General features: G+C 41.0%; 5 protein-coding genes, 2 long non-coding RNA genes and 1 pseudogene across 17 annotated transcripts in view; 5 read left to right on the top strand and 3 right to left on the bottom strand.

The window, feature by feature from the left end:
* The window catches only part of LOC111265870 (mitogen-activated protein kinase kinase kinase 7), a 15970-nt gene extending 6637 nt beyond the window's left edge, over positions 1–9333 (top strand). The window contains exons 2-11 of one of the 2 annotated variants that reach the window (XM_022842972.2): positions 1870–2131; positions 2437–2581; positions 3780–3904; positions 4252–4412; positions 4740–4997; positions 5388–5511; positions 5810–6033; positions 6212–6352; positions 6844–7050; positions 7620–9333. In XM_022842972.2, the coding sequence (XP_022698707.1) occupies positions 1870–2131; positions 2437–2581; positions 3780–3904; positions 4252–4412; positions 4740–4997; positions 5388–5511; positions 5810–6033; positions 6212–6352; positions 6844–7008 (1605 nt within the window). In that variant the 3' untranslated portion in view covers positions 7009–7050; positions 7620–9333. Of the gene's footprint in view, positions 1–1869; positions 2132–2436; positions 2582–3779; positions 3905–4251; positions 4413–4739; positions 4998–5387; positions 5512–5809; positions 6034–6211; positions 6353–6843 lie in introns of both variants that reach the window. The other variant, XM_022842891.2, reaches the window with a different exon arrangement.
* Positions 9334–9499: 166 nt separating this feature from the next.
* On the bottom strand, positions 9500–55730 carry LOC111265668 (uncharacterized). Of its 5 annotated transcripts, none has more exons than XR_015313571.1 (9): positions 54374–55730; positions 48093–48368; positions 47076–47208; positions 26137–26305; positions 13877–14213; positions 13318–13660; positions 12943–13127; positions 12130–12847; positions 9500–11607 (listed from the first exon to the last, which is right to left on the bottom strand). XR_015313571.1 is itself a non-coding variant. In XM_022842639.2 (8 exons), the coding sequence occupies exons 2-8, from the start codon at positions 48324–48326 to the stop codon at positions 12344–12346; spliced, it is 1905 nt and encodes a 634-aa protein (XP_022698374.1). In that variant the 5' UTR covers positions 48327–48368; positions 54374–55730; the 3' UTR covers positions 9500–12343. The 5 variants fall into 5 exon arrangements, 3 of the variants coding, with proteins under 3 accessions (XP_022698374.1, XP_022698310.1, XP_022698443.1); XR_015313577.1 differs by having other exon boundaries at positions 9500–11432; XM_022842639.2 differs by having other exon boundaries at positions 9500–12847.
* On the top strand, positions 35057–61333 carry LOC147754025 (uncharacterized). 2 transcript variants are annotated; one of them, XR_015313665.1, is made up of 3 exons: positions 35057–35897; positions 36967–37204; positions 61197–61333. It is a non-coding gene; the product is annotated as an uncharacterized LOC147754025 (long non-coding RNA). The 2 variants fall into 2 exon arrangements; XR_015313650.1 differs by lacking the exon at positions 61197–61333 and having other exon boundaries at positions 36967–37862.
* A 7409-nt stretch (positions 61334–68742) lies between these two features.
* On the top strand, positions 68743–70740 carry LOC111265562 (uncharacterized). Of its 2 annotated transcripts, XM_022842383.2 has the most exons (3): positions 68743–68993; positions 69955–70023; positions 70272–70740. In XM_022842383.2, the coding sequence occupies exons 1-3, from the start codon at positions 68914–68916 to the stop codon at positions 70540–70542; spliced, it is 420 nt and encodes a 139-aa protein (XP_022698118.1). In that variant the 5' UTR covers positions 68743–68913; the 3' UTR covers positions 70543–70740. The 2 variants fall into 2 exon arrangements, with proteins under 2 accessions (XP_022698118.1, XP_022698198.1); XM_022842463.2 differs by lacking the exon at positions 69955–70023 and having other exon boundaries at positions 68753–68993.
* Positions 70741–80463: 9723 nt separating this feature from the next.
* On the bottom strand, positions 80464–110118 carry Lerp (lysosomal enzyme receptor protein). 2 transcript variants are annotated; one of them, XM_022843273.2, is made up of 17 exons: positions 109613–110118; positions 108432–109229; positions 102527–102851; positions 99534–99861; positions 98933–99150; positions 98619–98781; positions 96597–96783; positions 95995–96263; positions 95385–95810; positions 94014–94853; positions 92919–93430; positions 92129–92610; positions 91049–91815; positions 89299–90494; positions 86816–88060; positions 86287–86574; positions 80464–84575 (listed from the first exon to the last, which is right to left on the bottom strand). In XM_022843273.2, the coding sequence occupies exons 2-17, from the start codon at positions 108806–108808 to the stop codon at positions 84465–84467; spliced, it is 7734 nt and encodes a 2577-aa protein (XP_022699008.1). In that variant the 5' UTR covers positions 108809–109229; positions 109613–110118; the 3' UTR covers positions 80464–84464. The 2 variants fall into 2 exon arrangements, with proteins under 2 accessions (XP_022699008.1, XP_086827044.1); XM_086970918.1 differs by lacking the exon at positions 109613–110118 and having other exon boundaries at positions 108432–109309.
* A 163-nt stretch (positions 110119–110281) lies between these two features.
* LOC111266146 (uncharacterized) lies at positions 110282–118545 on the top strand. Of its 2 annotated transcripts, none has more exons than XR_002683921.2 (3): positions 110282–110550; positions 117731–117877; positions 118270–118545. It is a non-coding gene; the product is annotated as an uncharacterized LOC111266146 (long non-coding RNA). The 2 variants fall into 2 exon arrangements; XR_002683909.2 differs by having other exon boundaries at positions 110282–110614.
* Positions 118546–125402: 6857 nt separating this feature from the next.
* Positions 125403–128207, top strand: mRpS18C (mitochondrial ribosomal protein S18C). The gene is made up of 4 exons (XM_022843856.2): positions 125403–125683; positions 126921–126976; positions 127390–127473; positions 127709–128207. Exons 1-4 carry the CDS (start codon positions 125620–125622, stop codon positions 127925–127927), a joined length of 423 nt encoding a protein of 140 aa, XP_022699591.1. The 5' UTR covers positions 125403–125619; the 3' UTR covers positions 127928–128207.
* Positions 128208–128602: 395 nt separating this feature from the next.
* On the bottom strand, positions 128603–129501 carry LOC111266442 (uncharacterized; annotated as a pseudogene). The gene is made up of 2 exons (XR_002684111.2): positions 129372–129501; positions 128603–129186 (listed from the first exon to the last, which is right to left on the bottom strand). The product of XR_002684111.2 is annotated as an uncharacterized LOC111266442 (transcript).
* Positions 129502–130889: the final 1388 nt, after the last annotated feature.

Genomic DNA, 130889 nt, shown 5'->3' with positions numbered 1-130889 from the left:
ATAGAGATCAGATTAGCTTTTTATGACGCGAAGCTTCTTCACTCCACAGCGTTGAGAGCAGCCGCAGTGCACCGCAAAGGTCCTATCTGTGATCAAATAATCAAAGATTTCTCGGCCGTCTGCCAATAAGGTTTCTTTCACGTAACCTATTCAAATGTAGCAATGAATGTATTGTGGATGGTCGGAAGAAAAAGCCTATGTGCTTTTCCAGTAGCCGTTTGCTTCACTAGGGTTACTACGGGGTTTCTTTTTGTCTCGAGTCAAAGGAATGGTGGCATCAGTACACCTGATATAGCCTTGAGTGATATATCTAATAAACGAGGTGATGACAATAAACGGCCTTTCTACTATATTCAGGTGCATTTAAGGTATATGTCGACAAACTCTTGAAGCAAATGTTCTGTTTTGGGATTTGTCCTTAACTGCGACGCTTCATATGTAAATACATAGTACCGCTGTGGATATAAAACAGCGGCCATACGGTTGTAGACGCCATCCTACTACCTATGTGCGATTTTGGGCTCACAATGACACCGGTTGTTGAGTTTAAGCAAATGCGTGAATTATAATTAGTCTGCGTATTGCTGGTACATTGAATCAACGTAAATGTTGACCAAGGTCTACATATCCGACTATTAGCAATTGCTAGAAAAAGGTTTTCACCGCCCGGTGAGTGCTACGCTATGTTGGCCCGTCGACTACCCGATTAGAACGAACTCTGCGATTAGGATCGGTTAACTACGAAACGTTCGACTGTTTTTGCTTTCCTGTACCTTATCAATGCAATAGGATTCAATGACACCAACAAAAATTGTTGTGACTTTTTTTTTTCTTCCAAAGCCAAGCTGCATAATAAAGCTTGTGCTTGCAATAGAATCAATAGTTGACACTTGATTGAGCGACGACCGCCACAGAAGGGAAAATGACTGAGTAGGCTCAGAACGAAGATGGCGTGGCGAAATACGGTAAAAATAATCACTTGCTTTACTCGAACAAGTAATATAATGTGCTTCGTAGAATAACACCTGGCGTAATCAGTCCTGAATTTTTTGATCTACACGAGTAGTCTCTTTTTTCAGAAACAGGTGCTCTACATTTTGGCCGTATATAATGATAGGCTCAATCTTGACGGTCGGTGCCGATAAAGATAACAAACTTTCTATATGAATTGTGAAAGTGTTTAAATTCTAGAACAGCTTTTTTTTTTTTTTTTTTTTATCAAGCTTCTTGTTCTATTTGTGCGCAGGAGACGTTAACGTTTTCAAGGTTCCGTAGGATCCGCTTTACGAAATTTGCTCTTTGTCTATCGTATCATATTGTAAACGTCGATTGTGACGGCAGATTAAGATGGACAGAGTTTTCACAACCGCCGCCATTTTCGGCCGCTGTAGTAACTAATTTATGGATCTATTTCTCACCCACGTACGCGGACGAATGGCGGACAGCCGTTAGGATGAAATAGGTCGAAGAGATCGGGCATAGATATTGGCTATCATCATAAATGGGAGTCATATTATGTATGGCATTAGCTTCATTATATTTAATTTTTACTCAAGTAATGTTTAGATAATTACATTATATACTATAGTGAAGAACTAAGGTGAACGGGTGAACAATGTAAAATAGGTCTGTCTGGCAGGGTAGAGTACCGGCGAGGCTGGTGGTTAGCTTGTATTGAAATTTATCTATAACGCTGAGATGTATTTTTGTTGTACTACCGAACTTGTCGTATTAATCTAAATGTTGCTCGTTTTTGGACGGCGAGGTCGTTACGACCCGGTACATGAATAGGATTTGAATTCACTAACTATTGATGCGGCTCATTTAGTCTATCTTAACTATTTACACTGACATGCCTAATACTTTCAGCAAGCTCCGCTCGGTAGCGGTACGTTTGGTGTAGTGTCCAAAGGCACCTACTGCCGGCGAAATCCAGATGGAACGGAAAAGGAAACGATAGAATGTGCGGTCAAACAAATCAATGACCCCAGAGAAATTCGAGCCTTCATGAATGAGGTGACTCAATTGTCACGGGTGAACCACGAGAATATCGTCACTATTTATGGGGCTCATATAGGCAGGCCATGCTATCTCGTCATGGAATATGCAGCTGGTGGGAGTCTTTACCATGGTAAATATTGTAGTGAGTTCGATGAACGAAGTTATCATAATATCCGTTTGTTTTTGCATTTGAATTGCTCCATGAAATCCAGTGGCAGAATCTAGAGTCTGAAAATAATTTTAGACTTTTCTGAATCAACTTGCAATGCAATGGATCCTTGTTGTTTATTAATACTGCCAAAGTGCCAGTTTGATGAGTGCCACACCCGACTCACTGAATATTTACTTCGATGATTAAACTGATGACCTCTTCATTAACGTCCGTAAAATACGCGTGAACGCTTGAGAATGTCTTATTCACTTTATTCATTTTAGTGCTTCACTGTAAACCGTATACCGTCCATGTACAGTACACGACGGCACACGCTCTCTCGTGGTGTCTGCAATGCATAAAAGGCATTGATTATCTTCACAATATGGAACCAAAGCCTCTCGTACATCGAGACATCAAGCCACCCAAGTAAGTAGTTCCTTTACCCATATCCATGTATGCATGAATGTTAATTCCCAATGACTATTGTCCTTTCTGTAGATTTGGCACTGCGGTTTCTAGAACTTTTTTTTTTTAAAGTTTATTTATTGTTTAGCCTTAGCTGAGATGTCCTACATTTTTTTTTGTTTGAATCGTTAGCCTATGTATAGCATAATATTATCTTTCGATCATACGAACACTAGGGCACGACGGGGATGTCACCTATCATAGGCCTTCAAGGCTCGTTGCCTTCTTTGTATAAGTTAGCCAATCATCAGGTATCCAAACAATCTTTGTGCTAAACTCCCAGAGGTATTTCTTTACTTCAGAGATGGACTAATAGACCCATTCTAATGGTGTAGCTCAAGTACACAAGCGGAGTCCCGCAGTGTATTTCTGCAATTCACCTGCAACGAATTCAAATGCTCAAAAGAAATCTCACAGCTGATAGTCGCTCGTTTAAACACTGAGGTTTCACGGTTGTTCAGTGCACAACTCGTGCGGATTTACTCCACGTTCCGAGTTCTAGTTAACGTTGATGTCCCACGTGGGTTTGGGCGTAAATGTAATTCCTGGACAGATTCCGGTTAGAAATTCCTAGTGTGCCAAGGCTTATGTGGTCATGCTATTTCGCACGAGAACGTTCATAAGGTAAGCATACTTCGAGCCGATACAATGAGACTCATACTTGCGCTGGTGCTATATTCTGCATTCATGACCTGATATGTTTGTATTATAAAAAATAGTACACTGTTGTTGGAGAACGCTATACCTGTATTTCACCTTTATATTGGGTACTAAGAAAAACGTCGAAGTTTTCGGGCATACATATGCTGAAAGGACGATTTATAAAAGCAATAACTGCTATAGCTACTAATAACTTCAGTAACAGCTATTATTGTGTGGTATATTTGTGATAAACTTCTTTATGGCCCGCCAGATAAACTAAATAAGCACCAAAAATAGAAGCCTAAACATTGCATAAAAAAACAAAATTAGTTTATCTTCAAGGATCTGAAATAATTTGCTGCCCAGTGCACTCAAACAACGGAGCTGAAAAACTATTCCGTTTGCTGGCGTGCAATCACATTGGACTAACGATATCTCGACTATGGACCCCGTTTTACCTATAGTTCGTACTTTACTTACTGGACAAATTACTTGTTGTTTGCTAACATTGTTTCAGCCTTCTGCTAGTTGACGGAATGTTGACGCTAAAGATTTGCGACTTCGGCACAGCTTGTGATTTGCAAACGAACATGACTAATTGCAAGGGATCAGCAGCATGGATGGCTCCAGAGGTATTTACAGGTTCGTAATAATACTATTTCAGATCGATTGATCGAACTATGAAGTCACACCTTACATAGCCCAGCAATGAAAGTCTGTCCAAGTGCAAGTATCCTTGGCCCAGACTTCATCGACGGGAACCGTTCATACATGAAATAATCACGTTGGATCTAATATCAAAGTGAACGAGGGATTAGTTGTTGCCATAATACAAAAACATTCGCTTCAAACTATCTCCAGCCAGGCAGGTAGGTTGTCACCATCCAAGGACACGTGTTACCTGGACAGTGGCCTTCACAAACATCTTTTGATTAACATTTTCAGTTAGGATTCCGAAAAATAACCTATGAGCAATGTTTGATTCATAGGGACAAATTACACTCAAAAGTGTGATATCTTCAGTTGGGGAATCATCTTATGGGAAGTGCTATCGCGTCAGAAACCTTATGAAGACATGGACTTTGCTTATCAAATTTTATGGGCCATCAAGGATAATAAACGGCCTCCGATGATTTATGACGCTCCAAAGGTCAGTCGCTATTCTTCCTTAATACAGCTTTAACCAACCAGGTAATAGTATGAGGCCTGTATAGTTTGATATTATCTGATTGTTGAAAAATGAATTAATGAAGGGACTTAGACAATCTGCAGGTGTATCGTTCTTCGAAGGTTACTTAAACTCCTATAAGTTCGTACGACCAGTTATAGTTGGAATCTATAAATGGTAAAGAAGGATATTATCTTTATTCAAGGCGCTTTCAAATTTTGCATGAACGGTACCTATCTTCTACACAAGTTTTCAATCTGTGAATCTTCAATAAGCCTCTTTTCAAACGCGATGCATTAATGGGGACAGGTAATCCAAGATTTAATGGCACGCTGTTGGCATCCGCTACCGGAGAATCGGCCAACCTCATCAGATATCGTACAGCTTATGACTCGGCTTTTCAGCTACTGCGATAAAAATGATCTCGTCCCCCTGTCATGTCCCATTCCATTGAGGAGCTCCAGCACGTCATCAACGATTTCAATGGCGACATCGAACGTATCTAGCTCGCCAAATGCCCTTACACCTGTTGCTACTCAGCGTCGTCCAAATACCTTCCTCACCGAGGTACATTCACGCGCCTTTATTCTCCAGTTGCCCTAATATCCCTTGCCTATCATCAAACAAGTGATCTCGAATATCAGTCCTATCCGTATCATGAGCATTAGTTCGCGGTGCTGAGGCCATAGCTATATCTGAGTGTCGTATGTACTAGCTGAGCATTTATGTAACATAACAAACGGGTAATTTTATTACTTGTATTGTTGCAAAATTGATACCAAACTTGTATAGAACTTATTACAGAACTTTGGACGATAAGTGATCAGAGGCAACTTATACAGTATAAGTTACGTCTGACTAAACAGGATCATATCCAGCTGCATATCTCGCACTACAACATCTCACACGCACACATATTTTACATAAACAACTGTGTTGTGTTAATGAAAATTCTAGAATTTTCCGATGCTTAACGCCAACTACAGTCATCTGATCAGCCCTGATCCGTACACGCCGTCAACGAGTAGACAGGGCACCTCCGAAAGGCATGATCAGACGTCTGAAACCCCGCCACCACCAGGTAATCATTTTTTAAATTCGCCGCAAACACACTACGTGGTTGACTATTTCGCAGAATGATTATGAGCTGACTTGACAAAAGTCGAAGATTAATTCAGCTATATACTTCGACGTTTAGTTGCACAGGCGGTAAAGAGAACGACCAATATCCAAAAAAATATCCTGTATACGAGAAATTATTTAACCTCATTTTTTTTTTAAATATATTTGCAGGTCTTCGTTTTGTTTTCATTCGCAACTCAGCTTGTCACAATTTTCGTATTGTCGTTGTCTCTTTTTTCGTTTTTCCTCTGCTTTAGCACATCGCATGCATCGTCGTCAGTTATCGTTTGGCATTGTTAACGCTTCAGTAAGCGCTGGCGCTACTTTTAATGGAAACGCTAGCAGTATCAACTCACAGGAGAACATTTCGCCTTCGTACAATCACACACAGGTTCGAAAGTCATCATGGCCCACGACTCCCGATGAACCATATGAGGATCTTGGCATTCAGGGTCATTTGCTCGTTGAGCCCAAACTGCAGGTATTTCTATAAAATGGTCTAGGTATATGTAATCCAGTATAGTTACCATAGTAACAATAGTTGGGGCAGTTTATTTCGTTCAACGTGATTGACATTGCATCACAGGGATAGGTTCAGATTTTGACGTATTTATAATGATATTCAAATGTAATTAGTATGTAAATTTGTTTTTGTTTAGCCGTTACCACCACTAACCAACTTGCGTGAATCGGTAATTATCTACGAAAGTCATAAACGGCTTTGCCAGTGGTACCACAAACAGCAGGCTGAAATTGAGTTGTTAATGAGACGAAATCGGGAGCTCGATGACCTTGTCCAGGTGAGTGTATAAGTCCATAACTAATCAACAAAATAAATAAAAATAAAATTTTCATTATTTGAGTGAAGTTGTCTAGTGAGAACGATTGCAGTTAGGTTATGGTGAGCTGTTCTCTGCATGAGTATTTGATGTGTTTGGTAATGCAAAGCACACATTTTTCATTCTACATACTAAGGTTGTTTTTTTTTTAAATTTACTTCATAATAAATGCGCTTGGTTGTTACTAATATGTGAACAAGTCTTTAAAATCACTTTTTTTTTTGGATTCAATTTTTTACACAGACCTATGAAGCGGCACGGTAACCTATATGCCATATTAACCATCCGCCAGTAACCAACGATAGTACATGTTTACGGTCGCCATGGCAACGCATTGAAAGGGAAACGCATTACTCACACGTATCATGCCACCCCACTCGAGCTTATTACTGCATTGTCAGCTTAGTGCATAAATGTTTTGCCGTTTGTGGGGTGTGTTTTGCGCATTTCAGGAAGTAACGTCAGGCTCTATTATCCGAAAAACTGATATCCAAGTGAAATATCAAGAACTGTTCAACGAGCAGCGAGGTCTTCTTCAGCTTAAGGACAAACTGAAGCGTCAATTGCGCGAGCTACAACACCGAGAACTCGACGACGCATGGGTCTTTGTTCAATAGCTATCACCAGAAGATAAAAATGTATCTTACACTGGCGAAAAAGTTAGTCCAGACGATCCGCATATTTTTTAAAAACTAGCCCGTACCACACTATTCTCTTCGCGTTTACAATCGATGACCCGAAAAAATTACCAGTCTTTACCACTCTGTCTGACATGTGCTTCTCTTTACATGAACAATTGTTTTCGGCCGAGTTCTGATACAAGTTACTTCTACAAACATGGAGCGCTATTAGCATCTACAGTTCGGTCAGGTCGTGCGTCACATATGCGAAACAGGCTGGCCACTAAAATCCTAGGAAATCGGAAACACTTGACGCAGCAGTAGTGTTCTATTGTCATATAAAGAACAAATTCTAGAAACTGACCACTACCCCTCACCCCGGCGTATTACCGTTTTTAATCAATCAATTTTGAATCAACGTACGAGCACTGCTAGTGCTGCCATAGCACGATTGCACCGTTCTTGCGGTCAAATTTAGCGCGGCTAGAGCGTGCATAAATCGCGAACAAGTTGCTCTACCAAAAGCCATCCCGTAACGTGCTGTTGAAGTACGCACATGCAAATGATTACAATGTTAATGATTTTCGAGAAACGATATTTCTTTCTAGGCGACAAAGCAATGTCTGGTTTGGGCTACACTATATGAACGATAATGGTGCCCAGCGACACTGCACTGTTTGGAGTTCGCGACCGGCGCTGAAGCTGTGGACCAGAGATAGTGCCTTCAGACCTACCTGAACGACCAGAAGCACGATCTGTTAGAAGAGATACTTTTAGAAAAGGACAAAGACAAACATTTATATCGAAATTTCAAACAGGGAAACACGCTGCATGGTACAATCCCGTGCGATTACTTTCGAGATTTACAGCAAATATATTGTCCCGTAGATTTCGCCGTGTTGAGAAGCAAGCCAGATGAGTTACAGATGTTATCCATGCTCAATGGGCTATACATAGGCCAGATCTGTTTACAGCTAATTAGCACTTTAGGGCATGTATGAGACTACATTGACGATTTTCTCTCAAATCAAACTACGGCACAGGAAAATGCTATGTTCGAAAATATGCTATCCATATAACGCAATACAATAGGATAAAAACTAGAAAACAGCTGGCAAAAACATTTTAAACAGTATCATTTTTTAATTGTGCCGGCGACATTATTGGCGTGATTACAGTTTTCTACAGCGTAGATAAGTTATATTTTCGATCCTATATATCAGTTTTCCTAAATATAACGAGTTATTTTCACGCCACCTAAATGTGGCAAAGCTTCTACCATATAGTAAAATATAGTTTTGATTAGTGCTTTATTCTTTTTCTCTTAAAAAAACAAAACAGACCTATTAAGATATTAGTGTTCGAGCTACCATAAAAATGAAGTATTATCTGGGTTCGAGTTCTATGGAGGCATGAATACCATCCAGCAAAGCAGCCCTCATACCTATTTATGTAGCTGTTAACAGCGCAAGATGAAGCTACAGTGAAGCGACCTACCAAGCATATATGCCAGGCCTTATTGAAGTTTATATGTTACAACTATAGTTTATTGATATTTTTTTAATAGGGTAATTTTATATGAGAAAGGCAAACATTCTGTCTTGCTTCCACACATCAAGGTTTCTTTTCAATTTTCTTTTAGGCAACTCATTGTGGTTAACTTACACAACTTAATGTCCGTCTTAGGAAAAACTTCAATTCATTACGCATCTTGTAACTCATGTGATAGCTTGGGCCTAACAGCTGCATAAGGCCGTATGTACCATTACCTACAAACGGACCCGTCTGAGTGGGCGTTGATTGTTGATGGTAGGTAAATTACTTACAAAGCGTTCTTCGTTTATAGATATATATATATATATATATATAGAAAGAGCTAACTCGAGGGGCATTGTTTGAGGTGTACAAGCGAAGTCAGTAATATATCGTGTAGTATATATCTAGTGTTGAAATGGCGGTCCGCCGTTATAATTACTGAGGTAGTTTTTCTGAACGCATATAAATGACCGATTTAATCATCTCTTGTAAATATTCTATTATAGATCAGTTAGTAATATAAGTTGTACATATCTATAAGTATGCACTTGATATGGCGTATGTATATAAAGCACAGTTATCGAAAACAACTGTAATTATAGAAACATATTTGTAGTTGTGACTGTTAAACAATAGTATTAAGCCAGAAGCAGGTGTTTATTCTAACTAGACCACGTCATGCGTTACTACAGATGGGAACGGTTCCTACACTGCTAAAATAGACACCATTGAAAATAAATTTCATTTTATGTATTGTACTACAATATATAAATATATATTGTGCAATTGTTTTGTATTTGTTTAAACGAACAGAGAAGGTTTGACCTATTTCGACGTTATAAATCGTAGAGATCCGCCAATTGTCATAAACTTATGGCTGTTAATTTTGGGCAGAACGCTCATCCTGTTCATTCGAATTACACTAAATATATTAAAAATTAGGCGCTATTCGTCTCGTTATTTCATGACAGTAACTTAGTCAGTGACAATGTTTATTACTCGATTTGAAAAAGATAAAATAAAATAGGTACATTTATTAATACTCTATGTCAAAATTTGGCCCCAAGTAGCCAATGGTGTATCAGAGTGGTGCATGCTACTAGTAGAATCTCTATATTTTTGGCTTTTAAAATGCGTCTAGGCTGTATTTGATTTTGGCAGCATACATACATTAGTTGTATCTGTCTATAATACAGAATATTGTGTTTTATACAAATCAGAGATCTGATCGTGGACCGCAAAAGCACCCATGTAAAGAAAACGTCTATACGCGGTAAGTAACACTACTGCCAAATTAGCGAAAAACGAAGTTCTTGTCATCGAAAATCGACCTCTTTATTTTATCTGTTGGAAAAAAATAGGTTCTAATAACTGCTGAAAAAATTAAGCATGTACTGAATCGCTTTATAATTATTACTGACAATAATGGCACTTATTATGTGTGAGAAGTCTGCCGATATTTTAACGGCTTGCACAACCTCCAATGCTGAGTGCTGTGATCAGATGGACATGTAATACTCCGTACCGATAAAAAAAAAAAAGGCGTGAAAATGAAATTCTTATCATGTAACAAGTTATTTTGTGCTAGCTCGATCCGGGTAATTTGTTTTATGATCAATTGCACATTTGTTTAGATGCACCCGTCGTATATATAGTAATACGTAGAGCACCGATATGAAGAAACATCAAATCAAAATTACGATATGGAATAAATGCAAAACGATCTTTGTAACATGCAACACTACATGAGTTATGGAAATATGGAGCACGTATTGAGAATTCACTGGTGTTCTATTCGACAAAGGCGAAAGGAAAACGTCCTCCGAGTTTTTTAGAGTTACGAGAACTTCCTAGAGAGACACATCTGTAACATACTGCACATGCGGCCGTCTGGGTTTCAACAGCAAACCTCTACCACATACATTCGCAATATAATGTATAGTTCAATGAGCACATATATATATATATATATATATATATTCGACTCTGTATATCCGGTGTTTCAATCAAATTTCCTCCTTGGAAACTGCTCTTGTTGTTAAAAGCTGACTCTGAAACTTGACAAAATCAATTTGTGAGCGCTCAAAAGGAGATCTCAGTACTCTCCTTGATGTGGAACATTGTATATGTCTAACATAAAAAACCTGATAAGCTCGTATCGAGTAATTACGGATTACAAGACTGCGTGTATTAACAATACTGCTCTCTATCCCAACAGCGCTTGAAATAGTTTCCTCGTCGTCATCCTTGTCGTCGTTCGCTCTGCATACTCCTGGGATTTATTTCATTGATTTGCAATTCGTACACTGTAGGCATATGTTATCACATGAAGCTTCGCTCCATATATGCTATCCCTTCCTATTCGATATGGGAATTAGACATATATGATAGCTCTATTCAGTGCTTGTGTGTTCGCCCGACCACGAGGAGGTTCTATCTGCTACAAGTAAACGTTTATTAATATCATAAGTATAAGCTTTAACATAGCTCCATGTTTATATTATTATACTTTTAAAAATAAATAAAAAATATGCTTTTTAAGTCGACAGGCGGTCACACACCACTGAAGTTAATATTGAAATCTATATGCTATCCGGTATATTATTATATATGGGCGCACAGCCCCTTAAAGTAAACAGCCCGTTAACGGCTTAATTCTGCGAAAGTCCACATGAGCATACGATGAATCCCATCATTTGAGTTTCAAATGAGCCATTGTCCTAAGAGCAATGCAGTTGGGCTGTATATCGCAAACCTAGATAAAAATGAGAATATTGGTCTAGATCAACATATATTGCATTCACAACCATAATTAGCAGTTTTCAGGCCACGCTCGAACTGTCGCCGTAGTCGCTGAAGCCTTGTCATTTGGCGGCTTACTGAAGCTGAAACGAATATTGTCAAAAAAGCATGTAGCTCTTGAATAGCGATCTCAGTTCTTTACCGCAATATATACTTCACAAAATTCTGCAAAACAGACTATCTATGCGAAACTTCAGACGGAATTTTCGCACTTTAATTTGCATCCATCTTGTCCGGAATGATCTGCGCCCGCAAAATCTGCCACAGATTAAAATAAGACAAATATAAACGCCTATTAGCTCCTATAACAAAGGATAGAATAAATGTGATGTATTAGAAACAACACGCTTTCCCATTTTAAAAGAAAAACTTGAATCCAAGCTGAGTGCAACACCAACATTTTGTGGATGGCCACAATAAAATCCGCACGGCACCCCAAGTCTACCGCTCTATAGCTAATTGACACATGCGGCAAACCTATCAGACGTTCTCGAAAGCTTCCGTACTTCCTATATGTGCTGTAACCAAATAGATCCTTTTTTATACATCATTTTATTGTGCCTTTAAGTATACTCACCCGAATTCACTAATTACCCAAAAACGTTTTTCTAAGCTAAGCCTTTTATTTAGTTTTTCTGTAGATCTAGTTACACCCAGTAGAGGCTGGCCAAAAAAAACGTATTTACCTTTATATGCATAATAATAATTATAATAGCATTAGTATTAATGTACCGAAGTTTGCCTCCGCAGTACACACACTCACGCACGCGTTACACTTACCACAAGAGTTTACATATTTTGGAGACTTTTACACGTTTCTTAGAACATTTTTCGGGAGCTATGCTTTTAGCATCGAACTTGTTTATCAAGGGTAGATCTATGAGCCGGGTCATGCTTTAATACTTTCCGTCTGGTTGACTGTTTCCGGTGTTCATATTTTTATTTGTTGCTTTGCTTTGTTATTTTTCCTCATGTACTATCTACCATTCCATCTCTACTCTTCTTCAGTTTCGGGCCCGTCTTCCTTTGTGTCCTTTTTGCTAGTGTCGAGATCGTTGTCTTCATCCCCATCAAGCATTATTCTAATTTCCAGGCCATCGTCCTTTTCTTTGCCCTCGTTCGTATCTATTGCCTCTTCAAAGTCACTCGCTTTTTTCTCAGCGTCCCGCAACAATTGCCTTGTACCGTCTGGACCGTTGTGCTTCGGGAATGCACAGTCCTCTTGGCCGTCAGCTTTGCCTTTGGCTGTCGAATCGTCGACAAGTTCCACATTAGTATCGTCCTCGCCGATATCATCGATTGCCTTCATGGTCTCTTGTAGACCATCACTGTCCGGCTCGGGCAGGATCGAGGAGGTAGTGTCCTTTTCGACGAGATTGTCTCGTTGAACTTGTGCCACCAACGCCGCCTCCTTCATTCGTACCAGCCGAAGCTTCTCCACAAGAACTCGCTGTTTGAGGTGTTGCGTCTCGCGCATCGACTCGACAAGACTTTGTACCTAGAGTCGACCAAATAAGATGAGGTATTAATGAACAGGCCTATTGTCTGTCTTCACGGTTTTCGTTTCGACGTTAATGTAGCTGTTTTACTTACAGTACCGCAGAGTTTGGTCATCTCCTTGTAGAACGTTCGTTTTTCAACCAAGTGTTCAGAAACATCCCCGGACTCCAACTCGAAATCTCTGCGACGCTTCGTGGACACGCCATTAACGGCTATGCGGCTATTCATTTGTCCAGCTGCAGACAGGTCCGAGGCTGAACCTCTTTGTCGAGTACCGCCTGAAAACTCATCAGCCAAATGGTAAATGGTCTTTCCTAGAACAAAATTCCCAGGCGCACCTTAAAACTCGCTCGTTACTCGTTGACCGGCCTTCTATATGCATACAGCTGTACAATAGATTCATAGTAGGCTTTGCTCTATGGCAGTGCGCGTTGCGTACTGTGCAATCATACTGTTTTTATTACACACCATTCGCGTAGAGCTGCCCCCCTTGAGCGAGTGTATTCCTATGCAGTCTTTGTTGCTGTGGGTGCTGGTGATTTGAAGGAGTGTGGGTGTCTCGTTGATGAACCTGTTGTTGTTGCTGCTGCTGCTGTGGCAGATGGAAACCATTTAAAGTAACCGCATTCTGTGAAGACTGCGAACTCTGTGATGACTGCTGTAAGTGCTGAGAAAGATGACTCCCACTAGGCGTCGGAGTGCGTCTAGCCAGAGTAGCTGCGGATGGAGGCGTGTGCGATATGGTCATCTTTTGGACGGGTTCAAGACTAACCCCGGGCGGAAGCGGTAAAGGCGACGGACTCTGCTTGACCTGTGGTAGAACAAAATATTATTCGTCGACTTAGCTATCAGGCTTGTGATAGTGATAACTCAGATGTGATCTTCACCAGATTCAAGTCGAAATGACGCTTTACATATTGGATCAAATGTTTCTACAACAGAGAAAATATCTAAAAACATGCGTGCATAAATAGCTTTGCGGATCTTCGAATGGCTATTGTATATTTTTTAAGAGTCGTCTGCTCACATGATCAAGTTGTATCTGTTGTTGTTGTTGTTGTTGTTGTTGTTGTTGCTGAACAGCCTGTAGTAAATGGTCGATCCCGCCAATGGTGTGGTGTCCATTGATCCGTTCGGCACCGCTAAGTGTAACTCCTGAACTGGAGCCCCCAGAACCTCCAGACAATCTACGCATTTCGTCACCAAGTTCTGCTTTGACTCGCAGTGCTGCTCGAAGTTCGTCTGGATCTTCAACTGAGTTCGAGCAGTCAGAGAGAGATGCCTCATCAGAAGCAGGAGCATTTGGCAAGGTCCCTGAGAGTCCGAGCATTCGTGCGAGCGCCCCATTCATTCCCTGCTGTTGCCTGCAGAATGGATGTCATTAATTAAATTATTAGTTGATTAGCTCCTTATGTCAGTTTCAGATATGTAGAAAGGAGGACAAAAGCGATTCAAATATTCCTTTGATTCGGTAGCAGAATTCAGCAGGTTAATGTAATCATGAAATCATAAAAAAAATTATGAAGAACTATTACTAGCAGGATTTTATGGTGGTTTCAGCAAGCTTTTCGTTAAACCACTGACAGCTATAAATGGTTGTGGACAAATGTGCCATTTATTTATACAGGCGTCAGGCTCCATCTAACTCGACATTGTCGTAGATCGATTACTTGTTCTATGAAGAAAACCGAGTGGCAGTACCTCGAACGATTCGTACAAAAAAACGTGTAAAATGCTTAGCCGCTGGTCAGCGCTTTCTCGAAATAGGACAAAGCCGTCAGGCCAATTTTGAGGTCGATATATGCTAAACTATTTCGAGATGTGCTTTGCAAACAAATAGCAACACTAAATACGACATAAATAATGTATTCCATTTTTTTATTTTTATTTTCGTTCATTCAATGAATCGGACAAAATTTTGTCAAACAGACGGAAATTTTTGTCCGTCGAGATCCTGTAGTGTTGCCATCCAATTATTATGATGCCATTATCTAACAAAATTATTTAGTTTCCATTGTTACAGCTATATATAAAAAGATCGTTTAGTTACGGTGCCTGCTGTGTACCTAGAGAACACTGTGACTATCAAAGACCACACAAGAAATTTCGACACAATGTTGTTGCAAACAAATCATGTTAGTTCCACATTCGTCTCTGTTCCCGTGAACGGATTTACGTCGAACCTCGATGGCACTACTCCAGTCCAAGAGTTAAAAGTTCAAGTTACATTTTGGCAGGGTATGGAACCGGGCGATCAGACTAGCTACACATTTCATCTGTGTTTTAGAATAACCAATTATGTAGATGTCTCATCGACGTTTCTAATTAATCTAATTATAGATAACTTTTAATCACCACTCCACCATCGAGACGTCGACGAGCACAAATGTTGTCTTTTCTACTAAATCGCAGATAGCCAGACGTCCAGATGAATGTTAGTTATGTCGAGTTACCCAAGAACATTGGAGCAAAGGGTGAAGGCATAAAGTCTACGTTAAGGAACCATTTCACAGTACCACTTAGGGTGTCTAAGACATTTTGTTGTAGCTTGCTGTGACACGAACGAGAACTGAAGTAGCTTTCAATTCCTTCTCGTTTCAAGCCCGAAGGAACTCTGGCTGAATCGCCATCGATCGCGGCCGTTGAATAGCGGGCGAATTTTCTACAGGTAGAAGTGGTTCGTCGACTTTCCGACGATCTTTGTAAAGACAGCAGCGCCAAGCAAAACTCAGAGGCACGGGGGTTTGGCGTGACGCTTTGAAACACAGACGTTAGAACCGGCCGACACTAAACAGTCATCAGGATCCACAACGAGCTGACTTCTGTTCTGACGAACAAACACAGACAGTGGCAATAGGCAACTCCGATGTTGGCGAAGGTAGTAATGGCGGCGTTCCGAAGTTCCGTTGACTGGTCGCGTCAATTTGATCAGCGCTTTGCAGCGATAGCGGTAGCATTCTCGGTTACTCAACGTTTTTTTGTTGGCGTTAGTTGCTGGTTATTGGTTCGTCGCTCGTGCTTCCCCCTCGTTCATCTGCCACTATCACGGTAGCTCTGGTTAGGTTTAACACTTACGCCGTCTAAAGTCGCTACTGCTGCTGGTAAAGACGAAAGTACGGCCCCGTTTACATCAACTACGAACACCGCCATCAGTACTACAAGCAGTATGACTAGATTGCCATTCTCCCCCTCGATGCTCGACTTGAACTTTTTTCCTATCTTTTCTTTTCTTCGCTCGTGATCAGTTCACTATGGTCTTTTTAGTCTTTTTATGAGCGCCATCGCGCGGATATTCACTCTTCTAATCGCATTGATGCTGTCGACAACAACGGCGCAGCTATACTATTGCCATCGCTGGGCTTTTTTGTTCGTTTCCCCTCTCAAATTCATCTTTAAGTTTTCTTGCTTCCCTCGTTCTCCCCTCCTTATTCACTACTTGTATGAGATGCGATCCAGAGAGGTTTGTTCATTAGTAGTATGGTAGTATCAATAATTTCTAAAGATATTAGATATGCATTGCTTGTTCTAGCATATCCAGAATAGCATCGATAAGCTTGGTAATCAGCAAAGTTGGCATCAAGTTCATATCAGTAACTTCGACACAATGACATCAGGACATTGAGAATGCAACTTGAAGACAGACCGGCGAATCACTTAAAAATGATTGAGACCTTATCGACCGGTGTAAATCACAATGGCGTCTTTGTGATAGTACCAGACAACAAATAGTTCACATGACGTACGTTAACATTGATAACAATGCCTAAAACCAGTTTCAGGCCATCGGGAGCTTGAAAATTCGCGTTTGTAACTCACTCGATGGTTCTCGGTGACATAATTCATTTTGATGTTGCTTGATATTCCATTCATTGACGTAGATCATTTCTCGTATACTATATTGGCAAAAAAATAGCGACCCATATTATAAAAATGTTTTATCTCGGTTTTTTTCTTTGTTTATGGCGCTCTTTGTTATATGGTATTTTGTTGTGATATAGAATTTAATTATGTGGAGGACAAACTTTTATCTCCAGTAGATATTTTCGACACTAACGGTGCGGAGAAGCTTGGTTAACAGGGCGATGAGGACTGCTCGAAAGTAGATTGCTAAGTGAACGATGGCATATTGGACGTGGAGGCTGCATCTGATCCCCATCGGAAATCCGAGACCGACAAGAATTATAGATAGCCTACGACAGACGACTGTCGTCGGGAATCTTGAGTCAATGGGATTTTGTGAAAATTAAAGGTTCCATTGCTCCATATTGAGTGAAGAACACAAGAAGGAACATCTTCACTTAGTTTACTTCGAAAACCCGCTTGGCACTAGACAATACGCAGCCACACTCACATTTTTCTGCCTAGATTCGTTACAGGCGACGAACAGTAGCATCTTTACATTTACATGAGGCGTACAAAGAAAACAGTACCTCCGTGAGACACGTCTGAAGCCAAGCCAAAAGTGAACTATATACGTATATAAAGATACCACGATTTACGCTTAATGGGACCTGAATACGTTTCATGCACATACTTGAACTTGTATATGGCCCAATACGACGAAGCTATCTAACAGAAAAGACAGTGGGCACTCTATGTCGGCGACAGCCAACGGAAACAGCTGTGAAAGCCGTCCTGCAAATGTTTGAATCAGGTGCTCTGTTTTCACCAGACCAGACCTCGAACGGACCAATTAGTATTTTTTGAGATACCGTTAAATGAAATTGGTAACAATACACCTAACTAGGAGAAGGTCGTCAAAAACCGGATGAATTTTTGAATTTCAAACTTGAAAATTCCTGACGAGACGGAAGAAATGAACTAGTCCAAAGAGAAGAAAGTCACTGAGAATAATAATTCTGCTGTTTTTGTCAGCTTATATTTAAGAATTTACTATATGATTGTGCAATAGAAAATACTACGACCATCTTGAGGTACAAGACTTTGGTGATCCGTACCCTATATTTTGAAATTCTAATAATAAGTTTTTTTTTCTTCACATGACATATAGTTCAGTTTACCCCCGAAATCAATCAGTGAAGTGGAAAAAAACCAAGCAAATATGTAAGTGGATTCATTCACTGAGAAATTTACGAATCTGAATTTGGTTGGAAACCAGGTCTGTTGGCGCGCTTGTACACTGAATAAGGGTTTCCAACGCGTCTTTTCCACTTTTTGTGTATGTTACAATTGAACCCAGCCACTCGTCATCGTTTGTGAGTTCTTCATCGAACACTCCTAGCATGTCCGATCGCTATTTTATGTCAATGGGTTAACTCTCGCCAATTAACACAATTAGGTTGCAAAGGCGAATAAGCCACATATTATATTGTGTTTGTAAACGTCGTCCATTAAACCATCATCATGGCTGCTTGCAGAGGATTGCGGATCTAGCAGTGCCGTCGACTGATTATTTTTCTACCCTATATTGATTCAGGAAATATCAGCGCCTAACAGATGCGGACGAAGTAAATAAGGATTACTCTTACTACATCAATGTTGCGTCCACTGTCAACTGTTTTTTTTTTCTGTTACTACTGTTATTTTTAAACACATATATGGATGGTATAATTTCATTTAAGATGATAAGGTCGTGGCCCCTACGTTTCACCGCGGCTCGTTTAAACGACCCTAACAAAGCAGCGATTTCATGGACCGCTTCCTCCTATAACCCATTGGTCATTATTGCAAAATACCCAAATGATCATCTAAAAATACATGATACATCAAGTTAATAATAACAGCAATGCAAGCATGTCAAACAAACATATTCCGCAATCCTTCTTTCAGCTGTTTTTGCATCGAGAAAAGAAGCATCACTATATAAAATGACCCATATTACATCGCAAACGGGAAACGTATTTCAATGTCTGTTAATACACATATCATTAATGTAACATGTTCGTACGGGCTGTTGCCTGTACGACCGTTTGCCAACTAGGAAGAAAATTAAAAACTCTGAAATGTCCACTAAAACAGAACGATTGACGACATATGCGTCCGCAAAGCATCGCTCGTTCTAACAATAAACGAAGAATAAAAAATCGAAATGAAAAACAACGTGAAGACACGATACAAGCGCCAAAAAACGATAACGACGAAGACGACATTTAAATAGCAGACAACGGCGGTCAGTTGGCGTAAGTTTTGCTTCAGTGTGTGCTCCCACCTTCGCAGTCGCCTCTCTTGCAATCGTTTCCTAGCACTAGCGCGTTTCTTTCGCCGCCGGTGCTGAGGATCACGTCGTCGTCTTTGTTGTTCACGCTGTTTCTATCCGGTCCTATGCGTTAATTTCTGTGCCGTTACAAATTCGTTTTCTCTATAGTGATGTCGCTACTGATTTAATGCTGTTACTGATATCGTTATCGTCGATGGCGCTAACGACAAACGTGATACAATTGTACTATTTTCACTCACATCAGCAATGGCCGCTCCCCTGAATCAAAACGGTAGTTATAGGGGTGGATAAAAAAATGAACGAATAAAAATTGTCCTCCTCCTGCTGCTGCCACCGCCGCCGCAGACACCGGTATCACTGCAGCCTCAGCCACTGGCCGCGGCATTGATGATGAGCATCGCCACTATGGTAGCGAACGAAGAAAGATAATGGTTCTCCGGACTGACCAAGCAGCTACCCCACCCAGCTCTAGATGGTCGAACTGTCTTTTCGCTGTCTATCTGATGTCTGATCGCTCGTCGATGACTTGAAGTCTACGACGAAGTCCTATGGCGGGCGACTGTCCGCCAATGAGCCAATCTTTGCCAGTTTGATCTTCCCGTTTGGTGCCTACGGTGGCGCCAGCAGTGGTGTCGACTATGGCTCCGCCGTTTAGGGCGCCATTGTGCTTTTTTCACACGAACATACGCAAATAGACAAAATTCTGTTCTAGCTCATTCTACAATACAATACACACTTGGTTGTTGTTATTATATGAAAATGCTTCAGGTATATCTACACGCACGCGCACATGTGTTTGACGTACATCGATACAGGAGCAAGCACACCGATCGGCTAAGCAGTTCGCCCTCAAAAGAAAAAGAAGGTCACGGCGCTCTATTCATCATCCGATATCTAACATGTATTCACCATGGATGTACTATTTTTGTGATTACTATTATTGTTGTTGTTGTTGTCGCTGTTGCCGTTACGAAAAGCAATACGAACGCAACAACTGTTATGAAGCTGCCACAATATCGATGTATTTAGGTGGCGTTGTGGCCACCATCGATACGGTGTGGTTTCATAGATATGCAGATAGTATTGCTGCCTTTCTGAGCACCAGTTTTGAAGCCTTGGTTCCGAGAGCGTTTGTTTGGTGCTCAGTTTGTAAATTAATGGGACACGTGATTTAGTTCAGTCTTTTCAATGCGTGCTTCGTATTTCGATACTCTGTGAATAATCTAAAAATTACCGAAAAGGTTTGAGCTCCGCATTAGCGAACGCGAGAAAAAAAACTGCCGTTTCTTATCGTGTGTGTTCGATAGTACGTACGAATGTGTGATATGCTTCTGTATGATCTTACAGTTCGTGCAGGTTTATCTCATGATAAAGCCGATTGGATATTCCTATCCTTAATACCGATCCGGCGCAAAAAGTTAACGTTTTCGGAGGCGAAAATCTGTGAGAATAACCTTGTATTATCACGTAAGTAGGGAGTCCGGTTAATAATGTCTACTACACTTAGAAGACCCTTTTCAATAGTTTGCACCTGCTCACGCATCCGTACGCATTTCGCATAATTTTTTTCTTTTACTCTAGCATCATCAACACCGCCGATATTATGTCCATTATCATCGCAAGCGATGATATATATAACGGTAGCTGTTTCATTTCTTCGCTCAATTTTTCCCGCTGTTTCTGTTGCTGTTGCTGCGCAGACACGACGGCATCAAAGCCGATATCCTCGTGCGACGACAACAATGTTCTTGATGCGTTTCACTCCCGTTGCTACCTGGCTGACCCTTATTTCGGTTGTTTAGAAGCCAACGGTCATTCACAGAAACCCCAATTGCGTTGTTGGTGCTGCTGCTGTGAGGGTTTCTCTTCTATACTCCGACGGGCAACACCACCGAACCAGTTAAGTAGTTTTACAGAATAGAAGAGGGAACGAGGAGTACTTTTCTAAGCGCCGACTAGGTTTGTGCGGGTCTATTTTTACGCCATTGCAACATACACACGCAGTGATGCACAGGCTCGCCGCGATGGGTTCACCAGCTTATTGGTGCATATAGTTTTAGTAGAAAAGGACAAATGGCATTCTCGTTCTCTATAACGCGGTGGAGTCGTCAGAAATTTAGCTCGAAGCGAATGTCAAGCCTTGCCGTCGGCGGATGCTAGCGTCGGGCAATTCTCATTCCGTCAATGCTATTAGCTCGATACTGTTGAATACTACCCTGATGGGCCTGCGAGTCCTGGACTGGCTGGTTATGCACTCGTTCATCGTAAAAATAAGATAAAGCCATCAGTAAGAGCCGTGAATTGCGAGCAGTGAGTGGCAGTAGTAGCAGCAGCCACAGATGAGGACGGATAAGTGCTTTTAGTGGCGGCGGCAATGGGCGCTTGTATCCAGATCAACACAACAACGACGACGAAGAGGCCGCGAAGAAGAGGAAGGAGGAGGGTAAGAAGAAACGGGAAGATATCGAATCACTCAAATCATGGAGCAGATGAACGGATTCGTTCCCGTTAACTGGCATGAGCACGTTTGCAGGACCAACCCGCTGCCACGGCTTGGCACTCGACCCATCTTTGCGCCAGCCGTTTGCATGGTGGAAAGTAATAACGATGTAATAGAATAGAGGGGACATGCAAAAACGGTAGAGACTACGGTTTCGCAGAGAGCGAGTGTCATATCTGCGTTGTCGTGTTGTCAACAATAATAGGGGCGGTGGTAGAATCACAAATAGCAGTTGAGCATCTACGGAGAGCAGATGCACCCTGGAGACAGCAGAATCAGGTACTGCAATTGTGGAGGCAAAAGTTTGTTTCATTCGACCAAGCAGACCGCTGCGACGCTAGTATGATAGAAGCACTAATAAGAATATTGTTGTTGATTTTTTTTGCCGATCTCCAACTTACGTTTAGAATGCCGCCGTCAGAGAATTAGATCCCTCAGGCTAATTAACAAATTACTCGGAATGAATATTTAGCTTCTAATAAATCTCTGGTTTTTAGTGAGATAATACCAGTATTATCTCTATTCTAGGGAAACTATTCGAAAGTATAGTAAAAAAAACGCAGATGGGAAGTGGGGATGCGCGTTTGTAAATGTCTTGTAGGAGATGACGCTGGTGATAAAATCAGTCTCTAAGATTTTCTTGACACTCGAAAACCGATTCTGGATTATTTCGGGTGCGGTTTAAGACTATGCATAAAAATCAAGCCATCCTGAGATAGCGTCTAAGTAGTGGTGCTCATAGCTTCTAGTCAGGCTCGATCGAATCTGTAGCTTCATAGCCAATGGGCTTATGGACTATATAGAATCCTACCATTACTAGCTATTGCATATTAGTAACCTCTTAAGTCTATAATAGTCTGCAGAATGATGACAGCAATGAGATTGAGCGTATATTTGAAATTCGTTTCCCACGCACATAACCACCCGTTGCATCCAGAAAGCCAGAGATTTCCGCGGTCGCCGCCGCCGGCGCGGGCGCTGTCACTGTTACGCCACACGTCTAGCAGTCACCAGTGTGGCACCAGCACCCCGTTGCGGTTACGGGGCTCCCCCTGCGCGGAGCTACCGAACTGCCGAAGACAAAGTAAGACAAGCAGTTTATGTAGATCGTCAATACCAAACAACGTAACGGCCTCGTAATGAATTCAGTCGCCTGCTACCGGTCACGCTGCTGCACCTTGTGGTATTACTAGGACCGCCACTCGATATACTTTGCTGGCCCCTTTAGCTCTCGTTGTTCCGCTAGACTCGCTCATCGTTATGTAGATTAAGCGGTAATCAGAATAATAATACATGAACGAAACTCTGCTGCCGCAACGGCAACGTACAAGTAATAGATGAAAATAATGATGCCAACAGCACGGAAATTCAAATGTGACGTTTTGACTGCATTTACTTTCTATGACCGGGCCGGCTGCTGCTGCTATTGCGCTTCCTAAGTAAGAGATATCATCGTATCTAACAGCTAATTTTTCTTTTTGCTGGTTTACGTACGGTTGACGTCAGTAATGTAAATAACCTATGGCGAACAAGAGTTCAATATATAAGGATAAAACAATACTTGTTTTGCAGTAAAATAATGCACATTGTTGAACTGCATTTGTGTGTAGCTTTGTTCTCTGTCAACTCTAAAATTATTTTTCAAAAAATTATCGTCTTCGAACTTATACGACTATTAACAGTGTTCGATTAATAATCAACGTCAATTACAATTTAACATGGCAAAGAGTTGCTGCAGTACGAATGTTTACATATGTCACATTAGTCTTTGGATAAAATTTTTCGATTTTGTGGTTATCGATAAGAAGTACAGATAAATCATGGACGTACGCATATCAACCTTCTCGAGAAGCCTATCGAGACAAGGATCGTCATGATCGCTGCTTCAAAGGTTTCTGATGTATATTGAAAACCTCGATCCGGTTGAAGGCGATTAACTTCAGATTCGACGTAACCCTTGAAAAAGAAGATATTCCCTGGCGTGTAGTTCCAGAACTATCGACGCCATAGGTACTTTGCTTTGATTACGAAAACAAGCATGCAATTCGCTTGATCCTTTTTCCAGCCGAAAGTATTTCGGTAGGAAACGTAATTGCCTTTCCACTAATGTACATCGTGTCCAATTAGCAAAGTTTAGGACAAAGTAATCTTCAAACTACGAATGGTACAGAGGACGAAGCCGGTACGTGTTCAATCAATGTGGTTCTAGCAATTGCGAACTGGTACTAAATAAGATATAGGTTTGACGGAAGGGCATGTTCCCGCTTCATCGTCTGCATCGAATGACTTTTTCAGCTCTTCAATAAAAGCAACGGCGCGTTCGTTCGCAAGCCGCTTCAGCAACTTACGGCTTCTCATTAGACGCGTCTGCTTAAGGCGGCCGCGACTCCATCGCTCGTTTCTCGCGTATGCTATCGGTGACCAACTACGGCGGAGCCAACGGCACAGCCATCAGCGGCAATCACCGATCGTCACGGATCATTTTCGTCGGGAGCACAACAACTGTTGCAGCTGCTATTATAACTGTTATTAAAATCAAACATTTTGCTCGATTTTTAGTCGACGCTCAATATTCACTCATACCTGTGGTGACATTCTGGTATAGTTCAATTGAGTTAAACCTCTTGAAAATGATGCCAGCAGCGATGGCTGGAAGTACATGGTGTAGTGACGAACGAGTCTTATGGACCCGCCCGCATATTTTGGCCTGGAGAACTGTTGATGGACGACGGCGAAGCGTAGCTCGCAATAGAAATTTTCTTTAATTATATCCCGCCTTATAATCAGGCATAATTAGCTGACTTTCGGACGTTCTCAGATTTAACAGTTAACAGGATGGTATATTCATATTAAATAAGTGAGCAAATATACTCTAACGGCAGCTTTATCCAGTGCTATACATTAATGAATTTCTGATATAGACAATATCCTAACCGAACCCGAAGTACCTATCAACTGCGAATATAAGCAACGGTTCAACAAAACAATTTCATAGTTAGAGGTTCGTGAGAATTCAGGAACTTTTAGCCCACAGTGCATAAGTGATTCAAGGTCGCAGCACAAAAGCATTAAGTTCGAAATGAAAGTGAAAAATTTCATACAATTTTTCTGTACGTGCAACCGAGCTGCATCCAAACAACAAAAAAAAAGTGTTTATCTGCGTTATTTAACACATTAACCATCGTCCAACAGTCGTTAACCTGTTAACCAGCAAGAATGGAAGAACGGCTTCTCAAATCAGATGTCATACGTCACCAAAGGGCCGATTTCTCGACCCGGATACATTGTTCAGTGTGAGGGAATAAGGGCGCTCTAGTGAGGCACCCTCTATTTGCCTTTTCTTCGCTAAACTCTTGCAACTCGTACTTCTGTTTCTATCCATTTTCTGCCAAATTTGTACATAGTTTTGTCGAGCGATTATTACACGATGTATCGCGCTAATTATTTGCTGGGTCTGTTTAGCAAACTCGGTACATCGTTAGTTCTGGAAATGCGCTAGGTTAAATCCTGTTCAGCCGCAGGCAGAGGCGGCGACTGCGGCAGCAGCAGGAGAACCAACGAGACGGAAGATCGACGAAGGAACACATGCCGCCAGCTCGTCACGACCCGCGTGAATCTGCCCACTGTCCAAAAGTGCCATTTGGAAGTGACCGAACGGAGCAAGGAAGAGATCGAAAGAGCGTTAACTGAAACACACTAAAGGCTCATAATCTTCGTTGGCAGAGCTGGGGCCGTGGCGCATCCGCATTAACGCACGTTCAAGCGCGATCTGCAAGTCACCCAAAACCTGTCTTTCTATGAAGAAGTTTTATGAAACTATCGTGTCGGTTAGATGTAATGTTTATGGTAAGCTGAGCATTCCTGTAGTCAACCTACACGCTGGAGCCTGCTACATGAACATAGATCCTTTGCCGTAAGTCCCAGGGACAAAAGGATATCAAAAGGGCTCAAAGCTCTTAGCACCCCTACTCTTAAACGAGATACTAATCACGATTCGCTATGGAAGTAAGTTATAATAAAAATGAAATTAGTATTGCAGCAGTAGTTTCTGTTTGTTCGAATAGAACCAATGATAATGTAGAAAGTATGTTTACCGCTACTCAGCCATTTTCATTTAGTTGTAACTTCGAGCCGTAGTATTAATTCAGCTTAATTAATTAATTGAATAAAGTACTCAGCCGTCACCATAGCGAGCATTAATCACCTCAATATGATTAGGTGCTAGTGACTGAAAATAAGTCGGCACAGTAGCACTCGAAACGCAGGTCAGTTGATTCCAATAATAAAGAAGCTTTTTGAAGTCAAATACTTTGTGTAGAGGGCAATATTTTACAGTACTATACAACGAACGTTCATATTATCGCATTCTACACTTATGTGAGTATCATTTTGAGCTTGCAACTGCTTCAGCAAAAATCACTGATATCAGAGCAAGCAGTTATTATTCTGCCTCTTCAAACTGACATTTCCTTTGGATGGCCGAACATATTTTGGGTCGACTTGACTATTCGGAGTTAAACCCAATTCTTTTCTTGGCAATAAAGTCTACAAACTATCCATGAGCCATGAATTTACTCGATCATACTTTTTGAGCGTAAAAATTACTCACAGCACTGAAAAAATAGCTCCTAACGATTCAGGTCCGGCAGCGTCGGTAGGTCCTGGAGAAGGGCTGGGTGAGCCGCTAGCACCTTGTACAGCCTGTAGGGTTGCTTGGAGTACTTTGAGATCGACGTCGCTGCCGATCAGCTGCGATACAGTTGCCAGAGTTAGGTCATCTAAAACAAATCAAAAAAGACCCAAAAGTCTAAAATTTACCACTTGCTCCAAAAATACATAGATACCGATATGAAATATTAGTTATCTCGGAGTACTTTTTAGTAACGAACAACGTCATTATCTAATGGTACGGATCTTCCAGTATTCGGGTATATCAATATGATTCTAGCATTTTACACAGGTTCATAACTGAACGTCAGTGGAGGATACCATTCAACGAAATGACACGTTTCCTTATTAGTTTGTTCATTTTTTTAGGAATCACCGACACTCGTTGTGATATGAAAAGCTGCTGCCATGAAGAAAGCAAGCTCTACAATTCGGAGTGAATTGAAAGTTTACTTTGTCAACGTACAGCGTCCATGTTCACAATGGCTGATATGTTGTAGCTGGCAATAACTAGTTATCATGCAGGGACATCGAGAAGGTGATCCAAACAAAGTTGGGGTAATAAGGTCAGAAATTTTCTGATTATCGCCGAATAGTGGACTGCTTTCGGAAAACTTCCCAAGAAGAATACTCCCATTGTCTTATACATCTCAAAGATTTACAGGCTGCTCTAATTAGCCAAACAGGCCGGGCCAAGGATTTCGTCAAGTAACGCATTTGCGAATTCGTGACCATTTTTTTTTTGGTGGCGAATGCTTTTACGCAAAAGTACATTAGCTTGACCTGCGTCATTTAGATATAGATTTTTAAATCTATCGACGATAAACTTACTTTTAATTGCAGAAAAAGAGGAAGTAGGAAGTAGATATTCTTGAGTATACGATAGTTTGTAGAGATGTCCTTGGCTCTTTCATAGACATGTCGAAGCTACTCGGAACATTTTCCTCAATAACACATGTATATGTAATTTATGATTATTGAGATTAGCGTATAGCAAGGCGCTTAGTCAATGCAAATATTTGCAAGTAAAGATGTACATAGTATAGGATATTGTACTGAGGTAGACGATGGCAGCTTCCGTCAGACAAAACACCAGCCCAGTCGTAAAGCCGACCGGACAGTTTCCTCTCCGAAAAAGCAACCCTCTCAATACGGATTTGGCAACATGGCTCAAGGAAGACATGTCTCCTAGATTTATATGTCTATGCACTTCCCTCAAACGAAGGAACTGACACTCATAATTTGTCTTTACTTGTGATCTCGTGCGTAATAGATATCAATTTTGACTTAATATGATGAGCAGTAGCCGACGACGGTGGGTGTCACGATAAGGGGATGAGAAGTGACTTAAGGATAGCTGACCTTTACTCTGTATTTCGTAAAAAATATTGTACCTAGATGTGTAAGAACAAGCTGCCTAACTTATTTTAGCATATGCTTTTAACCTTAGAATGCAATTTAGACAACATAAAGAAAGTTGCCCTTTGGATTTGCCGACGTCTTTGGGGTATATACTGTGAGTGCGAAATTCGAACGCGGTGGACCTATCGAATATTTTTTTCACGAGTGTACAATCATTTTTTTGGGCAGAATGCTTTACTTTTTTTCTTCCCTGCTACATTCACTCAACACCAGCTTGCGTACAGCGATTCTAGTATTTTCTGCAGTAGTGTAGTAATACCAGACTTGCCCATTGACAGGAAAGATACTGACATAATCTAGATCCGTACTTTGGCTTACACTCTATTTTTTTTTATTTTTTATCTTTCCGTGAAAATTGGATAAATTAAAAAAGCTTCGCTTGTTCGCTTAGATCGCTTGTTCTCAGGCCCCTGCCCCGAAAAGTCCTTGATTGTATCAACGCTGATCGCAAGTTCACCAACGCTTCTTCTGAAACTACAGCAAAAGCTTAACATAACTACATTTGTACAGTCTTCATATATCTTCTAACAGCACATCCTAAACGGCGGGCAATTTTAATGAGCGACAACACGGCGCTTCTAATTCTAGGACTGAGCGACCCACCAGCCAGCCGCTGATGTACTAATCTTGTCTATTGTAGTTGTGGCAGTGGCTGTCTCGATAGTTATAAATAAATACCCATTTTGTTCTCTTCTCTTTTCCTCGGTGACTCCTTCTTCCAACCAAAACGTTTCCTTTACTTTCTAAAGAGTCTCACTGTCGCCAGCGGTCGTTGCGTCTCTATCGAACTGCGCATTCAGTCGTTCGTAGGTCATTTGGTTTGTATGTCCAGGTCTACAACTCCAGTCTACTGGTATGATGCGTTTGCTTTCCTCGCAACCGCAGCGACCTCGTCTTAGCACAACTCGAAGAGCGATGAAAACAACGGTGGAAGCAATCGGAGTTGGTATTGAGGGTAGTTGCTATGCGAGGGTAGTAGTAAGTTATGTAGGAATAGCAGCATGAGATTCTTCGGCTGTATGCAGCGGTGTTAGACACCTTTCGTGTACTGATCGTTTGACCGTTGTCGCTGGTTCCGTGTCCATGGCTTTTTCCCGCTCGCTGTGCTTCGCGTTTTGTTATGGTCCCTAGGTCTTTTTCGTTGTCGATGTGTGTTCGTTGACAGCTTTCCCTTTTGGCCACCCTCTATAATTACTCTCTTTACCTTTCACTGTCTCACTTCAATATTATATGGCAAAAAGCAGGAAATCGTCGTAATAGTAATACTAGTAGTACTACTAGCACCAGCCCAAGCGATGGCTGTGCTTGTGTTGTCGTTGTACGGTCTGTCATGTAAAATCAAGTCAGAAAAGTCAACTCGTTACTAGAAGGAGCATTCGAGCACTTCAGCAAAAGGGATGCGAACACAGAGCTGTCACTCAAAATTGAAGGCGGCAGCGACAACGAGCATTACTTCAGTTCTTCCGTCTCCGTCGTTTTTTCCGTCTCGAGCAACAGCGGCAGCAGCGGCATCAACAACAATATGGGCAGTTGTCCGTAAACTGATTGACTGTCTGACCGACGTAGGTTTTGAAGCATATATTCCAGCAGCATGAACAACAAGTGCAGCAACTTCCGCGGCACCGGCAACGATCAAATCATTTCTAAGCCTCTCTTCGATCCGCGTCTTGCAACAGTAACGGGCGCCAAGCAGACACTTCTTCCATCCCTATAATAGTAAACCCCTTCCCCCATCATTAATAGACCCCTAGAATCTCACAAGAGAAGCTAGCTAAAATCAGAGGATAAAGACAACGATGCTAAGCGCTACTCAAACGCTACTCGTCCCGGCTGTTGCTATACAGTAAAGCCAGTAGCAGTCGCTAGGTGAGTGAGCTGGTAAGATCGGAAATCGAGACCCTGTGTCCGTCAACAATAGAATGCGCGTGAGCACGACGTCCACGATGCGGTGACAGCGCCAGACGCATCCCCGGCCTGTTCAGCAGCGGAGAATCAACTATATCCTTTGTTGCTGTTGTTGTCGTTGCAACAGTGCGAATTCGCGAAGAGACACGCTTTGTATGCTGTCTTTTTTCTACTTCACTTAAGAGAAAAAAGCAAAGTTTTGCTGTTACTGTTGTTGGGTCCTGGGCAATACCAATATGGTATCAACAAATAACTAATGCACAATTGTTATTGTGGAGGTAAACATGCGCAAGAGAGAAGGTAAGGAACATAAGCTAGACAAATAAATTGACAAAGGGCTCAAGCGCGCAGATATGTTATTACAAAAAGAAACAGAGACGTGTTTTTACTTATTCGGCTGCGCACATGTGTTGATATAAATGAGTTTTTATACTTCGCCTCGTCTAGTATCACACATCACTTACATTGAAATGTATGTTTGTAATAATGAAAATAGCAGTGAAAAAATCTAGCACTGGCGAGTATGGAAGCTTTACGAAGCGTTGTCAAAAAACAACAAATAAGCTTCTAAGCATATCAAGTCTAGCTTACTCTTATTTGTCAACACACACTACGTAGAGATGAAAAACAAAGGATCAAGTATAAAACTTTAGATTAAATCTTAATGTCTTTTGTTCGATTTGTCAATTATATACCAAACATTTGGTTCAAACCGGTGTTTGATCGGATTACTGGTATGACGGACCGTTACATAACACGGCCTCGTATAAGGCAAACTTTCCTAATTTATTAATTGATAAATAAACCATCAAGCGGTCAATGTTCTCGTCTATAATATCCATTGCCGATCTGATGTCAAAAGCGTTACAAAGTCGTGCAATTATAGACCTGTAGCAAATGAATTTTCAACTAAATGCAGCCCTCTAAGTATCATGCTGTTAGCGAATGGCTGAGAGCTAGCGCCAATATCTAAATACTTGTTTTTTGCCGAGCAGGTGAAAACAATGCAGCTACAACTGTTGGGCAAAGGCGAAAGAAGTGTCTATACCTATACATTGGTTTCACCATACGACAATGATCATCCACAGATAATACAGGCTAGTAAATCGTTGTAATTAACTAACTAACGCGGTCCGCACACATCATTGGATAGCTTGAGATCTCTTTCTGTGTGCATATTCTGCTAATACGAACATATCTACAAGTTAGGAGGTACGAAAAGGTCCTACATAGTAGCAAAACGCAGTTCACAAATGTGGCAAGGAAATATTCGTATGTGGGTGTCTGCAGGGCTCGCCTAGAATTTTTTGTCACGCAAAAATATCGCCATCATCAGCCGTACCGTTTATAGAGATCCGGTACGTCTTCGATGAACTAGTTGCAAGCTGTTATTTGTTGTAGCTTTCTGGTTCTGTTCACGAGTCTCCTTATTTTATTTTTTGCAACCAATTCATGTTTTACCCGAAATATCGGTACGTCGTCGCCCAGTCCGGACGTCATTTCATCCGATCGATACTTGATTAGACTCTGCGAGCTTCTCCGCAAGATCGACCACTAAAACACAAGACTAAAGCTATAAATGTTTGGGCTGATACTTGGTTTGCTTCGTTTGGAAAGAGTTGTATTACTACGATGCATGTCTCTGCCTATTCACGTACACGTTTATGTATATAAAGGAAAGCCAGTGCAGTAACCAAACAAAAATAAAAGCAGGCGTCTTGTATAAACAGGCCGCACCAACGATTCTCCATTGTCGCTCATGTTTTTCTTCTCCTTCCCTATTCTCTGTTGCTTTTTCAATTCCTAGCCGAAATTTTGATAGTTCCACCCTTATATACCTGGCTTATTTCAGCATTCTTTTTCCCTGCTGTATTTTCCCTTCCTATCCATCGTCGTTGCTATATGGCTTCTATCTGTCTCTGAGTTTCTCATTCGTTCGTACCCCTTTTTTTTGATACACTACCACATCTATATATCTATTTATATATTATTATTATTCCTCGTCTTTGTCTTTTTCGTTATACTTCGTATACTTTTTGTTCACGTTTGCTTGTCCCCAGCAGAGCTCTCCGTTGTCGGAGAGGAGCGGCAGGATTGGCGGAGCTGCTTCGGTTCCCCAGCGCGGAAGGAAGGAAAGAGGGCCATGTCTCGTGAGGAACTTTGCATGCGCGTTCAGTTGATCCCCCATTGGTTCGTTATTTCTTCTTTCGTTACTTTCTACGTCTCACCAGTTAATAAGCGCGGTCGATATCGCTAGAACGGTGGTTCATTTCGTCGGCCTGGCCGGTGCCTTGTCTCGTGCCGCTGCTTTTGCACCAGTCGAACGAACGGGCGAATCACAGCGTCGAAGACGGCAACGTCAATGCCGTAGATTGCTGTATATTGCTGATATTGCTGATGCTTCTGCTGCTGCTGCTGCTGCTGCTGCTTTTGGCTTAATTCTTCTGGAAGCGCAGACGAAGAATTCGAAGACGAAAAAGTAAAGAACAAGCATCTTCAATTCGAGCCCCCTAGCGGCGCACGGCCGCCTGAACGAACGCAACGTCGAGTCAGGAGAGCAAATCCGAAATGTGAACGAACTGTACACTAACTGTAGGGCGGCAGCGGCGACTCTGGCGGTAGCAGCAGCAGTAACGAAAACGAAGAAAACGACAACAACGAGAAAAGTCCAAGCGGAGAGTCGACAGCTGAGCGGTTGAGCGCCGGCTCTTGGCGCTCGGTTCGACTCGACCTGACTCGGCGACCAGCACGCTTTTTCTGCTCACGACTAAGAGGACGCTTCTTCCATCAGCAACAGCGTCAACAGTAGAAACGACTTCCATAACAACAGCAGGCGATAGCAGCAGCAGTAACAGCGGCAACAGCAACATACTTTGCCGCCGGTTCTGCCTCGAGCATGGCTTTTGCTAGAGATATTGAAACTGTTGCTGTCGTCATCGTCGCGGTCGATTGATGTTGAAGTGAAGTAAAATCAGTCGCTGCTCCTGCTCCTGCTTCAACTAGCAGCTGCTGAAAGCTGCTGAAGATTCTGCAGCAACGGCTTCGGCTTCGGCCTCTACCGCCGCTGCGCGGCAATCGATCGATAAAATGGCGGATCGATCGAGGCGAACAAGAACGAACTACTTTCTGCTAAAAGAAGCAAATCTTCAGAGAGGTAGTTGCTCGAGTAGCATCAGGATCAACAACAAGAACATCAGCGTCGTCAGGAGAAAAAGGAGCTATGGAAGAACGAAAGAAGAGCGGCATCCCTCGCGAACAAGGAGTAAGCCAGCGAGCCGCCAAGCGGTTAGCGTCGAAGCACCACCGTACGAAAGCGGCGACGTCCTGAGCGACTGAACGAGTGAGTGAACGCTTTGGAACTCGGAGCAATTCCACTGATGCCGCTACGAGGGTCGTCGGTTTTGCTGCCGCCGTCGCTAGTGTCGGCGCAGGACGGCCGTGTAATTTTAGCTGCTCTGTCTGTAGGCCGCTGGCCTGACGGTCGCAAACGATGTCTTCATAGTTATATTGGCCTTTATCGGATAAGAACCAAGGAGAGTAGTGAGACGCTCTGGAACAACCGCTGGACAGTCAGCTCACACCAGCCCTATGCTATAAAAGGGGTCCGTCGAATACCCTCGATTTTAATATATACGAACTGATTAGTTTTATCATGAGTAGCAGCAAGAGCAACCGCACGAACGGGTAACGTTACCATTCTTTAACATTAGTATTATAATCGTGACTATTTATCTCCATGAAGAACAAGAGGGTATGCATAAAGCCGTATTTGTTTCATGTGCTCAGTATGGAACGAGTTTGCATCTCAAGCGATTAAAACGTACCGAATCGATACCATCATACGGCTAGCGAGATCTAAGGTAAATAGAGTCCTAAGTGTCATATTTGTAAGCCCATAAAAGTAAATTAACAATAGGATTTTTGCGATGAGAAAATATAAATGCAACATACATATCCCATCTGCCCTTTGTATGTCGAGCTTGCATAGTAAAATGGATGCGACGAATACCCTTAACAGCAAGTCTATGGCCTAAACCGTTTCAGCCATAGATCGAGGTATTTATTAGGTAAGTAAATTGGGCGTGCAAGCAGCCGTGCTCGACTAAGGACAAAGCGTGCGACTACACGTCTGAGCTGTAACGAGACTGCGGCATGCAAACGCAATCAAAAGGTCAAATTTTCCCTATTGGCGCTCGTTTCTGAATGCGGTTTTCAAGATAATATATAATCCGCTATGGCTCATAATTACCACATAGAATAGCAGACGTTGAGTATCAGTATTCTACATGCAAGTATTTATTTTTTTTTTTAACTGTGAGCATTTAGCTATGCCGAAGTTCCTCGAAGGATAGTGTCCCGTAGTAACTTTGATTTTTAAAATTTAGCGCGCTATTGAAGAAGCAAGTGTACTTATCCTAATGGCAGAATGAGAGACAAGTAGTGTATCAACGACTCAGCGTGCTTGTCAGCGAGCGTCTCCAAGCGCCACCTGCCGTAGCGAATATACAACGCTCATATATAATTAATCACAGTACCATACTACATTGGCTTAGGTTGTATAGAATGCTAACAGGCGTTACCTGCTTCGCTAGGAAAAATTTAAGCTTCGTAGACATATAAGAATTTATCAGTTTCAATGTAGCTAGCAGTAACCGCTCGATCGAAGATCGACTAGCGAGTAATTAATGCTCAATCATGTTTCAATAAAATTCAAAAAAACAATGCATACATGCAGCTATCATTCGACTAGACTTCATGTGTTAAATGAGGAATCTTTAACGCTACGCCACTTTTGTTTAAATCATATCAAAATCATATAAATTCCACCAAGTCTACTATAGAAGTCTGCAGATTGCCGACTATCCCATGTACACTTAAAAAGCGCTTTTGATAAAGCAACATTTTTTAAGTTGTCGTAGTACGTGTTCTACGTTAACGTCATCTACTAGTCGTATCAGCGACGACTGAAGTGTTATACAGTTGTAGGCTGCTGACGTCCCGCAACTCATTAAGCATCAAATCAAACATTTTACGGCGCAATGATTCTACTATTTTGAGACAGACCCTATCCAGGTGAACTGGGTTACATCCAGTGCAGCTGGTGTAACTCGCGTGTAATTTTCAAACCAGCATCGTTTCTAAAGTTTCAATTGTATCAGCAGGAATGTTAATCGTCATACTTATTTGTAGAATAGGCGCAATAGATGAATTTTATAGAAAAGAAGAAAGCTGCTGGATCACTAAGATCATTGACAAGTAAGCGCCTATCGGCTTCGTGACGAAACACCCTTCATCTCACCGCAGCACAAACGACGAATGTATACGATAGGAATGCATAAACCACTGTACATTACTGATTGCCTATGTTGCCGCTACTTCGCCTGCTGCTGGCGCCATTGCCGTCGGAAATACCAGCCTTTGTAGACAATAACATTGAGTGAGAGGAGGACAAGGAGGAGGCTGGCTGACTGACTGGCTGGCCGGCCCGCCGGCCGGCCGGCCGGCCGGTCGGCTGGCTGGCTGGTGTAAATTAATGTGGCCTATGGCCGATGGCGAACAGCGGCCGCTGCGACTTCACCGGTCACCGAAGCGCAAGAACGTAAACAATGTGAATACGGGTGTGAAGACCATCGCATCGGCGTTGCTGCCATCACTAACATCACCAATATCGCCTCTGTTATTCTTGCTTCCACGGGCATCCCAGGCTAATTCCAAGAGGAATCTACACAGAATGGTTCTCGTGTTTGGTGTCCGGCAGCGGTGGCAGCTATTTTCGTCGCTGAGTGGAAATTTCGGCGGGTTTGTACCCTCTCAGCCTAGCTGTAGCCTATGTATGCGCGGATGCGGGCTAGGGCGGCTTCGTCGGCCTGTGTGAGTACCTCTCTATGCGTAATTGTGTTTGGGCGTACGAGTAACTTCACGGCCGCGTGCACCTTCAACGCTGAGCGTCTTTCAGCGTCCACGGGCGTTCTATCTCGCACACGGGTGCGTTCGTTAGATCGCTGCTGGCTTCATATTATCAAAACGAGAACGAAGAGTGCAGCTGAGGAGCTAAGATGAAGAGTGGAGAAGAGTCGGAAAGATGTTGCTACTGCGAATACCGCAGCTGCTGGAAGGAGTAGCAAAAGGATGGAGCAAAGAATCATTAAAATTACGCTACCTGCCGGAGCAGCTTTACGCAACTCTATGACAGGCGCAAGCAGCTAGACGCTGCTGCTGTTGATGACTGGTCGGACGGATGAACTGGTAGATGGTCACCCTCCCTTGAGAGAACGATACTCGATTTTGATGCCAACTCGACTGACAAGATAGAGCGATGAAGAGGGGGAGTGACTGCGCACAAAGAAAAGAAAAAAAAAAGGTGTTCGAGCTTTGGTAGGTACTAGAGAACCGAGCCTTACGGTCTGGATTTTGCCTCGTCTTAGAAAAGGGCTAAAATGTTCGAGACACAGTAGGTCTCATTTGTATTCCATCAACAATTGAAAGGAACATTAATAGCAGAGGTTGTCATATGCCCATCTCATCAGTCAAATCGATCTGTGTTTTAGGATAACTACATGTGTGCTATGCATGGTAAATGTCCTCAGGCACTAGCAACTAGTCGATTTGGTTAAGTGAGTCACATTAGCTTGATGTTGTCGAGAAGTTGAAAGCACGCTCAATTCGATGGGCTCATTCAGCGCTCCCTGTTCACTGATGGGAGTAGCTAAATAAATCGATATGGCAGGATCATTGATTTAGCAGAACTATTCCCGATAGTGTTACAAATTGTCCCCCACCCTTCTATGTATTTCGAAAGTAAACATCTCTATTGATAAGGTTTAAAACTGACCTAATTAATGTATGTGTGAAAAAGTTTATAACTGCTACAAACTTCTGTATGTATTGTCAGTTACTGCACTAGCGGGATTATAGCATTAGGCCGACTAAACCCACCTTGCAAGCAACGGTTTGATCGCTACGATACGTAGGCTTTTAAGTGATTTCACATAGAAAAAATAGCACACTGCATCGGTCGTCATGCTGCACTGACTACCAACAAAGAATAAATAAGTCGCCATTCCGGGCGCCATTCCAGATTTATTGATACGCTTTAATATCCAGTTCGTTTAAAGCAATATAGACATTTTGCTAAGTAGTCAACTAATGGGCTATCATCAGGACAAATAGATATAGAAAAAATGGCAGAGTTTCAGACTGCAACATGGTAGAGCCAATAGACCAGTCTTGGAATTGTTCGCTGGTAGTTTTGCTTTAAGCTATCACCTAGCTACGTTGCTAGGTGATGATGACGATGCAGACTAATTCTATATGATATCTAAAGTTTAGCTTAATTTACAAAAGCTCAACTGAACGCCAATTAGAATTTTGAATGAAAATATTCTATTACGTATCCTAGCTCGTGTTATGCCATTTTATAATACGTCTGCTGTTTTTTTTTCAGAAATCGTCCTCGGAAGGCAATTTGCTGAACTGGAAGTGGAGATTACAATCGTCATAGAAAAGCTGTTCCAAACGGTTCACGGGTGTCCAATAGGGAGCTACGCTTGTGCGCTAAACATGACCTAGTACTATGATCATCCATCAATTAAACATTGGGCTACGGTGTTTAACACGTGTTTTTTTCGTTCTCCTTAAAGCCGACAGACCCCCCAGTAAGTCTCGTCGGCTTTTCGTATAAGGTACGCAGGCGAACTAACAGGATCACGAATGCGGATCCCTGAACTCTCTTGTCATTCTAGTGGGCTGTATTTATCAGGTCTAGTTTTTCATTGACGCTGGTCCGCAATAATGATATGCATGCATCGAGATACAAGACACAAAATACATGAATGGGTAAGGCTGAGCTCAGAGTAGCCTGGATTAATTTCTCATGTCTAATCGCCTAGCCAGCTGTACGTGTGACCTGTTCTCGAGGAAAAATATTCAATGTCGTTAACCTTTAGCTTGAAATTTTCATGCAAATGAAACTTCAGAGAAAAAAGAAAAATCAAACTGTGTGAGTACCGTACAAGCATCCGTGAAACAGTATATTGAGACCAATATAATCGCATTTTTCATTACTAGTGACCAAACGATCGATCGTGTATCGCTTTCGCTCCGATCTCGTTGCTGCCTGCCGAGATCAGGCATCAGAGAATAAAATGTCTGGGCTTTTCTCAGCGGTACTCACGGATCAAAATGGGGAAACGGCAGAAATAAATGAATAAGACGAAAGTGTAGAAAAATACCAGGTCAAACAGCGAATTTTGCGTCGTATAGCCTCGGTTTTTGTAGGTTGAGAATTACCGTCAGTGCAACCTTCTGACATAAGTCAGTAAGAATAAAGCAGATAACGGCGATGAGTGTTGTATATCGACAGGTGAAAAGATCCATTCAGGTAAAGCAACATTCAAGTAACCATAAAACTTAGATAGTTGAATTTCAGATCGACAGTCTCGACCGGCTGATGTCCACCAGGCATCCTGCCACAAGATATTTTACTTATATCAGTAATAGCAGCCGTAGAAGCAGGGGCTACTTGTTTCGTCGCCCCGCAAAATCCCTATTACCAGCGCTTACATAGAAATGCCGTAACGTTCAGCAGTTTCTCTAACTTGTATACGTATACATATGTAGGAGAGAATATACTAATGGCGCTTGTGTTAGCAGTGTTGATGATGGCTTTGATCATAGTGAAACCATTGATGCCAGGTCGGCATAAGTATCTGTCTGTTTGTGCGTCAACGTACGCTGCGGTTGCTGTCCGTCGCTCGATGCAAACAGGCGCTGGCCAGTGTATAGTAATGCTATGCCGTAGAAAGAAGAAGATTACGGGACGAAATAGGCGGGAGATCTGGCGGGCGTTTGAGAGATGAGCGCAATCCAATAAGGGTACTTGCTCGCTTGCCTGCAGAGGTAAGCAACAGGTGAGCGATGGCTTGACGCTTCGAACTGTTTCTGCGGCTGCCATTTATCTCTCCGACCAGTGGACTAATACACATAGTCGCCGCCAACTACTTGCGCTTGACGACGCGGATGCATCGTAACGAAGGGGTTGATGACTTTTCCATCGGAGCTGCCACCACCGGAGCTGCGATGGCTGGCATCTGTCGACCGCCACTGAGCTCGCGCTCCGTTCCGTTCCGTACAACTAAAGGAAAAGCGCACACTTCGATGACGATGACAATAACGACTGAGGAACAGCTTCAGCAATAGCAGCCCTCATGCTTATAAAACTGCTCAGATTTCGACGGAAATTTCATACGTACTCTTCAGAATCGGTTCCAGTTTGTTGTTGTCGTGGCCGGGCCACTGCCGCGGCTGTTATTGCCCCCGACTTCTCTGATTTCACCGGAGCATTGGCTTATTCAGGTGCCACTTACCGAGTGGAGAGCGCTGGTCAGATTGCAGCCGCGGCAACAGCGGCGGCCGCCGCAAGCACTATCGTAAGAAGCACGTAGGCTCTGGCCTTTCACATTTGAAAAGTCCTGAAGGAAGGAAAAGGCTGACAATTGAAAGAGTCTTACTAAAAGGAAGAAGACTCTGAAAGAAGGTGAGCCAGCATACAAGCCGCGGTAGCCATCGAACCAGCGTCACCTTCACTGCTACAAGCAAAGGGGCAGTATCGGCTACGCTCGCATCATCATCAGCAGCCGCCGTCGCAGCGCCCGCGCGCCCAGAATCAGCAACAACCGGTTCATAGGCATTTGTCTGCTCTCTTCTACTAATGTGGCGCGATTCCACTCTATGCTCGGTAAAAACGGCCCTGTTGTTGTTGTTGTTGAAGGCGACTATCTTCGGGATTAATTCTTGCCGCACGAGCGGATTCCATTGCCGCACCACGAACACAAAGATTCGGCGCAGGCAGGCGGGTGCTGCAGTTAAGCAGTGCAGCTATTCATCCCATCGGCAATCTCTTTGGCGTCACTCTTCGCCGGTCTGGCCGCCGGCGAGCTCCATATACCGTAGTATATTCGATCTGCTTATCTTTTATGGACGCAGTTTGTTTGCTTGCTTTTCTGTTTTTTGTTCCCGGCTCTACGACTGCTCACCTCTCCTTGTGCCCCTTTCTCCTTCTGTCGCCTCTTTCCCCCGGCTTTGTTAGCTCTCTATTGTGGATCTTGCTGTTCTGGCTAATCTCGGTGTCCGGTCCCCATTGTAGCGCGGGGGTAACGTGTCTACCTGCAGAGCGCGTGCTCGTCTAGGTTCATGTACGGACGTAGACAGATACACCTCGTTTAGTGCCGCAAAAGGCCAGTCCTCGGGACTAATGCTCAAGGCTCGTGTACCGAAACGCAAAACATTTGTTCCCGATGCCCAAAAGCAGTTGTGCAATCCGTACGCGACAATGCTGAAACAGACCAGACAGTCTGGTCTCAACCAGCAGACGGCCATTGACTAAGTACCAACTAATTAGTGGATGGGAGTGCCTGCGCGATTTTGACAGTAGTAGTCCTAGTATGATAGTATAGAACTTCAGACCGCTGATGTATTGTTGCGGCGGCAATGGCGTGGCAGATGAAATAGTTGCACTAGCGTCAGTCCAGCATTGCTGCGGTCTACGTCCGCACAAAGCTGTTATATAGTTGATGAAGCTAGTTTAAACAACGGGAAGAAAACCAACAAGAGAGGACCCAAAGCGAAAAAATGCACTGCTCCTCATCCTTCGATAAACTTTTGTCGAATACGAAGCAGTGCGGCTGCCGTTACGCTGCTTGTTACCGTCGTCGTTGTCATTGTTGTTGTCGTTGTCGTCGTCTGAGCAGTCATCAGACGATAACGGAGCGACAAAATGGAAAAGTTTTGTACTACCGGCCCTTCAGCCTTTCGTCCGTCGGTCCAGGACGTCACTGGTGGACTTGCGCGTCCTAAGAGATGCCTAAGAGGCCGCACGCCGCTAGCAGTGCTACAATAAATATAACCAGCCGCAGAAAAAGAAGATGCGCAAGCACATACAGAGACATTCGTATATATAAACATACGTGTGTGTGTGTATATATATATATACGTACGACAACGTAAAGATCGAACTAACACAAGTAACGCTGATGAAGCGGTCGGCCGCAACTGGGTTTTTAATATCAGAACAGCCATCAGCAAAGCCATCGTCATCAGCTGGAAGAGCTGCAAATCTATCTATTACACACTATATGCATGTATGCTTGTACGTTCGCTGCTAGCAAAAAGTAGACGATGCCAATCCGACAGTTCGGAGCTAGACTCACTGGCGACTTCTACTCAGCCTGATTCGGTCGGTCGGTCGGTCGGTCGGTCGACCGATCATGTCGTGTTACCAGCAAGTGTACACACACGGTCGCATACATAGCTAGCACATTCATCTTTTGGAGTATCGAAGAGGCATGCGGTGGAAAAACCAAAGGCAGCTAGCACTATAGGAAAAAAAGTACCCTAGCTGAAGTTGCATCGTGGTCGGTCTGGCCTGATGTGCCGCTAGCCATATTCGTTTGCATTAGCCAGCGTTAACTAACGAACTGTTGTTGCCGTTGTTGTTGTTGTTGAATGAAAAGAGTCGCGTCGTAATGGTAACGCCGCAACAGCGGTCGAAATGGGCCACGTTTGTATACGTATATTATATATCGTGTATATTTAGATATACATATATGTAATAGTTGAAGTGTATGTAAGTATGTTGGCTGTTAAGCTCTTGATTGCTACTCGATAATGGCCTACTAACAATAATAGCTGTTAACAATAATAGCTGACGCACTTCTAGTGCACAGATGTACACACATATACATATATCTAAAGCAGTAACATATTGAAAAATCTCTCAAACTATGGCGAGTCCTCGTGTTAGCGGCGGTGCCTGCATCAAAAAGTTGGTGCCTCTTTTGATCTATAGAAAAGCTAAAGATAGACTTTCTCGCATCGTCGATCGGAACGAAGCGACTACGAGTCGTATCGGCTAGTTTGCAGTCAATCGCCGTTGTTGTCGTCGATGGCGGTGGCGTTGTGGCCGTTCCTGCTGCTACTACGGTAAAAGGAAACAATGTAAAGGCTTCCTCAAGGGGAGGATGGCGTCAGCCGCTATTGCCGGCTGCACCGTTGTTCGCTGGCGACTGCAGCGGCTCCTGCAGCTGTGGCAATGGTCGTTGTTTGTTGTAGTAACGCGGTTTCTTACGGCTTCTTCAGTCGGACCCAAAGTGCCTGTTGTTCCCGATAGCAGCGGTTCTTGTTGCGTTGCGGTTAATGATGATCATGGCGATGATGATTCTGGCGATTCTGATGATTTTGCTGATGTCGACGCTGCTGCTGCGGCTACTAGCGATGCCACGAGTAGCTGATGGAAGTCGACTGGTCCCGGCTCTTCTATTCCACAAAATTAATTCCACTGTCTAGGACATGCCTGAGTGATTGCTATTAAAAACCACGATAGTTGTCCATTTATTGCACGATGGCGATGGCATCGATTTCAAAGTTAAGGAGTCTGTTTCTTTCGGCGCAGCGGTTCTCCGACCCTTTCAATTCTGGTGGTGTTCTTGCTCAGTTTTCTCAACGAAGAAGATGCGAGTAATCAAGTCGAACAACCTCGAAAGGGTTCGGAAGGATCCGGAAAGTCCTACTACTCACACCCAAACACATATTTTACGTATATATAGAATACAGGTACGCTGAAGGTAATAGACGGATAGGACGAACGGGGCGAACAAGCAACGAACGAACTTCCAAGCGAAGCCGGCCAAGACGCCCCCTTCACCTTTTTCTTGTAAAATTCGGATATACTCCATGAAAGGTTAGGACCCTTTTTTCCTTCCGTTTCTTCTATTCTTTAGTAATATAGTGTGTAAGGTGATTTTATACAATGAGTATGCGGCACACGAATACCTAAAGTGATTGAGAGTAGGAACTCTCAATGCAAAAAAACATAATGTAGCCTAGAAGCCAACTTCAAATAGGTCAGCTGCCGATGGTGGCAAAACGCAGATACTCTCGGGTTGTTTATCCAACAACCAGAAAAATCTAACTGACACAGATCAGGGGCAAAATTATCACGCAGTCAGCCGAGAGTGATTCAGCTAATGAGAAACTTTAAGATACTCCAGCCAGCTCGATCATTCAGCTATGCGACTATACAGGAAACGAGATAGTTTCATTCGTTCATCGTTCATTTGTATCATTGTCAACGGGTGTCGTTCCCATTTTATGCAGTTTGCTGTTTTCATCCTAGTAAAACAACTGTTGTGTAGTCATAACCTTTGTGCTCCTTTATCAAAAGTCTATTTTATGAATATGGTCATGCGCTTATTGCTAAGGCGATAAGGCTAGTCGTATCAAAATCGCCTCTTTTTTCTGCTGACTTCCGGTCGTATTTACACTGGCACAGCACGCGCACCAATACCCGCATGCATTTTCGTGGCTCTGTGTTCAATCTTGTAAGCGAGGTTTTATAGACTAGCTCATTCGGCGCTGTTTTATTTCGTTATTGACGTACCATTCGTTGTTCTATCGCGCCCATACACAAACGAAACAGAGGCTTATATTCTGGCGGTGGACCCCTCATTACCGCCTCCATCTCGTGCCCACCTTTTGCTTCTGATATGTAACGTCAATGCATGTAACGAGACTGCGAACGCTATGCGCATAGGCGCATCTTTAGCTCTAATGTTGATAACCTTCAGGCCGACGACCAGCACGCGAGTGCACTGTGCCCAAGTCTGAAACACAGAGAAAGGCTTTGCCCACACCTTTCGGCAGATGAGACTGTCTTCAACAACAATAATAATAAGACGCCTGGAAATGGGCCGATTGTGACTGAAGGTGCAACGAACGGTTTTGAATTTGTTGTAGCGTCTTTGTAGTTTTACGGTTTTTTATCATCGTAAGATAATTTCGAAGAGAGACGGAATGACGCGGATTTCAACGGTCGAAAAAAGGATAATGTTTTCGTAATAAACGTACATCAGTACTGTAGGCATAATATGATGGTATTAGCCCTATGCCCGTCGGTCCTTATCCTGCCAATCAATTTTAGCCATTTCCAAACGTCAATTCTATTTTCCACAGTTCAGAGAGACAAACTTTCCTTTTGGTGCTAATGCCACCGGTCGCAGCTTCCACACGGGTCATGCTCGTTTATACATATTGGACGCCCTGTAGTGAGTCGTTCTAATATGTTAGCTCAGCTCAATTCTATTCAGCCAGACGCAGTTTGTACAAATGGCCCGAACAACCCAAAATCACGGACCCGTTTCGGTTGGAGATTGCCAGCAAAATAATACAGTTTTATCTATTTACACCAGCCCATCAGTTTTTCAATATTATCCTGCTCCCGAAAAGTTACGTTATATTATTCCTTCAATCAATGTGAATTGGGCTGGGCTAGTTGGGCTTAAATACGTCGGATTGACTTGATTCAGTCAGACCTTGCCGACCGTATGAGCTAGTACACTGGCCGCATTAACCATTCACGCTATTTTTACCGCCACATTGGTCAGCCGTTACAGTCATCGTTCATCCCCCGTCGGTCGCCATTGTCGCTAAAATCTTTCGTGACCAATTCTCAGTTCTCACAGGCAATAGGTGACATGCGATGGCCAATAGATTGCGCTGATGTCTGTCTTATTCCCCTCTCCAACATCTCCTTTTTGTTTCCCAGCGTTCTGAATCTCTTCAAATTCACCGCGCGAATCAAATACACTGCCGCCGCTGCTGCTTAAAAGATATGGCGCTGACTGATCTAAACCCTTCTTCTGCGTTTTCATTTTGTCGTTCGTCGCCGCCGCCGCCGCCGTCGTCGTCGTCGTCGTCGTCGTCGCCGTCGTCGTCGTTATTGTTGATGTTCTTTTATTTTCCTCTTGCTACTCGTTCACCACCTGAACATTTTGCTTTAGTTCCTTTTGCAGCAACGACTTCAGCAGCGCCGACGCAGCGTCTGCTTCATGTTGGTTTCATCGTCACCCTTTAGTTTGTGTTGCCGGTGCTGCCGTCTTAGTCCGTCGCTTCGATCAGCTCCTTTGCGGCTCTGATGGCGTTATTATTGCCGCCGCTGCCGCCGCAATCGCCTATCGATAGCAGAAATTATCAGAAACACCAACAGCAGCTTCGATAGCAGCAGCGTAGCGGCATCAAAAATGAACATATACAAGTAGCGACCGCAGTTACGACGAAGACCAGCCAGCGGAAAGAAGGACAAAACGAAAAAAGCTGCTAGCTTTTTCTAGCTGTTTGCTGCTGGCTGACTCGTCGCTTTTGTTGCTTTGTTTCTACTTTTAGTGCGTGTAGGCTTTACATTCGCGCTGGGCTTGAACGACTACGGCACTTTAGAGATATTGACTTCGTCATCGACTCCGCGGCTAGCGTTGCTTCGGCCGTTGCCGCAACGGGTTTCGTCGTCTCTCCTTTCACCAACAGCAGCAGCAACAGCAATGGCCAGCTTAATCTTGAAGAACAAAGAGTAATGTTCGTGCACTAATCTGTGCTCGATCAGTCATCGCTTCGTCACTCAGCTGCCCGCTAACTCGCGCGTCCGGCAGCAACGGTAAGAAGCGCCAACGCGTCGCGATGCCGGCGGGCGAACATTTCAACTATTCACTCACCCATTCGTTCACCGGCTATTTGCAGCCTCAGTGCTGACGCTACGCTGTCGCTGCGTTCTCTTAGGCTGCCGTGACTGCAGCTGGCGATGCTAGCTTTTTCTGCTCAGCATCTGTCCTCTTAGACAGCAGCGACCCAACCCCGATTTGTTTTCCGTCAATCTTCTTACGTGTTCTGTTTGTCCTGTCGCTCGCTCGCTCGCTCACTCGCTCGCTCGTTCGTTCGTTCGTTCAATCGCTGCAGCGACCCTAACGGAATACTCTGTCACAGAATTTTCCCCCGCCGGCTCATCTGGTCATCGGTCTGTACTCCCGATCGCCTGCTCCCTGTTTATATTAACAACGCTTTGTCATGATATTCTAGCCGTGTCACTCGCATTAGCAGTGTCAGCATAGATTCTTTTTTCGAGTGTAATTCGTCGTTTTCGCTTTATGTGTCCGTATGATGTCGAGCTTGCTTGTCTGACAGTAACGCAATGGCGATAGCAATAAAGTAGCGGAGAAATGATGCAGTTCCGCGTGGACGGCGTACCATTCGAAGAAGAGGATGCCGTTCGCCCATTCACGCTTACATACAGTGGGCAGACGACGCAGACGGGAACGTATTTCGCTCTCTGACACCATTACGGTGGCGATGCAATCGGTATCGTACGTGTCTCATTTCGAGTCTATTCAACTCTACGTGTATATGCGATTACGTGTTCAGCGCGGTTTTAGACCCCGTTACGGTTATGGCAGCTGCTGCAACAGTTGCCGCCGTGGCTGTTGTTATTATGAGAGGGAGAATGCATGTATGTGTCTATCAGCGCACCTAGCGGACAACGAAGAACTTCATTGCTAGAGGAGGTGTAGGCACAATCTTTGGAAAAACGCTTGAAACAACAACGGCCACAGCGCAGGTATGTGGGTAAGGTGCGTCATGAGACGCGATCATGTCGTGCTTGCCTTCCAAATAAAACAGGGAGTTCTCTGATCGGCTGCATTATCTCCAGGACAAGGATAAACACTCATATACCACAGCGTCTAGACGGAGGCATCCGACACGACATGACACTACTCAATTAAGGCGATGGCAACAGCGGCGGCGGCGGCAGGACTGCACTGGACAGCGACATGGAAGTTTCTGCAAGCATGCTAAATAATACAATGGCAGAGAATGGGGTGCCAGCAGCACCAGCAGTTCGGAAGTAACAGCTTAGTCAGGGTGGCAGAATCAGAATGGCGTCATCATTCACCGCTTGGCTGCCGATGTTTCTGTTGCTGGCTGTGTTCTCGGCTTCAACGACGCTTAAGTGCGACGTGCGTTCGATGCGCGACAAATGAAAGGGGCATGCGTCAGAAACTGCCGTTGAATCCAGGGCAGCGGCGCCCGGCAGTACTCAGTTGCGGTTTCTGCCGCTGCTTTCTGCCACGATTAATTCAGCCGAGGAGGACACTGCATATTGCGCTCGAAAAAACCGGATATATTCATTCCACGGACAGCTTGAGTCCATTTGAATTGTAACGTCATAGAAATGCTTTAGCTGTTTGTCTAAATCATTTATCCAGCGCGCTGTCGCCCGTTCGATTGTCGAACATGACTAATTCGCTTGGTTGTGCTGGTTAACTATAAAATATCTTCAGGAAGAACAGTAATGGCGAAAAGAAGAAACTAGTTAGTCATGGATGGTCAGCAAAAAGGCAAGAGTGTACCTGCTGCACTGACGATTGGTTTCCATTAAACCAGGAGGGAATAACGATAGACACGCTGGTTCGATTGGTTTCTTGTGGACGGACTAACGGGTAAAATGACGCATATTGAATGGATTTTGCAGCTCACTATTTTTAACCCGTATTTCATTCAATACAGAGCTTGTTTCGAGTGAGGTACTCCGTACAGGATGACTGTATGAATTGCTGAGCGAACTATAATTGTATTTTTATACGTATCATTGTTTGATATTCGGGTTTATTGTTTCGTTAAGTGCTAACATCGATTCAGAAAAAGGACTATTGTTAGAAACAGTAGCGTACTTACTTCTACCTTCCTTCTGCGCTTTCTTCGCATATAATTTAAGATTTTCCCACTTTTTACGACAGGTTTGTGCGTTCCGCAGTTGACTACCCGGAGCTTGAACCGCGTTGACCGCTGCTGTAATCTCTTCCCACGCCTGCAAACACAGACAGCCATTTCGTAAGAGTGTGTGTATTGCAATGCGACCGACTCAGTTGTGATCATCTGCTGGCCCTTTCAGCTTTTGCTTACGTAAAGGGCCATCCACATTTTATAAAAGCTTCATTTAACGAATTATCGAAGATCTAAAGTACTAACTATTGGAGAACCGTTCGGATAAAGTTAACGTACCCAGTTAGTTAGATGCAAAGTCAATATCTTGTATGTATGTTCTGGAAAGCTAAGCATCTTTATTCTTAACGTAATTCTAGCTCTAGTATCGTCCTGCGTTGACCGATTTCGCGCAGAAGAAAAACTATGTATGTTCATTGAAGAGGATGGGTTTACTTCAGCATGCCGTCATCCTATGTAGGAATAGATCACTAGATTGTTCCTCGACACAGAGGAATATCAATCGTTCATTCAATTTCAACGATACACGACCGATTCTTTCAGTATGGCAAATTTCATGCGAATGCGTCGAACCAGGCCGTGGCAGTACCAGTATAGATACGCAGCGTAAAAGTGCCCTCAGTGGATTTGAGAATCGAAATTATCCGAAAGATTTTCCGTAGATGAGCAATCGCTTCATCGCTGAACTATACGATTGTATTTGATAATCATATTATATGATTCTTGGAATACTCTTAAACGTATCCATTATCAGCAAGTTCAGTAATCCAGTGTCGGAAAAGGACATACGTCCATTACGTACGTCCATTACGTATCTGAAATTATGTATTAAATAGCCGTAGAAGATTCTAAACGCTGTTAACAAACTCAGGTCGCAACTAGCTCGTGGAAATTACGCAGCATCCGGATTTTTGTGTGAGAAAGCAGTTATGATTATTATTATTATTATTATTAATGCAGGATTTTTACCTTTTCTTTGAGGTGCGACATTCCTTTGGCTCGAGGTGTAGTGAGGACTGCGGCTCTTCTACGAACTTCCTGAATGAGCACGTTTTTCTCCTCCTCGGTCCAGTTAGGCAATCGAGTTTTTTGTTCGTGGGCTGTCTCGGAGTCTATAGTTCGGTACGTGTGGCCAGGATGTCCAGGAGTTTGTCTCGGCGAGGAGCCCATACTGAGGTCTGTAGCGCCTGCCAGTTCCATCATCGTGATTGTGTTTATCGACACTCAACTGGCGTTAAGGTTACCCTGTAATAGAGGTAGATGACATGGGCGAATATACAGATTGTCAGCCAATTGGGTTATAGTACTGCCATGAAAAGAGTACGCTTTCGGACACGTTAACGGAGTGAATTCAACACTAACACGCACTTGAAAATGGCGCTTATTACAAACTTTCGTGTCATACTGCCTAGGTGATGTTATGCCATTACCCTATTATTAATGTCACGGTTTTCATGCTTGTGAAAATAGCTATATTTCGCTATCATTGCTACATTGCTTGTTTTATATATTTATAGAATAAACACTGTTGGTTAGGAAATCGGAACAAAGTTGTCACCATTCGAACAGCTATGTATATGTGGTATTTTCCGCAAAGCACCGCTTAACGTGTTTAGTAGTGTACATTTTTTAAAAACAATTCTCGGTAAAAAAAAATCAGGCGTTTGTCCATCACTAGCCGAATAACACCGTCAGACTAGACGGGTGGCCCCTATTTGTACGAGGTCTTTTCGAACATTTTTTTTTCGATTTAAGGAGATGAAAACGCAAACAGAATGTTTCTGGTATCCTTGATTAAAAGTATAATACCCAATGTCACTAACGAACATCTAAGCGTGCTCGTAGCAGGAAAAAAGACTGTCGTTTTACCTTTAATATATCGACGTCGGTTATCTATCAGTCTATTGTGTACAAGGAAAATCGCTTGACGTAAGTATAAGATACATATATTAAATAGGTGCATAATTATAGGGTTAAGCAATAAGAATAACCAATTTAGTCATCTGGCATTAGTCACAGATGTTCAAGCTAAACTGTTCAAGCTAGAAAATGCTGATTTATGTACATCCGGCTTTTAAGTGAACCTGCTCTATACTTGTTTCGATTTCCCTACAACGAACGAGTTCGTTCCGAAACAATCTAAATTTGATTCTCTTGGCAATATCAGTTGGGTGTTGTACCGGTTCAAATCTGGGCTAAACCTGTCGTGCATGTATAACATATGGAGCAAGAGTGCGATACAGAAGCTGTATACCGATAGAAACGTGCAGTGGAAGTGTCACTTTCAAAAATTCTTGTTCAACGATGAATGTTCATAGCGAACATACCCTTACGAGCGCCCCGCTGGGTATGACCCCCAATGCGTCCCTGCACTTACCTATCGAAGCAAAGCCTCAATGAAAAAAAAAAAGAACAACTGTGTTCCTTTAATATGTTCTTGTAGACGATCAACAAGAGGCGTATTTATCACGCTAAAAACAAACTTCCCGTTTTATATCTGCTCATGTTTCAGTTTCCGTCTGTCAAATCGGTTTTGCTTGTATCTGTCGTCACCCTTAAAATCATCCGCACTAATGTTTGACCCATTTAGTCAGCAAAAGCGCTTGTTGAATGTAAGGGCAAGGACCAGCGGATTATCGAGCAGGAAATGAGTCCGATTCTCGGTGCAGCTACAGATGAATTTGCGATATGGCTACAATGCTGGAAAATTTCAAACCCATTTTTGCCCCACATATTGATCATTTCTACTAAATTAAGTTCAGTACCACCAGAATCATCGTAGGCACTCATCCATGAACTAGCGAACACGTTCGACTAATTAAAGTCATAGATATTTTTATGTCACGAAACAACGGCCCACTAAGAGTGGTAGTTAATGGCTTTCTTTCTAACTAATTTTGCTCATTAACTCATGATGTGTTATTACGATCGAATTAGTCAGCAAAGGGCTTACGAAGTTCGTTCGGTGTGTTAATATAGGACCGCGAGATTTGAAAAGACACCAAGTGTTTTCGGGAAAACGACTGATAAGACACAATTTCTGTATCAGTCTTCGAATACAGTGGGGATCAGTTTGTCCGTTTCCTAGTGGTCTGCATGGTGTTATTTGCGCATAGTGGAATCATAGTTTATCAAAGCAATAGGCCCACCTCACTAACCGTATACATTCTGCTCTCGGGTCAATCAGCTAGACTGTAAAAAAAAAAGATAAAAGCTTCATTGCTTAAGAAACGCTGACTATTAGTCGAACCTCTAGTCACGACTAAGCTATATTGAGGCTTTTTTTTTTTTTGTTATGATTACGCATGAACAGCTTCAAGGTAACGTCAGCGATCGAGATGGAGATTACCGTTTGGCGATCGGCAGAATTGACTTCGCTGAACGAGTATTGTTTTCGCTTGAAAAATGTGTCGATTTCACGTTCTAAGGCTTTACCTTGCTGTGGTTTACTGTCAAAACTACCGTGGCCAATTCCTCTACCTCGAACGGTTGTAATGAACAGATCTGAAGCCCTTTGGGATTTGCCTTGCGTCCTTTCATCCTTTGTGGCTTTACTAGTCAAATGTAAAAGTTTTTTTTACGGAGCAACTTACTATTGCATATAGGCACATAAGGCTTTCGTTCTGCATATGCACCATTCATTTTCATATCTACACTCTGTCGTTGAGTAATTTGCTAAGACAATATATTGGCACAATTAAAAATGCCATGCATCCGTGTATATTCAATACACGCCTTTACCCCCCCCCCCCCCGCATATCACTATCTGCAACTATTTGTTACTTGAAGAGCAAAATAGTTTTTTTTCTTTTATTTGTTTCATCATACATCTAACGTAGTATAGATCGATCGAGGAACTTGAACCGGAGTAGTCTTTTCAGTCATTATATAAATGCAGCCGTCTAAAAGTGTGGCCATCTTGCTAAATATGGGTACAAATTTCATATAATCGATAATGGAATACTCTGCTTTGCCAAGTTGCCAACAATCCCACACAAGGCTGCCAGCATCGCAAAATTCAAGTTCGGCGAGCAAACGCTATAGATACCCCCCCCCCCCCCCACACAAGTCATACAAATATTGATACACTTACTTGAATCTTCGTTTGGCCACCAGACGAATGTAGGAATCGTAGTTTTACGAAGCAGACCAACGGGACGCAGGGAAAATGCTTTCCCATTTTCATAGTATGGTTGACCAGCTGATTTTCTAATTGTTAAACTTCTCAAGGTCCGCACGTGCGCCTAAGTGCGAGTGCATACACACATCGAGATAGACTTAAGTGATTGCATTTTACGTGATTCCATTTGGCGTTTAGCTTATTTCTTTCTAGTAACAGATGAAATCTGCCGACATCGAAGGAGAAGAGTCAACCTTAGGGCAAATGCCCTATGTATATCGTTGTTTGTCTCAGCAAGTCAAGTTTACGAGTATACGTATCGATGAAAGGAAGTAGTTACTAAGGCGTAGTCGTATCACTTGCTTGGGCTTACCTAACGGTACAGACAGCCATTCATTTGCGGGTCTGAAGCCGAACGCTCCGGACAATCATGTTTCTATTTTCTCTGCAAATTTTATTGTCCATTCGCTTTGCCTATACATATTAACATTGCTTGTTGTCACACACGCGAGCCCTGATTTTTTATGCCGATAGATTGTCCTCACGCTTTTTTTAGTTGCTGTGACTGCTAATTCGAAGGCAAGCTTACGTCACGCGGCCAGCTTGCAACAGGCAGAACATCTCGACTCATTCGGATATAACAAGTGGCCTACAGTTCAACCTGCGTTAACTGTTACCGACCGTTTCTATATCGTCGCACAACTTTTAGTCCCGCTTATAGTAGTTTCACTTTAAAGGTACCGATATGATATGGACAAATCGGAACTGAAGAAGTGGCTGGTTCTATCGAGGTCGCCGAAAATGTGTTACGTGATATAACGTTAATGGCCTGGGTGGAATAGCCATTATCTTTATGTAACAGTTTACTGGAAATAGCTCCCCTCGCATACAGCTCTCAGTAATTATTTCGAAGCAGTGTTTTTCGTGATGACTGCTTAAAGTCGTACGCGCTACGTAACGGGTCTATATCAATGGCTTTGCGCCGTAAAAGTACGCAAACGATTGTATCAAGCGAATTAACATTACCGAATTATCACTATAAAATAAATAGTTTTAATATGACTGACTGGGATTTGTTATTTCTCGTGGACGCAGTCGTTGACATCTACTTTTATATATATATACATATATTCCGATTTTCAGTGGGATAAAGTTTAATGATTGCATAATGCTCAAGCAACAATATAATCATTTTGCGGAGACAACTTAAACACGGACTTAACTTCAAAACTTTTTAACCCAGTGCATAAGTGTTTTCCGCATCGTGAATGTATAACGGAAGCAAATTTTTCAATAAGCAGAAAGGTTGTCGCTATTTGTTTCCCTTAAGCACTAGTTTGGCCAGTGTCATATTTGTGTAAAATGCAACCCAGGTAACCTACCCATCTGGGTAGGTTCGTCCGGCTTTACGCTTTTCATTATCTAATTCTGAAGTCAATGTAAAGCCTAGCAAGTATAGAGGCAGGACATTCATTCAAGAAGGCTTGAAAGTCTGAGCTTCCGAAGTAGATCTATGTACAGCCACTGCTGCGACCCGTGTCCTGCATTGTTCATTTGTATATTAAAAAGCTATAACGTATGCGCACGATCAATATATGCCTAAGACTGAAGTGAGAAAGGAGCTGAAGACAAAAAATGCGGACACGTTGCAGATGAGTCATACACGGTTGGATATTACTGTGCCGTTATTTGTGGACCGATCGAAGTCGGTTAGGTTTTCATTAGTTCTATGTTAAATATTGTAGCGCAGTTCTGGGTTGGAAATTTCGTACTGCCGCAAAGTCAACCAGGTAGCGCATATACAACGCATCAGGCACGTGGTGCCTATGCTGATGATGAGGCTAACGCGCAAATGATCAAAACCGAAAAGATCATAGTATTCATTTGACGTCGATACGCAAGGAGTGCAGAGCATAAAGTGTAGCCATAGGAATAGTTAGCGTCGTCCTTTATAGCGCTAGCGCATTTCTTCTATTCTCCTTCGCTGGAGGAACTTCGTAGCTCTGTTGGTAAGCACCACTTCTGTTACAAACAAAGCCGTTCGGCTGAATTCGATACACAAGACGTATAACCGATATACTGTATAAGGCCCTTTTGCTTTATAATCTATTTTGATATGGAGTGGAATCCGTCAAAAACCTTAACAAGTACTGTTCCGCAGGGATTCGGTCTGATACGAAATCGATCATTGCGTCAATTGAGTCTTACTACAAGGGGTTTTCTTTGCTTAAGGTGACAGCTTCAGTAGGCCATACGACATCCGACTGGTCTTGCTGAGAGTTGGCGCTTACTGGGAAAAGGAACAATTGCCAGAGTCACACGCGCACACCAAATACTGAGACGTGTATGTACTCGCAAAAACAACCGAGCTCAATAGAAGCGTACTTAGTCAATTCGTCTCAACACAGCATTGGGCAAGGTGGTTGTCCGATAGAGCAATAGGATGCTGTTGGCCATTTCACAAAACAGTACCCATCGAATGGATCTGCGGTTCGCTATGCACATGACTTAAAGGTGCAGTGAATTTTTTGCTCAGATATGTGTTTGCTGACTGCTGAACTAGCGTGAGTGTTAGGGCTTGCCTCTTCATTCAGTTTTAGATCAGCCTACAAGGTTCCAAAGCGCTTATCTCTGAAATTTAAATGTATGGAAAAATGGTACGACCATACTAAATCAAAAAGCTAGACCATCCAAATCAAAAAACCAAGAAGTTAGAGGAAAACATGACTCTGTTTCCTTTTAAACGTTATCGTTCCTAGTTTGATGTAGCCGTTTACGTTTACATAAGCTCTGTGTAACACTGGTGTTTTTCTGAACAGCCCGAACTATACATTTGTGATGTCAGAGTCAGAGCGTCTTCTACCATCGTGCAGTTGCCTGTATGAAAATCTGTCTCATGCACGCAGTGGAAACCTGGCTTGCGTGAACTCAAACTGTTCACGTAATTTACAGTTGTCACGCACGATTTTCGTTTTTCACCTATAGTGAACGTGATCACTTTAGAGTTTGGACGCCCAAATTTGAAATCGATAGAAAAGTTCGAACGGTTGTCAAATACGATGGGGAGGTTCAACGTTCAAAGTTGTCTATGGTTTCTGTACGTGAAGAGGCTGTGACGAAAAATACTTACGTCATACGTCAACCGGGCAAGTCGCTAGCGATACTGACTGCACAGCATATTTGTTCTATTCCATTATAGTCCACTGCGTCTTGCACGATAGCGAATACCAAGTTCCTCACCCAAATCAGCACTATAGTTATTACCTAGAAGCTCGAGTAATCACAAGTTTGACTAATTCACACTTTTTTTTTTTTCGTTCAAGTAACTGAAATTCAGTAATTGCACTAAACGGTACGTCAAATTATCGATGAAACATCATCATTGCAAGGTACCAAGAAATATCCAAGCGATCCTGCCATGAACGAATTTTACGAGATCGAAGTTTACATATTGTTACCGCTGGCGTGAGTCACGTGATCGGGAGCCTAGCGATTTTTTCGCGTTTGTTGTAGCCCCACGTGGGGCTGCAACTACCTGCCAGTTAACCGCACGTGTGTGTGCCCGCGTTCACGCGCGCGAATCGAAACGTACTGTAGAAGAACACGACAGAGACCAGTTGGCCCCGAACACGGCCTACATATAGAATCCACTGATTTAGATTTTGTGAAGCTTACTTCGACGTTCCCTACGTGGGTTCGGCTTCAAACTGTTCGAGATTGGCGAGGTGCGCACACGCCAAACGTCGCGTGTTGGCCGATTAGCTTATTGAGCCCGCTAGTCACAGCATTAAAGAAGAGGGCAGTTTATGAGCCGACCGCCCTGCCAAGTGTCGACAACTACGAACCACGGCAGAGTTGATTACAAAAGCCGACATTAAAGGCCCTCAGACATGTATCGTCACACTGTTGTGGATTGTATTCGAGTCCAGCTATAACGAACTGTGAGCAAGCTGTATATTTCTTTTTCGTCTTTTCCAGGAATTCGTCATAGGTACACACCACCCACTCCTCGTTCAAACTGGTCTGTACTTAGTCTCAAAACCTCCTGCGTGTAGCTCCGGCTGTCCTCCTCGGATCGCTCACGTGAGCCTTTTTCGGCTTTGTTCTCCGCTTCTTTCTGTCTTGTTGCGATGATTCGTTGTCCTGAGCAGAGCACCGTAATGCAACAGAACCGAACACAAAACAAGCGTTGCCGCTGTCGAGTCGAGTGGGAACGACAAGTCGAACAGCCGAACGCCCGAACAACCGAATCCGAATCGCCGAGTCGAGCTGGACTGGGCAACCCGTTCGGCGAGAGAGATCCAAGCGTCCTAGCAGCAGCACGGCCGAGGAAACGACGATCACAAGGCAGCAACTGCGGCGGCGGCGGCGGCGGCGGCGGCACTCGCAACGGCTGCGGTCTCAGCTGCAGCTGTGTTGCCGGAGCTAGTTCTAGCAACGATGGAGTAGCAACAGCGGTGTCAACGGCAATGGTCGTTGATCTAAGAATTAGTGCCCGTTTAAGAATAACATCATCCTTTCCTTCCATTCGATTCCAATGCAGCATGCCTGCAGCGGACGCAGCCGCATCGGTTCATCCACACTTTCGTCGTCGCTTCGTCCACGGGACAACATCGTCGTAGACGTCGGGCAGAGCTGAAGCGGGGAGAGGGCGGATCGCGCGCGAGTCGCTGGCGTACGGTGCGACCAACAGTAACAGCAGCAGCAACAGCAGCAGCAGCAGCAGCAGCAGCAAAGAAACGGCAGCCGCTGCACAAGAAGCAGCTGCAGATGTGCTTATACTGTTGTTGCCGTTGTCTTTGCTGCTGCCGCTACGAACGCAGTACCTATGGCGATCCCGCTCCGCGAAGAGATAGAAGCTGGGGCTGCTGCAGAGACAACGGACAGCAGCAGTCGCAACGGGCCGCCACCGTCGCCGCTACTGGGCCGAAAGAGGAATAAAGGGTTGTTCGATGCTAAAGGAAGAATGTATAGCGGGCGAAGGGAGAACACTCGCTAAGCAGTTCTCTCAGTTGGCAGGGTCGAGCGTGCCATTTAGCTCGATTCGTTCATTGGTTCGTTCGTTGCTTGATGCGTGCGTCCTCCTCGGACCTCATCGATAATTGGCAGCGTCAAGCTTGCTTGTTTAGCAACTTACTTGTACGTATGCTCACTCACAGCAGGACCTGCGTTGCGCTTTGGCTCGTCCGATTCGTCGGCGGCCGCCGTTGCTGATTTTTCTACAACCGCAATAGCCGTAGCTGCCGTCGCGCTCCTGGGCCTGCTTTTTTCCTCTCGATGCATCGACTTCAGCATCATCAGCAGCGCCATCACCGGCGCGGTTTATTCTCCTGGCAAGAGTTGCTTGCTCGCACTTCCTTCCTTCAATCTTTCCCCGATCTCTCTAACGTTGGGCTGTGTCTACTCCTGCTGGATATTGGTCTATCTTAAGGGATCAGCGATGCCATCAAAGGGTTCGACGCTGTGTCGTCGCGTCTGTAGCCAGCCCGGCATTAGATAACTGGCAGCGGCAGAGTCCACCGGCATCCAACAACCGATGTTGAATATATGCTCAACTGAAGGTACGGGAGTGACGCAGCGTAAATACAAGGGTTTGCTCCGCAATCGATAATGTTGCCCTAGATGTAACATACAGGAGCTTTGCGCACGTATAGACGATCCTATTGTTACCATCGACATTATATCGTAGTCCCACAAACGCGTGTGCTTGCCTATAGATAATCGTCATGAAATTCCTACCCCCCTTCGAAGCGGGACGAGGATAAGAACGATTAGTTCGCTCGAGAATAACACGCATTAGAGATTTAAAATGACATCTAGAGGCATAAGTATTTTCGGACGACTGCTCCTGCTCATAGAAACAAGAAGGTGGGAAGTGATGTTTGAAGTCAGCCTCTATTATCGTCAGGTTATTTCTTCAATCGTACACTACTGAGCTAGTCTACTTTACGGTTTCGCCTTTACAAAATATATGTACCGACCCTTAGGTATATTTCAAATGCAACATGAAATGAACTGTGGATACGTCCGCGCTCCTAGCCATCTCACTTGTTCCTAAAATTAATAAACAAACATATTACCAACGCATTATCACGGGGCTCTCTTCGTCTATCCTACCATTACGTGGCCAACGTTGTTTGGCCGCAATGTTTGTTAGAGCTGGCACTTCAAGTGATAAAGGCTGGCCAAAATATAAATGCTCTGAAGTACATTGCGGGCACATACAACTGGGTGACAAGCGTTTAAAGCGTCCATAGTTGGCGACCGTTTTCAGTTCCGAACGAGGCAGTGCGGCTGCCTAATGTGTATACCCGACTTTTTAGTTCTTTGATTTCTTCTTTTTTCGTTTTTCCTCTGATATTTAAAAAAGAATCTAGCAGCTGATGATAAATCAGCACAGACTTTGTCAACTTGAACTTGAGGTTAGGAAAAAGGATATCGGAAATGGCATTCCGCGTCCTCTATGGGAACTATATATATATATATATATATATATATATATATATATATATCAGGTTCCTATATCAGGTTGGAACGTAAAAAATGGTCTTTTTCTTCAAACATATCTTTTTCTATTGACCTTTCCATTGTCCGTCCACTTCTGTGCACTATTCGATACCATTTGGATGTGCTATAGAGATTCGCTATAATTTCAGTGCGCAGTGTTGCATTTTTTCGCGTTTTGCCGGGGGTCAAAAACTCGACATGCTACGAGAGGACTGATTTACAGGGATTTGCGAAGTTTTATAATGTATCTTGAAGTTGGAGAGCACACCGCGGCCCGGTTGCTCATCTAAGATCGCCCAAAGGCATTTTTAAATGGCAGCCGGTCGTTTAGGAACAACTGATGAATTGGCTCCGAAGACTAACTTCAGCCATGTGACCGTTTGCAGGGATCTTGACACTTAAGAATTCGTATGCGGCCGACTTGAATCACATTAAAAAGATCGTTCCATAGAAAACGGCTTTTAGAGGTACCGAAATGCAACATTATTTTTTCGCTTGTATAGCATTATAGACTATTAAAGTCGCATCGCGAAAGCTGACTCAAAGTCTATCTCGCGCTTATAAATTAACACGTTCTCCGGTCACTGGCGAAAATGATTCGTAGCGGTACCATTAATGTCTATCAAGGGTCTTAAAAACGGGCTGGATGAGTTCTGCAATAGCAAACCTGAACAATTTTAATGAAGTTCAATACGTAAACAGATAGAAGAAAACTGTAACGTAACCGAACGAATAGATACTGAACTAATGTGTTACCGGAATTTGAATTAAACATTGCGTTTTTGTTATGTAAAAAACCCTCTATTACTTACGTTCCAGTCTAGCGATGAAGCTTCATTTAGCGGTTGATTACAATCTGAATCATTTACAACACTTATTCGTTCACATGACCACAAAAAAAAAGACGGTGATACGTTGCGGTTTTGTTTCATCTGTGTCGGAAAAGTTTTTCTATCGCAATCGTCTAAATTGAATCATTATAACTATATTTCTTAATTGCGCGTTCTCGCAAATGCATAGGTTCAACGTATCTATTACCGGCTAATTGCAAATTAAATATCACTAGCACGCTACCGTAGGTCTGCGTCATCTGCCAGTATTACTAGGACTAGTACCTTCATGATGAATCATATTTAATCCCACGTCCATTTTCCTATTTTGCGTCTGCCTGATCGCAAACTAGGGTTCAATTAGTTTCCTTATGTAGCTATCCTTTAGCTTCATGGCTACTTCGAACTCGAGCCTCTTTGCCAGTCAGTATATAGCTCGTCGCACCTCGGTTTACAGATACATAAACAATGTTTAAAAATATTTAGTTTTACAATACTTTTCAAGTACGCAACGCGTGATTGTAGCGTACGCAATAAAAACTCAGAATCAGAAGACGTAAATGGCTTATCTGAACCTGGAACCGAAATAAAATCTGGTGTGAATACGACTATGCTAGATAAGATAACGAAATGCTAAAATGTACTTTAGCAGGTAGAAACGCATGAGAAAACGTGAAAGGTACAATCTGATTATATACTTTTTTTATCATTAGAAAACTCTGGTCATAGTTCACTGTGGGAATTTTATGAGTTTTTCTTATACATTGAACAAATACGCGAACTAATGTATTTTCATTGAAGAGTTGTAACAACTAGACATATGATTATGACAACTCACGAGTCTACAAAAGCTTATGGGGAAACAAGTATCTAAAAAGTCTTAGCTAACAGCTTCTTTTTTGGCTAATTAGCGTAATCCTCTAAAGTTAAGTGTAACTGCGCAATCTGTCCTTCAGGATATTCATATTTTGAATTTTCATACTTTGGGGGTTGACAGCGAAGGTCATTTCATCCTTAAATTGCGCTCCAGAAGAACTTGAGATCTCTGTATCACGTATAAACAAACCTTAATGTAAGCAAGGATAATACGCGTGGGACTTCTATTTCGGTCCTCGCAAGAGTAGGCTTTGCCTTGAGCGTCTCGTGCCGCTGCCCAAACCTCGCAATAACTTAACCTGGAGCGACAGATTGGCACAGTAACCGTCTGCTGTCCGTCAATCGATCACATATCAGCTGGTCAAAATCAGATCACAAGAAAAAGAGGCACAATCTTCCAGTCTAGTTCTTCCCCTTTGAAGAACATGAGGAATTTCCGTCGCGGGTTACTTAGACCTAAGGCACATGCTTTGTCCAGTGTTATAGGAACGACCTCGAATTTGTCCAAAGAATCAACCGTATTCCCCCTCCACGCATTCTTCCTCTGACATATTCAAATTCTAAACTGAACTCAAGACAGGAGCCAGCATATTGACCCGAATGAGCAGTTGCGGCTTCTAGCGTCATCTTCAATTACAAATGTTTCTGTACAATTAAGCGTGCGCCATGTCTGGCGATCGCCAGGATCTTTACGATATCATCATCAGCATCGCTAATGTACATGTCTACCACGACGTATTCATGAATACTAGGAACGTATACCATTTTTTTTTTTACCTGTTTTGAACATGGCTAATCTTGAGCGTTGTTTTGCTCACTCGTTTTAATCGCGAATAGCCGTTATCGTCGGGATGAATATCGTCTGTATAATTATGGTCAGTTCAGCTTTCATCTGGATATATTACATCATTTCATATGTACATTATTCATGAGAATACGGCTGGCCTGTTGAGTGATGCTCGCACACTGACCGACCGACTATGCTCGTATAGCTTAACTCAGTTCGAACAATGTCAATGCTACTTTACGCTATTGAATGATACTTCTCCCCAGTAAAAAGGCCGACCTGCCAAATATTTCGAAACAAACAAACAAACAACCATTTATTAGAATAGTTTAAAAAATTCAGCCAAGTTGCAACGCTGGCTAAAGGTAAACGTACGTTATTCTTCAAACCCACACTTAGAAGCCTGATACTTGCAAACTTTACTTGGCATGGCCCTGCCTTTCAGAGCTTTACACTGGACGGTCTTCAGATTGTGTACTATAATTAAAATGATATTATATATAAACTGTAGATCTTGGTCTATATAGCAGTAGCAATAGTTGTCATGCTAGAAGACGACTGACAAAACGAAAATTCGTCGACGTACAGGTTCCCATTAAGGGGCTTCTTATTTTTCGACAGCTTCAGCAGGGAGCTATAGCTGAGGGTCAGTTTTCGCAAACGTGCAGAGGTCCAGCTATAGGCCGTATTCAACATGGTGCGTTACTGAAACAGGGCCAATACCAATTTGACTCGATTGTACTTTTAAAGCACCTTCGCGTTGGATCATTGCGGTTAAGAGGGAGCAATGACAAATTCTCTAGCTGCAAAAAACTTCTTAAAGAAAGTTTCAAATTACTTATAAAATGCTATATACCATAAACTAGCATATTAAGTTAGAAAAAATTTTCCCACGCTTAAGGCAGAACATTTTTTTGTGTACCTTCTCTCTCTCACCTGTTCTGTTATTCCAGGTGCAACCGTTAGGTCGCTGATCCTGCCCTAGCAGCATGCTGTACCCTTACTCTTGTGTTGTGAGTCAAATTTACACTTGAAAGAACTCCTAGGCAGACGTTCCAGATGGAGAAGGGAGCATTATGCACACTATTCGAAACAGCTAACGGTAGGGATGCTATTATTAAAAGGACTTTTGCAAAAGAGAGTTTGTCAAATTTCGAAACGGTACCCGGCACCTTGATGTTGTTTCCGTTATGAGGGATTGCGAAGAGTTAGATGATGACCATGTGATAATCGACAAATAACCCGGGAGATTGGCCCAAAAATGGGCTGCACTCTTCGGGTTTCATGCACTTTCTAGGTACAATAAGAGGACGCAATTTAACGTTGAATGTCAACATCTTACCTATTGATGAGTGTCACAGCGGCACAGTGACCGATTTTTGTGGTGACTTGTTGTTGGTGACAAGAAGTGGCATCTGTGACCCCAAAATCGGAATAGTTATCCCCAAGAGCCAGGACTCAATTGAATCCTCTCTAAAAAAGAGGTTTCGTTCTGTCTTTGGCGCCGCGGCAAGAGTCTATTACACAGATGGCTTCGTACGAAGCAGACGATTGATTAACTCGTTTATTTAGCTCAGTTACATCAAGTCAACTAGGTTATTCGAGAGAAAAGTCTTGATCAACAATACTGCTCCATGACAAAGCGGGACCATACACGCTAAACATCGTCAAAACTGCTCTCCCGGACTTCGAATGACAGGTTTCGTCGCGCCCTCCTCGCGTCACTGGGCAATCACGTTCGTGGTCTTACATTCGTTATGGATCAACAGCTCAAGCAGCGGTAGGCAAAATTCAACAAAAAGAACAACATGGCGTTCACCATCCAGTGAAAAATAGTCGTGACCAATGACGGGAGATAATAATTTATTGTCACAAAAATATGCGCTGTTTCATATTCAATAGAAGAGCAGGGGAACGTTTCTCAACCTAATATCAATATTTAAAAATACAACTGACTTCTAGCGTCCGAGCTCGAGTCGACATTCAATCGATGTTTAAAAAACGTCGGATGTCAAGTCGGCCTTCGGTGGCCATATTGTACAGTAGCTCGTGAACACAGTGAGTACGTCGACCTAGACGTCCGGCCTCTTCAACACGTTGAGTCTGTTCTTGACACGTCACGGAATAAGCCGAAATGGCATAAGAAAAATTTGTGATATAAAATATGTCATGTACATAGGTCGAAAGAGAACTGAATTGTATAACTGCATAACCTACATAATGGCAAAAAGTTTATGCTGCAAACGTTCTCAAAGTGCATGACATTAGGTCTATCGACAGTGATTGCATTCATATACTGAACATCTCTTCTGTAACTAACAGATTCAAAATATAGGATCTATACCTGGAAATTGTATGGATTGAATCCTGTTCCGCCCCAATAAGTGAGACGTCATAGAACGACCTTTGCCGCAGGCGACACAATGCTCTTTTTCTCGAAATACAGCCAAACTTGCTTCCAACTTTCGACGCATAACAGGTTTAGATTAAATTAATACTTAAATTAGAAACGCATAATATTTCTAATTTTAGCGACCATTGCTAATAGCTAGTTACCTTTATATGTTACCAATTCGACGTTGTTATCCTTAGCTCAGGTACTAACAAGCGATTTGTCTTTCGATTAGTCAACTAATGAGCCTCTTTTGCATCACACGTATAGCCAATACAAACAGGACCACCCTTCTAGCCCCGCAACGAATACTTTTTATAGTCCAGTACTTTTCGATAGGAACGCCACGACGTACGTGATGCGTAATATTCATACGAGATGTGAGTACGTGTCAACAAACGCAGAGTAGCAACAACGGTCATTGTTTTGGCGTCAGGTTTGCGCGCGCAGTATTTCCTCGCTGTGATTTCTTTATTTCCTCTAGGAGTTTAACTGTAGTGGAACTCGGTGTACTCTGCCACACCGTCCGCTATAACGTTAAGACGTTTTTGCTGCTGCTGCTGCTGTGGCTGCCGCCACCGCCACCGCCGCCGCCGCCGCCGCCACCGCCGCCGCCGCCGTCGCCGCCGCCGCCACCGCGGCCGCTACCGCCGCCGCGTAAAATGATGCTTTTCGTTACTGGTGATGTTGGCGATGATGATAGCGATGCTGTTGGCTGTCGTGCTGATTTGTTTCTGTAGCAATCTTTTCTCATTCTGCTTTTACCGCCATGAGCCGGTTGCTCCCCGCGGCTGTTGTTGCACCATCAGCTGGATTCGAGCAGCAGCGATGGCGATGGCGACGACGATATCAGCGGTATCGGTGGTGAAGGCGGCACTGACTGACGCGGCCGCGGGTGGCAGGCTAGTGAGCTGTTGCAAGCAGCGCACGAGCGACCGCTCGTCTTTTCGTATTCATGCCTTCGTTCCTTTTAGTCGCCGCTGTAGTCTTCATCCTCATGGCGGTGGTAGCTGGTGCCTGATGTTGCTGTTATTCTCCCGCTTTTCCTTTTGCTTCTTCATTTTCTTTGTCGTCTTCGTCTAAAAAGGGGAGTGACTTAGTCGTCCACCGTCGCGCTTCTCGCGGATGGACGGGGTGGATGTACGGTCAAGACGGGGAAAGGGTAAGCGTCTTCGTTGAAGCCGTCAGCGGCTGGAATGAACGGCGACTATCGGTGGGTGGGCCTCCGCCTTTTAAGTTCTCTCGATGCGTTGTCGCTTCGGCCGCTGCTGCGGCTGCTGCCACAACTGCCGCAGCGAAAGCGGCATCGCAGGGAGGGACTTGCGGCAGCAAAGCAGATCAACAACGAGGTGAAGAAAAAAACGCGAGAAGATGCCACTATCGTGAGAATACATCTGAAATGAAACGACACTTTTGAGCAACAATAACACCAACGTCATCACTATCTACAGCTGCATGATGTGTAATACTTAACAGCAAACAGGTATTTCGTTCAATAATTTCCCACAGCAACTGTAACTCGATTTCTGCCTACCTGTCCCCATGTCGACAGTCGGAAGGTGGAAAATCTTGGCTTAGTGGGTTGGTAAGTGGTATGGTAATTGCCTACCTCTAGCTATGTCAGCGACAAACCAACAATAGGAGCGACAACAGCGAAGTACTGCCTCAGCGACTCAGTGTACTTGACCGCCCTAGGCAGCTTACCACCCCGATTTCGATATAGGCCTGCGGCATCCCGTTGGCCGGTCTCTCTCACCCCCTCGCGACAACTTACTTAGTGTTTACGCTTGAAACATCTGCTTACCTTCTCTACAAAAGAAAGCACACCACTTCTAGCATGTTGGCATACCCAAGACGGGCGGCGCTGTTGAAGTCGAAAAGACCAAAAAAACGGAGGCGGAGGCTAGAAACAAGGAAGAACTTCAATATCTATCAGTGGCAAGGCGGGGTTTTTGAGAACTCACTTATACTAGCATCGTGATGCGGCACGGAACTGAACATGCTGGGCCAATGAGTTTCGGACTATCATCTTAAGGCAACGCAGAAAGAGTAAGGCGGGCTAACGGATCCGACGTCGCGCTTCGTTGAGCATAGCCAACATTGGTTCTGTTCCAAGCCAATTAAAGCTTGTTTCTACGCCATATGTTAACTATATGTGGCGCTTTGCTAGAATCTGCTGCTGTTTGATGGGGATAACAAAAATAATCGCTGGTTTTTATAAAATTGCGACTAATTTTGCTGTTACTATTAACTTCAGGTGTTGTGACAAGCAACGTAGTCTCCAAGCAAAATTTTTCCCATGTTTTTATTTATTTTGGTAAGTAACTTCTCTATAAGTGACTTTTTTTGAAGGTACCGTTCGCTAGAATAGCTTACTATGCATGGGATCTTATTGCATCTTGACCAGGGAAGGATAATACGATCAAACTAAGTTAAAAATGTTGGTCAAGTGAAAAACGTGCTACACATTATATTGTTAGAAAAATATGGTTTATCCAACTATCAGATACAACTCAGTTTATTAAATTTTTATTTATTACCGATTTACTACTAAGATTGTTATTTATGTCGGACGCTGTGCGTCACTATACATTTTATTTACAACAGAAATGTTTGTTTGGGTTTAGACGTTGTTTCATAGTTACCAGAATTCAAAACTTTAGTCACGGCAATCAGACAAATGAGGGAAAAGCTTTTAAAAGCTTCCTATGCTCAGCAATCCTATACAGCATGACCGAGTTGAGCAAATCACTCTCCGTGCGTGCCTACTAATCTTCGGGACAGGTTGTGGTTTAGGTTCGAATCCGCGTAAAGACGCCTGGTTCGTTTCGTGCTGTCTGTCTGATGGAATGCCTGCCTAACTGCGGTACGGGACGTAGAATTCGAAAGAAAGAAGGGCTAGGCAAATCGACATGTATATAGTAAAACATGCGGGCTTTCTATTTACTACAAAGTTAGCTACGTTATGTCTGTCAGTAGAATGCTATGTAATTTTTATGGTTTCTAGGTTCAGCAAAAATTCAAAATGGAGCAATGTGTGAACGAATTCTTTCTGACCCTCAATGTCGGCCAGCGTACGCCAAGTTTAAGATGGCGTACCCCTATTTCGAAACATATACTTTGGTTGTGTTTGTTTTTCAGTCAAATGTTTACTTCGACGCGTAACCAATTCTATACTGACGCCAGTCAAACTCGAAGAAAACGGCTCATTAATATTTTTGCAGTAATTTTATGTATATCTAATGGATGAAAGAGCACGTAAAGGTTCGACAGGACACACCTTACGTTGCTTGCAATTTATAAGAGGTAACTTTCCTTCATAACTACGTACCATAATATGTGCATATATATGGTAGATCACACCTTGTTTTTGGATCTTTTATTTTTGCATTTTTTATTTAAGCCTTTTGACATTACTTTAGACGATTCTGGCTCAACTTAGATAAGAGTTTGTCACCAACAGACCTATGAAACAGCATAATAACAATATGGCGTAGTAATCGTTTGGCGACGTTGAAATTTTTGTATCTACACAAATCCCTGCTGCATTCTTTTTATATTTCCATCGACTACTTGTATTGATTTTGTATTGATTAAATTAAAAAACGCCGTCTGATTCTTGCGATCCAGATAGCACCGGAAATTCCTTAGGAAGGATTCTCTTTAGGCCTTTTCTTTTTACACTAATCAATATCAACTGGTCCTTTTTTGTCTATTGTAAATAACAAAAGCTTCCATTGAGGCATTATGTTTTAAATCGAATCATTACTATTGTTATTATGAACCATCTCTCATTGCTATTTCTGAATGAAGTACCCGGACCGTCCAGTATTTTATAGACGTTTTATTTTCTTATAGGCGTGCTCCATAGATGCTCAAAAAGAACGATAATTAAGTTACGCCAAATGTTATCATATATCAGAAAAAGGCACTAACTGATCCTCATACAACTATATCATTGACGTAATTCTTTAATTACGTATATTACGCACGCGATGTTTTCATATATCAAAGTATGACAGGATTGAAAGTGCGAGAATATTTATCATTCATCTTCTAAAGCCACTTACTAGCCACCATCTTTATGAAATTGTGCTCCGCTTTAATTTTAAAGTACTCGTAAATACTTGGTTTGGCTTATCGTGGCTTAATATTTTTTTCATTCACAGAAATAACGTCATGATGCAGCAAGATATACTTGCCTCAGTCATGTTAGTCATTTCTTTCAATCTGCGAATGAGTTACGTGAATGTTCTGCCTGCTCTATTCTTTTAAGGTATCAGATATGCGGGCGCAAGCAGAAAAGGCCCAGTGGCATTTCGTTCGCTGGTTAATATGCGCTTGATCAATCGTTTATCATGTTTCCCGAAGCACAGAGAAACTTTAAGCAATAGCCATGTATTGATCTTGCGAATTCGTAATTTGAAAAGCGATCTGTGCCGCTCCGAACCTGAAGTTGACGGTGGTTGGCAACCTTCCGTTGATATAGCTGATTAAAACACGTATTAAAGAGGTAATTTTTCTGCATAGGTTATCTACGGCATACGTGGTTTAGTCTTAACAACAGTTAACGCAAACAATGCTGAAGATGACAGCAGACTTGATCAGTCTAAGATTTGAGCGCATATATAGCAAGCATATTGATTTATAGAAAGTCTCGGAAGCTAGTTAAATTACAGATTAATAAGTAATGTAAAAGGCGATAAAAAGGAACACGGAAAAGCTAACCAACTCGAAATGCTTGGTGGTTCAATTTAGTAAATTAGTTCCATTTGATTGCTGTATCAAGAAAGAATGAGTTTAGATATTAGGTAAGTTAAAATCAGTCGGGTAAACTCCTTGCCGTTAATCTACCCTACTAAATTAATTATTAAACTGATGATGATGCCGAAAAATGCCTCTTCATTGGCATTTTTACTTCGGTTTTTATAGAGAAATTATTCGACGACTCCTGTATAAATAAATCAGACTCAATATACCATGATACCATCATCGATACAACGGGTGAGCTATCCTAGATTATGTTTGCCCTGAAGTTTGTTGTGAACGTTGTAAAGCAGCAAATCTGGACCTTATGTCAGACCAACCAAAAATACATATTTTGAAATACTGTGCAAAGTTTGGTAAAGCTAAATTCGTAATTCTTGTCACTAGTATAGCGTATGTTTGAGATGCCATTTTAATATAGAAATGGCCTAACGCAAATTCCGTTTTTGCTTAAAAGTGCGCCATGGGTTAAAGAAGGTTATCTGATACGCGGATTGCAACCAACGGATCTTTGACACGTATGAATCTTATGGATACGTAGAGGACTTGGACATGTCTAAGTGTTCATATGTCGCTTTGTAAGGCTAAATGTCAGAACATTAACTTTAAAATGCCTATATGGTTCGCCGTTTAATCTGGGCATGTAGCACCTCTATTTCCTACTCTATCCGACCTGCAATGATTTTTGAAGTCGTTCGCTGTTGGAAACAGGTTCGTCGCCTGCATCGTTTATTACATCGTTCAAAGCTTATCTTGTCACAAGAACTACTAAAGTTATTTACTTGCTTGTCTAAAAACCGTAAGTTGTCAGACTATCAGACAAAGCATAGTTGTTGATTTCGATATACTCAGATGTATCGCGGGTGTGATCTCGAAAATTACGTTATTCCAGGATTTCTTTAGGAACTGGGTAATAGATCTTCAAGTTTCGGACACTTTATTGGTAACATACGGCTTACCAGCTTGTTTCTATACTATACAATAATTGGGCTATTCCATTACTAGTTAACATGTCATGAAACTAGCGATTTCATTTTTTAATATTTTAATATCACGAACTATAGAATCTCAAGACCTTACGACGATAAGTTAGAGTAACCCCGTTCGAAACAAACCATGGTTTCTTGAATACGCTTAATTTATTGGATCCATATGTAGGAAGCTGTTGAAACATGCGCGAGGCTAAAAATAACGTTTCAGTTTCGGCAGTGAACTTATTTAGCTAACTTATTCCACCAACTATTTAGCTGGTGACTATTCATCTTGATGGCCGAAATAAGTCAATGTTAGTCAGCCCTTTCGAATAACCGCACGCTTTCGAAATACTGCTCCGTTTCAATGTTGTTTTGAAATGTTTATCACCACACTCTCCTCTTTAATAAAAGACAATCGGGATAGGTTTAGTGCCGTTCTGTGCTGCGCGTATTGAAGAAAAAAAACGTTCTTACAGTTTGGCTTCTGCAGCGATTTCCTATGCTGGGTGAACAGTGATTTCCTCTGTGAGCTGAAAAATGAATCACCGAGATCCCACGAAACCGCCATACTTCTCAGCTGGAGAGCGAACGTATCTTCGAGGAACAGCAGCGTATCGGTATGGGAGGACCATTATAAATGTGTTTAGTAAAAGTTATTCAGTAAAAAGCAAAGTTCTATTTATGTTATAGTAATATTCTTGGCAGAATCGTTGTGTTCTTAGGCAATAAGATGTTTATAAGAGAAAAAATTAGTTACTTAAAACTATGCCGTTTCATTGCCCTGAGAAACGGTAAACAAACGACCAAACTAGTCATAGTATTCGTTGCACCATGTTAACATGTTACGTTGGTATGGATCCAAATACCCTGCTATGTTTTGTAATAGGCGACAATGATTCATATATATGCAATAGAGCTAAGTCGATTTTCTTAATATAAACATAATACTATGTGGAGTTATCCTTGAGCATCATCGGCGTTGGTATGATTATTATTTTATAATTAAATATCTTAAATTTTAGTCGCTCTATGTGACCAAGCTAGCGTGATTTAGTCTGTGAAACATCCATTATTTGCGATGTTCTCAAGAAGTTAATAAATGAAGTAAAATCACCAGCGCACTACTAGACATAAATTTACCCGCTAGGTCTATCGGTTTAAAGACAACACCTGGATACCAAGCTTAGAATATAGGCGATTTCGGACCACTATACGAATAAAACATACAACATGAGTTAATGAAACGATCTCATTCAGCGACACTATGCGATTGTGAGTCGTTTATGGATTGAAGCAGATCAAAAGCATATCTATTTAGCACTTCTCTTTGGCCACTGAGCTTTTTTTCTTTATCCAAATTAATCGTGATGTAAATAGACGCCCACTTGATTGCATGTACTGTCCAAACTGGTTACTTCTAATTGCTAAAAGTCCTGCTCCTTCAAGACAAAAAAGCGATAGCCTCTCTAGGTAACTTGTGAATAGTGGGGGTAAAAATTCATATAATAGCGCTGCAGCAAAAACAATAGTTGTTTCGAGCTTTACGTTCGGTACTGTTCTAGTTAAGTATTATTTCAGGCAATTGGTTTCTAGCATAAACAAAGTGTATTCATGGCAAACAATTTCGGACGTCGCTAAGGTTAGCAGGTAAACACGTGACTCTTGTACCATCACGGAAAAAATAGTGCATAAAGTCCATTCAAATCGTTGAATGGGAATCAAGTTAAACTTATTTAAAATTCAGCTCCATTGATGATTCTACGAACCTCTGTAAATATAATGTGTCTCTCCTTTGATCTACTTTTATATTAACTTAATTTTATACGAACTTAATTAAATCGACCTTATTGTGTCTTTTTCGCTCTCTGTTCTTTTCGTACTGTTTTTTTTTACAGAAACCAGAGGGTAATTGCCGCTGGAACCACTTTTTGTCTCACCGCACTCGGAGCTGTTTTCTATGTCCTGTTCAAAGATCGCAAACGCGAATTGAACGTGCCTCTACCCGTTATAAAAGGGCCATTTGTACGATTCTTAGATGAGGACGGCAAGCCTCTAAAAACTGACCCCAACGAGGTCATTAAGAACGCTTGGAAATCATACCTTGAGAATATTTCAGACACCGAGCGACTCAAATTTTGGAAGAGGGAGTTTTGGGTACCGAAGTAGTTCAGCAGAAATAGGTTAGCGTGAAACAGCTTTTGTCAGCATTCTCTTGGAAAGTAGTTTGTTGTGGATCTATTGAAGTATACAGATAGTCAGAGTAATAATTCTCGATTTATTGGACATGAACAAGGCAACGCGTGATGTATGTTGGAGTGTAGAATACAAAGTGGCATAAATAAAGATAGAGTTAAACAAATTAAATTTAGTGCCTCGATTTTTTTTTTGTAACATAAAACACAAACTCGCGAAAAACTAACATGAGACTGATACGTTCAATTAGCCAAAGCGTTTGACGAAATTAGAGCTGACATGTAGGGAGAGAACATATTGTATTATAATCCTACAATAGCCCATAAATAATTGAATAAGGGAAGTGTCGCAGCTCTATAACTAGTAATACCATAATTTTGATTAATAAGCGTCTCTTGATGTGACTTTGCCGCTCTTCTGTGTGAGAATTTATATATATATATATATATGTTGGTAGCGGACGTTGATCTCAAAATTATAGCGCAGAGGATCTATATTAGAAGGGTTTAATCTGATGACATGGAAGTGGTGCATAATTGTGGGTGTGGTAAATCGTCCATTACCAAAAACTTACTAATGATGTTTTGTGTTATCTGAGTGTCAGCGTAGTTAGGAGGTGAAGTGAAGAAACTCGTGAATTAAAGTTGGAGAAGATTATATGGCAAATTTCTACTTTCGTAGTATAGTATAAAGAGGTTTAAGACTAATCACAAGAAATACATACACTAAGGCTTTCTTAAAAGAAAAGTGCTGTACATTGCCGTTGATTTTAACCACGGATTTGGCCCGTTAGTCTGATATTAAATAGAGACGAAACTGATACTTCGTATGGCGTTATCAGTTCTGAGTAAACTGAAAGTGGCCAGCAAAAATAAGTGGTCATATGTATTGAATGAAAGAGGGATTTAAGTTAACGGATGTTGCGTTGCGTGGCGAGGTCGACTACGTTAAAATATCATAATTCGGTTTCTTTTTACTAAGATGGTACCCTTGAACAAGTGTAGCTTCTTCAATCTAGAAATTTTTTTCAGCTCAGGTTTTTAGCCGGATATTTTTACTGGCAGGTCTGAGCTCGATTTGCCCTAGTAGTAGGCACTGATTTGTCATAATTCTTTACCACTCATTAGAATTTCAAGTGTTTTAAAGCGAGCACGGCAGTACAACAGTACATTTGTGTCTGATGACTCGTGATTAGTCATTAAGGACAGGATTTTCAGTTAGGATTAATTTTACAGTCCTTCGATAATGTTGCTTTCCAATTGCATTAGGGTGGCGCAATGTTTTTATGACTTGTTTATATTAGGACTAAAACAGGAGTCGCTGTTGTTTCAGTTCGCGCCAACAGTACACAAGTAAACAAGTTATTGCACGATTATTACCATTACTGTTCATACTACCTTGTGACAGCGAGACTAAAACGTCAGATGAGAGAGTGCACGGTTCACACGTGTACAGTTGTACACGGATGGTAAATATAGTACGTGAAGAATAAACAGAGGAAAGCTGCCTTATTGAGCAAACACAAATCACACCATATTCTGTAGGGCTCTGTGCTTTCAAAAGGAGATTGAAAGTGAGTGTGTAAGTGATCGCATTTTTTGGTAAGAAATTTTCTTCTCTACAAATGGCCTTTTGAGGTATATTTTATAGAAACAATTTTAGTTCTCAAAAACGTGACATTTACATATTCGTATTGAAACAGCTTGCACCCTGCGTTAATCAGTGAATGAAAGATAGCGCTAATTACACATCTATTTTTTCATAACCTTGTTTTAAAAAAAGGCTTTATCTCAGATAGTCGTAAATCGCAATTACCCAAAAAGGCAGGTCATTTTCCTTAAACTGGCACCGTCCTAACAAATGGGGGGCATCATCTTAGATACGTCCTGTATTATATCATCTTCGAGAAGCTAGAGCTCATGGTAAACATTTAGCAAAGCAACATGGAGAGATACTTTGCAAGTAGTACACGTTAAAAGGTTTAAGAATTCACTGTTAAAAGTTTTATTGTAATTCTCTATATATAAAGCCTGTGCTTAAAACGCACGAAGTCCTGATATGTTCAATCACTTCCTCTAGAATCGATAAGTTCAGTCTTTTGAAGTAAGGATTATTATGATCATTGCTTTTTGATATCGTTGCGGCATTCACAGATAAGCAGAGCTGACTCTGTACGTCGAGGTGGGATTTGCCAGTGTGAATTTGATGAGTGTATTGACAGATCTCTGCAAAAAAGATATAGTCAAATGCTCCATTTGTGCAGTAAATTTTATTGTGCCCATTGAATCTATTTATGTACCCGTAAGCACAATGTTAAAAGTTTCCTTCTTGTAAAAGTTAAAAGTTTCATTTCTGGTAAATATTTTCCTAAGAAATAGGATAAGCAAGGGGTGAACTGTTTAAATTCTCTTACTTTTTTCCCGTGGTGCGATGTAACAGCCGAAATATTTTTCTAGTATATCAACTTTCTACGACAAACAGTTTTCAGGCGATATACAATGTCACGTTTATCGATTGCGAGCTTTGTGTGTGGCACGAGTTATCGACCAGTCGGTGCCAATGACGTTCAAATCTTATTTGATCAATAGTTTTTTCTACCTGTGCCTATCGGTAACTTCTAGATCGTTGAGTAGCACGTTCAGTCCTAGGTCTATTTGTATTTACATTTTATATAAATACATTGCTTCTCCGCATCGTGTCTTTTCGAAATGAATTGTATCCCGACTGTCTTGCTGACAACCTCTGTATATATCTAGTCTATCTTACGGACCTGCCAATCGTCCGTTAACGCAGTTTCGATTTTGGAAAAGTATTGGCCAACGTTAAATATTATAATACGTTTGGTTCATCAATCAGTATCAAGCGAACGTTGACAGGACTGTCGAGAAACACGACACTAAGCTTAGACTTTCAAAACAAATAAGAGACTGGGCTAGTCATAAACCACCTTTAAAGTTCTATTTACCTAGTCTCCGGGCCAGATGGTTCCCCAATACGGTACTTCTATACCTTTATAGATGTCTTCTTGAACCGATAAATACAAACACTATTGCCCGGTTTGGGATGCGACATTTTCTCGGTACTTAAATGTGGTATCAACGAGATAGCATGATGCTATTTTGAATATTTATTGGCTATCCAATGAGCTTGGCGTTCTTACAGTACCACAGTTACGTACATGCCAGGTTCGTTGTCTGGTGCACGAATGAATATACCTGTTGGAATCTTTGAGATAATTCGGCGTGTCAGTATTGAGGTGTTGGCAGGCGGTAAACACATATCAGGTACATTGACACGCCTTGTAATTTTTGTCGGCCACTTAACTGTGACTGTGGGAGATTGAAGGGATTAGTAGTACGATAATACTGGAGCTTTTAATTTCAAGAAGGCAAAGTTGACACCGATGGAACTAGCGAATTGTTGCACGAATAAGTGGAGTTAATTTGTCAAGATTAATTAGTCATTAGTATTAGTAAACTGCATGCCGAACTTTTTATACGGCTTTGCTAATTCTTTATCTCGGTATAGTGGCAACAGGTTTTAGTTAGAGTTCCTTTTTCGAAGCCGTTTCTAAGTTTGACACGGGTGGTCTAATTATCCACCACTAAACCAATTGGTTCAACGTTTTCTACTGAAGAAAAGACCCTGCTTTTTCGCCTTTTGTGCTAACGATGAGTTTGTAACTACACTAGAGTCATTTATGATAAAGTAAAAAAAGACATGAACTATTTATAGCGAGAGTAACACTATCGACAAAACAAGTACTCCATATTATTCAATAACTCAAGTCGAGCTAAGGCTTTGATAAATAGAACAGCTTCCTCTTTTGATCATAATAAGTCACTTAAATTAGCAATAGAAATAATCTCTGTTCGACACACCACTCTGTTCGATAAAAAAAGTTATGGTAAATTTAACAAAATCACAAGGAAACCATCTGTCCTTTTCTGGGTAGCAGGATCAATCTAAAATGTATTTATTTTGCCCTAAAATGTAACCGGCACAGTAATTTCGACGGTTATGCTTATAGCTGAAAGGAGCCAAGGATCGTTGACTAAAACCCTGCCAACGACGTATACGACAGGTATGATTAGATGAAGAAACTATAAAATATGACTGCGCGTTCCGCCTGCTTTTTCCGAGTACACCCTCGAAAAAAGGTATTCTTATTGTGCTTGCGACACGTCCCTAACAAAAATTACTAGTCCTACATAGTAAGTGACGTTTTAGTAACTTTAGATGGGCAGTATTATTATTGAAATGCTGCAGAACTTCTAATTCTGTAGCCTCTCTGGAGTCTACGACATATGGGCAATATAGCCATAGTATACTAAACTATGCAAAACAATATCAATATTATATTTGCTATAGGTCGAAACGGATCTTTTTGATTTCACGCTTGTCGATGTAGCTTTAGAAAAGCCGTGCATATTCACTGACAATTATCATATTAAACAGTGACATGCGAGAATAAATCGATCAAGTAAAAAAAAGCGTAACGGGTCTTGTTGGGCATGGACTCCGGAACCTTAAACATGCCAAGGTTCCTAGGAGCTGTAAATTCATTATTTGTTTTGCGTGCAGAAAAGCGGCACTTGAAATCTTTCGTTCCCAGTCCCCGAGATTTTCTACTTTTTTAAGTGGAACATTGCATGTCTAATGTACAGACCGTGACACACCGTTTGGCGTGTTTTGGTGAGTAAAAGCGAAAGAAAGCGTATAGGACCACAGTGCTCGCTAGACAAATTCTAGTGATTCGGTTAGGACCTGTGATTTGTTTTGATTGAATCAATATACAAACTATTCACGAAAAAGACCGCATAGTTTTGAATTCCTGTAATGTAGGGAACGCACTAATGTCACACTCAAAAAGAGTCTGGGATAGTGGGACAGCGAGTAACGTGTTTCCGTGAGAAACTTAGGGACGCATGGTTGGCTATGTTCGGGTCCGAGCGTAGACGCAGGCGTTCTGTGCTGGGAGGCCGCCGTCTAAAACGCTTAATAATTTGAGTCTGGACGTAAAATATACCTATGTAACAATTCTGGTGGTATACCAACCAAGTCGCTGGCACATGTTCTCTGCTTCATTTCGAAACGAAGAAATTTCTAGTCTAATTTAATCAGGTATTACTAGTCATTACATACATTTAGGTGTTTCAAATGGAACTTAATACGATCAGTTATTCAACTTAAACAGTTTTAAAATTCGCACAGTGAATCTACTACAGTCTGTGGGGCTCTCTTGGTAACTTAGGGGGTGATAATTACTGTGTCTATGATAGAATTCAGGACTAGACTTTCTTACTTGCCGGAATATAAGATGTATTGTACATTAGCAGCGCTTAGCAGAAACCATTACTAATTGTATTAAAGGTGTGCAAAGGGAATTTTTTAAATGATAACATTGGAAATGTTTGTTGAAACACTGCCAAATTGATTCCCCTGATATATCATCGGTATCTGAGAAGTAAAATGCTCATACCCTCTCTCAGTAGGACAGATCCTGTCCTATAATGACGTATTGAATTCGACATCGATCATTTTTTCACTTAATGGATCTCAGTTCCTAAAGCAATTGTCCGAAGCAAAATTGTTGACAATTGTTTTGAGTTACGCTGGGGAGTGGGGCGCACTTGCACTGATCTTTCGTTAATTTATATAAGATACGTCGCGCAATATTCCTTTCTCGAATAATACCATTTCTCCTACCCGGTCACTCATTACAATTAAACAATAAGCTATTTCGGTCGCCAACCGTCGTCTAGAGAAAAAGTTCAATTAGAATTTTGCTTCGCACTAGCTGATTCATTCGCGTTAAGATAAGCAAGTTTCGAGCTTTTCGGCCAGAACTGCAGACTGCGCATTGTATCAGAGCTGGTCCCTCTACCCTAATATATTTTGTGAGTTTTACGGCCGGTAATGCCGTTAAACGTTTCCTTAAACGACCGGCACACCGCAGGCACTCTCAGACTTATCTATTCTTTTCAATAAATACAATTCATTAGAGACATGATCGACCTAAAACATAGATTATGCAACGGACTGATAAAGAAGGTGTGGTCTCCTTAAAGATACATTTAGCGTGAGAGAGACAAATAAGAACAAACAGTATACTTGCAGATGGTAAACATTTAAGTAATGTGAAAATTCAAAAGTTACAGTAACAAAAAACAGATTAAACCGTATGCAACCTCATAATAATTCAGCTCAACAAATAGCTTCTAATGCTTATAAACCTAAAAAAGTTAAAAACCTGAGTTAAGTTCTATATTGTAGGTAATAAAATAAAATAATTGTAGGTAATGTACGAGCTGCCTTACTGTATTTGGAGCCGTGTGAATATATATCGTCGCATAAATATCATATTTAGTGATTAATGAAAGATAACTCTCTAAGATCCTTTTTTTTTTTAGAGGTTGTGCGAAAGCCAGTACATTACTGTTCGAATTTCGATATGTAATCATTTGTATTATGCTCAGGGTAAGCGCTTTACTATTGTAAGCAATTTACACCGATCCTAGAAATTACCACGAGCAGGAAGCTGGTTTTATCTCAGAAGGATCTGCCTTGTAACGATGAAGAGACTGTTCAAAAAAGGCTGTTTGAAGCAGGCGTGGAACATCGTTGTCCTATATTATCTATATTCACGTCTTATACTATGTCCCTGCGAACAAACTTGTTAGCTTTTGATATGCTAGAGTGGGCATAGGTAGTTTAGATAACCTATTTATCGTTAGAAAGTGCAGGATATGCCAACAGATGTCTGAAACTATTTCAAAATATTTGAGACAGAATAGTACAAAAATCGGAGGCCGATTTAGTAGCATAATGCTTATTTTTTCCCAGCTCCATACGTCGGATGGTCAAACAAAGGTGCTCGAAAGCTTTTTGCGTGATCGTATTTTGAAATTTTTGGGAATCAATGTACGCTTAACGGGGATTTGTCATAATACGTCGGTTAAATACCAAACTCAGATATACGTTTTATTGCAAATCATAGAAGTGGTATATAAAGCTAAAAAAAAATCTTGTACGTATTGAATAAGGTCGCAAGCGCCAAGTTTATGCACCCTGTGGGATTAGAAGAAAACCCTATCGTTCCAAGACCCCAATAAGTTAACAAGAATGGCTCAAAATGATTTTTGAAAAGATTTTAAAAAATAATTTAGACAGGAGTAATTCAATTAGCACATTGGACAAATGTAATGGTCATCTGGATATAATGGCGCAAATACTACGGTTCTCTCCAGCTCGTACCCAATCGTTGTTCATTCTTTTCTTCTCTAATATCTGCTGATGGACGAATGATCTAGCAGGATTGTCTTCATATTATGATCGCTCAATTGCAAACTAAAGAGTGTTCCTGCCGTTCGATCCTTTTGTTTGACCGTTATGTAACCGGTGCTTTATGAAACGGCCTGTATTTAAAGATTTTGTTACAATATTTTCAATTATATATGCAATTACTTTTGTAATGTACCAGTCTATCAGTCCTAATTTATGTTGTTGATTTTCAGAAACTTCTAATAGATTTAGATTGATTGAAGTGATTGAAAAGAAAATTTAGCTAAGGACTTAATGGGCGAGGTAACATCATTAAGATAGATAAACCTAAAATGGACGAACTTGTTTCTTCTCAGGACACTGTAGAAGGCTTCATAGTATCACTGTAAACCCCGGCAGCATAAAGACGTACTTATTTCGTCGTGGCATCGCTCCACATATCGAAATGTCAGCGCAACCTTAAGCTTCTAGCCTAATTTTTGTTGAAAGTTATGCTGAACAGTATTTCTTTATATAGCGCACATGTCGTCTTAGCGTGTATGGGGGAATTTCTACGGCGGAAACTGTCATTGACAACCGAGGACTAAAAACGAGGATCATTCCAAAAATATACTAATACCAAAATCATGCGGACTAATTTGGTTTCCCATAATTTCTCGATTAACTACTTGTCTGTGTTTTATCTTTCATTTGGGCTCCTTTAAAAGCTACTACAAAACATAGACGAATGTGTTGCTCACCAAATTGTATTACTTAGTGTAGTATCTTAGCATTACTTAGTATCCAAGCTAAAAACTTATAAAAGTTATCTGTCAGGTTTCCCCTGAAATTATGTGAAGTGCGTTTGAAGAAATGTGAGCAAGCGATAGCATTAAGGCATTATTTTGTACTGGCGTTAACAATTGTTATTCTAAATTACTGAAAACGTAAAATAATATTCCGTTATTTTTTCTGCCTGTATTTATTTTATCTGCGCAGCTTGTAACGAGATTTGAGTTTCTCACACACTGTTAAATAACTATGAAGTATTTTTTCTTATCGGGCAACTTAGCCATTCTACATTATAATTTATTTTTGCTACTTGTGTTAGTAAAACTGGGCCACTCCTTCGCATATTTATACCAAAAATTGGCCAGTGGTTCTTAGGCGAGACCGTTGCCTTTTTAGTCCACCTCAAACCTTGTCAGAATAGGATTGATGATTGCTTTTACTATACACCCTTTCAATGTTTCATGTAAAAATTGATCGTAGTGAAAAAAACGTGCGTCACCAATTACCTACAGAGGTCATGATAGGGTATGTCAAAGACTGGTAATTCGTCTTATTTTCCAGACTTTTTACAAAAATGTTTAAAACGACAAACTAAGGAGTGACATAATATGGTCAAAATAAAACTCTTTGTAAACCACAGGAAGCTTTTCTGGAAAAAATGACATATATTAGGGGAATGGCTTGCTAAGGGCGCTCTACACAATGTTTACGAACAGAAAGCAAGAGTGCATATTATCAAAAGGAAAAGAAATATTGTAGAACTTCGTTCACACAGTTTCGCTGTTACGTATGTACTTTCAGATCTTTACTATGCCATATCGGATTGTTTCTGTTTACGAATATATGCATTTGTTAGTTTTATGTACTGCTCCGTTTACAATGGTCATAATGACTATGGTAGTTAATAGTCGAATTATCATATTAGTCCTACGGACTTCTTCGACGATCGGTCCGTTGTTGAAATAGGTAATGGCGCATATCGAGAGCCAGTCATAACAGTCTACAGCTTCGTAGTAACAAGGTGGAGGCACGTGGCACATTTCGCCCACGAATTGCGTCTTTCTTGTAGTTAATGAAGATGTCCTACTTTTTTTCATCTCTTAAACATCCATAATACCTATACGATTGTAATATTTATTTCGGTCCTGGTGTCACGCACTAATTTCGAGTATCATCTGTTCCCACGATGTTTGATTTGTATGTACCTATTGGAAAAAAACAGCATTCTTCTTAAAACTAAAAATAAACATTATTATTGATTTTATTACTTGATAGTGCTGCATTTTACGGTAGATCTTATTTCGTTGTTCTTTCAAAAGAAGTAGACAGCCATTAATAAGAACAGTTGTAAGTTTTGTACAAGGACTGCCTTCATAATCGAGTAAAAATATACTGCTAATGGAGCTAACACGTATTCAGTAAAACAAAAAAAAACTAAAAAATAATGTTTAATAGATTTGTACTTAAATAACAGATCTTACTAGGCGGAACATGCGTATAGGCTCATCCGTGGCCTGTGGCAGGACTTGAACTGCAACAAGCGTAGTAGCGACCCATAAATGTAGTGATGTGTATTAAGTAGAGCTGAGAAGGTACAATATGGTTATTATTCCTCAAGTCGTTATCCAGTGGCTGTTAAATAAATATTGAACTTTGGGAAAATAGTTCTACTGTATTTTTTTTTAACAACAAAAACCTGAAGCAATTGATAACGCACATATAACATAATTATGAAATATGCGGCCGAATATATCGAAAATTGGTAATTATATAAAAAACAATTGACCTACCTTATCGGTTTATCTATCTCTAACAACAACGATAACAATTAGACTGGTATACGCGTACATTATAATAAGACAAAGCTTTCTTCCATCCATCATTGTTATTAGGGCTTTATTATCTCTTGTTAAGTTTCGTTTGATTTTTTTAGGCTGTGAAAATTATGAAAATTTCCGGTCTACTTTATGTTTCCATCACCGCTATTTTATTTCAGTACAGAATGTGTTTTGAATATATGTCTGCGGAACTGACGATTCGTAATCGTGGCTTTTACACAGTAACTCAGCCATTGACATTTTTTTGCGTTATTACCATCTTTTTTATTCAAGCACGAAATATTCCACAGGTTTCAGCTTTCCTCGTTTCGACCATTTTTGGACCCTTTTTTTCGTGCTCGCCAACATCAGAATAACGATCCCAAACCGCATATTTCTTTTTCCGACCAAAAGAAGCCCCGAACTATTGAAAGGCCGTTAACGTTCGTGGCTCTATCAATCGATCAGCTTTCGTTATACATATCAATATATTGAATCATCAGCTTGCTGCTACAGACGAGTAACCGGACAGCAAATAATTGTTTCGAATAGTCGAAAGAGAAGGATACAACATCTGTATTACATTCCTAAAATTGTCCCCGTATAGATAGCAGCACATTTGAAAATAAACTAAGTAAGTTCAAGCTGAAATTAACATATAGATATACATGCTCACATTTTTTCGTCTACTGATTAGGTTGCCTTCCGTCTCCTACCTTTAACACCTTTTTGTTTCTCTATCTCGTATAAATAATTTCGATCATTGTTAGCGCTCACCTTAACATATCTATGTGCGCCCCTTCTCTCTATTGTCTGCATGATTTGCCACCTTTGTTTGTTTTCGTTATTTGTAATAAGTACCATTCATGTTTCACTTGTTTATTATTCTCTGTACATCTATATACAACGTACATTGGTAGCTTTGCTTATGCTAGAAGAGATGCATATCTGCTCATCGCGTGATCGTTAGACCAAACCTTATGTACAACACACAGATTCCTGCACATACACACGCACACGCACACCGACGTACTTCTGGCCTAAAATTTTCTTGCGAGCTTAAGGGCCGCGGATAATGCCCAATCGAGTGAGCGCTCAGGGCCTCTCCGGCGCTCACATGCAATCCATATCTGTCTCGTTGATATCTGTGTTATATATGTATATAATAAAAATGTAATAGGAATGCTTCGTACGGCAGAAGTAAGTTTCGTGTGCGCACGTAAGTGTATTTTATGCCTGTAGATAGCAAAAACAGTATGCGCATGAATGAATGGGTTGTTTTGTTGTTTACTTCATTAATAAAAAAAGGAAGTTGTTTTTTTTTGCTGTTTAGTGCAAAGGGCGATGCACAGCGATGCTACGCCGGCTTGAAGTCGATTGCGCCGACCGTATACTTACGGTGGCGTGGGAGGTAAGATGCCACCTTCTGCTTCCCTGGGTAATAACCTTCATTGATTCGTTACATTTTCATAGGAAACGAACTTTTGAAACTTAAGTGCTCTCGCATAAGTGGTTAAGAAGGATCGGGCGTAAAGGACATGAGGGTGTTGTTTTATGTACAGACGCTTATGAGTAACGGTAAAATTAATAGTTCAGCAAAGATAGACATCAGTGTGCATAAGGAATATTTAGGAGTACTCACGGAATGGGGTAAATAAGATATTTGCTTACTTACATGTGATAACAGTGATCGTAGACCTAGGCAAAAACGTCTGTGTCTAAATTAAACATAGATACACTTAAACGCATGCTCTGGTGGCTGGCTATAGCGGTTGCTTTGACTGGCTTCCCTCTTCGGGGGCAAGCATGAAAGGAACTCTGAGCTCACGGCAATTATTAGATATGTCATTGAATTTTCTATGCATACTGCTCTTACTTCGGACAGCCCGCTATACGTAGATAGATGAACACACGCAACTCACACATTGCGACGCTGCATTTCAGCAAGATGCAGTCTCGTATAACGACAAAAAAACAATTAGTATATATATGAATGCTGATTCTTATTGACGTTCGCAGCTTTTCCTTCACTGTGCCTCGTTAGCTCCTGGATTATGTAAAATGGAAAATATAGACCATATTTTCCGCACTCATCCTAAATACTGTTGCGAACACCTATATCAAAGAAGACAAGTCGTAGGCAAAACGGCGGATTGCACCTAAACAACTTGGTTCGCAAAATGGCTAAAAACCTAAGTAACGAAATTCTCCTCGCCTTAAAACGTAAAACAGCAACTCGCATGAGGCAGATGAACGATATAGTCAGCTCAATCCCGCGTCTATATAATTATGTTCGCGTGTATATATGCGCCGTTGACGTTGAATGCGCGAATTCAGTGCAGTATTATATTAATGAGTCGGAAAGCATTAGTGGAACGTTGCTCAGATAAATGATTGGTGAGTTTAGCCCCTCGGCAACAGCGTGTGCGGCTCAAACATGTCGAAACACTTAGCCGACCCATCATCACAGATAAATGCCTATTGTTTTTTCGTTGATAGTACCTTGTTTCTAGCTCTCCCGTTATCTTCACTAGTTAAAAGTTCGTCTCCGCTTTATTTTATCTTTCCTCATTTCTCGCTATCTTCTTTTTTACGTATATAGTTATTTCATCATGCATTATTTTTTTACTTGCGTGCGTTTCACTTGCCACTTAACTAATAATAATGACTACTGAAGTTTTATCACCGTCAGACATTAGGTGAATCCCGTTCGATCCTTGATTTTACTTGCTTTAGTACCGGCCCCCAATTCGGCCGTCTTTCTCTCAGAAAACAAAAGCAACTTTTTTCAGCAAAAAAAAAAAAGCAGAAAGGGACTATTTTTACTGGGACAATTGCTGGTCTTTAACTATGCTCTCCACATTGGTTGACGGATTGACAAAACAAATCTTTCAACACCGCTATATATCGGTGTACTTTTTGGTTTTTAGTTCATCTTAGCGATGCGCGCAGACAAAATCCTTTTTAATCCAAAATTATATAAAATACAATTCATTTACTATACGATGATTGACTGCGTGGTAGACAGTAACACTAAGCATATACAACGCGGACATTCTGAGAATGACTAAAGTGAAGAGAAAAAAATACTATCAGACGTAATAAAAAGCTGTCTCAAACTTTCACATATGTGTATGTGTAAAAAAAAAACACGATTTCCAAGGACTACAAAATGAATACTATTTCACCGTTACACGTTGATAACCTCAAGGCCGCGCTGACTGTAGAAACAAATGAGCTAGGCGCTTCTAATGAAGTCTGCTATTTAGCTTAGAATATTTAGAGCTTTTAGCGGTAAAAATGACGAATGGGAGCCGCATACTGAACAGTTTCATCCAACCAGAACTAATTGACGCATTAATGAGGATAAAAGCTCTTCGAACTATTCCTATGAGTTAGCGGAATACATGAAAAGAATTTACAGCTCCCTTGAGACTACAATAGTGGCGTGGTTAGTGTTTATATTAAATGCCATAGAATATAAAACTGCTACTTATGATACCTGTTTTGGCGCGTAAAGGTCTCAACAACGAGCGCATCCATTTCACTATGATCGAAAAAGGTGCCACAGAAAAAAGACCGTACAGAAAAATGACCTTCAACTACAAAATAGATGGCCTTGACATGATGAGGAACAATTGCTTAGTTTATTTCCCTACTTGCATTTGATGGGTGCATTCCTCTTGTTCTAACTTAGCACAAGCTAATGTTGTGCACGACTAGGAGTTCGGCGAACAAAGCTTCTCAGAGACTCCGTCACAGCTTGGAAAAACATGCCAGCGGGGAAACTTGAATAGGTCGTACGCGCTGTTGCACACGTCCTTTTGATGCCAGGTTTATCGGACACGTTCAAGTCGACGTTGAAAGAAGGTTGAAAGAGCCCGCTGGTCGAACGGAGCTCAGACAGAAGACAGGAAAACGAGTCGAGCTATGTGGAGTAATTATAACGATTTCTGCTTGCTTCCTCTTTACATACATTCATATATATGGAAGATATATATCATAGGCACCCAACTCAACCGCTTAAGCGAGCGGCGAGGAAAAGTCGTCGTCGTCCGGTTGTAGTACGAGCGATGGACTAAGCAACACCGTGTCCCCATCAGTATCCAAAGGACTTTGCATCTCCGACTCCGTCTGTAAAAGGAAAACAGAAAGGATATAAAGAGATTAGAACGTTGTGTTGGCTAGCTTATCTGCGAATATCTGCCGAAGGAAGGCAACCCGAGGCATATGTGCTAGATACTTTGAAGTTCCATGGGCTATATTTGAACCTCGCCTGAGCTTAAATACTAGATGTGTAGGGCTTTTGAAACGCGCACACCCTTATGACATTTTCTATCGAATTTTTCTAGCATCTTTTGATCGTCACTTAGAAAACGTGCATCGTGTTTAGCTCAGACACTCATACTAATATCGGAAAGATAATGAGAATTACTTTAATACGAAAGACTAGGAGGACGATAAATTAAAAGCTCGTCAGTTAATTTCCACTCTATCTCCTTAATGTAATCGAGAAATCACTTGAAACGTCTTGCGGCAGAAACAGGGAGGAGTTTTAACAGTTTCAAAGACATTTTTGAATTGCTTCATTTACAAAAACCATTTCTAATGAGAGCACTAATTTACAGTAGGGAAACAAATTGTTAACGAAGGATAACGTAAAATCGCTTTGTGCTATATGATTTAATTGCTGGAATTGGGAAGCAGTCTTGTCGATGCGTAGCCGGTTGAATGAGAATACATTGATATATGCATACCAATATTTTAATATTTTATATGTGGACGGTCAATATCTGAAAGGACAGACCATTTGTACAGGGCCTGAGATGGAATGAATCATTTTGATGCATCATTTTCCAAGAGCCGGTGCTGTCCTAGATACATGCGAAGCTAAATACATCAATCAAGAATAATAAGGCGGTAATGCAGTATCACTTAATTTGCACCCCGTTACGGTATTTTGAAATTCTAAAATGCTGTTCAGAGTCATACATACAGCTGATCCAAAGTAATTTTAGGGCTCTGCTGAGATAATCGATTGACTTTGCCTTAGTTAGTCATATAATGAGTCGAAGTCTGCGCTTAGAATAGTGCTCGGTCAATGCAAAGTCTGTGTATACCTTGCCCATAGGTTAAATTGTTCCTTTTTTCTACTCACCGTATTTTGTAACAACGATGATAGATTCGGAAGAAAAAAAACACCGTTGGTACTTCCCGCTTAATTGCTCATGTGTTTACGCTCAACCATAGACACATTCGGACACTGAGTATTAAATGACAGGGAATTAATTCGAATATCAGCGTAGATATTTAAGGAGGGTACCCGTCGAAATAATGTATTTATGATGTAAATCTATCGTATTTCATTTTGTAGCTGCTGTTCCACTTCATTGATAGCGCCATTTCGCAGCATTGATTGATCTTAAGCTAGGCATATTGAAGACAAAATCTCTAGGCACCCCTGCACAATGCTACGACTTTAAATATCGTCTATCCGATGCAATTCCTTCGGATCGTCATCCGTCGATGATTTAGATAAAGCGGCAAATATGACCAGGGGGTGAGAGATAGATGAGTTCCAATGAACAATTAAAAATGGTTTATGAACTCAGCATGTGAGCATTACTTTCATGTGAAAGTTCCCACATACATTGAGATGACTGTATCAACCATGTAAAGCAAATATCAATTTTAACAGTAAAATAATATTGCCGTCTTAATAAAACAGCATTAGCGATGCATTGTTATTTGTTATACATTCATATATATAATTATCTATGTGCATGACATATGTAGTTCTCAACTACGTCAAGCTTCAGTACTCTCTTAAGATTAAATGTCTCGCCTTGGAGTAGTAATAATGCGGCATGGTAACGGTCCGGAAAATCCGCAGGACACGAGCTCTAACCGCCATCCGGTTGTCAGGCTTAGACAGAAACATAAATACTCCAGCTAGTGTAACCGCTAGGGCACTCAAAATAATGACAATGCCCATAGGAGAACCATCACCGTTTGCTTCACCAGTACCCATGTGGGACCAGGCCATAGTAGGATGTTCCACCCGTGACGGACAGACGTACTCCGTCGGCCATGAGAAGATGTAATGACATGATTTAGTTTCATAAAGGAACGACTGAAAATTAGCCAAACGTCACACAAAGAAGAGTAATATTATTTTCAAAAGAAATCAGAAAATTAAAATTCAGAAAATATTGTTTAATTGTCGAGAAGGTATTGATGCAGCCTAAATGTGCATAGGTAGTCCTGAATCTGCATTTCTGTTTCCTTAAGCTCCTAACCCGTTTCGTTTTTGACGCTTGTATATAATCCTACATGTATTTGATTCGATGCTAATCTAAATCAAGGTAACTAACCGGGACTCCAATTCCGGCCTCGTGGTCGCAGGCAAAAGTAAATATACTCTTGATCGTTGAGTTTGGTACGTGGAGACAGGTGGCGAGTGTGTCTATAACAAGTAACAATTCGAAACCTCGAAGGTAGAAGCGTTGTTTGTTTGCCGAACCGATATTTTTCATGAAAGTGCTGCGCTTGGCTTGGCAGACAGCACTTTGGGCACAGGGTCCCATTCGCCAGGGAATTCGGCACGAACTCTCTGTGCAGACCTCTCGTAAGTTCACCAGATAAGTATAGTTATCCTGGCCTAACCGATATTCGAAAGTACGAAATGTTCGGTTGAAAAGCGCGGTAAGATTATAAGCTTGATGCATTGCTGGATCAATCAGGTAGCCACCCTTCTGCATGACGAGTACATCTGTGGCTTCAGGACAGGCGTATCGGGTAGGCCATTCGAATTTGTATGTGCACGATTTCGACGTGGGACCGGAGACGAATTTCAATGACCCAATCGAATCTCCATCGAGATCACATTTAATAACTATGATGCTTTTTGGATGCTGCTCATTCAATGGACAAACCGATGGATCTCCACCGTTGTACGTAATCCTTATCGTTGAGCTGTCCTCGACCACTACTTCTCTTGAGGAATACTCTCCAAGCGATTGGAATTCATCCTTATTGTCGTTCGTTTTCTTCTCAACACAGACACCACTTTTGCTGCACTTATCAATCGCGTCCAACGGCCACTTGTGGTTTATTCCACAAATGTTCAAATAAAACGTACTGCGCGATTGAGGATCTTCCAGTTTCCAGGCATGTGACACCGATGATAGCATGGTGAGGTCGAACGTGGACGCGCCTCGCCTTACGATACAATCGTGGCCTTCGGCTGCTTGAAGCTGCTGAGGACTGCACGCTTTAACAGTCTTCCATCGGAACACGGTCAAGCAGCCATACTGACGCTCGACAACTGGACTACCTGTGTCATAGAGGGGATCGCACTCGAACTCCACAATGGCACCGTACGTTTTGCCAAGCATGCTGACACATTTGTCTCCAGTGGTGTAACGAACAAATAGACTTCCGCCCTGATAATGGTAGGATTCAGCTACACCGTAGCTGATGTTTTTGATGCCGCCTTGGACCTTCGAAGCGAAACAGAGTTCACTGTTTTTACATCCACTGATACTCGCTGACATATCTTTGCAAACAGACATTGTGAAGTAACCCGACTCTTCGCCATCCGGGCTATTTACTCTGATCTGTAAAAATATAAATGGGATATAACATGTACATGGCTTTTGTCTTTAATACAACTGACTGTACCGCTGCAAAAATCAACGTTTCAATATAATAGAGTATGTATTTCTTATATATATATAATATAGTACATAAGGAGACGAGTTTGATAAGCACAGCATCTACTCCTTATTAGTGAAATTCCACAAAAATATAAGATTGACAAAAAACCACAACAGCCGAGAACAAATTTTTAAAAAAATAACGAAATGAACAGATAACTCTTCATTTGTGCACGAGACAGACAGCAGCATACATAATACGCACAGATGATGCAAATTTCCATCGTTAACAAATCTATCGATGCAGCTAGCGTTATAAATGAATTTTATTTTGGGCTATGTAAACAGACTTTAATTAACTGAAGATGAATAAACACAAATGAAATGCAGGTAGAACTCAGTGACGGTAAGCTATCATATCAGTTCAAGAGCTTCAAAAACCAGTTCTTACATTCACTATCATTGGGAGTTATTATATTCTAAGATGACATAAAACATACAGGTTCGAAAGGCGACGCTTGTCATAGATTACCGAAGAAAAAGCAAAATTAAGATTTTTTTTTTCTTCATTTTCATTTATCATACTCCACCATCCCATATCCATACCAACCACTATATGTTAGTAGATATTCGTAAGCTTTATGCCTATAGAATACGGTCTTAGCAAACGTAACATTTACTTATCTGATCGTAAATAATACTTTGAATAATTCGGACGTCGAAACTATATAGGAACAATTTCATATGGCTAGGTCTAATTTGAAAACTTAATTAGAGAAAAGCAACAAGCATCATTTAAGTACTAGTAATGAACATTTTGCATTTAGCAGATATCTCGGTCAGTCCTCTAATCTTCTTTGAGTTATTGCGTATTTACTCAAAAGTAGATCCAAAATTTCTAAGTAAATTTCTAGAAGTGTTTCAGAAATTTAGTGAGCATTTAAACGGCGTGAGAGGACATGAGGACACATTTGGAAATCGATTCGTCTGGAAAGGACTGAGTTTTACGCAGCTAACGTGCTGAAAATTAACGTGATTAAAGTAAATCCACTAATTGGAAATTCTATGTATGTATTTTATAAATCGATATTTATTTTTTTGTCTTCAATAACGTCCGCAATAAACGTAATGGCATAAAGCTTTAAGCTTAAAGGTATACTACGGGCATTATGATAAGAAGAAGCCTATCAAACACATACCTGATGCGGGGACTTCTTAGCTAGCGATGACAGATCAAGGGTGATTCCTCGTTGAGGCACAGGGAAACTGCAGTTCCCGCGTGGATTTATTTGATGGGTATCTGCGGATCCCGCACACACTAGATTGGTCCTCCATCGGAATACGTGGAGGCATTCGGCCTGATCAATGTCGACTAACACCGGTTCGCCAGCGTCTTGCGAGTAATCGCATTCGAAGCTGATCCGAGCCTTATAGAGCTGGGTATTATCCCATTCACAGCGGCTGCCGTTCACATACAATAGTGTTACTGAATGCTGGAAGTGTGTGAACGATCCGAAGAACGTGTGTCCAAGGCTTTCGACCTTCGACTTCGAGTTTACGGCCACCCGGACGATCGCGGCGTTGGGCGGCATTGATAGATAGGGTTGCTGCGGTTCGAGGGGCCGACATACGCTTAAATAATATTCGTAACCGGTATCCAAGACATTGCGTGCTCGATGACTTCGAGTCGACAATGGCGACAGATCAAATTCCTGGTCCTGGTAGTAAGCGCATTGCAAAATGTTGGGACATACCAGCTCCGTTGGCCAAACAAAGCGGTGTTCACAATCATCGGGCGACTGCGATACAAACATGGGTGCGTCGCGGCCGAAACCCGCTGACGGACACACAAAATGAATGATCGCCTTCATTTTACGCAAATGGTCTTCGTTGGCCAGACCACAACTCTGTCCACCTTCGAACACCATTGCCAGCACGCCATTTTCCCAGATCAGATGCGAACTTGGCCGTGCAACGATTTTAGCAGATTCGGTTCTGCTCTCTAAACAGATGCCTGTATGGGGACCACACGATGTCTCCCTTGCCGAGCCGCAAATATTTAACTTGTACGTGGAGCCCGCTGGACCGGGCACAGCGTATGGGGATTCGTTGTCGCTTCGGACCAGAGGAAGTAGATCAATCACGAGCCCGCCAGCAGATGGGTGTACAGCTGCACACGTGTGATTCTTAGCAGGCTGCAGATCGTGACTTTGGGGGCATGCGTGAGGTGTGTTCCAGAAGAATATCGCCTTGCAATTGTCGTTACTGACGTGCACCGGCCCTGAGTCTTTACTCTGACACACGAAATCAATCGTTGTCGACCAACGATTTTGAGAGCTCAGTGTCGATTTGGTCGTACACAAATCGCCGTTCTGGTACTGGATGCGCACGATACCTGCACAATAGACGTAACAATAATGAGCGCTTACTGGTCTACCTAATTATACGTAGAGCAACATAATGAAGACAGGCTACGCGAAAATTATGTAAACGTTGTTTGTCTCGGCTAAGTCATGTACACACTAATGCTAAGACGCGCGTTACGGCTCGAGTGAAGCTAACTAGAGCTGCATTAAGCTTTCATTACTACTTCATGTGTTAATGGTCACTATCATAGCACCAAAACTCCCCTCAAGCATGGCCTTGAAGTGAACTAACTCTTTCCCTTGTAGGTTTCTGATAATTCGACCAATGGAATCAAAAGTAGTAGCTTCTGAGTGCTTAACCATAAAGGGCTGTTTTTAACAGCTGTATTTCTTTCCAGCTCATCAATCCGTCGGTCAAGCCGTTAACTATCTAGAAAGTTTATATCCAACTCGAGTAAAGCCAAAGTAGGCAATTCAATTCGGTATCACCATGGTTATAGTTGGCTAGTTAATAAATTGCAACATGACTAACCTAGTTAAAGTAAAAAAAAAATGCATGGATAAAAATCTTTTAGCCACTTACGCTCATCTTTGACGTAGAATGGCCCGCGGGAAACAACGCCTAAGTTCACCGTCTTATCACCATTAATAATGCACGCACCTGACGAGAATTCACAAGCAAGAGCCCGCATATGTACAACGGATCGGCACACGTTAACAACATACTTTTGACCAACCTCAATCATGTTATCAGGCGTAACGTAGTTTCGCCGCGGCGCCGACAGCGGCGAAAGATCAACAAGGCCGTCAGGGGTGTCCACCTTACAAACTTGTTCTGTCCGCGGCGGACACGCTAATTCCGTATACCAGCTGAAGACAAAACCACAGTTGCCGTCCATTGATTGAAACTCCGGTGCAGTCGATCCTACCTTGGCGGAGTGATCGCAATGGAAATTGATCGTTGTGCTTCGATTCTTTTTGGAATCAGTACAACCGACTACACCGTTCGTGTAGATGAGCGTCAGGATGCCAGTGTTGTATTGCAACGTAGCGGTGCCCTTGCCCAGTGAAATGTTCTTGCCATTTGCGCCGATCAAACAGGATCCGGCCTCATTGTCGCCTCCACACAAAACGCCGGCATCGGGGAGTGCGCCACACACGGTCATCTTGTGCATACCTTTATCGTCGGGATTGTTTACTGTGTAGACCTTGCTCTTCCCACCGAGTGCGCTCAAATCGAATCGATATCCAAAGTTAGGTTCAGTGACTTTGCAGTCGGAGCCCACCGCCTTCTTGACCGGGCACGCAGCGGGAGTTTCCATGTAAAAGACGTATTCGCAGTCCTTGGAGCTGAAAACACGTAAATCAGATACGAAAAATTGCAAGTGATATATGTTGATAATTAACACGTCAAACGACCACTAAGCTGTCTGCATGTTTTTTCGTTCCTTTCAAGCGCTTATTCGCTCCGTAACTAAGTTCTCGTTATTTAGTTCCTATTATGTAAGGCCTAAGGCTAATCATGATGCACCTAATTGAAGGAAACGGTGTGTTATATATTTTGGAATCTACGTGCGTACATGAGAGATTTTAGAAGAGTAAAAAGTGAAGGGTTAAGAAAGGAATTAATTATGAAAATGATTAAGCGAACATAAAAGCTTACGTCCTGATGATTTTGGGCATTTCATGAGCATTCGGTGTGCAGGCTAGGGTTATAAGGCTTGACTTGAATTTTGGGTTAGTCTCTCCTTGAGTGCCGTTGCCAGCCTGAAATTCTCCATCGCGATTCTCCTCCGGTGGACACTTGTCACCTCCAACGTAACGTATGCCAATTGTACCATCTTCACCAAACACAATATCGTCCATGTGTCTGCCGAGACTTTCTCCCATACGACTGTTATCGTTTGTATACGTCGCACAAGCGTACGACCCTCTGGGACAATTATAACCACCGTCTGAGAGCGGAACCGTATTTAGCTTTTTGCATATATTGAAATGATACTTCTGTTCGGGACTTGCCAAATGCTGGTAATCGTACGAAATGGGTGAATATTCACTGGCTTCCCAGTTTGACAGAGCGGTATGGACGAGTGGTCGCAAGTCGTACGCGTAGCCAGTTTCACTATTGATGATTTCACAGTTTGTCTGGAAGCGTCATCAAATTGAGTAGTGATGCAATTAGTTACGGGTATATTATGAAATACATAGATTCACTCGTGCGACGAAATATATCTTCCATGGGGCTAACTTGGCGCTGCGATCAAAAGAGGAGTGACGTAGCCTGTATAAACTGCTGCTGTGCAGGTCGCCCAACAACCGTGAAAAGCACTTAACAAAAGACAATAACAACATAATATACTCTTACAAAATAAGCGTAATTTTCTGGGTGAATAAGTAATAATACCCCAAAACACTACATCAAGGAAAAACTGACACATATTATAGATACTTACGGGGTCAGTTCGATAATTTGGGCAAACACCGCTTGAATAGAAGTTGATTCGGTGAACCTGATCGTCACCAAGAGAACCTCGCGCCTCTATAACGCTGTTCTTGGGCAATAGTGCCGTTGTGCACACCAACTCAATTTCCACGCGCGTCGTTCGACCGCTAGTAATTTCACCCATGTAACTTAGGCGAAGACTGCCGACGCCGACAAAGTCTAGCTGATAGCCGGTTGCACCTGTAAGTGGTACTCCTTTGGTGCGTCCCGTTTGGTCAGTTGTAACACGACAAACGCTGATGTTTTCGCCCAGACAGTTTGTGCTATTCCTGATAGGGCCACAGATGTTGAATTCGTAGTCGCCCTTACGGTAAAATGTATCCGCTCGCATATGGGAAATATTGAAGAGATCACCAGTGAGTCGATCGACAATGGCGCACTCGTCCTTCACCGGCTGATGCCGAATGGGACACGCGGCTTCGGTCGTCCACAGAAGCAGGTACTCGCACTGGTCGGGCTTATCTAAGGGGCAAAGCCAGAAGACCAAAAACCGATATCTGATGTAAATGAGAAGCACTGAACTGGATCTTTGTTACACCACAATGAAGTGCTTGATAGAGCCATCCCCTGAGAGGCTTCATGGCCAGAAAAAGTTTCTCTACACAGGCCAACTTACCGATTATTTTGTTATATAAGGCGTTTAGCCATGCCAACTAATATTTTCTATTTCAAAAGTAATAAATTAAATACTGTGATGACTACATTGCCATATGCTAATGTAATCCTGCCCAGCGCTTACAAACGAAATGCACCCTGTATATAGCCAGGTGTACAATGAAGCCCTGAGATGTGCTCCATAGCACGTCATAAACTCTGTTATGTAGCGGAACGCAATAGTGTTAGTAAGTGCCCTTCCCTCTACCGCTTTAGTTCTGAGGATTTTGCACGAGTGAGACACACGCGATTAACTGCTTTACTCTTTCACCTAAATAGAAGTATACACATCCATATGTAGACACTGAATTTATCCATCGAATGCGATTGACAATTTAGACGACGACGACAACAAATATAAAAATAATAACGAGTGCGCTGTTTTTCTTACTTATATACCGGAGATACTCTCCACTAGGTACGACTTCATCGTCGCATTGAAAGTGAATAGTGGTTCGCATCGTGGAAGGTTGTCCACGTCGAATGCACGGCGCTCCATTGCTGTAGGTGAGCGTTAGCTCACCTCGGCTGTTCGCCGATGGCGGGTCAACTACGTGCCCAGCGTCAACGAATTTTGTTGTGCCATTCGGGTAGATTGTCTCAACACAAACTGCTGCATGCGGGTTACATCGTGCCGGAGGCTGGTATAGCGGTCGGCAAAGGGACACGTAAAAGCGGTGAGGAAACTTCAGCTCTCCTATGTCAGTAGTCAAAAACGTCCAGTCGCGATTGGGTCGAACCCTCGTTAGTCGCGACAGATCGTATAAATGCCCACTTTTGTCGGTGGCTTGCACCACACAACTCTGATAGTGGGCGTTCATTGCAGGGCAGGCGAACGATGTCGCCCAGTTGAACACGGTGTTTCCTGGCTGGCTCGAAAGCACCTGTGGCTTACCGATGCCCGCATCAAAATCGCATTGGAAGGCAATATTCGATGATTCGGCTTTGTCCGCATAGACGACAGTGATCATACCGCCGTTGTAGATCAGATCGCTTGATGCTGCTCCCAGCGGTGTGACATCGCCCTTGTCCGTTAAGTTGCGTCGACATACGGCGGCGTTCGAGTCACTACCGCACGAGTATGTGCTTGGCAAGGGACCGCATACAGCGATATCATATTCGAAATCGCCCGAAGAGATATGCTGAACGCCATATCTGGCAAGTGGGGTCAGATCAATACGGAATCCGTGAGTCAGGTCCTCCACCATACATGTCGTGTTGGTTAGAGACACTGAAAGAAGACGATGTGGTTATTGAACAAATAAAAATGTCGAAGTAGGGCCTCAAAAATTCTATAAGTATTGCTATCAAAGTTCATTATGTACATCTAGCTGGCACCAGGTGCTGCAACGCTCCTTTTTAATTTGGAACAGAGGCTCTGCGCTAGCATGTTATAGAAATTATGAATGCTTAAGTCCAGCTCCAGCAACCGCTGAATAGAAAACGATACAATGAAAACAGCAACATCCAGCATCAAAAGTACGCACTACTTTTTGTGAAGCTAGAAATTTACAGAACGAGATGAGTTGAAAAGGTGAGATGTAATGGTAAAATTCACTTGTTATAAATTGACATAGAGGCGTGGATAATTAATCCGAATACTTTGTCTAGTTAAAATACTAAATTACCTGCGCATACATATGCAATCCTGAAATCACTGATAAGGAATTCTGGCTATTTATAATTGATCACAAGAAATCTATGGAGACACCGTATCGAACATTCATAGCTCGGTCTAGCTTTATAATATGAGATCTCTTACCTTGGGGACAGGCAACAGATGTATGCCACTCGAGATGTAGTTCGCATCTCTCCTTATCGAAGGCAAAGAACCTAGGGCTAGCTCCATGCTGCCCAGGGGTACAGGCTAAATGAATAAGGGTCTTGTATTGTTTTTCCGGCTTGCTTTTACACTGGTCACCATCACTGAACTCAAGCACTCCTACGGGCGAGCTAGCATTCTGCAATAACATAACTGTCGAATACTGGCCAAAGCTAACTGGCGTTGAATCGTCTCGCGGCAGGCCACAGACTGCCGAACGCACTGGGCATCTCGTGAGATGGCCGAGTCGTTGCACTGGAGAGCAGACCTCGACGTAAAGATTGAATTCAAAGTGTTCGCCGTCATCCATTACGAACCATGAGCCCGTCTTCTGATCGAGAGCTGATAAATCCATGTGGAAATCGCCTAAATAAATGTTACGACGGTTGAACGGTTGTTATTGTACTGGGATGAGTGTTTGTCTTGCTGGCATAGCTAAATATTGTGCCCAAACGTATGCACGCAATGCTTTGAGTACACAATGGGACAATTCTATGCACATTAGTATATATTCTACATATAATGCATCTGTTGAGAGCGGAGCACTGACCACTCGTGTAATGACAGCTTTCTTGCAGTTCGCTGTAGTCGACATTTTCATCCCCAGTAACGACGTCCGGTATACAAGCCGCAGCGGTCTTCCACTCGAAACGAATGATGCACACGTCCGTGTCAACCGACGCAAGTTCGGGTGCACCAGAAGTCGTTTCCGAGTCGCAGACAAACTCTATCGCGCTACTCCATCTTCGGTTTGAATCCGAACTGTTAGTACAAGGATTCCCATTAAAATACACAAGTGTGGCACGGCCATCGGTGTACCTGACAATAAAAATATTCGACGTCATCTATACATTAATAAGTTGAATAAGATTGACATTTTTACTGCCAAAAATACATAGCTGGAACGTGAACGTTGCTCAGTTTCGCATCGTATGACAGCATTTTATTACTTTTATATCGATTGCTGCTTGATATAGGTCACTACGTGTTAGGGTGTAACAACATGTTGATCATTTTTAGGTGAAGCTCATCGATGTTGCTACATACAGCAGATTTTTGTTACAATTGGTTACGCAAAACAAGCACTTTGGAGCACTATTAGCGTACGTTTTAGTGGGTATATATATATATATATATATATATATCGGATACCTCAAACCGCTGTCAGTTTTAGATCCAAGACTATATGCGTTTCCATCCGAATCGTTGAAACAAACGTTGGTCGTCATCGTACTCGAAATTTTCCCGCAGATGCCGTTTTTTAACCCGAAGCTGCAAATGCTGAGTAACACATCATGTTGCTTGCCGAAAATGGTCACATTCGATACTCGATCCAAACCTACGTATGATCATCAGAAGCAAAACCAAACATAAAGGGTTGATTAGGCCAAAAACTCGTTTTGAAGAAGCCTTACGGAAGAACCGTTCATAGTAAAATAGCGCCTCAAAGCTCTCAAGACGACTAGTTTTCTTTAGATTGCTACGTCCTTTGCTTCAAGGTGCAACTGGATAAGCTGCTTATTTTCTTAGACCAAGTTTATTTTTCATCGAAACTATGGCTAATTTTTCTAAATATCACTTTGAGACAAAACCGTTTTATAGCACGTGACGATGTCCTATACATAATGACATGAACAAAATTGTTGCCGATACTATTTCTACCTAATGTGCTTATTTTAATTAAATTAACCTTTATATAGCATCTATAATTTCTACGAATGATTCCTTTAGGATTTTTTCATGTACCAAGTTTACATAATATATATATATGAAAAGCAGGGCGCTTATAACCATCAAATTAGAAGGAAGCCCCGAGGGCATGCACGATACTGTATTAAAGTCATTGTTGTTACCCTTCCAACATTAGCCGATAATAGCATGCTATAAACGAAGATCGAAATGAGCGGTTTTCAAGTGTAACTGACCCTTATAACCGACTTCCTCAGAAAAGTGAAGATCATGGTCCGTAACAATCGCAAAAAATTGCCATAACTTAAATTTGCGAGGTGTGTTTGGAGTTTAGTTCTATTATTCTCAATAGGTTTCAGCTACATAAAATGTAATTGCGCCGTTGTTAAAAGAAAGATCCTTCCTATCAGAATATCGCTGTGATTAAAAAAGAGAATAATCATAATAGAAATGCGCTGTACAAGTCACGAGGAACTATTTTAATACGGCAGTCATCAATGCGATATTAGCTGATAAAAATATCACACATGGAGGTGTAATATGTTTCCTTTTTTCTACCACTACATCCACGGTCGTTAGCGAAATAGGCGGCAACTTGAAAAAGTCGTCTGCTAAATCTAGTCATTTTTTTCAATAGTGCTAATATATACCGTCTTGTTGCTTAAGATATGATACAGCACAATCGAAGGTAAGTTGTCAGCTTCAGAATCGATGCGAAGTATGCTCAATTACTCTAGATCGACACGAGTGTTCATTTCCGATATATACCGTTTTCTATAAAGTGTAATATTTACATTAGCTTTATTAGATACAAATATTTATAGTTTTTCAATTCACTACAGTCTATGATGATCAGGTTTCCATTCCTCCACTGAAGCACCAAATCAATCGGTAACAGTATCAGTAACTTTCCGATCCACGCACATCACCAACCTGCGTAATAGAAACCGCTCATGTCACAATCGGCGCTGCGTTGCGTATCAAAAGTGCGCTACGAAGTACAAAGAAAAACCGACTACTCTTAGCGTTAGTAAAGCTTTTGAGCGCAGATACAATACTTTCTAGATGACTAGTCGGCTGCGTCAATAAGCTAATTTTTTTTATGATAGTAATGTAACGCGGAGGGATAAAAGAGATTTGAACACAAATGTTTTCAATAGCGTCCACCGTTCTCTGTTGACATCAACATTTTTATTGCACGACCATTGTCTATTCCTGTAGCCAAATAAGGTGCTAGTCAAATTAGTGATTGTATAAGAATCCTATAGAAGCACACAAGGGGCTTAGGACTATTTACTACAATATGAGCTCATTAATTTTGTATTTTTTTTTCAATTTAAGCTAGATAAGGAACGAAGCTCTTGCTATTCCAAGAGGGACCGACTAGTCTTTATAATACAACCGATTTGTAGCATAAATTTATAACAAGCCAAGTTGCAAATAAGGTAGAGATGGGTTGACTATACTATGAAAGAGTTTTGTTACCTTTAGGGCCGCGCAATCTGCCCAGGTCAAGTTGGTTGCCATCAATATCAATTTTGCACGAATTTACGTCTCCGACGATCGAGTGTTCGGGACAGGCATGGTCCGTTTCCCATTCGATCATATACTGACAGGAGATGTTCGCTAGGAGACGTGGTGGACGATTCTGCAGAAGTTAAATCGTATTGATCACTTGTCAATTTTTATAAATACTACGAATGACAGAAACACGCATCGGTACAGGTCGTTCCTAATGCTTAACGTTATTTGTACAATAATCGATCTACTAGTCGCTTGTGACTTTACCTAATACTAACCCTGCCGCGTTTTTCTGGACATCGGAGGTGGATCACCGTGGAAGGAAGATACACACAGTTTTCGAATGGCTTCGAATTCTTCGATGGTTTGTATGTTATGGTGAGGTCGCCCGTTTCTTTGATGAGTTGTACTCTGGTAGACGAGTTGATTAATCCTACGGTTTTCCATGAAGATTTACGCAGGTTCAGGCAGGCTGCCGTACCAGGTGTAGTACAACCTAAATAATCGTATTGGAATCAATAAATAGATGCCAAATCTTGCTTGCTACTCCAATTCGTCACAACAATAACAGGTGTGCATTTGTAGTGATCTTTGAAATAAAATCAGTTTTTATTTTACGCGCTTGCAGTAAAGCAGGTGGTATTTGCAGTCTAATACCTCTTCGACGCTTTCTTTAGTAAACACGTTTTTCGAGATACGAGTTTACAATAAACCATATAAGACAGTTTAACTCTATACTAAATAATTATATAAAATTATATATGATTAGGTCTGCTCTATGAATAGCCTATTATATCAACTACTCTTCTGCTTGCCCGTTGACACGAATTATGTATATCTATCAACAATAATAAACAGAAGAAATGAAAATAAGCTTACCGATCAAGCTGTCCGTGATATCCTGGCAGATGTTGATGTAAAGATCCACGTTGGATGCTTCAACTTTATGTGTGCCCCGCAGACGAATGAGGTGACTCAGATCATATTTGTGACCAGTAAACTCATCGATGACATAACAAGGCACCTGAACGTTAGGCTTAATGATTGGCGGAAGTCCTCCTGAAGATGGAGACGCAGCCGCAGGTAACGGTGTCCTGCTTCCAGTACTAGGAGGTACACCGCTGTTCGCACCTTCAAAACAGGCCGCGGATGTTCGCCACGATAGAATCATATTGCAGGAGTTATCCAGCATGTAATGGGGCGATCCCTGGAACAAATGGTACATACGGCTATACGTAAAGCATTACGGAATTAACTCGTTTATACGCTCCAGACAAGACAAAAACAGTTATCACTTTGCATACATCTCACTGGAGTCTGAAATAAGACCTAGCGGATTACTCTAATACAGCTGATAGTGTGATTGTTCGCCCACAAAGTAAACTAGCTCCGCAGCCTACACAGTAAACTTTTGAAGTAAATTGCGATCCCAAGCTGCGTATGATTCCAGCGCAACGGCAATTTCTAACCAATGATCTCATTAGCACGGTTGCATTCCGCTCAGGCTAGTTTGTCGGTGTTTTATGATTGGTGATTAAAGTAGAATATAAGATAGCATCATACTCATACTTGATTTGCAACTTTATGGCTACAGAAATCGCTATCATGACTACCTATAGCACGCAGGGCCTCGATTTATTTCACTAATGTAAAGTCATACAATAGTGCACAACTCTACATTATTAGCATTAGTATACCTGTTGGAAGCAAGTCGAGCATATCTTAAAATAATGCTACCCACTGTCAAGAAACAGGTTAGTCGCCTTGCATGAATAGTGAGTACGTTTAAGATATATACAATTGGGTTTATACCAAAAAAGATACTATTGATATTAATCTCTTTCGGGATCAGGTAGTTGCAAGGACATTCAAATATCACGTCAGTTGATTTTCAAGTACGTATTTCAAGATGCAAAATTTCAACAGATTTTAACCTAGTTAACAAGCCCTATAGCCGACACAATCTCGAAAGTAAATCGCCTACAAACATCCTAGGGAATGGCAAAAAACTCCCTCTCGAGTATTTACGATACATTTTTGGATTTCTAGCAACATCGAGATAATTTCAAAAAATTCATCAGCTAACATTTTACCTTGATGTTCACTAAAAAAATTAGCTCTCTTTCTACCTCATGCGTTTTCTTTTCACACGCCCTTCGACACGGTGTTCGTCGCGATACAACAAATCTTTGAACGTAGATAAATTACACTAGTTATCCCTACCATCTGTGGACCATGTCTCTGCTTAACGTCACCTAAAGTGCTAAAGGGTTTCCTGTAGCACAATGCACATCTCTCATATTTGATTTACGTGACGTATGTACACCTGAAACCTATGGGGCAATTTTGCTTCAATAAGACACTTAATCCGAACAGCGAAAACAACCGAACACCGACAACAAAACCAAGAATGCTGCCGGATAAACCGCCTCCTTCGTGAACCCTATGCGCGCTGTTCACGTTATTAAGATCCCTTGCTGGCCGTGTTCTTTTCGGCGGGACATATGCCCTATGCCATAATCTCTCGTCGATGATTCTCTTAAGTACCGGGCTTCCGTTTTCGTCGCCTTTTTTTTTGTCTACTGTTCGATCATCCCCCCCCCCCCCCGATTATAGTTTCCTTTGTTGTGTTATTTCTGCCTTTTCTGCATAACTTCGCTCGGCCATTTCGCTGCTCCATCTCTGCCTGCTGCTATTGCAAGCGAGGCTTTTCCTTCTGATCCTCCTCCTGTTATTGTCGTTGTTCGCAAGTTCCAAGATTTATATCGATCACCGGGCGTCCTATTAGTAGTTGCCCACTTCTGCCTTGTCATCACTGGTGGTGCTGCTACAAGAGCTAAACGACTGCCATAAACCGTAATTACTGCTGTTGCCACTGTTGTCGCTAAGGGCGCAACAAATGAGCTAACGAAGGGCAGTCACTTCATACTTCTGTCTGTGAGACTACTTCAATCTGACGCCCTTTACCCTAGACTTCCTTGGCCATCAGATATATATATCTCACTTCTCTATTGCTCAACTTCATCCACGGGATACTCCACCATATTACTACGATGGCACCACATCGCAACGGACTGGTAGATATTAAACCAGGCCGACATCGAATCTGTCGAGATAAGTGCAATAGCAGAAAAGCGGGGTGAATGATTCATTTTATCTGGTAACTTTAGGTCGTCCTTATTAAGTGACTTCGTTTCATTTGCTGGCCAAGATCCTTTTTACATTTTTTCCGGTTTCCGAAAACAGCTGAAGAAGGCCGACTTATGGTTATGGATATTCTTCTAAGACTAGCTAATGGTTGCATTATCATCAATGATAGTGAGCTTGTCTCTGCTAGGAGAATGCTCCCCTTAGAAGGCTGAAAGTCTCTAAATACTTAGTTGAGGTGTTTAAAGATAGCGTAAATACCACTGGGTGCCTAGCATAAGTTGTGGCTAAATCGAGAGTCACAAGCGAAGATTAACTGTAACGATTCATTGGCCACAATAAAACCAAAAACAAATACGTGGTATAAATCATCAAGATATTCCAGTACATACAATTGAGATTAGGCGTTGAGTTCAAACTCATGCTGAAGTGGCATTTCATTAGTCAACCGGTGTCGCAAAGAGTCGACTTAGAATTTCATAACTTATTAATTCTGCGGCATTCGTTTAGCACTATAATATGAGTATTCCGTGCTAATGGTTTGGACTTCAACAAGCCATCGATTAGCCATTTATTTTACTTTCTAATATCCTGATATTCATTTACTAGATTTTTTAGGAGTCTAAAGCCTACCATAATAAAAAGAAAGGACGTTCAAGAGATTTTTTCATACTATGCCTTTGTTATCTGTTCGTTAATAATCATGCATTGCATTTGTAACTTACCAGATGAAAGCCGCATTGGAACGAGATGACCACTTGTATGTTTTTGCGAGCTTGGTGCTTGCAGGGCCCGCCCGTCAGAAAAACATAGTTCCTTTTCGCCTCAAAGGACTGATTCCCCTCCGTAGCCTTTACCAAAACCTCGGCTGTGTAGCTTTTATTAGCTGCGAATCGCGTGACATGGCATACAAATGCCCCATTGCACTCAACTGGCTGCAACTGGAAACTGTCGCCACTATTTTTGGTGAAATTGAGTGGCTCACATAGTGAAAGGTAAAATAGGCTAACTTCAGCTGAACTCGTCGGCTTTGGTATGACCCACGAATAACTGAAATCACGTAAACAACAGCACGATAGATTGTAGATTTTAAATACGATATAGCGTTTTTGTTTTATACATAAATTACCACCAAGACGCAGTGTTATAATCCGTTTGTTTCCAGCCCGTGCTTACGTACATAAACCCAAAGTTATCTTTTATTATCTTTTCAGCAACAGTACAGCATTAATACTGAACAAACTTAGAACATAACTGTGTTGGATTATAGTTTTATCTGGTGAACGTGGTTACAAGTTTTTTTAAATGACACAACAAAAAAGCTAAAGTCTGATTGTTACCAGCATGTCAACACTTTTTTTTTATTTACATTTTATATCGACTGTCTCTAATCAAATGCTACCCAACTCCAACCTCGCGTAGTAAGAGTTCAATCATTTTTAGTGCTCTGCGAAGCTTTCGTAAGTCTTTTTGCCTTTTCATAGGTTCTAACCCTTGTAATTTCACAAACTTTCTAAACAAATCAATTAGCAATAAAGCGATATTCAACAAGGACGTTACCGTGTCACGTTGCGAATAATTACCCCTTCACTGTGAGTAATCTATCAAACGTGACTTTATTGTGATCTATTTAAATTATGTCATACTATGTCATAATCAACTAAAGATGAAATAAAAGCAAACAGGTTCTCCAGAGAAAAGGAGGAGAATCAATCAGCTAGTCGCTTCGGTGAAACACACAGCGGCGATAAGGTCTATTAAAAAAAAACAATTGGTTTTTCGTTCAATCAATACAGTTTCATTCGCCTGCAGTACAGGAACTAGACTGAGTACGCGGTACGTCAAGCTTTGAATGATTGTAAACTCATCGAAAACAGTCCACCAATCAATATCCAAGGTAACCTCGCATTCGTCATCGACAATAACCAGAAGCCCGAATTAGGTGCTGCTCTACTCGTTGACTAATCAACACATAAAGGCGGCAAAATCTCCATACTTCATGTGTCATTCTCATAGCGTTCATGGTACGAGTGGCGGAGCCCCAACTAATATAGCCTCTGAAGCTATGTGATAGTCACAGAATAACAACAATAACGACGCTTTTTTTGGCTAGCACACCTTGTGCATAAGTAAAATATGAATTACGCTCGTATTTATTTGAGAGAACCAATCGTACAAGAACTTTCATCCACTTACTATTACTGAAAAAATATAAGTATTATTGTTGCCCGATTTTTGCAGTAGCCCCGTAAACGGACGACAAATTGTAAGATGGCCTTAAGGCTCAGCACGCTTTTCCATAGGGTTAAGGGCTCTCTCCTAGACAAGTCCGTTCAAGCAGAGACTGATGATATATAGTGATGTGGAGAGTTCGCTTAAATTCGGGTCAGGCGAGAGCAGACTATTTCCGATCATATCGAATCGTACAGATACAGCGTGTGCAATAGGCTATATTTGCTGAAAGTTGATTTCGCTAGCAAAAGTCTTAGGTTTTTCTAGAACGCCAAACTATAACACGAAATAGTATGTCAGTCGAAACTACCATGTAGTAGCCATTGTGTAACAATAAAAGACATGTCACAATGTGCTCTTCTAACGATGCAATCGTTCTTGAACACAACGCGTTAGTCGAAGCTTTTTATACCAATTTAAGCTATTCATCTCTGCAACGTACATATGAATTAATAGAAAATATGAGGTGGCAGCCTTGTCGTCCTCTTTGCCTCGTGGAGTCTAGCTGCTATGTGTGTCTTGCGCCAATTCATGCCGAAGCTTCTTAAGCACGTCACCTACTTACCTACTAAATTGTACTGCTTACTCAAAGGAATGTATTTATTAAAACTAAATGCAGTGTTGAACCATATAAAACACTTTGTTATAAATAGACAGGCATCGCGTATGGCGTTTAAAATTGCAGCGTATGCTTGTTACTGATAAGCTCGTGTGTTCAAGTTCAGCACTTATTACAGTATTATTCTATCTTTAGTCTTACACGTAAACGGACCTAACAAAGTTGTGTGATGTTCTCTTGAATGTTTGGTAGCAGCTTCTTGAAGGTAAGCCACAAGGCATTTAAGGTCATCTTACATGAGGCGCACATATTTAACGAAATATTTGATTATTCATTTGGTAGTAGATCTTTTTTTCATATTCTAAAAGGACCTTTGGGCATTGCTATATAGGAAAGGCGACTTAACTTGAACGGTGCCTCCCTGCTTCAACGTCTGCCCATTTCTTTGAACAGTGACGCATGCGGCCTTTAGATTTCCAAAGACGACTTGGCCTGGCCGGACATGACTAAGTGATCTCGGAGAATCCTATTCTGCCGGCGAACCACATCCTACGATGATTTCTGCTTTTGGCTGATATTTTCCCTATTCACGAACATTGCTCATCAGAAATCTTTCATATAATTTGTGTAAACCCCTATGCTGAAGCCGCGATAATTGGTCGCTTGTAGCTAAATATACCGCCCACCTTATAAGGTGGGCTGATAATCTTCAGTACCTGTACACAGCGCGGATGCTACGCAATAATAGACGGCCATAATAACAGGTGCGAGACTTACGGACATAAGCTCGCGTAAAGAGGTGTTCTCAGTGTGGTTTTCTCAAATTGCGGAGACGTACTCATTTTGAAACTCGTGTTCAACTGTTAATTTGAATTCGTACAGGATTTGAAGGGATATAGTTTATGCCTGAAAAAAAAATTTAGTCTTACTATAACAGCTAGGAGTAGTAGACAGTTTCCCCCATTGAAATAACTGATCGGCAGGAAATTTTTTTCCAAATTTATCTTTGAAATTGCTATCCGTTTTTTGTTTTAGGGTTACACAGACAAAGACCAACAGTTAGCAGCCCAAAGCTATTAGGTTTCAGCCAACGCCGCATTTAAGTCATAGTCGTTTCCTAAGCTTAGAGCAAAGCCTGAACAATACAGATGATCTTTATTTTTTTTATTGGTTCTTAAGAGCTTCACAAATCAATTCTGCAATTTTTTTTGATCTGCCAAGCAAGGCCAGCAGGACGATAGAAGTGCCACGAACGATATGGCATTAACGGCAAGTTACAAAGGAATTTACCCCTGATGAAACGCCCCGTTTTGGTTTTTCTTTGGCCGCTATTTCAACAGTTATTTTACCGTTTTTGAGCACAGTTGCTGCATCGATAGCCAGAATTGGCGATCCATATGCAGCTAGCGGTCTATTCGAGAGTGACGAACGAGTTACTTTTTATTGACAGCTGGTGAGATAGAAGAAGGACAAAAACACACCGACTGAATGTCGTAGTTCACGTCGACGTTTCTCGCATTTATTCAAAGGGCTTTGTTGGTAGCCAATCCAGCTGCGGTTAGCCATATCACGGCGTCGTCATTTCGAGTCTAAAGAAGAGCATCAGCTATATATATGTTAAATAACTAGATAATTTTACTAATATATCATCATAAGGATAGTCAGTGAAACCAATCCATGAAATGATTTTCCCTTTACTATTATTATTATATGCAGCTTTAGTTGTTATCAGCCACGATATTGCCTGGCCTGAAACAAAGCGCGTATTGATAGCGGAACGAAGTTGTCCTTTGATGATTATATATCCTTTACATCCAAGGCAAGAATAGCAAGGACAACTGGCGCAATCTATGTCCGTCTTCATCCTCTCCTTTTATTCTGCATCTCTGCGTCAGCTGCAATTTCGAGTTTCAGACGTTTAATGGAGGCTTAGCTGTAGCTGCCCAGTGTAGCGCATCGTCTCGATTTGCATTAGAAATAAGTATAAACAGACTCCAACAAGTTCGTTAAAGTGGCTCAGTCTTCGCAAGTCTATTCTAACTGTAGTCACAAGGCAAAGAATACGCTGTTCCTTTTGATACGATCGGGCCTTTCCCAGTTCATAAACTGTTTTTACACTGGCGCGGACATATGGACAAAAGACTCAGCCAGTTAGTCCTATCCAGCCCGCTCGTTATCCAGTGACTAGCCTAGGTTTATCATCCCACTTTTCCCATGGACAAAAATCGTGGTAAACAGGCAAAACAAAAAATTCATATTCAACTATTTATACGTGGGAAGTTCGAATTACAGATATAAAAAACAAGGCAAATATTGTCAATAATACCACTATACGACTATTCCCATGAAGTCACCTTTTTCCCCTCAAAATCTTCGGTAGAGAATCATGTAAGTCAAGCCGAAGGGTACCGCCAAGTTGTTTAAGTTGCTATGTTGTTTTGTTGACTTCTTATAGATGAACATATATGTTGCTTCAGCGAGTTTTATTTTATTTATGACGGAGCATCAAATACAATTTCAAAAAATTTTCTGACCGTAGAGAATTGGAATAGCTTTGGGTTATACTGCCGCGTGAAAACCCACGGTGCTTTCGAGTCGCTACGGCGCCATTAGATTTCATCAAGTTAAAGCAAAATTCAGTAATGGCAGGAACTAGTAACGTGAAGAATGGAAAGAACTGCAAATAAAGCAACAGGGCATGATAGAAGATAAAGCACGATAAAAGCTGAAGGATTAAGCTTTAAGCTAAAATTGACAGCGGATCTAACAAAGGTTTTGCTCCGACAAGCATAGCTTGCTTTGTAAGTCTTGCGTAGCCGATGTACCGGGTATCATATAAACGAGCCATAGAGCTTGTGTAACAGTGAAATCTAGTATCTTATATGATGGGACGTATGTTTGTTACCATCAGCCTGGCAACAATCAACCGCGTTGCATTATCTAGTCTTAGCAACGCGAAAAATGGTCTACTTGCGAGGCAAAAAAAAACCTACCTATCTTCCCTCTATTAAACAGTATTCTACACAATAACCAATACATTTTCACAAAGAACTGAATAATCGTTATGGACGCGAGTCGAGTTCTGTTGGCCTTTCAACATCATTGGGTGATTGCTTACCTACTCGTTTCAAGGTTAGTCAAATCTCCTTGCAACAAAATAACGTTTTGCTAATTAGTGGTGGGCTAAAGAACGTTACTAATTAGAAAACATTGTCTTGTATGTGTATTACACACAACTAAATACAATTGGTTCTAAAAATTAAATGAGCAAAGTAGATGTAGATGCCGTAATGATGACAAAGCTATTAAATCGATTTGGGAAGAATACCAGCCCATCAGCATAGCCTCACTCCGTTCCAACGAGAAAGAGCTACCCAACTTCTTCCATAGCAACATCCGTTCTAATCTGTGTCTATTTATTTTACGACCGCGGAAAGTCACGTGGCAACAGCACAAGTGAAAAAAAATTAACAACACCGTAATAGTCAATAAAATTTGTTTTATATTGGTTTAGTTATTATTGTCAAAGGAGAAATAGAATGTTAAATAATGGCTTCGGCAGCGATGATCACTTCTATACTGACCGTCGATCATTTTCTACAGTGAACAATCGATACCAGATCACTCCAAAACTATATATATATATATAAAACAAAACCAGAAATAGTATTAATAATACTGGTAATTTTCGTTTTCTCTTTATTTCCTTATGACTCTGTCATCTTCAATGTTCAATGTAATCTGTTGTTTCTGTTGTTCCTACAGCAACCTGTGCTGTCACATTGGTCAGGAACGTCAATATGAAATAATGAGCCTACATATTCAAATGTATTACTTACGCTCCAAGTAGTTTTCCATCTATTCCTTTAATCGAGCCCGCACAAAACGCCGCATGATTGAATCCGCGTTCCTGTGATTCCAGTTCATCTTGCGAGCTAACAGCGATTAGCTGGGCCAGAAATACCGTCGTGAGAAAGAGTCTACTAGTGATTGCTGGTCTCATTTTCTTCGTTGTAGCTCGTGGTGCTTCAACGGCAAAATTTCTACTGAGGCAACTGTCACAGCTACCACTGCCGCTGTTGCTATTGCCGTTCACGCCGTAACTGCAGTCTCTGCAGATGTTCTTGGCAGTGACGAATTTTCTACAGTGGCTCCTGGTTAGAAACCGCGGATCTCTGTCGCCGGTGGCCGATACTGACGACCAACTCACTGTCATCCCGACTACCCCCCGCTAAACTGCACCGCTACCGGTGCGTAACTAGCGTTGGGGACGTCGACGGCGTTGATTTTAGTCCCAACAACGTTCTGGTCTTTGCCTCTGTTCGGAGGAAGTGACACCCAAAATGCGCTCGAAGCCACACCACACTCGCAGTATGTTTAACACGAGCAATCACGCAATCCAACCGACAACAATGATAAGCGCCTCCTTATTGCGCCGCTGCTACGAGCATCACAGACAGCACACTGGCAAAAAGACATGTACAATCTTCACAGTTCTTCCTTTTCGAAGATAGATGATTATTTAACGGTTTCCCGTTAGAAATTAAAGCTTAGATACACCTCGTTCCAGTTTGCGGGAGCCACTATATTCGATGTGTTCACTTTTGCGGGTGCTGTCTGCAAGACTGGATCTGAATCTAAGGCAGATAACCAAACAAAACAAAGACCGATCCCTACGACTTGCACTCGTCTCACATCTGATCTAGCAACAACAGTGCCAGCGATATTTGAACATACAGATTAGACAACACACGACAAGGACTGATAGACTCAGCGGTTAAGACACGTATTGAGGGAAAGTCACGAATAGCGGTGTAATACGCAGCTGTATGCAGTTAACAGCGGCGACCGGTTTACCACATAATCTCTTGTCATTCGATTTGAAATTAGTGAGTGCTTGGCTGCCATTTTAGAGCCAGCCAAACCAGTTTCTTTTAGGTGTAATCAACAGTGAAACTTCTAGTTTATGCTAAGATATTGTGTGAATCTATGATTAATACCGATTACCTGGCTTGTTTACCTATTTCTTTTTCTGGCTGATTGTTTATCGACTGAATATGAAGCGAAAAATATACAGAACTTCGTCGTCCGGTCAGAAATTGCCCCCTTTTGCTTGTACCGGATCTACCGTAATTACTTTGGGCTATGATAAAATGCGTAATTCGATAATTTGAACGAGTTTTTCACACTACGCTCTACCAAGCCAGTGCTTCACCACCTCATAGCACCACGGCCACTATGACCGTCACCCTCAGAGTCTAAAGATAGAATCAAACCACAGTACAAAGCACAGCACAGATACAGACGGACACGCGAATTAACCAACGCATATAACAGCGACGCGCCTGTTACTGCGACTTATTTGCGACGACTTTATAGCCTCATTCGCACAAAGGCTGGCGGCTGTAAGGTAAACGGCTGCTACTCTGGCTACGGCTGGGATGGAGAAGAGGATGGCTGCCGCTGCCGAAATGACAGCTGGTTGACTAGAATACAACCGCAACACCGACGGTCGCCTTATTGATATGCACAACGACGCAAATCGCTCGTTCACGGCGCAGTAGCAACAGAACTAATAGCAGCCGAAGCGGATGAAAACATGCTATCACGACAACGACGACGGCCGTGATGGGCTAAGAAGAGGGCGCCACCGCCGCCGCCGCCGCCACAACCACAGCAGCAGAAACCAATCTACCCAACAGTCTATGGGGTTGCCTACACGGGATCACAGGGTTGCCTACTTAGCTACAACGGTGTGTGTCTCTATCGCATTGCAGCTAACCGGAGTATGCTTAGTGCGAGCCGACGCAGCTGGGACGTATGGTGCAAATGACAAAAAAGACAGTCGGCGGCGGCGGCAGCTTATCGAGTCAAGCAAAAATTGTTTCCATGAGCGAACAGTACGTAGGAACGGCGACGACAATTTTAGCCACACAGAACAAGAGAGCAGCACCAACGGTAACAAGGATGAAGCGCGCGAATGTTTGAATTTGATTGCGAGCCAATACCGAAACATGCGGTGGTTTGTAAAAGTACTAATACTAGCAGCAGTAGAACATGTTTTTGGGCCTATTGGCTAAGGTTAAAGCATAACCAAAGACGTTCCGTACCCTATAGTAAGGCTAATTCTGAAGAATTAGAAACATGTAATGTGTAATTGTTATTAGGAATTCCTAAATTGTTAAATTCGATCATCGTAAAGCTTTCAACTAGATTGCTATACAGACTTCCTAATATAAATGTTTTACTTGTTGCGATTTTGATATGTTTCATTGTTCCATCGAGTTATTTCTATGAGTAACTTTACGCCGGTGGTATAATAGACGCTCACGTAACAGCGAGCAAGTATTCACGCACAACAGATGTAAGGCCAATTAGAATTGTCGCTGCTACGTGTTTGCTTTGGTTGTTGTCGAGTCTGAATAATACATAAATATCGTATTGTAAACGGCCCGTACACAATCAAACAAGTACAGAGATGCAGAGTGTACGGCGACAAAAAAAAAAGAAACACCGAGAGTTAAATTAGACACTACTCTAGAAAAATGTGTATGTTTAATCGAGAGAGTGTCTCTATATGTTTGTATAATTGACACGCGGCTGTAAGCTGTGCTCCATCCACCGATAACTTTATCGCGTGGTTTAGCTATCCATCGAAAAAATGTGTCAAGGAAACAGCCCGCCGCAATTCAACTGTGAAGTGAATAATTAACTAATCCTTTCCTATTATATCATTCTGTGAAACACGTCACAGTATCGTGCAGTGGTGTTTGGTCGGTTACTGAGTACACCAAGAACGATTCGAGTTCGTATTTATCTAATACGAACACGTTCCCACATAGACAGATACAACACACATTTCAATTTATACATTTGAACTTTGTCATTAAAATAAATGAATATAAGCGAGAAGAAGACAATCAAAAAGAATTAGCATGACTTTTTTCACCTTATGCCAAATAGACGGCGGATTCGCACACCATTTTCAGCAGTGGTCTAAAACTACACAGCAGCCCCGTCTGGTGTACCTACCCCACCGAAACTATTGATGTTCCGTACACCAATGACTAATATATAGAATAACTCATTCCAAGATTTAGAAACATCGAACCAAACTGGATACTGCGAGTTGCCGCAGCTGTTATTCGGAAAAAATGATTGATTCGTAGTGTTTAGAATCGGAGCGAGCACCTTTGCGTTGATCAACTCTACTAACGTTTGCATATTTTAGACAGTCTTTCTTTATATATATAAAAAAGAACTTTGCTCAGCTATCGTATCTACTAGTAAATATGGTGAACAGCAACGCCAGTACGACTTCCTTAGTTACTTTGCCATCCACAGGAGTATTTGTTTCAGTCGAACTATAATCGAACATCTTTTTGATATACGTACGGCATCTTTATAATTTGTCACACTTCGTTAAGTTAACGATATTTCATCGAGAGCAATTGTACTCAATGCTGCCGAAGACCCGCATTCTTGTCGGCGGAACCATTAGAAGTGGCAGCGCAATATAGCGAACCACAAAAACACAAGTTACTGTATGGCTTAATTCTGGTTTAAAACAAAAGCGTTTTTTTTGCATGCGCATCTACAACATGAAAAACTAATGGATAATGATATCATTTTTCTGCACTTTTAGTATGGTTCTCAATGGACCCGATACAAGTGTGAGAGCTTTTATACTTTTAATAGAATTTTGTAATGGGGTAAACGTTAGCTAAACTTAACATAAAATTCATCCCTGAGTTCGAATTTCGTCGTAGCTTAAATCATAATATCGAATAGACATTGTCGTTGCGCTCAACGGGTGAAAACGTCAGAGCGATGGAAAATATGGTCAGTTTTGGAAATTTGATTTAGAATTCTTCACATTGGAAACAGATTATTTGACAGAGCTAGGATAAAGGGCCATGCGCAAGTAACTTGGCGTTACCGTGTTTCCTTGAGTCGTTTAGCTGTTGTATGTTTGTCAATGGATTGCATTAACTCTGTAATACAGATAGATCCAGACAGCTCTGAGTAGTACAATATTTATATTTAGGAAGGTTAATAATTAGCTTAGTTAATAGTTATCATATATAAATTAAGCGGGATATATTTTAATCTTTAGATAAAGATTTTCATAGAGTAGCTGAAAAGATACGGCAAATGGTATTTTGGTGCAAGCAAGGCACGACGGTCAGTAGAGTGAAGTCGGCCGGCCACTATAAGTAAGTGTGAGCCACTTACTTATAGTGGCCTAATCGAAATGTCTTCGGCATTGTCCATCTTCTTGACGGGGAGAGCTATTATAAAGATAGCCTCCATTTGCAAATATGTCAACAATATGTAAACTGAGAATGTACCTGACATTACAGTCAGCAACAGTGGTATATATCAGGTTCTGCATATTTAAGCCAAACTGCGAAGTCGAATATAACATTACCTTTACGATGACAATGCGACATCCGATTTTCGCTGAACATCTTATGTACAGTGATGTTACGAAATGGTCTAACTCCGCATAAAACTCCGCATATGTAACACTAAGTTTTTTGTTTGTGGATGTATTGTCGTAACTGCAGAATCCCTTTGCCGGTGGAGTCAAAAATGGAACATGATTCTCTTGACCTCGCTGGAATCGAACGGAATATTTACCTCTCTGTTTATCAATCGATGACTTAAAACACGTTTTCGGGACTTACATTTTATCAAACTTTATTTCAGTACGTTGCCCATATATAGATAACAATTGTAGATTAAAGCAATCGTAAGTAGTTTGAATGAGATGCAAACATTGTTATATAATATTTACATGTCTAAATCTTTCTAAAAAATTCAGGTAAGCAGAATATATCTCTAAATAGAGGTAGAATTAGATAAAAGTAATAATAGCTTTATTTATTCACACAAACTGTATAGCATGTGTCCCTACCGCAACTTGACGTGGCAACGGCTCCTGATCAAAGGTTCGGCCATCTTTAACGACCACAACAGGACGTCCACTGTTAGTGCATCAAGGTCTCGATACATTTTTCGTGACATCATAAGTCATATCACAGCAAAGTGCAGTCTTCACTCAAGTGACTCTCTACTTTATAATCTTTATAATTATAATATATATAATAATAACTTTATAATAGAAAATCATCTTGTAACGTAAGTTGCAACCATGCTGTCAAAGATATTAAACGATAGAAAAATTTATTATGGTCAAACTTTGTAATAAGCTTTGTTTAAATCATGACCATAATAGGTTTTTTTTCAATCGTTCATGGATGTAAAGACTAAAAAAACTAACAGAAGCGTCTATTTATTCAATATTCAATACTGCAAGTTTGGGAGGTTTGCTAACCTTCAATAATAATGAGTAGTATACTGTCATAATGAGCATACTAAAGGTCAAACCTACATACGAAAATCGTTGCTGCTACTATATAAGCAGTTACTATATAAGTTACTATATAGTATAGTTACTATATAATTACTATATAAGTTAATTAATCTCTAGGCTGTGGTATAATAAAAGGCATGAGAGTTTTCCCTTAGAGAATTTCCTTCTTAGAGAATTGCAATTAGCAACAGTTCTCTGCAGGATACTGTCATCTTTATGTGGAAGAAGGTATTAGTCATTCTATATGTTAACGATAAGTTTTCATACGTAACCTCTTGGTGCTATGCAACACTTCGCACTACTTCTAATTTACAGGCATTCCCGAATAAAAGTTCTACAACAGGCGGCTACAGAATCCAAATATCATTATTGGAGATCATAATGGAATTGAGTTGATTTGCGCGCTGAATTTGGCGTACCACGAAAGGTAGAATTTCGAGAGAACGGAAACTTACCACTTTACATCTTTTTAACTTCCTGCAGGATTTTTTTGACTAGGCACAGTTGAAGTAATCCTGAAAAGCCGAATTAAGGATCAACCATGCATCTAGACGCAGTATGTGTTATAGCAGGCTGTGTGAACAATTATGCTCCGAACGGTGACAAGACGACGTTCGCGGTCATGAGCTGCTTTTTGAGCAGCGTAAACGACATTAACACTATAGTCCGGCTCGAAGTCAATTTATATAACTCCCGTTTACATGCTACGACAGCGCCTCCTAGAGCGCCGAAGCAGATATCACTTGAAAACTGCTCATATAAGGGTTCATCAAATCGGAATACATCTACAATGTCTAATAAACTTTGACACGAATTACTTCACTCTGTAGTCATGACCTGGCTTGGTGAAAATACGTTTGCGTTTCTGTGTCTCACTAGAAGTGGAACTTGATCGCATGACTTTGGCTATAACAGAGGATGAAATGGGGCATTCTGAGAACTGCGACAATTGATTTAATAGAATAACAAAATTGCTTTTTCCTATATATGAAGATAATTTACTGCGTCATTGGATTTGAATTAGCAAAGATTGACACGTTATAGCTAGCTTGAGGTTATCACATCATGCTTGTCGGAATCCTAATAGCTATTGCCTAAAAAAGGTTCTTGTAACACTTCAGTGAATGGCCTAGATATAAAGCTATCGACCGTAACACGCTGTTCCCAGCCAACCGTTGGAAGATCTTCGACAAATCGCATACTACTTTGTCGAAACGTGATTCCATTTATTTGAAATTGCCAATCCAGTTAAATCTATTTTTAGCTCTAATATTTTACAAAATACTGGAAAAATTCAAGAAACCGTTTCTATTACGGCACAGAAAAACTGGATTTTTTGGCATAAAGGCTATATAAATACGTTCACAGAGGATATAGCTCAGCTCATATGCTCTTATCAACTGAAGTAGAAACATAACCATTAAATATACTATAAATAATGATTTTTACGCTTGGAATGGTTTGACTTTTGCATATTTGTTGTTATCAACATGGAATCTAGTAAATCACTGTTACCATTCTAAAATATTCATAGCTTCAATTCTCAGATAAACGTATCGGTACACACTATATCAGTTAAATTACCGGATGAAATATATCCCAATTATGTGTTTTACGTCCTTATTACACACAAATACATCGATCTGCAATTACGATTCAAACTGACCCTGATAAGTAAAATTCAACAGGTGATACTTTAATAACTGTATGTATTGTTTTTTTGGGATATTTGCCCTATAGCTCAATAACCATTGTTTTAATAAAATGTTTCGGTTCTTAGATCGCGAATTCGTAACTGATCGAACGTTTTTCACTTGCTTCGTTCTAAATTCTCTGTAGATTCAAGTTAAACTGATTATAGGAATAGCAATCAAAGGAGTTTTCCATATTAGGTGGCATTAACTGCTCTTGTCTTCAAAAATCATTTCGAGACGTTTGTTCGTTATCGAAATTCATACGTTTTGATAAATCATCCTGTGGCAGGCATCTAAATAGTGCAAATGTCTTCACTATAGGCGCTACCATTTCGGACTTAATAGGTTTGCGTACCTTAACCTTCTAAGGCGACCTCTGCTCCTCTCAATCAGTCAGTACGACTGGATCGAATCACTATCTTTCCTTCTAGAAAAGTTCACCACAGCAGACGACTGAAGATACCACTTACTTGCGGATCTATTATGGACCGATTTCCTTTTGACAATCATGTGTGCACGTTTACCTTTTGCGCAATCATATGCCGCAGAGATCAGGTATAGCAAGTTCTCTGAAAATGTATGATATGGCTTCAACCTGTTTTCGGTATATTTATACTGAGAAATTTAACTTAAACCGGTAATATATGCCTAGCAGTTTAAGCATAAAAGCCAGTTTACTTTCCCTTCCGGTATCGAACATATGTAACTTACTCAGGTTGTGAAATTTGCTAGTTTTCATGGAGAATTCATTCATTTTCGAGATGGTGCCAACTATGAAATTCTTAAGATCAGTTCATTCGCAGGTGACAACAGGGAACCACCATTTAAAGTGCAAGTAAAACAACTAAACAAAAAGCAATACATATGCTTCATTGTATACCATATTTATAGTCATAGTTTATGAATATCAATGTGGTTCCGACCAAAATAAGCACCAACGCGACGTTAATTCATGAGAATTTTTGATTGAAGGCGTATCTCGTTAAGCTGACTTTGTGACCTTCTAAATACTAACAGGTGCAGTAGCACTGGGACATGCTGACTCCGGCATTTACTACGTCTTCTGGTATCTCAGACTTAAACGCACGCCCACTATTGATCGAGCTGTTCTTTGGAACAGATATCGATCTACAACATAGCATGTATTAAAGCATAGATAGTGTTCACGCGAGGGAAGACTATCTATTAGGTAACATTGTAAATGACTATGTTCATAATTGTAACAACCGCATTTATGAAATTCTGGTTCAAACATGTCCCACCGCGTTGCATAATAAGTAAAGCGCCTCATGCAGTCACTGTTTTCGTATTACCTCTTACATAAAATTCTATGAAGGCCACCTGATCTAGGATATGTTACTGTTACTGCATTTAGTAAATAAGTCTTGCCCGATGAAACCAAAGCAGAAGCAGCAAACAACGGGAGGCCAATAAGCGCCTCTATTGAAAAAGAACTTGCAGGATAAAGAAGATGTTCTTATGGATATTTTTAATTGATCGTTTAAATTGAGCATATGGGCTCTCTATTCTTAAACTATCGCTAATATTATTATAATTTTGTTATAAACAAAATTCGTTTCTGCCGCGAATACTCCGTGATGACTATAGCGAGAAACAATGAACCTAATACTATTTATACAGATCGTTAACGAAAATTAATGAAAACAATACGTTGTAGGTCGATGCTGTCGAAGGAGCGATCATTTGATAAGATTCCCTTTTATTCAACTAATAATTTCAGCCAGTTCTCATGTCGATTCCGGAGCTACAGAGGTCTAACGCTGATTGATTAGCTGACCTCATGAGTCTGAGATTGACTTTTGTCAGTAGAACTTACCGAAAATATAATAATTGAATGTTAATGCTTCTGGTGCATTCCAAGTTTATATAACACAGATGTTCTTTAGAGCAAAATAGTACCCTGTACTGAAGGATTCTTGAACTGTTAGAATTATCGAGGCAAACCCTTAACATATTGTATGAGGATAAAGTGTTACCGGATAGTTAAATCATTTTCTCGAACTAAATTGGTTTGTGGAATACTTTTGCTATTGAATTTATGTAGAAACAGGAACAAGGGCTCGCCTTTAATATCTAATAACGACGAATGGCATGCGAAATGGGCTAGCAACAGGAATTGATCTGGTAGCGTTAAACGTTTGGGATTACGTGTCTGCTTCGTTGAGTATATATTCATCGCCTACTTAAACAGGTGAGACAATTTTTCAAAACTGATCTAGCGATCCTTTTACTTAACGTCTTCCTTAGAGTTCTATATGCTACAGTTCCTATATGCCTATACACATAGATATAGAGTTCTATATGCCTGATACAGTACCAACTATGAAATTTACGAAACACAGACAATATTCGTTTATTGTTTCGTTAAATTATCGTTCGTACAGTATTTGTTTATTATTAAATTGATTTAACTTAATAATGGAAGACGGCATCCGATGTTGAACTGCTCAGACGTGAGTAAACATTAGTATGTCGTTAACGTGTTATATATATATATATATATATATATATATATATGTAAAACTGCTTAATTAGTAAACATTTTTTCGTTCTAGGTCGCTAATTAATACGTATGTCTTACAGGCACCCCCGAGAGCACGAAGCTGACAACAAAGACTTTGTCGAAAAGGCCCTTAAACGGAAAGGGCGCACGTTTTGCGATCGGTTGATTCTTTATCTACAAAGACCAAATGCGCGCATCACAAACGACGCTCATATCGTATGGGAGGTATTTTATTGCCAAGAATGGCATTGTAACTGAGGACGTGAGGTATGCTCTGGAAGCATACAAAAAGGCTATGGACTAGTTGATTAATAATAAATTGGCAAAAGTGTTGTAGTCTAACCCTAGTTACTCATCCTTTAATAGCATATACTCGATCATACAATTGCTGAGACAGTTACAACGAGTTCGCTGAAAACATGAATAGATACTTTACGACTGGGCCGTAGGTTAATTCGTTTGCCTCGTTTCTCAATGACGATCAGTTTCTAAATTGGAGCAGATCACGCGGTGAAGGGCTGGCTTGCTCATCCAACCGAAGGGCCCTTGGCATACCCTTCTCAAAGGAAACACCTTTTGTGTCTAACCTTTGATGCATGGATTAATCGAGTCGAAAACGGAAGTATCCTTTTGATAAAGGATTTACGCATTCTGTGAAACCATATTGAATATTTAAGTTGTAACTGAGCGAATAAGATATGTAACTTTTTACATGATATCTTTGGTCCGGTGTCTTTAATGACCGTGAGTGTGAATGAGATCTATACGAACTTTCTGGAGTGCGATTCAATTTTGGTTAACAAGGTCACTCCGACGGTAGTTTTCGATCTATATGACAGCAAAATTAAGAAATATTATTGCTATTTGTTTGCAAAGTCTTATCGCCTCATACTCAAGTAAATTACCCTTATGAAATTGATAAGGCCTAAAAATAGTTACTGAATCCAACTTAGATTGGAAGGAGTCCCTTTGGTTTTTGTTACGCCATCTCCCAAACTCGGCTCACTTCAACTTGAACACGGCCGGTTTACTAGTCGATTACTGTTGACCTTTTTGTGACAGCTTCGTGTGCGCATCCTCAACTACCATTATTCGCGTTAAAGTAACGATGCGTAGTAATAGGACATTTTCACGTAACAATATCTAAATTAATAAACAAACTAGAACCTAAATGCAAATCAGCAGCTCCTAACTAAAAATCGCGCCTTAGTCTAAAGAGCTCTTTTAAGACACTTCATACAAGGCTCTTCGAACAAAGTTGCAAGTGCGCCATTTGCCTATGATTGTCGCCTGTATCGCGGATCTTCAAGACCGTCCGAGTATGATCGAACAGAGGGCCATGAACGATGGTCAGATAAACCGTGCCAGTGGCCTTCTAGTCCTATGATAGAGGGTTTATGATTATTTAAAATGTGTGATCAAGTATTGACGCTAATGTAGTAAACTTTTTTTTCTTTCTGGTTAGTGCCTTTATTTATTATCGTCACTCAGCGTCGCGCGTACGACGTTGTTTCGTTCAACATTGTACGCATGCGTTGTTGTTAGTAAATAAACGAAAACGAAATATAAGAAAATGTCATATTCGGCTGAAGATTTAACATCACTGCAAAATGTCAAATTACGCTCTAAATGGTTATAAGTAGTTCTTAAATAAAGGTAATGTAATTGATCGTAGCTGCCTCAAGGTCGATTTATCCATTTATTTGAAATGAAGCAAAGATAGCAGTTGAAGAGAGCTCCGTTCACAAAAGAGTTAAAAAGCAACTTAATCTAACATAAGGTTAGATTTATATTCAAAATATATGGTATGATGCTTGTTACGATCTTATTTGTAAAATGACATACATGAGAATATAGCGTAGTATCTCCCTTGAACTAATATCAATTAACACTGGGGCAGATACAAGCACAATACACGCGTAACGATTATAATAAGCATAGGGCATTAACTATAAAAATTCTTTGAAGTGTTTGTTTTACTGGCGTATCCAATAATATCTATACGGAATTTTTCCTGTGTCATTTGATATAGTGGAGCTTTCTGCCACTCTGCATGTTACCTCGGTCACGCTACGAAACAGAAGACTCTCTCGCCCTTCATTAGGATCCACCAATCTAAGATTATTTGCCTTGGGATTTTGCTATACGTCTCTAAGGCACACTAATCAATAAAAATTGGATAATGTGGACTTTACTAACGTTCATTGTAAAAAAATAATAATAAGTTCATCAAGTAGAACACGTGCGTGATGTTGTCTCTCATAAAACAACTACATGCATAAACATACGTGCCCCGTACCAAAGTATTGTCTTTACACTGTTGCTAGAAAAGCATGCTTCGGTAATTTGTAAAAAATGACGGAACGAATATAGCAATCCCTTCGCATAAATTTTGCTCACGTCAATTCATCCATACCAAGTACAGTGTTTACGTTGTTGACTGCTAATTAAGCTACTATGTTAATAGTAGCTTCTGAAGCGATTTTCTCACATTTTATAATTACGCATCGAATACGCTAATGAGAAGTAACACAAATATTAATTGCTTTTGCATCATTATAGAGTTGCGGTCTAAGTCTTCAGGTTAGCACCGCAACAAATCGTGTTTGCAAAAAGTGCGCAGGATTATTGCAGGCCGGATCCTGCAGTGATTTGACTTAACTGCAGCAGACAGTGTTTTTAAAAAGAAGCTTTAACCAAATTTTAGGAATTGTACAAACTTAGCCGATTCCTCATGGTTGTTAGTACAACAATAACAACGTGATCAACCGAGTCACGCCTATAATTTCTATTTTCATCCTTTGCCAACACCAAAGGGATACTTTTGTATCGTTTGACCTGTATGTTTGTATTGATTCCTGATGCTCACCTAAGAGCTGCTATATATGAGGCGTTCCTTCAGCCTTTATTACCCCGGCGAGTTCCTGCTTGACCATCAACGGCATTGATTTTATGGAGATATTTAGCTGCCTTATATAGTTTTTTTTAGCTAATCAATCGTAATTACATGTATCCGATAGTAGATATATTTGCGTGCTGTGGTAGATAAATAATAAAGTATATTAAATCTGATCACTCAAGCGTCAGAAATTTCGCCTACATATTAACTTCACCTACTTACCAGTCTATTCTGATTAAACCTTTAGCCCGTACTGTAGCATAGGTCCGCGCGCAGACAAAAGTTTAAGATCTATTATAAAATTAATATTACAAGCTATACAAAATCCAATAAGAGAATAGCGGGCATCTATGTTCTCGAAAAGGACTCAACGATTTCAATGACGTGCTGGCACCTTAGTGCATCGTGACCAAAGGCATATCTTTTGCTGTCTGGGGACAAGTTAACATTAGATGTCGCAATTATTGCTTGGCTTCCCAAATATACAAAAATCCTTTTGGTCATTTTTGCACTCAGGTGTATGCACCTTGACTTCTGTGTTAAATCGTGCTTTAATTATGACAGGGGGACAGATCTGCTTCTTCTTTGGAAAATTTGCGTTAATTTGAAAGTTTAAATCTTTAAAGGTTTGCAAAAAATACAGGAAGCTCAATGCAGTTACAACTAATATATTATGTATTTCCTTTTAGAATTAATTATAAGGATAACGTCAGACCGTTATATAAAACAATATTAGCGATAAAATCAATTACCTGCTTCGTTGAATGGTGGGTTTACACTGAACTTGAAAAATATATTTATTGATTCTCTACCAGATGGTCAAAAATACTGGACTAACAATTCTCATGTCATAAAACGATATCTTTTTAACCCAAAGCGCCGCTAGAAGAGATGTGCGATTTAGATCGAAGTATATGTTTGGGATAAAACAGTTGACCGCACCAATAATACCTTTGAAGCCAACACAGAAATCTATGGTCATTTCAGTTATCTTTCTGTTGATCAAGACAAAATCTATAAAATATGTTATTACATCATTCAGGCCATGAGGATATATATAGGAGGAGCAAATTGTTTTCTTGGTTCGCTAATATGAGCTAGACAAAGCTAAAAATCGTCTTTTCAATGAGGGTTCTGTCTTCTTGCAATTTCAATAATAGAGTGATATACTGAATGGCTATTTCCGACAGGTTATAGTCGCACGGTGCGGTGCAATCATGTTACAACAAGAATAGGCCTGACAACAGGCTTTAACCTAATCTTCAGATGTTCCAAATTTCACCACAAAAGCTAACCTAGTACAGCAACAAATTTTCCGTCTCATAGTCTTCGCTGGAAGATTATGCACAGCGTCGCGCTGCCATTGATACGCCGTATATTAAAAAAAAAAACATTTCAACCCGTGTTATATATATTATTATTATATTAAAAATAGTATAAAAAAACGTATTTAAAAGGAAGATGAATTGCGTTTTACGTAAGTTCTTCTATTAATACGCTGTACGTAGATGCTGTTATCAGCAGCGACTCACCTTATAATGGGGAGTAAATAAGTGCATGAAGCCTTGGATACATTAACTTCATTCAAGACGAAGCCAACCCATACCAGAGTTTGACCAGGAATAATTCTGTTTTATTATATCTCTAAGATTACCTCATATCTTAAAATAAGGACAGTTCAGAATCAATCCTTCATATCAGACTGTTTCACACGCTCTCGGAGCTTGTTTCACGCGCGAAATAATATGCCGTGAATAGCCAATGTGTTCACTAATGTATGTCTGTTATTTCAACCATGTGTTTCAGCGGTGTGAATTACATGTTTGAATGCTTTCAACAGGCTAAACAAGTGAATACTCAAGTATGGGGACTTTTCGAAGCGAAGTGTCACGGTCCGGGTGGCTAGTGAGTGCGTTGCAACATGCTCCCATATTGATTTAGATTGGCACATTAGCAAAAATTATTATAAAATACGGGATTAGGGTTAAATGAAAAATAAAGAATCATAGGGAATTACTGTTAAGGTTAGTAGCTGCTCGTATGGCTTCCATGTCGTCTTATAGCTTTGCTGAAAAAGCTCCAGATAAGTCCAGCAAGGCTCATCTCGGCTAAACTCGTAATGAGGCTAAGTTCTTCGTCGAAAAAGGTGATTTGCTCACATAGAGGAAATACCTGAAAGCGCTAAATGAAAATATAAGTAAAAAATAAATATGACTTGTTAACTCTTCGGTCACTGTATTTGTTAGAATAAAAAAAAATGGCAAACTAAAGCCAGCAGGCCGATAGCTTTAATCCACTTATTAAAACATTTAGTCGATTAAAAATAATTTTTTCTGAAACGTCTATTATTGAAAAAGACATTTCAATGCTCAGTCAATTTAGAGATCTTCAAGGGATCTCTTCTTTGCTTGCGTAGAATCGGTTAACATTTATTAATGTGAGTATTAAGCGTATCCTCGTTATATTACATCACCAATGAAAAACAATCGAGCAGATACATTGATATTATAATAGACTTTTCTTATTGAAAAATTCTATATCGCTGAATAGAAATGTATATCGAATTTAAAATGAATCTCAGGTCACTAAAAACCGTAACCTTAAATATGTGTCAGCGCCTATAAAAACTAACCTTATTTTAACATAACATTCCAATACCATTCTATATGTTTCCAGTTCAGTACGTTACAGTTAATAATTACGCTTAAAGAGAAGCAATCAAGTAGCATAGAGCTACGTCTTTTGTTACAAGTTTGAGTAAAGTTATACAGCCTAAGAGAATGTCGATTTTTCCACCGAACTGGCGGCACGATAGTTTTTTTATTGATTACTTATCCAGAAGATATTCATTTTAGTATCATTTATGCGCTTTAAGATTATTTTTGTATTGCAAGCATTTTCAAGTATTTTTGACTAAATGTACCATTATTAAAAATTGACAAAATTTATTCATAGACTATTCACTCATTTAATAACTATAGTGACAATACTTGGCAACAATTTGGCTTCAATTCATGACATATACCGAATTATTTTTTTTGAAGTGTAGGTTGGTAGTTTATTTTTCTTAAAAAAATGCTTAATGTTTAAATGTTAAAAGATGTTTAAATGCCTTTGGGCTCAGTAGAGCTATGTCTGTCTGGGGTGGCCTGACAAGTATGAAGCCTGTATGTCGTGGGCCCCAGACGCCTTTATCTGGCTTTAAAATGGTCGTACTTACTGCGGTCATTCATTGTCTACTAAATCATCTTGACGTACTGGGCGGAAATTGAAGTTAGTACTGTATGGAATTTCTATTTATGATAAAACACTTTAATTTCTTAAATAAAACTAGAAGTCTTAAGTTTATTAAAACGTTATTAATTACACGTATATTACAAGTAGTGGGTGAACTTAGGAAACTTTAACATTGAGTATATTCAGATGTTCATTCTTTATAATTGCTTTTCATTGCATATGACACCTCAAAAACAGTGTACTTTCTTATAAAAGCTAAACTTGCTTGTGTTCTAGAACATTATTGTTATTATTACTCACGAAAGCATATACGATGACAACATTGCTTCTGCAACTGCATTTCTTTGCTCTTCTCCCGTATAGTGACTGCCATACGTGTTCTAAATTGTTTCTTTTTGCCTATCGTATCCACTTGCGTTTGATCACTTGTGTCATTTGAACTATTTGTATAATTAAAAAATATAAGCGAGGGGCTAGGGACAGTAATAAGCCGTATATATTTATCACTGTATCGTTAATACTACTGGTAGTAAGCCGTTGATAGGTAAGCAGGCCTTCACGTGTACGGCAAGGTTTTCGACGCTTTGTTCCGGAATTAAGTAGCCCTTGATGTTGCACCAGCTGCAAAACTCGGCGTAGAGGAGCAATTGTTGTACTTATTCTGTTATCCTATTCCATTAAGCATCTCGAGTACTATTTTGTATTTTGTCTGTCACTCTATAGGGATTATTTCAGCGTCTAGCGTACTATACTGACAGTGACAGCATAAAAGCGACAAATGTTGATCGAATTGATGTTATCTTTTCCCGCAAAAGTATAATTGTTTAAGTCAGTATTTTAGTATACACAAACTATAACGTGACAAAGGAGCATTACGAGGTAATTTTACATGATATAAGAAAAATCGCGTGATACAAAATATTGAAATAAATCGTACGTTTCTGCTGTTACACACAGTCATACGTGCACTGATGTTGCGAACATGATCACATATTTAAAGCTTTAAGACTCAAATTGAAATCTGCCCGCGTTAGTCCGATGCGTAACAGACGCCGTTTCCATTAAACCGAGAGCAAATGTTTATAAACAGTGGTTCGCGGAGACGGGCACTCGGAGTTTGGAAAGCACATGCGGTAGTCACTGTTCTATGAGGTACCGTTCGCTTAAATTACGCAGGACGCTCAAATTATACGGGCCCTGATTGTTGGATAACGGAGTGCGCTATACAGTTTGTTTGAGCATTCACGGTGAATTCCAGTAGTCTCTGATAAGAAAGGGTCATTGATTAAGGACGATGTGGGTTAAACAGGCACCACGAGCGCTCATTTCCCGTATGCGCGCAATCTCCACCCAATTTGGTAAGACATTTCCGGTTGGTCAAGAAGATTCATCTATCTCAGTTCGTTCTACGCCATTACAGTCTAATCTACTTAAACGTCTAACACACTTGTATCCCAATTACTTTGCGTGCAGGAGTGAACGACCTAGACGTATGAAGTTATCCATTTAGGTTTTCGGCAGCGAGGTAAATTTATCCTTCTGATTGAAGAACTGATCATAAAATTAATATTTTAACTTGCTACACGTTGTAATCCATTCTGTCGTCACTACAAAGTAAAGTAGTAACTTTACTGTTGAAAAAAGGACTTCGACTGCTAATCAGAATTAAAAAAAAAGTCTGGGTGAAAAATCATCAGTTGTTATAATCAAGTGTAGAATCTGAAATTCACGTCGTGCACTGACGAAGAACTGTGGATTGCGCGTACAGGTCTTCTACATATTGTGATTATGATTATATTTTAGTCCGGACTAAAGTCCATAAGTATGCATGTGCCTTGACTGTATATTTTTGATCGTTGAGTAGGTGTGGTATCAAAATGTGGTTTGTTTTTTGTATTTGGTTAATTCTCGTGCGTATGTATATACTGGAGCGATTTTTAGGTGCCTTTTGCCGCTAACTCAATGAAGTAATCTAATAAACGTAAGCATCCGGAATTGCTTTTAACACTGTCAGTCGCAAGAAACATGTGATAGGTAAAGATTCGCGTTTAAAGAAGGATTTATTTAAATATATTAGGGCAGATTAAATAATTCTGCTTATTTAAAAAAATATTAGCATTTACAAAGATTGTTATAAAAATGTGCATGACCTCAGCAGTTTAGAGGTTAATCATATTAATAGTTTTTAAAAAATGACATGCCAACAATACGGACATGGAAACTTTTGCCGCACGCAGTGCCCACGTATTGTGAATACTAAGATTTATACAAACTTTCCTAAAGTTTATTTTGATAATCGTTTTAGCTTCGTTTTAATTAATAAAGATCGTTTCTATTTTATGCAAAGTAAAGCTTTCGATGTTACCTAAAATACCCCATATACAACTTTATATCTAATCTTATACTACCCACAGTTTAAAATGAAAATTTTAATAATCAGATGCACAATTTATGTATTATAAGTGCCTGTTTCAACTTTATTAGATATTCATTATAAACAATAGCTTAACTATTAAATGGTCGTAGATTTCCACAGATCAAATTGATGTCAATAAACTTAAATATGCGTAACTTAATGACTAATTGTCCTTTCAGCTCCTGCAGTTGCTGCACAGTCAGAAATGGATGAAGCCCATGATCATGAAGACCAGGTCAGTGTTGTATCCGATGAAAACTGAATGTATGACATTTGCATCATATATCTAGGGTTTTTCTATGATTTTTTTTGCTATTACTACCTAAGGCCGTAATACTTACTATTATAGAAATTCATTATTACGTTCAGTTGACATTTAGTGAGAATAATGTCGGGATGACGGTAGGATGGCCGCAGAACATACTACAAAAAAAAGACACGAAATGAAATCAGGTATATATATTAAAGACAACTAGTTTAGATCAATCGTGGGTATTGAAGACATTTAAATGAGACATGCTTGCCTAGTTTCATTCTGCGTAAATATTTTTTTGGGCCAATTACAAGTTACTAAATCAAATTTAAGAAAATTACTTGCATTTTGTACATATGTCTCTGCTAGCAACTTACAACATTGCTTGTTTTCAGCCCATATGGGGGATGTCGAACCCGTACGATAAGGAACGCAGGGAGTGCCTATTATGTGCTCACAAAATTGTTATTGACTATAAAGTACGTTAATGGAGTAATAGACGCTTCAATATATTCAATCTATATATTTTTTAGAATATTCTAAAAAAATCAAGCTTATATTAAATGCATTGACATATTGATAAAGTGCTCACTGTAGCTGTGGAAAAAGATTATGAAATTAAAACAAGCTTAAATTACACAGAATATTGAGATAAATGGGTACTGGCAGTATAACTAAATAATTAGTACGTTTTTTTTTTTATTCCACTTGTAGAATGTACAGCTTATCTCACAGTTTGTGTCGCCACACACTGGCAAATTGTATGATAGGCACATCACCGGTCTGTGTTTGCAACAGCAGAAGCGTTTGCAAAAGGCATATATAATGGCTAAATCTCTTCTCCTAATGCCGGACTACTTTAAAGATCTTCGGTTCGTCAAGGATCCCAAACTATTCGACCCAATGCGGCCGCAGAGGATGAATCCGTACTAAGCGAGTCGTTCTTGATAAAATTTCGAATCTGGCAAGTTGCGGTTGTACGGACTACCACATATAATACAAAAAATGGATGAATATATATCAAATCTGAGAGAAAAAGGAATTCTGTATATAGGGCCGTCAATTTTCAATTGTAGAAGAATTGTAATAAAGCGGTACATGCATTTTTACTGTAACTATTAAAATATAATGGGCTTTCCTGTTAATGCAGCTGAGCGTAGATAAAAAAAATATGTGGAGTTGAAATAAATGAAAAAAATATATAGTTGTACAATTCTTTTGTCGATTTTTACAGAACCTATTATTTACATCGATATAATGTAGATATTATTAAAAATCTGAAGTAAAAGTCGCGACCAATATTCTCGATTGGGTTATTTTTTGTGAAATGTTTTACTGTAGCTGATACGAAACCAAACGTGAAGCTAGGTATATCTCATCAGATAATTCCGCTTGAAATGACTTGCTTTGACTGAAGGTTATTCAGGGTCATAATTTTCCTATTCAAATAGCTCTGGTAAAATTTATACTCATGTGCAAATACGTAGTAAATGATACTTTATTATTAGGAAAATTAATATTCTACATTAGTTTATAATTCATATCACCAGTTTGTCGAATGTCAATGACGTAGTTATTCTCTTTCCATAAAAATTAGTAAACAGTTACTTGATACAACATTAATATATGTAGTGCTTTATTGACAAACTTTGTCGCACAATATCGTGTGATACACAAAAATGTGAGAACACCTTCATATATAAAAGCATCAGTTCATCTATATTGTTTAAATTGAATATTTTTGTTGCTTAAATGAAAGGTTATTGTTTCCATCCATTCCCCGGTATTTTATTTCCACAAGATTTTATAATGTCGCCTGGACCTTTACATGTTCTTGCCAATGCTTGTCAAAAGCTGACGTTATCTGATTTGAATCGAGCGCTAACGGGGAAGGCTAGCTTGTATTTTAACTGGTGAACCGTTCTTAGCCTCTTAAATGATGGCAATGATTTTAGGGTGCATACAAGTGGATTCGAGGATAGCAAGGATATCCACTGTTCTGGCTCTTTTGGAGTCACACAGGTTGATGAGAGTGCGCATATAGCTCAGTAAATAAGACTGCGCACTAACTTAATGCAGGTAGCGTTGAAACGATCAACAATCTGACAGTAACAGTCGTAGTCAGGACTGCGCAGGGGTAACTTTCGGTGAATAGATGCGGTCTGTTCCAAAATCTTAACTATTTGAGTGACCTGCCAGGGTAAGAATAGACATAAGTGGTCATTAGGTCAATGCTCTTTTATTTTGATCGCTGAATATAGAGTCCTAGCTGCGTTGGTTCTATTGTGTTCGTATAAAAGGACGTACAATAAGTTGTTGATCTTCAATCTGGAGTGGATATAAAATGTAACTATGAATAATGGCAACATTTACCTACCTTGTTCTTGAGGGACATCCTGGTGCGAAAAAGGTGGCTGAGGACCTTTTTTGCAGCTGAGTTCGAGTATTTTCATCGTAGGTATTTTGAATCTTACACCTCGGGATGGCAATGGAAATGTCCCGTGCTTTGGTAGGGTCAAGGTGGGCACGCGGCAATCGGCGGGGCGGAGAAATTTTGTAGCCCTAAAATACACCGCATATGATGAAGCGGTAGAAAACGAAGAAATATAAAGAAAAGAATTCACTAATTCTTTGTCTGTTTTAATATGTAGTATAGCTAGGCTTGTTTCGGGGCTGAATCGACTCTTCATTACCCAAATTCCTACTAGGCTACACGATGACCTTTCAAAAGAATCGAGGTAACTTTTCTTGTCTTATCACTCCGAAGTATCGACCTGGAACTGCAAGAGAGGCAAGATGGCACCAATAGTAAGGTAGTAAGTTTCCATATTCATGCACAGTTGAGGTTGTAGTCTCTCTCTTGACAAGGGTCAACAGTTTGAAAATTTTTGCTGGGCAAGTCCTCGGAGTTACACAAGCCCTCAGAGTCCTACAAGTACGTCATCGATGTTTCATGGATTATCATAGATTCATTCTACAATCGCGCACAATATTTGTAAATTAATACTATTTATTGTTGTCGCTGTTTGTTTGAGCTTTGTTATGAAACCTTCAATGCAGATTTAATTACATTGTTGTTGATTATGCTTCTCTGTAACTTCATCCCCTTGATGAAGTAGACATCACCAAGGTAAGTCTGACGGACATCGTCGTAGTAACAAGCGTACGACCTCTAATTAGGGAACGACGCGGTAGTAGCAAACACGTTAATATTGTTAGGCAAAAAACCAGAAAACCATTCTTAGTAGCCTCCATGTAGAAGACGAGGCAGGTGAAACGCTTGTTAGTGTTTATGTGTACAAGAGTTTTTATAAGTTCTGTAAGTATCCATGAAAAAAATGTTAGCGAAATCGTAATGGACGTTAGATTATTTACCGTAGTTCGGTATAAATATATGTGATAGAGGGGGATAAATAGTTGTAGAAGGTCGCGTTTGTAGGTACCGGCAGCAATTACATTGCAACTAAGACCACCTCATAGCACATTAATCCTCTAATCACTGTAATAGTTTGAATGACATTATTGCTTGAAGGGTTTTTCTTCTCTATTATATAAAGTTATAACCGCGTGCTAGATCGGCTGCTGAAGGCGGTGCACTAAGACCCTCAGTCCATTTGGGTGCCAACGAGTACTGCGCTGTATTGTTGGCCTTTATATCGCATTGAGAGTTATCTGAAACGCTCTGATACATTTATCTTTATCTACAGTTTACAGCGTAGCTTGAGCTTTGGGTGCACTTATATAGGCAGAGCCGTTGCGTCGGCGGGACGCAAACACAAGGCTGTGATGGCTGCACCGTCTGTTGGTGTTTAAAGTAACACGAACATTTTATTATTAGCCTAAAAATGCTCTCATCTTCAGATCTCATATGCGTCATCACGCACGTAATGTTTAT

The sequence above is a fragment of the Varroa jacobsoni genome, unplaced genomic scaffold (genome assembly GCF_002532875.2).
Source record: "Varroa jacobsoni isolate VJ856 unplaced genomic scaffold, vjacob_1.0 scaffold_11, whole genome shotgun sequence".
In the NCBI taxonomy this organism is placed as follows: domain Eukaryota; kingdom Metazoa; phylum Arthropoda; class Arachnida; order Mesostigmata; family Varroidae; genus Varroa; species Varroa jacobsoni.
The sequence above is the reverse complement of the archived record's forward strand: the minus strand, read 5'-3'. Positions and strand labels throughout refer to the sequence as shown.

What these genes read in the sequence shown, in the direction of transcription:
- mRpS18C (XM_022843856.2), top strand. Translation starts at nt 125,620, where the DNA reads ATGTGGGTTAAACAGGCACCACGAGCGCTCATTTCCCGTATGCGCGCA. An exon ending in CCCATGATCATGAAGACCAG is followed by an intron (nt 126,977 to 127,389) that starts GTCAGTGTTGTA and finishes GCTTGTTTTCAG; the next exon opens with CCCATATGGGGGATGTCGAA. An exon ending in AAATTGTTATTGACTATAAA is followed by an intron (nt 127,474 to 127,708) that starts GTACGTTAATGG and finishes TTCCACTTGTAG; the next exon opens with AATGTACAGCTTATCTCACA.
- LOC111265668 (XM_022842639.2), bottom strand. Translation starts at nt 48,326, where the DNA reads ATGATGGAACTGGCAGGCGCTACAGACCTCAGTATGGGCTCCTCGCCG. An exon ending in GGAGCTATTTTTTCAGTGCT is followed by an intron (nt 14,214 to 26,136) that starts GTGAGTAATTTT and finishes TCCATTCTGCAG; the next exon opens with GCAACAGCAGGGAATGAATG. An exon ending in AACAGATACAACTTGATCAT is followed by an intron (nt 13,661 to 13,876) that starts GTGAGCAGACGA and finishes GTTCTACCACAG; the next exon opens with GTCAAGCAGAGTCCGTCGCC.
- LOC111265562 (XM_022842383.2), top strand. Translation starts at nt 68,914, where the DNA reads ATGAATCACCGAGATCCCACGAAACCGCCATACTTCTCAGCTGGAGAG. An exon ending in CGAGGAACAGCAGCGTATCG is followed by an intron (nt 68,994 to 69,954) that starts GTATGGGAGGAC and finishes GTATTATTTCAG; the next exon opens with GCAATTGGTTTCTAGCATAA. An exon ending in GACGTCGCTAAGGTTAGCAG is followed by an intron (nt 70,024 to 70,271) that starts GTAAACACGTGA and finishes TTTTTTTTACAG; the next exon opens with AAACCAGAGGGTAATTGCCG.
- Lerp (XM_022843273.2), bottom strand. Translation starts at nt 108,808, where the DNA reads ATGACAGTGAGTTGGTCGTCAGTATCGGCCACCGGCGACAGAGATCCG. An exon ending in AGAGTATCTCCGGTATATAA is followed by an intron (nt 93,431 to 94,013) that starts GTAAGAAAAACA and finishes TTTGCCCCTTAG; the next exon opens with ATAAGCCCGACCAGTGCGAG. An exon ending in AGGCCGGAATTGGAGTCCCG is followed by an intron (nt 86,575 to 86,815) that starts GTTAGTTACCTT and finishes GCTAATTTTCAG; the next exon opens with TCGTTCCTTTATGAAACTAA.